Genomic DNA, 140845 nt, shown 5'->3' on the forward strand with positions numbered 1-140845 from the left:
GTCCTTCACTGTCTCTTTCTATGTTCTTTGTTTTTAAATCTACTTTGTCTGATATAAATATTGCTACCATGGCTTTTCTTTTTTCCCAGTCCATTTGCTTGAAATATTTTTTCCCAACACTTCAATTTCAGTCTGTGTAAGTCTTTTGTTCTGAGGTGGGTCTCTTGTAGGCAGCATATATATGGGTCATGTTTTCTCATCCATTCTGCTTCCCTATGTCTTTTGATTGGAGGATTTAATCCATTTACACTTAAGGTTATTATTGATAGGTATTTATTCATTGCCATTTTTCCCGTTGTATCTGTGTTCCTCTCTCTCTCACTCTTTTCCTTCATCTTCTTAAAGCAGTCTATTTAGCATGTCTTGCAGTACTGGTTTGGTGGAGGTGTATTCTTTTAGACTTCTTTTGTCTAGGAAACTCCTTACTTCCCCTTCCATTTTATTTTTTTAGATTTTATTTATTTATTTTTAGAGAGGGGGAAGGGAGGGAGAAAAAGAGAGAGGGGGCAACATTGATGTGTGAGAGATACATTGATATGTTGCCTCTCGCATGCCCCCAACTGGGGACCTGACCTGCAACCCAGCCATGTGCCTTGACTGGAAATTGAACCAGTGTCTTTTGGTTCACAGGCCAACACGCAATCCACTGAGCCATACCAGCCAGGGCTTGCTTTCCACTTTAAATGAAAGCCTTGCTAGGTAGACTAGTCTTGGCTGCAGGCCTTTGCTTTTCATTACTCAGAATATTTCTTGTCATTCCCTTTTGGCGTGTAGTGTTTCTGCTGAGATATCAGCTGCTAGCTTTATCAGAGCTCCCTTGTGCATTACTATCTGTTTTTCTCTTGCTTCTTTTAAGATTCTCTTTGTTTTTGAATTGTTATGTCTTGGAGTGGGCCTCTTTGGGTTCATCTTGATTGGGACCATCTGGGCTTCCTGGACTTGTGTGACTTTTTCTCTCATCAAGTTAGGGAAGTTTTCTGTCATTACTTTTTCAAACAGGATTTCTATACCTTGCTCTTCTTCTCCTCTGGTATCCTTATTATACAGATATTATTACTTTTCATGCTGTCCTGCAGCTCTCTTAACCTCTCTTCATTCTTTTTGAGTCTTTTTTGATTTGCTGCTCTGTCTGGGAATTTTTTTCTACTTGTCCCCCAGCTCATTGAATCAATCCTCTGCTTCATCTATCCTGCTTAATTCCTTGTACTGTATTCTTCATTTCAGATATTGTATTTTTCCATTTTCTCCTGTCTGTTATTGATAGTTTCTATGTCTTTTTTCATGTTGGTATAGTTCACAGTAAGTTCTTGAAGCTTCTCTTGAATTCTTTGAAGTTCTCACTGAGCTCCTTGAGCGTACTTATAACCATTATTTTGAACTCAGTGTTTGATAGTTTGGTTGCCTCAATTTCATTTAGCAGCCTTTCTGGGGATTCCTCCCTTCCTTTCGATTGGGGGTTGCTTTTTTGTCTCCTCATTTTAGGTGACTATTCTTGTTTGTTTCTGTGTGTTAGATTGATCTCCTTTGACTCCTTGTTTTCGTGCTGTGACCTTCTGTGGTTGGAGACCTGTGGACTCAGTGATGCAGTCTCCTTGATCACCTGAGCTTGATGCTCTTGGGCTGCCCTTTATGCCTTTTATGTGGCCTCTTGGGTTGCAGGTGGGTTTTGGTTATTGTTGGGTGATTCTCTGGTAGGTTCTTCCCTCTGACTGACTACTCAGAGTCATTCTACCCACCACATCTTGTATACTGTTGTACAGGTGCTGCCAGAACAAAAACCAAACAAATCAGGAAACAGGCCCACACCTTCAAAAAGAACCCCACCCCCAATTACACTATCAACAGTAAATGAGCCAATATTAATAAAAGTATAAAGAGAGTAAGACTATTATAAGAAAGAAAAAGTGAATATAAGATGACTTACTGAAAGAAAAGAGATTTTGCAAAGGTAAAGGGAGGGTCAATAATAGGAATAGGGAATAGAGACATGTAAAGAGGAAAATAAAATAAAATTAACTTCATAAATAACAAAGGGAGGGGGGAAGTTGAAATTGAGTAAGAGAAGGGAAGCACATAGTATTAGGTTGAAACTGAAATTTTTATAACAATTAATATGCAGTTGTTAGAGAAAGCTTTATTTTATTTTTAATTCTCTAAATCCTCACCCAAGGACATTTTAAAATTGTTTTGAGAGAGAGAGAAACATCAATGTGAGAAAGGAGCATGGACTGGTTGCATCTCATTCATGCCCAGCCCCACACTGGGGATTAGCGGTAGGGGATTGAACCTAAGTGTGTGTTCTGACCAGGAATTAAGCCTGCAACCTTTCAATTTAGGGATGACATTCCAACCAACTGAGTCACACCAGCCAGGGCTGAAACTAAAATTTAAATAAAAAATATACATGTATATATCAAAGGAGAGAAAAAACAGACAACCACAATAAGAAAGAAAATCAAATAATATGGACCTAATGATAGGTAAATCTTACCCACAGTAATATCAACAACCAATAAGTTAAGATTTATATAGGGGGGGATGGGAATAAAAGGGAAAAAGGAAAGAAAGAAGAGTTTAAGAGATGTCTAGAGGAAAGAGAAGTTTTTTGAGAGGATAGAGGGAGAAGGAATGCTAAGAGTGCGGAGTGAAAACCCAGCTAAAATAGGGAAAGGTTAACATTTAAAATGAAAAAATGGAAAGGGCAGGAAGAAAGCAAAATGGAATAGGATAGGGGAATTATGAAATTTGAGATTTGAAATACAAAGATAGTGACTATCTAGAAATAAGATTGAGGAACTAACAATAAACCTCTTATCCACAACCTATGAGCAAAGATTGATAAAGGTGGAGTTAGAGTAAGGGTATTTTAAGAATGGGAAAAGGCGTGTGCGATGACTAATGACAATCACAAATGGTCCTCAGAAGCTGGAGAGGGGAGCAATAGTAAGAGTGCGGGATAGAAACAAGTCATAGCAAGATAGAAAATAGAATTTAAAACAAAAATACAAAGAGGGAGGAAAGAGGTATGGAGTAAGAGAAGGGAAGAACAATATATGAGATTTGAAATAAACTATATTTAAAATCTGGTGCCATATTATGCCCAAACTTGAAGGATATGAAATGAATGTTAAACAGCTATGCAGGTGAGAAGACAGCATTTTGTTGCACCGGTATTTGCTCTGCTCTGCTGGGCTGAGGAACTGTATTACATGTAGCGTCTGGTGAAAGGCCCTGCTGGTGCTTTTTTTCCTTTCCCCTGAGGAAATGTACAGAGCAGGAAACTCCTGAGCCTGATCTCGCAGCTCTGTGGAGCCTGTAATCCCACAGTTGGGGGTTGGTTTTGCTTGTCTGTGTAAGGATCTGGCTGACTGTAGGCATTCAGCTCATACCTTCCAGACCTGAGCCTGATGCTCTCTGGCAGGAGGTTTGGCCCAAATTCTCCACTCTGAGCTACACTCCACTCACGAGCTGTGCAGGGGGTCGGATCCCCCTGTTCCCTCAGTATGATCCTCCCATCCCTTCAGTATGTTCTCTGCTTCTGAGTTTTTGGTTAGCAAAGCTGCTGCACCTTGCTCCCACACACACACAGGCTTGCAAACCCCAGAACCCTGCTGAGCCTCAGATCTCACCTCAGCTCCCCTTTTAAAAGAATTTCTGTATGGTCCCCATGCTATAGCACTGGTCCCTGGGGGTCCTGTTCTCCACGTGCTCCCCTTCCCCAAAAAGCTCACATTCTCCCATGGTCAGGGCTCACCACCTCCTTTCAGAGCCTCTGACAATTTTAGATAAAGTTTCTCTCTGAATCTTTCCCAGTTGGTGTTGCGAAGAGCCCCGAAGCTATACTGCAACACCAGGCAGTGGTGGTGTGCTGAGCCTACTTTCTCCAGAGATCTTCCCCCTTGGGCAGGCCTGCTCCCACTGTGCTGTTTCTAGAACCCTCACCTCCCAGGCCTTCTCTCGCTGGCCTGGTTGCTTGCAGGTCCTGAGCTGATCTACAGCTGCCCCAACTCTGTGCAGCCAGCAGTGCTGGGTTGGGCAGCAGTGGCGGTCCACCTAGAAAACCCAGGCCATCAGCTCCGGGGCACCCCACAGGCGGGTAGGCTCCTGCATACTCTGTGCACTCCCCTTGCTCTGGTCAGCCTATGTGCTCACTCACAATTTCACTCACTCTGCTCTGTGTTCTGACTGCAAATCTGGTCCATGTCTAGGAGCAGAAGAATGGAGCTGCCAGCTATTTTGCCTGCCATCTTGGATCCATTCTGCTTTTTTCTCTTTTTTTTTAAAGCAGGACATTTGAGATGCTGACATTTTTTTTAAAAGATTTTATTTATTTATTTTTAGAGAGAAGGGCAGGGAGGAAGAGAGGGAGAGAAACATTTATGTGACCAGGCACCAAACCTGCAACCTAAGCCTGTGCCATATGGGGAATCGAACCGGTGGCTTTTTGCTTTGCAGGGTGACACCCAACTGAGTGACACTGGTCATGGAGAGTTTGCTTTTTTTAAAGCCAGAAAGGTAAAATTGTAATAAATTCTGTTTTGGTACCAATAAAACATTTCAACTTAGTGTTGTAACTTTTAATAGATCACCTTTTCAATTTTCAACATTTTTTTCAGCTCTATACTGTTATGTTAAAAATTAACCATTAAAAATACATGAAAACATTTCCATAGGACTCACACTTTTGTGTGTCTGGTGAAAAAAGGATCTAGGCTTTGAGGCGCACCTAACAGTCTCTGCCAAATCCTCACACTTTATTGTTTATCCTTTATTTATTTCGTTTTTTTCTTTAATAACAAAAGCTTTTAAGGCAGGATATTTTTCCCTGCATATATCTTTCATTGTGTCCCAGGGTTTTGGTATATGTTTCCTTCTTGTTAAGTGGATTATTGTTTCCCTTTTAATTTCTTTTTGATTCAAGAGCTATTTGTCTGTCTCTTTATTTTCAAGTATATGTAGTTAAGATTTTTCGGTCCCATTAAGAAACAAAGCATTGTTTAGATATAATTCACATGCCACACAATCCACTCATCTGAAGTGTGCGATTTAATGTGTTTTGGTATATTACATTATTAATTTTTTAAAAAGATTTTACTTACTTATTTTTAGAGAGAGGGGAAGGGAGTGAGGAAGAGGAGGGAAACATCATTGTGTGATTGCCTCTCATACTCTCCCAACTGGGGGCCTGGCCTGCAACCCAGGCATGTGCCCCTCCTAAGGATTTAACTGGTGACCATTTGGTTTGCAGGTCAGCACTCGATCCACTGAGCCCCACCAACCAGGGCTACCTTATTAATTTTTAAGGCTTGTGGTAAAATATACATAACAAATTTTCTATTTCAACTTTTTTTCATGTACCATTCAGTGTCATTACTTACACTCCCAGTGTTGTACAACCATCATCCCAATCTATTTATGTTACCAAACAAATGGACCCGGTGGCGGGAGGTGTGCCCAGATGCAGTTACCGAAACAACAACACTCCCTTCCCCAGGGTCCCTAGGTTGTAGGTCCTTTGCCCGCCACCCTTGGAATTATGGTTCTGAATGGCAGAGTTTGGTGAAAAGGAAAGGAACTATTTATTCAAAAGTTATACAGCTTTGATTAATGGCTAAATATCACCCTTAAACTTCAAAATCCTTTTAAAACAATTACCAGCGCACACACCGTCCTGCCTTCCCCCCTTTTGCCCAGTTAGACCAGTCAGGCCTGTCAGGGGTACCGTCCTTCAGAAGAAAAAGAACAGAAGTCCAGGGCTCAGTTAAGCAGGCATCTTGGGGTTCTCAGCACCATCCGCTGCCTCGCCGCGATCTCCAGCTCTTAATCCATAACCATGTGGCACCTTCTCCTGGCCTACTAGCAAGAGTCCTTTCTCCCCTCTTTCTTCCCATGTGGTCTTCACACTGTTTCCCAGAGACTGCCCCTTGTTCTCTCCTGCAGGCCGCTGTCTCTCCTCCTTCTCCCCAGTTACATTCTGCATTAAGTCTTTTAAACCTCCCTGATTAGCTTTGGTGATATGCAAAATAACCCTTTTTGCACATGAGGAATGAAGCTATCCTGTTACTGACATGCAAAATGACTCGCAATGGCCCTGCTCAAGGCTCCCATCCCCGATGGCGGCCTGCCCAGGGGTGGGGAGAATATATTTTTCTTGGACACCCCCAATCTCTGGATCCCATTACAAATACCCTTTGGGGGGGCCCTGGCTGTGCCCCATTACATTTACAAAACTTTTTAATCACCCTAAACAAAAACATTTTTCTTCTGCCTGTGGATTTTCAGTTGTCACAGCAGCACTTATTAAGGAGAACTTGCATAGTTTTTTAGTGGTTTCTGTAGGGATCATTTTATATATATATGTTGAAATTTTAACAGTTTAGGTTGAATTAATATTTTACCACTTCAAGTGAAGAAAATTTACAACCATGTAGATTTCTCTAGCCTCTTCCTTTTATGTTGTAAATGTCACATGTATTAAGTCTACAATCATGGAAAATCCCACAAGATAATGTTATGTTAACAATCATATATATTTTAAATAATTTAAAAAGAGAGAAGGAATCTCTTAAATTCATCTGGATTATTACTATTTCTGTTGCTCATGCTACATTCCTGAAATTCCAAGTTTCCCTGTGGTGTCATTCTCATTCTCTTCCCAGTGAAGAACTCTTTTCTTTTTTTTTTTAAACATTTTTTTTTGGTGGGGGATTAGGTGTGCTGGCTATGAATCCATTTAGTTTTCCTTCATTTGAGAATATCCTTTTTTAAAAAATATGAGATGATGCACTTTAACTGAAGTTATTATGGCAATCATTTCATGATATATGTAAGTCAAATCACAATGCAATACATGTTAAACTTGTACAGTGCTTAAAAACACAACAAAGAAAACTTTAAGCCAATATCCCTGATGACCATACATGCTAACATCCTCAACAAAATATTAACAACCCAGATCCAGCAATACACAAAAAAAGATCATGCACAATGATCAAGTGGGAATTATCCCCAGGGATGAAAGGTTGGTACAATATTCGCAAATCTATAAATGTGATACATCACATAAACAAAATTAAAGATAAAATCATGTCATCATATAAGTAGATGCAGAAAAAGCATTTGATAAAATCCAGCACCCATTTATGATAAAAACACTCAACAAAGTGGGAATAGATGGATCATAACTCAACATAATAAAGCCCATATATGAGAAACAAAGCCACTAAAAGTGATTCCCTTAAAATCAGGAACAAGATAAGGATTTCCACTTTCACCAGTTATTCAACATAATAGTGGAAGTTCTAGCCACAATTATCAGACAAGAAGAAATAAAAGATATCCACATTAGAAAGGAGGAAGTAAAACTGTCACTATTCACAGATGACATAGAAAACCCAATAGCCTCCACCAAAAACTACTAATATAAATGGAGACTTAATGTAATACTAATACTAATATATTAGGAGACCTAAAATAAATGAACTCAGCAAAGTAGCAGGATATAAAGTCAACACTCAGAAATTGATGGTATTTTTATACACCAATAATGAATTATCAGAAAGGGAAACTAAGAAAACAATCCCATTTACTATTGCAACAACAACAAAAAAAATAAGGTACCTAGGAATATATTTAACCAAGGAGTTGAAAGACCTGTTCTTGAAAACTGTAGGACACTGAAGAAAGAAACTGAGGAAGGTACAAATAAGTGGAAGCATATACCATGTTCATGGATTGGAAGAATTAATATCATGTCTGTACTACCCAAAGCAATCTATAGATTCAATACAATTCCTATTAAGATACCAATGGTATATTTCACAAATCTAGAACAAATATTACAAAAATTTATATGCAACCAAAAAAGACCCTAAATAGCCTCAGCAACCTTGAGAAGGAAGAACAAAGTTGGAGGGATCACAATATCTGATATCAAACTATATAAAAAGGTCACTGTAATCAAAAACAGTCTGACACTGGCATAAGAACAGACACATAGATCAATGGAACAGAATAGAAAGCCCAAAAGAAACCCATGCCTCTATGGTCAATTAATATTTGACAAAGGAGGCAAGAACATACAATGGAGTGAAGACAGTCTCTTCAATAAGTGGTGCTAGGAGAACTGGACTAGTACTTGCAAGAAAATGAAACTAGACCACCAACTAACTTACACCATACATCAGAATAAACTCAAAATGGATAAAAGACTTAAATATAAGTTGTGATACCATAAAAATCTTAGAGGAAAACACAGGCAGTAAAATTTCAGATATCTTGCATAACAATATTTTTGCTGATATAGCTCCAAGGACAAGGGAAGCAGAGGAAAAAATGAACAAATAGGGTTAATCAAATTAAAAAGCTTCTGCACAGCTAAAGAAACCATCATTACAATGAAAAGGGAGCCCTGACTAGCGTGGTTCAATAGGTTGGGCGACCCTCTGCAGACTGAAAAGTCACCAGTTAGATTCCTTGTCAGGCTTCATGCCTGGGTAGCTGGCCAGGTCCCCACGTGGGTGCGTGAGAGGTACAAATCAATGTTTTTCTTGCACGTGGATGTTTTCTCCCTCTCTTTCTCCCTTGTTGGTAAACACCCTGCCTGGTTTCAGGAACTGTGACTCCGCCCACAGGTGGGAGGGCCCCAAGGCTGGAAATAATCAGGGAGGCCTTGGAGAAACAGGCCCCTAAGGAAACATAACCTGTCCCCCCCGCAGGGGCATAGCTCCTGCCTCTCTGCTTGGCCCTGTTATGGTCGCTTGTTGATGATGGGTAAGGCCCCTCGATGGAAGGGGCAACCTAAGCCACACATCAACTGGTATGGGAAGCAGACAAGAAACTGTGGGACATGGAGAAAGGGCAAGAAGGCCTGTACCCCTTGGCTTGGATTGGCCATGGCCGGAGTCCTCATTCTATCTGAAAGCAGTCTCCTTATCTCTTGGCGGCTCCCTCCCCCTGCCTGGCTCAGGCTCGAAACAAGACCGGAGACAGTCCTAGACCAGATCTGGCGGTTCCCAGAGAAATCAGGCCTAAAAGTAAATTCTTTAAAGTGTGTTTTGTTTTTCCCTCAGAAGCTATAGACAGCTCATGCTGGGAAAGAAATTTACATTTTTCACAGACCCTAACCCTATACCCTTGGGCACTCTTGTGTTTACTATGCTCTTTTGTTTAATGTCTCTCTTGTTTGCTAATCTCATCTTGGACTCATGTAAATCAGTGTGTTCCTGCCATTTGTTTTCTTCAAAGCATACCTATTCTCTGTAAACATTAACATACTGATGTAATGAGATAACCTGTGCATTCCTGTTACCTGGCCCCACTGATAACCCTCTCAATAAAAGCCTTTGAACAAAGGGACTCTGGGCCTTCCCCACTAGGGGGATGTACCATGTCCCCTCTCCTGGCAAACAGAGAAGTGTTTGCAACAGCTTGTGTTTATTCCCCCCATCCGTGACCCCCTTTGGACGGGCTCTGTGGGATTCAGAGTCTCAGCTCCTATCTTACCCAGAGGGTAACCCTCAGATCCCGGAGTGCCACGCTCCCCACGACGTGCTCCATCCCCCCGTGGCAGTTGTTGCCTGGACCAGGATGAGCGGCAACCCATGGTGCTCCCCTCCACACGCCCTGCGACACTCCCTCCCTTACCCTCTCTCTAAATATAAATAAATAATCTTAAAAAAATGAAAACAGAACCCACTGTATGGGAGAACACATTTACCAATGATATATCAGTCAAACATTTAATCCCCCAAATATTTAAAGAACTCATACTACTAAACACCAGGAATACAACAATCCAATTAAAAAATGGGCAAAGGACCTGAATAGACACTTCTCCAAGAAAGAAACACAGATAGCCCATAGACATTTGCAAAAATGTTCAACATCATGAGCCATTGAGAAAGATGTGAATTAAAACCACAATTAGATATCACCTCCCACCAGCCAAATGGCTATTATTAATAAATTAACAAACAACAAGTGCTGGCAAGAATGTGGAGAAAAGGGAACCCTACTGCACTGTTGGTGGGAATGCAGACTGGTGTAATCATTCTGGAAAACAGTATGGGATTTCTTCAAAAAATTAAAAATAACTTTTGACCCAACAATTCCACTTCTAGAATGTATCCTAAGAGTCTTGCAACACCAATTCAAAAGAATATATTCACCCTTATGTTCATAGCAGCATTATTTACAATAGCTAGAATTTGGAAACAGCCTATGTGTCCATCAGTAGATGAGTGGATAAAAAAGCTGTGGTACATTTGCACAATGGAATACTGTGCAGCAACAAAAAAGGAGTTCATACCTTTTATGACAACATGGATGCAACTGGAGAGTATTATGCTAAGTGAAATAAGCCAGGCAGTGAAAGACAAAGACCATATGATCTAACTTGTAAGTGGAATCTAATGAACAAAATAAACTAACAACCAAAATAGAATCAAAGGCACAGAAACATGAAACACACTGACAGTTGTAAGAGGGATTGGAGAGGTGGGGACTGGTCAAAAGAAGGTGAAAGGAATAGTCAAAGAACACACATATATACATGGATATAGACAATTGTGCGGGGATTGAATGTGGGAGTGGAGAATGGGCTGGGTGGAGGGGGGCAAAGAGGGAAAAATTGAGACAACTGTAATAGCATAAACAATAAAATATTTAAAATATAAAACTTATACAGTGCTGTATGTCAATTGTAAAACTGAAAAATTATTTAAAAATTAAATTATAATTGAAATAGGAAAATTACACTGATTCCACTGAAATACAAAAATAATGAGATTATTATTTAAAAAAATCATATACCAACAAATTGTATAATCCAAGAAGAAATAGATAAATTCCTATAAATATTTAATCTACAATGCCAAATCATAAAGAAATGGAAAAATTGATCAGACCAATAATAAATAAAGAGATTGGGGCAATAATCGCAAATCTACCAACAAAGAAATGCTCCGAGGATGAGATGGTTTCATTGAAACTATCAAACATTTAAAGAAAGATTAATGCTAATCCTTCACAAACTCTATCAAAAAGTTGTAGAGGAAACACTTCCAGACTAATTTTATGAGGCCAGAATTGCCCGCATAGCAATGTCAGGTAAAGGCATTGTAGAAACATTTGAAAATATCCTTATTACCAAAGGATGTTTTCATTGGATACAGAATTCTGGGTTGACAGTTTTTGTCTTTCAGCACTTTAAAAATGCAGTTTTGACCATATGACCCAGCAACGCCTCTTTGGTTATCTATTAAATAGATAAATAGATAAAAATTTGAAAACATTTATTTGTAGAAATAAATGCACCCCTGTGTTCCTGTGTTCATTGTAGCATTATTCGCAGTAGCCAAGACCTGGAAACAACCATAGTGTTTTTTGATAAATGATTGGAAAGGGATGTGGTACATATACACAATGGAATACTGTTCAGCCACAAGAAAAGATGAAATATTTCCATTTGCAACAACGTGGATGGATCTTGAGAATACCATGATAAGCGAAATAAGACAAAAAGTCAAGAGCCATATTATTTTACTCATATGTAGGATATAAAACTGAAAACAACAAGTGAACAAACAAACAAGCAAAAACTCGTAGACACAGACAACACAATGGTGGTTACCAGAGGGAAAGCGGGGTGGGGAAGGTAGTGAAGGGAAAAGGGGATCAAACATATGGTAACAGAAGAAGATTTGAATTTGGGTGGTAAACACACAGGGCAATATAGAGAAGATGTATTATAGAATTGTACTGTTAAAACATATAATTTTATTAATGTCAGCCCAATAAATTTAATAAAACAAAATTTTAAAAAATAATAATGGGGAAAAATGTATTTCTACTATCTTCCTGCCTCCACATTTTCTGATGGAAAACCTGCAGTCATGTGTGTGTGTGTGTGTGTGTGTGTGTGTGTGTGTGTGTATATATATAATTGTTCCCCTGCTTTGTTATTCTTTGGCTGCTTTCAAGTTTAATTTATTTATCTTTAGTTTGATTGTGCTATGTCTGGACATGGTTTTCTTTTCTTTTCTTTTTTTTTTTTTTAATTAATTTATTTACTTTTTAAATACATTTGTCTCTGCCTTCCCCCCCCTCTTTCCCTTGCCCCCTCCCACCTTCCCTCCCTCAGCTCTTCCCCTTTGGTTTTGTCCATGAGTCCTTGCTATATGTTCCTTTGGACATGGTTTTCTTTGGCTTTATCCTGCCTGGGGTTGCATGAGCTTCTTAAATCTTTAAATTTATATGTTCCACCACATTTGAGAAGTTTTCAGTCATTGTTCAAATATGTCTTTTTGCAGTGATCTCTATCTCATCTTCCAGAATTCCAATGACACATATATTTGACCTTTTTACGTTGTCCCATGGGTCTCTAAGGCTCTGTTCATTTTTTAAAGTATATTTTGTTTATGATTATGTTATTACAGCTGTCCCATTTTTTACTCCTCTCTTTATTCCCCTCCTCCCTGCACACCCCTCCCACCAGCATCCCTCCCCCTTAGCTCATGTCCAAGGGTCATACATTTAAGTTCTTTGACTTCTCCATTTCCTATACTATTCTTTACCTCTCCCTATTTTGTACCTACCATTTATGCTTCTTACTCCCTGTACCTTTACCCCCATTCTCCCCGCTCCCCTTCCCCTCTGATAACCTTCCATGTGATCTCCATTTCTGTGATTCTGTTCCTGTTCTAGTTGTTGGCTTAATTTGTTTTTGTTTTTAGGTTCAGTTGTTGATACTTGTGAGTTTGTTGTCATTTTGCTGTTCATAATTTTGATCTTCTTCTTTTTCTTAGATAAGTCCCTTTAACATTTCATATAATAAGGGCTTGGTGATGATGAACTCTTTTCACTTGACCTTATCTGGGAAGCCCTTTATCTGCCCTTCCATTCTAAATGATAGCTTTGCTGGACAGAGAAATCTGGGATGTAGGTCCTTGCCTTTTATGACTTTGAATACTTCTTGCCAGCCCATTCTTGCCTTTAAGGCTTTTTCTGAGAAATAAGTTGGTATCTCATGGGAACTCCTTTGTAGGTAATTGTCTCCTTTTCTCTTGCTGCTTTTAAGATTCTCTCCTTATCGTTAATCTTGGGTAATGTAATTATGATGTGCCTTGGTGTGTGCTTCCTTGGGTCCAATTTCTTTGGGACTTTCTGAGCTTCTTGGACTTCCTGGAAGACTATTTCTTTTGCCAAATTAAGGAAGTTCTCCATTATTTTCTCAAATAAGTTTTCAATTTCTTGTTCTTTCTTTTCTTTTTCTGACACGCCTGTTATTCGGATGTTGGAATGTTTAAAGTTGTTCCAGAGGCTCATTGGTCTCTCCTCATTTTTTTTTTTTAATTCTTGTTTCTTCATTCTGTTCTGGTTGAATGTTTATTTCTTCTTTCTGTTTCAAATCATTGATCTGAGTCCTGGTTTCCTTATTATCACTGTTGGTTTCCTGTGTATTTTTCTTTATTTTACTTTGCATAGCTTTCACTTCTTCCTCTATTTTGTGACCATACTCAGCCATTTCTGTGAGCATCCTGATTATCAGTGTTTTGGACTCTGCATCTGATAGGTTGGCTATCTCTTTGTTGTTTAGTTCTTTTTCTGGCATTTTGATCTGTTCTTTCATTTGGGCCGTATTTCTTTGTCTTGGCGCACCTGTGACATTGTAAGGAGCAGAGCCTTAGGTATTCACCAGGGCAGGGCAACTCACATCCCTATATGTGAGAGACACTATATGTGGGGGAGGGACCAGAGAGGGAACAATGCCATTTGCTCAGCTCTCTGCCAGCTTTCAGTCACTTTCCCTGCTACCATCAAGCAAATTGAGCCTTTCTGGTGCTGATTCCTGGGTGGGTGGGTTTGTGTGTCTGGGACCCTGTGGGTCTCTCCAACAAACTCTCCTAGGATTTTTCTCCTGCAGCCGTGACCCCCACAGGTTTTTACAGCCAGAGGTTTTGAGGCTTTCTTTTCCTATGCTGGAACCCTGGATTGCACAGTCTGTCTCACTCCCCTTTTGTTCCTCCCAGTTTATCTGCACGCAAATGTGGGACTGTCAGCCACCATCTTGCCTGCCCAGTCCTCCAGCCTCTGCCTTGCCACAGGTCCTCTCTGCCCAGGCTGCCCATCTCTGCCCCTCTTACCAGTCTAGATGAATGTTTCTTCTTTAACTCCTTGGTTGTTGGACTTCCATACAGTTAAGTTTCTGGCAGTTCTGGTTGTTTTTTGTTTTTAAATTTGTTGTTGTCCTTCTTTTGGTTGTGCAAGAAGGCAAAGTGTATCTACATATGCCTCCATCTTGGCCAGAAGTTTTGCTCTATTCATTTTTAAAAATCTTTTTCCTGGTTGTTCAGGTTGAATAATTTCTTTTGATTTATTTTGAAGATTATAGGTTCTTTGTCTCTCATCTCCATTCTGCTATTGAACTCTTCCAATTGACTTTTTTGTGTCAGTTATCACATTTGTCAGCTTTAAAAATTCCCATTTGGCTCTTTTATGGCTTTAACTTTCTGCTTAGGATGCCTTTCTTTCCACTCATTTCAAGACTGTTCACCTTTATTTCATGGAGCACAGTGTTAAAGTCTTTGACTAATAATCCCAACATTTGTGTCTTTTGCCTGTGGGTTGTTGAGATTTTCCTCTTTCTTGTATGTCAAGTAATTTTGGTAACACCCAGGATATTTTAAGTATTTTTCTGAGATGCTGGGTCCTGTTAAAATCCTTTAAAGAGTGTTGATTTCTCTGCTTTGGTCAACAGTTGAGCTAAGTTCAGACCTCAAGCTCCACGGTGGCCTCTGTGGGCTGTGGTTCCAATGCCGTTTGCATTTTCAAATTTGTGTATTTGGATCTGTTCTGTGTATATATCACACCCCCTTCCTTTCCTCCTCTTCCCACTCCTTGCCCTGGGCCATTCTGTGACTCGGATGGGAAATCTACACCACAGTTTACTTCTCAAAGCCTTTAGTGTATTTATGGATCAGTTCCATGTACGGTATCTTGGAGGTGGGTCTGGGACTTCATATGCAGCTTATGGAATCTCTTTCTCAAGCTTCCTCCTCTCAAATATAGAAAGCCAGTGTTTTAATTTTCTTGGGCACTTCTTGTCATACTCTTCCTGTAACTGCATCTTCCCCTTGAGGGGAAGCAGTGGGAGGAAACAGTGAGTGAAAAGCAAGGGGATTTCCCCTACTCCTTGTAAACCATAAGAGCTCCCTTTGTCAGTTTTTATGGTCAGGCAGAAGGATTTTTTCTCTCTCCTACTTTTTCACTGTGGTTATGTACATTGCTGATGCTGCTATATTGCCACTACTGTGACAAGAGGGCATCTTTGGGAGAGGGACTTGCTTTTGGGCAGGGTTGAATGGGATTAAAAAATGAAACTAAGGTTTCCCCCCACTCTCTCTGTCCTAGTCCTCTGACTAAGAAGGTTTCTCTTGGAGCTTTTCCCCTCATGCCTGCTGTGCATTTCTGGGATTCAGGATGTTCTGAGACTGAGTTCAGAGATAGGGGAGGATAAAAACAAAACAAAACAAAATGGTAAAATCCCTGCCATATTTTTCCTTGAGTTTTGACATTTCTCTCTGATCTGTCTATATTATTTACTTTTCAGAGTCCTCCAATAGTTTATGTATTCTGTCCAGGGTTTTAATTGCAGTCAGTGGAGGAAGTAGGGTGGAGTGTGTTTACTCCATCTCAACCAGAATTGGAATGCCTGCACATTGATAATTTAAATCTCACAAATTAGACATTGTTGTCATTGTTTTGTAAGCTCAATACTTGTTTTGATTTACCTACATACTTACTTCTTTTTTTCTCACCTTTCCCTTTTGAACCATAGACTTTACTTCTTTCTGTTACTTTTATTCTGTCTGAAAATGTCTTTATTTTGCTAGTGTTCTTGGAAATAGTTTATCTTGGTGTATATCTTTAGATTGACATTGTTTTTCCTTCATAATTCAAAGATGACATTGCATGTCTTTTGGGTTCCATTGAGAAGCTAGCTGTTTATTTGTGGCTATTCTGTAGAAACTGATTTTTCAGTTTGTCTGCTATTAACATCTCTTTGTCTTTGGCATTTACAGTTTTACTAGAAGGCTTCTAACTGTGGACTTCTTCTCATTTATTATGCTTGGAATTTATTGGGCTTCCTGAATCAACACTGGGAAATTCTTAGCCATTGTCTCTTCAAATATTGCTTTTTTTCGAGTTTTCTAGTCTTTCTTTCTTAAGTCATATTATTAGACATGGCATATATTCTTACTCTGTCTTTTACTTCTGAATTTTTTTCTTCATAGTTTCCATCTCTGTGTTTTCATGCTGCATTCTAATATCATCTTTGGACCTATCTTTAGCCTGCCCACTAATTTTTACCTCCAGCTGTATCTATTTTGTTAATTTATCCATTTACTTTTTCATTTCAAGTTTTATATTTTACATTATAAGAGTTTCCACTTGTGGTTTTCCCCCACCTGGTCATTTTTACATGCTTTTGTTTCATGCTGCCAGTGTATTCTTTTGTTTCCTTAAACATTATTTTGTAATCTATGTCAGATAATTCTAATGTCAGCAGTTGTTGAGGGTCTAATTCTGCAGTTGTTTCTGTTATTCTCTTGCCCATGATCACATGTTTTATTGTACTTGATTTTTTAAAATTGTTATTTCATCTTGTTTGGAACTTAATCTATGGGAATTCTTTGAGATCTAGATCTGACTGCTTTTCTCCAGAGGGGAATCTGTGTTTACATATGTCTGGTGCAGGTGTGCTTCCTACTGGGGGGTCACTTCAAATGACATTGTTGGCTTGGTATTTTTCAAGCCTCATAAGCACTGTGAATTCTGGTCTAAACCCTCGAGAGTGTTATGAGTGGTCAGGGATACTCTTGGGAGATATTTTTCATTCTTTCAATTCTACCACCTCCTGTTCTTTTTCTTCTAGCTCACTATCTGAGGGTTTAGTGTTTTAGGGGTCCTGGCTTTCTGCAGCAGTCTCATCTGATCTCCACCTTGTTCTTGTTCATGTTTGTCTCTTGTCACTGAGGAGTTTGAGGCCTGTTAAAGCCCAGTCTTTATGTTAGGATTGCTAGTGACTGGATGAGGAATATAAGTATCTTCCAGGGTACATTCATGAACAACTTGCCTTTTACTCTTGTAATGTGTGATTGATAAGAAATATAAATTTTGCCCATGAACTTGGCTTCTCCTATATGCTGAAAGAGTTTGGTGTCCTTAGGATGCCAGGGAGAAAAAAAAATGCTGTGGCTTTGGGACAATGTGGGGCTGTGTCAGCACTGGCAGGAGCCTGGTTTTCTGAGGACCTCCTGGGGAGATGCCACTGAGAGATGAAAAGGTGACTAGGCAGACTATGTCACTGGGCCCCCCAGGACACCTACTACATAAGGCAAAACTACTGAGACCAGCAGATGTAGTAGCTCTATTTAATACATAGAAATAAACACAGGAAGACAGCCAAAATGAGCAAAGAAATGTGTTCCAACTGAAAAAAACAGAACAAAACTCCAGAAGAGGAACCTAAGAAAAGGGAGATAAACAATTTACCAGATGAAGAGTTCAAAACACTGGTTCTGAGAATGCTCAGTGAACCTAAGGAGAGAATAGATGAACTCAAGTGAGAACTTTAATAGAGGTAGAAAACATGGAATGGAGATTAAAGAAACATAAAAAGGAACCAGTCAGGCATGAAAAATAAAACTGAAATGAAGAATAAGTAGAAAAAAATCAACAGCAGATTAGATGAAGCAGAGGCTCAAATAAGAAATTTTTGAAGACAAGGCAGCCAAAAACACCCAGTGAGAACTTCAAAAACAAAAAGAATTTTTAAAAAATGAAGGTAGTTTAAGGGGTCTCTAGGACAACATCAAGCGTACCAACATTTGTATCATAGAGGTACCAGAAGGAGAAGAGAGAGAGCAAGGGACTGAAAATCTGTTTGAGGAAATAATGATAGAAAACTTCCCTAAACTAGTGAAGGACACAGACATAGAAGTTTATAAAGCACAGACAGTCCCCAAAAAGATAAACCTAAAGAGGCCTACACCAAGACACATCATACTTAAAATGCCAAAGTTTAAAGACAAAGAGAGAATCTTAAAAGCAGCAAGAAAAAAACAATTAGTTACTTACAAGGGCATTACCATAAGACTGTCAGCTGATTTCTCAACAGAAATTTTGCAGGCCAGAGGTATTGGCACAAAACGTTTAAAGTGATGAAAAGCAAGGAACGACAACCAAGGTTACTCTACCCAGCAAAGCTATCATTTAAAATCAAAGGACAGATAAAGAACTTCCACACTAGAAAAAGCTAAAGGAGTTCATTACCATCAAACCAGTATTGCAAGCAATGGTAAATAGTCTTCTTCAATAAAAATTAAAAACAAATATGAATAATAAACTAGCAATAACTACATATCTATCAATAATTACTTTAAATGTAAATTGATTAAATGTTCCAATCAAAAGAAGTAGGGTAGCTGAATGGATAACAAAACAAGACCCATACATACGCTGCCTACAAAAGACCCACTTCAGAACATTTGAGATCTTATCCCTGGTATATGCCCTCATTTGGTTGAAACTGAACTATAAAAATTTTTTTAAAAGGAAAAAGAAGAAGGGACCCAGTTCAGATTGAAAGACACATACAGACTGAAAGTAAATGGATAGAAAGATATTTCATACAAATGGAAACAAGCAAACAAAAAAGCTGGAGTAGCACTACTAATATCAGACAAAAGAGACTTTAAAACAAAGGCTGTAACAGGAGACAAAGAAGAACCCGGCAATTCCACTTCTGGGTGTTTATCCAAAGAAACCCAAAACACTAATTCAAAAATGCATGTGCATCCCTATACTCACTGCAGCATTGTTTACAATGGCCAATATTTGGAAACAATCTAAGTATTCATAGATGGGTGAATGGATAAAGAAGAGGTGGTACATATATGCAATGAAATATTACTCAGCCATAAAAAAGAATGAAATGTTGCCATCTGTAACAGCATGAAGAGACTTAAAGGGTATTTCAATAGTGAAATGGGTCAGAGAGATGGGGAGAAATGCCATCTGATTTCACTTATATATGGAATCCACAAACAAAATAAATAAACAAACATAAACATTCCATTCATAGATTCAGAGACAATTTTGATGATTGCCAGATGGGAGGGGTTTTAAAGAATGGATGAAAAGAGAGAAGGGATTATTGTGAAAATTGCCAGTTATAAAACAGTCACAAGGATGTAAGGTACAGCATGGGCAATATAGTCAATAATACCGTAATAAATGTATATGGTGTCAGATGGGTACGAGAATTACTGGGGTGATCACTTTCTAAGTTATATAAATGTCTAATCAGTATGTTGTATACCTGAAACTAAAATAATATTACATGTCAACTGTAATTGAAAAATAAAAATTATTTCAAAAAAGAAGAGAGAGAGAGAGAGAGAGAGAGAGAAAGAGAGAGTCATTCAGATAACCAAAATATATTTTCCAGGTATATTTGAACTTCATCTATATTTCTTGGCTTACATCTCCCCAAACCTTTGGAATTCTTTACCTCTATATAAGTGTTTCTTCTTTTTAAAGATTTTATTCATTTATTTTTAGAGAGGGGGAAGGGATGGAGAAAGAGAGGAAGATAAACATAAATGTGTGGTTGCCTCTTGCACGCCCCCTACTGGGGACCTGGCCTGCAACCCAGACATGTGCCCCAACTGAGAACCAATGCAGCTAACCCTTTGGTTCATAGGCCAGCACTCAGTCCACTGAGCCATACAAGCCAGGACTCTTTACATAAGTTTTGAAACCAATAGTATGAGTTCTCCAACTTTGTTCTTTTCCAAAATTCTTTTGTTTTTCTACAGTAGGTACTTTCATTTTTCTCTGTAAGTTTTACAATCTGCTGGTAAATTTCTACAAAGAAGTCTGCTAGAAATTTAATTAATAAGGCTTTGATTCTGTAGATATTGTACATTTGGGGAGAACTGGCCTCTTAACAATGAGCCTTCCAATCTATTAATAAGATATACTTCTCTATAACTTTTGATTTCTCTCACCAATATTTTGTGTACAGATCTTGCCACTTCCTAAGACAAGGCCTGGGCTCTGAGGAAGTGTCGATATGACTCCACCTTGTCTGTGTTTCAAGCATCTCAACTTAATCTATCTCTTATTGGCTCCTTGATTGTCACCCATTCCCTGGAACATGCTCCTATCAATCTTCCATCTCAGAGAATGACATTTCTTCTACCTAGTCACTCAAGCTGAAATACGGGGCATCACCTTTGAGACCATCCTTGATCCTCTCCCCGCAGTGAGGAACAACTCGGCCTCCAAAACATTTTTAATCCACCCATTTCTATTTATATTCCACCATTCTTGACTTGGGTGCCCCTGTCTCCCACCTGGATGATTGCAGTAGCTTCCCAATTGTGCCTACTTCCACTTTTATGCCCTGCCTCCCACACAGATTTTTTTTACCCAGATTGGTATTTTTTTAAAAAATGTAAATCTTATTATTTTACTGCTCTGCTTAAAACCCACCCTGGGTTTTATAATAATGTCCTTACAATAAAATCCTGATCCATTCTGTAGGCTTTGCCTGCTGCTCTCACTCACTTTATTCAAACATATTGAGCTGCTTTGGGCCCTGGCATGCCCAGCTCTTTTCAGTAACAGCGAGTAGAAATGGTCACGGGTTCCTCTTTCCCTGCCTGGAAGGGTCTCCCCATAACTGTTGCTTACACAACTCCCATTTACCTTCAGATTTTATTTTAAATATCTACTTGTAGAGGTTCCATTATTCCTTCCCAGAGCACCCTGATCTTTTACTTTTAACATGTGTAATGTTTATTTACTTTTCTCCAAACAGCCCAGCTTTCCAGGTGGGCTGGCTCATTTCACAGATGCTGAAATGAAACTATTTGAGGACCCAGCTATGGGAATTCCAGATGTCACTGGCCGTGTCAGCAGTTTTGAAGTTGGAGTGCCCATGGTTGGGCCAACTGATCTATTAATACAGTATCTTGTGCATTTGTGTGCCCTTGTGTTAGAAATGGGGACACAGTCTGTGGTTTCTTTGTGGGGAGTTACTCCTCCATGGGGTCTGGGAAAGGTCCAGAGACAGAAGCTAAGAGCTCAACTCTGCCCCTTTCAGCCTACACCTCATGCTGGCCAGGGTCTTCTCCCTGCGTCTTGCTGGCTGAGCCCTGACACCTCTCCATCTGATTTCTTCTCTCCAGGTCCCAGGTCCATGCCGTTCACTGTTGCAGTCTCCTAGTCACATCAGCTCGAGCTCGGTGGGCGCCCCTGCGGGGCTGGAGGCTACATCACAACGTGGCCCAGCATTCCACAGAGCATTCGGTAAGGGTACGAGGCTCCCCAGCAAACTGGCAGCCCGAGGTCACACACCCATGGGCGGTCATGGCGCCCAGGTCCCAGCACTTCATGTGGGCTCGGGGTTCTTTCTGGCAGGTCCCCAGAGGAGCCTGAGGGTGGGGAAGTCAGCTGCTGGGCGCCTTGACTGGCCTCCTAGGGGTCCGGACAGGGCGGTGGCAGCTGGGGGCTCAGAGCCAAGAGCAGCTGGGATGGTAGGGATCACAAGGAGCAGTGGGCCACACAGACTTTGGGGGAAAATCAGGGTAGGGAGGGCACTAAAGGGAGATGAAACGAAGTGGCCGGGATTGAGCTCCCCGGGAGAAGAGGCAGGATGCGGGTAGGGAGGAGGGCTGTGGGGGGCTGCGGGTGGGGACAAGCCCGAGGGTAGCTAGGGCTGATCTGTGGAAGGAATGCTCCAGGGTTGCTGAGGGACAGGCGGTCAGGGAGGACAGGTTCTGGGACCTGTTGCTGGACAGCAGTGACATTGAGGTTGGGGTCGGGGGAGCAGCTAACAGCCAGTGGAAATGGTCACGGGTTCTACCCAGCGTGCTGCTGGTCAAGGGCAGGCTGCGGAGGGGGTGGGGGTCACGGTCGTGGTACCGTCACAACTCTCTGCGACCCCAGACCGCCTCCGAGGATCCTATTTTCTTGGGTAGGACTGGCATCTTCTGCAGAAGTACCTCCCGGGAACCCTCAGGGGCAGCCGTGCTGTTGGGCCCCTCCGTGGCGGGTGTCATCAGAGGGCCATCTTGTTGGTCCCCGAACGCCTGGGCCTCCATGGGTAGCTGCCAGCCCGCCTGGCCTCTGGGCACAGTCCCAGCCAGGCGGAGTTCAGGGTAGAGCCGTTGAGCTGGGCAGCGAATGTGTCCAGGACCAGGGGAGTGGTCCCACACCTCCTCTCCCCACCACTATTAGCATCTCTTCCTTCAGGTTCTGTGACCCCGGGGCTTAGGCTCCACATCTGCTAAATAGATTATTGAAAATACCTACTACCCCTTGGGGTTGCTGTAAGTCCTGAATAAGATACCCCAGGCAGAGTTGCTTGGTACTTGGTCCTACTGTACAATCTTCACTCCATTCAGGACTTATCACCCTTACTATGTGCCAGATGAGCAAAGTGAACCTGTCAAGGTTAGGTCCTCTGGGTCCCACAGCCAGGGAGTAGGTAGCCCTTGGGATTCAAACCCAGGGTCAGTTCAAAGCACAAGGCTTATCTTGAGTTATATCTGAGGGCACAACCTGGATGCCTGTCTGTGGATGTGCTGGGGCTGATTCTGTTCTATCCCTTTGAGCAAGTCCTCTTTCAGGCCTCAATTTCACAAGTGTTGAACAAATGTGAGCATGATTTCCCAGACTGGGTCTGAGAAGGGGGCCTGAACTGCTGATTTCCCAGGCCTTGTCCAGTCACATACCCACAATGCAGAGGACAGCATGGTTCTCTCAGCGGCTCACTTCAGCACTGCTGGGTCTGGCATGTGGGGGATGGGGGATGGGGAGGAGACCAGATGCAGAGACCTCCTGTGTCTCCAGGATTTTGGTTCTGTGGACCCCCAAGACCAGGCTGGGCTGTGGCCTCCTCAGCTTGTTTGTGGAAGACCAGCTCAGGACAGAGGACCTCTCCCTCAACTCCATTAGAGGCAAGTGTCCTGGCTGGCAGTTGGGCTGGAGATCCCTCAGAGCTCCCCTTGTCCCATGAACTGTCCTTTCCTTCCTAGAAAATTAAATCTGCTAAAGCCTCCCCTGAAACCTTGCAAGCCTCACTGACCCCTCAAACCCCTGCCCCTGGTCTCGACGTGGTCCCAAGGCGGCTGGGCCCCTTCAGCTACTCCCTCCCTCACTGACATCTCCCTTGCCCTCTTGGGGACCTCCAGAGAAACCTCTCCTCTCTCCCTTAAACCCCAGCCTTGCAGGGACCACCGAGCTGGCTAGGCAAGTGCCAAGGGCTCCTCGGAGGAGGAAGATGATCACTGACTGAGGGAAGCAGGCCGAATAACCCCTTTGCCACCCCCTCACCCTGTCTGGTCCACCCTCTCCCCAATGCAGTGTGGAGTTGGTGGCTGAATGGGCCTGAGTTCTGGGAAGGCCTCTTCTGAGCATGCGTGGAATAGTAAGCCGGATCGCTAGAAGATTCTGTGGTTGGACACAGCCTCCAGGCAGGCCCTCCCCGAGCCAGGCAGAGGACAAAGGGCGGTTCCTGGCTTAGCAACTGGTACTGCCTGGGATTTCCCATATGTAGGACCAAGGAAGAGGCCAAGTGACAGGTATCCCCATGAACTAGGATTCACCCTGGTTGGAAGTGCAGGTTCAGCCTGGCTCCAGAACTCCATTGCCTCCCCACACCCCATGGAATCTGCCACATTCCTGCGGAGCCTCTCAGCTTACAGAACTCTCTCACACGTTGTCTCTTGCGGCAAAGGTGTGGTGAGGCCCATGCTGCTGAGTCTATTTATAGGAGAGCTGCATCCTGGATGGAAAGATTAGTGGGCAGGGGAACGTGTGTCCAGTCCCTGTGTCAAGTGGGCCTGTCTGCCAGTGGCCAGTGGGGAGTAGTTCTGGTGCCCTAGTAACAGAAGAGGACAAGAGGAAGCCTCTGTGGGAAGATCTGAGGGGGGTCCCCTGCCTCTGAGTGTCAACTCTGGAGGAGGGTAGCAGGGCTCACCCTCGGGCCATCTCAGGGAGCCCTGTTGTAGGGACACCAGGTCAAACCACAAGGTCTTTTTCAAGGTGAAGCCCCAGAAGCCTTTGTGCTGTCCTAGGACATGGTGGGGTTTGAATATGGGCTGTCCTGCCTGTGGCCATTGGACCCCCAATCCTGTCAATCTCACCTGGTGTCCCTCAGCAAGGTCTGCAGGGCAGGAGTCCCCTGCCTGACAGGGCCACCCCAGCCCCAGGAACCCCTTGTCTGGGTGGGGCTGGGGCAGAGCAGAGATCTCCTGTACTCAAGCTCTGCCCCTTCTGATTCTAACCTGGCTCCTGCTTCCCAGGGGTTGAAAATACCTCTAACCTCTCAAGCTCCCAAAGAAGAAAAGGCTCAGCCAAGACCTCAGTCAAATAAACCATTTTTATTAACTTAGTTATTAACATTGCCTGGGAGGGCTGGGGACTTGAAAACAGGAAACAACCTGGGATGGATTTTGTCACCTCTCATACACACACATGACCACATGTAACTCACACGAGCATATATGCTGACCACATCCACAGCAAGTGGGCCCTGGCTGGGTAGGTGCGGAAACACTTATTAGCAGCCTAATAAGATGTGCGAACACCAATGGAAGGGGGTCCTAGAGGTCTGGGAGTGGAGGAAGGCTGAGTGGGCTTGGGGCCCCTCGTTGAACTCCTATATGTCCCTCCTTGGCTCTGGGCCCCAGAGGGTCAGAGAAAGGGATAAAGTTGGAACGGATGTGGGGAGGCCTCTCTCCTGTCTGAACATAGAGTCCATTCTCAATGGAGATGAAACTGCTGCAGGCAGAGGCTGGCAGAGGTGCCCAGCAGGCAGGCTGGTGTGCTGTGTGGGTGGGGATCGGTGCCCACCTGGACAATGGCTGGGGTGGGAGGACCGTGTCCAGATCTGCTGGGCAGAAGTAGCTGGTGGCGATAGTGGCGTAGGGGATGTGGAGAGAAGCCAGGGAGGTTTGGCTGGCTGCCTGCATGGGTAATAGGGGAAAAGGCCCAAGTGAGGTTCCACATCATGGCCCCAGCTCCAGCCCACTGAGTTCCCTGCTCCAACGCCATCCCTGATCCTCACCCTTGCTTGTGACTCTGTCAGGGCACTGCGAAGGGGTGGCTGAAGCTTCATGACAGACCTGGGAGAGAGTTAGGAGGGTCAGAAACAAAGCATGTGGCGAGCCCAGTGATGTAAGGATTTCAACTGAGCCTGGCCAGGGCTGGATCTCACCGGTGCTTCTGCCAATGCAGCATGTAGAGAAGGTAGATGCAGCCCAAGAGGAGGATCCCCGAGATCGCCAAGATCCCGGCCAGGTCAGCCCGCAGAATAGGGGCTGCACTAGGGGCAGGAAGCTCTGTACACAAAGAGAGACATACCAGATTGGTGGCTGGTGTCCTGAGCTTCTCCCTGCCCTCCCTGCCCTCTCTGGGCTCTGCTCATCAGCCCTACCTTGATCTGTGCCGAGGAGGTTACCACAGGCCTCCTGCGAACCCTCAGGAAAGGAAGTAAACTTGCAGCAGAAGGTGGTGTTAGGACTGGGGCTTCTCCCCTCAGACTCTTCCAGGGTGAGGGAGACGCTGGTTCTAGTTTCCCAGTAGACTTGGTGGGCAGGGGGCCACTTTTTGGTGCCAAACTCTGAGTCCAACACAGCCAGCTTGGTTCCTCCAGGACCATTGGGCCCCCTGCAGTCCACAGTCACCTGGGAGATAAAGCTAGATCCCAGCAATCCACAGCGAATAGTGAAGGACGGGGACTTGGTGGCCTCCATCTGAACTTGCACCCACACCTCAGGTGTGCCTGTGGGATGCAGACATAGGAAGGGCTCAAGGCTGAGTCTCCATCACATCCCCAGGGCCTCTGCTTTTCTTCGGCCACCCCTACTCACCAGCAGTGATGCAGAGTGTCAGCAGTGCCAAGAGCAGGACCAGAGCCCGGGGCCTGCCCATGGTTCCCTTCTGGCCCAGGCTCTGGGGGCTCTCATGGTAGAGATGGCACCTGTTTCCGCTCTCATCGCAGGAAGTTTTCATGTGTGAGGAGGCCCAGGGGCGGCTGGGCTGTGTTCTCTGCAAACCAGATCCGCTTCCTCCTCTGTCTACCTCAGCTGTTAAACATAGGGCAATGAGCCCCCTCCCTGAGGACACTTAAAGTGACAGTGACAAGATTTTTGCTGCCCCACACTGTGCTTTAGTGTGAGCAGGGCAGGCAGCACAGGTTCCTTTACCGGCCCTGTCTGTGGGTAACAACCTAGGCAGGGCAGACCCTGGGGAAGGGTGAGGGGCTGGGAAGGGAAGAATGCTGCAAGAGGACCTGAAAAGAATATCCTTCGTCAGGAGGGAGGGAACCCTTATTTCTCCTTAGGAAGAAGGCTCTGATCCAGGCCCTCCCAGCTAAGAGATAGGGAGAGTGGAGGAATGTGGGTAGAGGAGGACCTGTAAGCAGGAAAGCCAGCAGGGGGCGGCTACCTAAGAGCCAAGCCCAGTGTGACCCATCACTTATCCACTGTCCACCCACTTCAGGTGTTCTCACTGTCTATATGCCAACCTGTCCCACATTTAAATCTCTGGCCCAGAGCACCCTCTCCCTCCCAACATCACAAGCATGCCCAAAACTGAACTCTGCCTCATCTGCAGCCCCCAGTTGAGGGCTACTGGCTTCCAAATGCACAGGCCTAAAGCATAGTCATCTGTGACTCTTCTTTCATCTCCAGCCCATCAGGAAATCCTGAGGGCTTCCTACCATGGCCACCTGATTTCTTATCACTCCTACTGCCACCTCCCTGACTCAGGCCGTCTTTTTCCACAAAGCGTTGCTCCAAATTGTTTCTCTGATTATGTCCATTTATAGAGTGCTGCTGTATAAGCAGTGACAAGTGATCAGAATGCTTTGCATTCTGTCTTGGGCTGAGTTTGACTCTGGGATGACAGTAGCTTAGTGAGCTCAGGGTTAGAGCCAAGGGGATTGTTGAGGATTCTCTTGTCCGCTATGTGGCAAGAAATCAGAGGTGGCTCTGCCTCAGGGCTGTGGTCACCTTCCTGGTTTGCCCACCTGCCTGATCCAGCATCTGTTTAATCCTGTGATGTTAACCATAAACCAAATCAGTCTCCTGGATAAATCTGTCACCCCACCCACACCTCAAAGGCTAGTAAGGATAGCCTCAGCCCAGTTAGCATTCTCTCAAACCTTCGACCTTCTCAGGCCTGACATTCCATCTCCAACCTGACTCAGACCTATCCTCACCACTTCTTCCACTACTGTTCTCTTGACAGGGTGGGAGACCTGTGCAGAGCTCTCACTTTAAGGTGGCCCAGCCCAGTGTAGGTGCAGAGGACTGGGGCACCCAAGGCTGCCAACCTCAGCCACCCTTGCCAGGAAGATTCTTGTCTCTCATTCACTGAAATCCCATTTTCCAAGGCCCAGCTCAAATTCTACCACCTCCAGGAAGCTGTCCCCAAGAGAACATTTCCTTCTTGGACAACCATCTCACAGAAGACATACGCTAGTGATGGCTCTTTTATTCAATCCCCACATAATCCAAGTACATGAGGGAGCTCAATTCTTGGTGATTGATGGATTAAAAACCATGGTACAAAGTTACTCACCAACATTTTCCATTTTTTCCACCTGTAAGCCATGTTGTCTCCTCAGTAAGTTCTAATTGTATAAAATTCAAACAATATAGACTAGAAAACATCAAAATTCTCCTTCAACAGGCTGTTCATTCCCCTCCCTACTTTAATTATCATGAAGTTGAAACTGTCGATCTTTTATCATACCTGAATTTTGTATACTGCTTAGGAAGGTCGACTTCTTAACATCATTTTATAGTTTCGGTTTATTCTTAACTCTGAGGGATTTTTAACCCATGAATAATTTTAATGGGGGTGGGTTGGGGGAGTGTAAAATAGAGTAACATTGTAGGTAGAGAGCCAGAAGTCCCCTAACCATTTATTGAATAGTAGTCTCTTTCCTTAATGTCTCAAAATGCCATCTTGATCATAAATTCTTACAAATGGATATACTTCTGGATTCTCTTTCCTTATCATTGTTATTTTACTTATTCTGTTTCATTGCCACATGGCCCTAAGTAGGATGCTTTTATATTTTGGAATATCTTAGGGCCCTTGTTCTTTCAGAACTTTCTTTGCTATCCTCAACAGTCTCCACAGTTTTGATCTTCAGAGATACAGTAGGTCATTAAACCTAGTGACATAAGCCCTGAATCAGGCGTGGGTTGTTCATATCATCCCTCTTAGGCCTGCAGGTGTAAGTTAGGGGACACAAATCTGGTTAACAGTCACTTCCTACTCTAACACCTCTTGGTGACATCCAGACAGCCATAGTCCAAATCTAGCTGCAGTGTAAAGAGCCCTTGTGGTCAGTCTCTAGAATGAGGTTCAGGAGAGTTTGAACTGGAATCACAATTTTCTAGCTTTGCAAGCTTAGGCAAAGTGCCATAAACTCCCAGAGAAGCAATAGCTCCATAGGAATCGACTCTGCTTCACAGTGTAATTAAGAGTAATTATGTAGGTGTGATACTTCGCTCACATCTGGCTCAAGCCCTCGGTGAGTACTGGTAACCATCCTTTTATATAAGATATTCCTCATGAGTGAGACTCGTTACTGCTCTATATAGTTTTCACATATATTTTAAACGTTGTGAAGAGGTAACTTGTGCTACTACATCAAAGTAATATAAAAACTGAGACATGAGATTCAGTTTTTTGAATCCCACGTCTGAACTCTGCCTCATCTGAAATGGAAGGGTAGGTAGGTACACTTTGCCCCCTCACACAACCGAAAGGACAACAAATTTAAAAACAAAAAATAACCAGAACTGCCAGAAAACTGAACTACATGTAAGTCCAACAACCAAGGAGCTAAAGAAGAAACATTCCTCCAGACCGGTAGGAGGGGCAGAGACAGGCAACCGAGGCGGAGGGGACATGTGGCAAGGCAGCAGCTGGAGGACCGGGCAGGCAAGGAGGTGGCTGGCAGACCAGGCAGTTCCACATTTGCGTGCGGATAAATCGGGAGGAACAGCTGGGGGCTGGGGGGGGCGAGGCAAGACGGGCCACGCAATCCAGGGTTCCAGTGTGAGAAAAGAAAGACTCAAAACCTCTGTAGGTAAAAACCTACGGGAATAGTGGTGGAAGGAGAACTCCCAGCCTCACAGGAGAGTCTGTTGGAGAGACCCATACGGTCCTAGAATGTACACAAACCCACCCACCCGGGAATCAGCACCAGAAGGGCCAAATTTGCTTGTGGGTAGCAGGCAAAGTGACTGAACGCCAGCTGAGCGCCAAGCAAGCGGCATTGTTCCCTCTCGGACCCCTCCCCTACATACAGCGTCACAACACAGGGCCCTGGATTGTCCCACCTTGGCGAATATCTAAGGCTCTGCGCCTTCTAAGGTAACAGGTGCACTAAGAAAGAAATATGGCCCAAATGAAAGAAGAGATCAAAGCTCCAAAGAGAGAACTAAGTGATAAACAGAAAGCCAACCTATCAGATGCAGAGTTCAAAACACTGGTAATCTGGATGCTTGAAGGTTGAGTATGGTCGCAAAATGGAGGAAAAAGTGAAGGTTATGCAAAGTGAAATAAAGAAAAATATGCAGAGAACCAGCAGTGAAGGGAAGGAACTGGGACTCAAATCAATGATCTGGAGCAGAAGAAAGAGAGAAACATTCAACCAGAACAGAATGAAGAAACAAGAATTCAAAAAAATGAGGAGAGACTTAGGAATATCTGGGACAACTTTAAACATTCCAACATCTGAATCACAGCGGTGCCAGAATAAAAGGAAGAACGAGAAATTAAAAACTTATTTGAAAAAATAATGGAGAACTTTCCCAGTCTGGCCAAGGAAATAAGACTTCCAGGAGATCCAGGAAGCTCAGAGAGTCCCACAGAAGTTGCACTCAAGGAAGCACACACCAAGGCACATCATAATTATATTACCCAAAATTAAAGATAAGGAGAGAATCTTGAAAGCAGCAAGAGAAAAGGAGACAGTTACCTACAAAGGAGTTCCCATAAGACTCTCAGCTGATTTCTCAAAAGAAACCTTGCAGGCAAGAAGAGGCTGACAAGAGGTACTCAAAGTCATGAAAGACAAGGACCTACATCCAAGATTCCTCTATCCAGCAACGCTGTCATTTAGAATGGAAGAGCAAATAAAGTGCTTCCCAGATAAGGTCAAGTGAAAGGAGTTCATCATCACCAAGCCCTTATTATATGAAATGTTAAAGGGACTTATCTAAGAAAAAGATAAAAAAAAACTATGAACAGTAAAATGACAACAAACTCACAGCTATCAACAACTGAACCTAAAACAAAAAACAAAAACAAAAACAAACTAAGCCAACAACTAGAACAGGAACAGAATCACAGAAATGTAGATCAGAGGGGAGGGAGAAGAATGGAGGGAAAGGTACACGGAATAAGGAGCATAAATAATAAGTACAAAATAGGCAGGGGGAGGTTAAGAATAGTATAGGAAATGGAGAAGCCAAAGAACTTGTATGTACAACTCCTGGACATGAACTAGGGGAGGGGGAGAATGTTGAGGGGAGGTGCCAGGTAGAGGGGAATTAAAGGAAGAAAAAAAATGGGGCAACTGAAATAGCGTAATAAATAAAATATATATTTAAAAAACAGATGTAACATATAATGTATATGACGTGCTAAATTTGTTGTGAGAGTCTCATGTGTTAGCTTCACACTTAGAATTACCTTACGAGGAAATAACTTGCTCAGGATCACACAGTGAAGCTCAGATTTGAACTCTTGACACAAATTTTGGCTCCAGAACTCACACTATTAACAACTATGCTGAGCTGTCTTTCCCACATATAGTTAACAATTTTAAACTGAGTTATAAGGTTTTTATCAAAAGACAGAAGTCGTCCACCCCTTCAAGGGGGAACCTGTACAGAGTTCCTAGACTGGGCTGTCCCACCATCCTCTAATGTGAGAGGCTACTGCAACCACACTAAAAGCTTTATTTTTCAGCTTCCTACTATACCACTCAGTGCCTTCGCTGGTTCTAATCTACTTTATCAAATTACCTAATTTTCCTTCCAGTTTCCCCAGGATTCTAAGCTCCTCTGCCCCCTAGAGGTCTTCTTTAATTTACTGGGATTCATTTTGGTGGGTTTGTCACCCTTCCATTTCTCTGCTCCATCCTGACCTGTCTTTAGGTGCCTATTTCTCCAGCTATTCCAGCTCAACACATACTTAGGGTTTTCAGTGAATCCGTGCTTAAGACTTGTTTTGTGTATCCTTTCAGGGATTACACTCTTCTACCCTATTCCCAGGGAAGCAACTACAGAGCTCAAGGAAGACTTTTCTACCACCTCATCCTTTCATGTCATCCAAACACAAATTCTTTCACCTTGTAACTGCTCCCGCCCCCCGCCCCCAGTCAGTGCTGCTTGGAGTTCAAAGGAGGGTGACTCACCTATTAGCTGAAGACTTTTCTCAGCAATTTGGGGGGAAAACCCTTCAGTTTATAATTTAGGAGAGAATACCAACAACTCACTTTCTGGCAGAGCTCATGGCCACAACAAGAGTTGAAAAAACCTTACTTAAAATTATTTTAAAAGCAATTATTCAAGAGTAAGCTAACAGGCAATGCACAGCAGTGACACTCCTGAAACTCATTACTTGGTATCATTTATCAACCTGGGTAAGCTTCAGCCTGTGTGGAGACCTCCACCTCTCTTGCCTGAGCTGGCCTCAGCTGCAGTCCCAGCCTGGCCTGGGCCTAACCAACTGGAACTGCTGCTCATGAAGTTCCAGCTCTACTTCTGCTGGCAAGGAGCTTACTGGCACAAAATCCTTCAAGCTATGGTTGTCAAGATGGGGTCTGGGTCCCACAGGTGGTATACAGAATATCCACTGATGTCATGCAGAAAAAAATGATTAACATTTCTGATTTTTAAGGATAAAAATATAATGAAGTTAACTTTTATTAAGTGACACTGGTGCCCTCACTGGGATCCAAATATCATGGTTCACCTCTAGTAAGGTCAGCAATCTAAGGGGAGAGAGACAAACCCACAGCTTAGTATGACGGACTGCAATTTATGTGCTACAGCATGTAGTGGTTTTGTGGTCCCAAACAATGTGGTTCCAAACACTGTTATTTCCTCTTAGAAATCATTTTATGACTTGTTACAAGTCTTCTAAATGAGTAACTTAAATGGATTTTAGCTCATCTATTAAAATAGTAAATGCAGCCAAAGCAGCAACCATTCCATTTGGATTTACATGTTTTTTGAGAGCTATTCTTTTCAGTTATGAAGGTCATTAAAACTATTAAAATAAGATTTCAGCTAGACTCACAATGTTAAGCTATGGCCCTGGCCAGGTGGCTCAGTTGGTTGGAGCATCATCCTGTACACCAAAAGGTTGCAGGTTTGATTTCCAGTCAAGGCACATACCTAGATTGCAGGTTCAATCCCCAGTCAGGGCGCATATGGAAGGGAACCAATTGATGTTTCTCTCTCTCTCTCTCTGAAATCAATAAATATATCCTCAGGTGAGAATTTTAAAAAATAAGTATTAAGCTATAATTTAAAAAATGTTTCTCACTTTGCTCTCACTACGTTTTTAGTGCAAAAAAGTATATTGTACTATTAACCAATAAAGTACTTAGAAACATTTAGTTCATCACTAACTCATCCATTATATTTTTAATGTGTATAATATAGTAAATATTTATATAATATATAAAGCTTTTTAACTGATAAAAGATGCCCAAACATTTGGAGTCTTAAGAATCTAAGGTTACTTTTCAGTTACTAGTGCTATGTAGCAAACCACCCCAAACTTAGCGGTGTAACCAGCACCCTTTTACCATGCTCAGGGATTCTATGAGTCAGGAATTTGGAAAAGGCACAGAAAGGTGGCTTGTTTCTACTCCCTGATTCCTGGAGCTTCAACCAGAAGACAAAAGCTGGGTGTTGGAATCGTATGTCTCACATCTGCACCATGTCTCGTGATTGATGCTGGAAGCAGTCTGGGACCTCAGCTAGAGCTGTTGGCTTAACACTTACACATAGCCTTTCCATTCAGCTGACTGGCACTTTCTCACAGAATGGTGACCGGGTTCCAAGAGTGATTATCTCAAAGAAGAGGATGTGGAAACTGCCAGTTTAAGATCTGGGCTTGGAAACTGGCATAGCATCACTCCATCATATTCTATTAAAGCAATCACAGAGCCCACATTCAAGGGGAGAGGACCTAGAACCCAACCTCTCAGCGCAGTGGTAAGAATTTGGGGAGCATGGTATAATGCTTGCACAGATTCTAAGGTTAGACCTCAATTCACTACATTGGGCTATCTGGCTGCATACATATCGCCAACATTTACAGAGCTTCCAAGTTTCTCTTTTGATCTCATGAAGTACCCTCAGCTTGGTTGGAATTTAAGTAATTCAGGAATCTTTCCTCTCCTGGGTCCTCAGTGACCTCCATACCTTCACTTTAGTCTTCCCATTCTATTCTCAGATCCCATAGAAAAGGCTCCTTTTCCTGAAGCTGTTCCACCTGAACACAGACTAAACATCTCTGAATGCATTAGCTGCCCCTGGGGTACTGGTAGGCTGCCTTTCTAAAAGGAGACTCACAAACCCAACTCCTATTTTTTATCTAGGAGGAAGGGGAAAGAAGGAAAAACAATGGGTTTGGCTGAGTGACCTGCAGGAAGTCATGGTTCCTTCTGCAGAGACCACTAGCTGGATGGCTGTCTTCAGCCCAGAAGACCACAGTGAAAACTTGAACTTAAAGCAGATGCCTAGTACAGGGATGAACTGGAAATCATATCTAAAAGGAGAGAGAGAAGGGTTCCTTAAACCACAAAAGAAAATAGTTAAAGTAGAAAATGACAACAGTGTCTTCATATAGTTGATTGCTTATCAGAGGGAAAAGAGAGAACAGAGGGGCTGTGCTGCTCCCAACAGCAGAATAAGAACAAACAAGTCAGTGTTTCAAGAAAGCCAATTTCCATAGGTTATTTTATGGCAATCTAAGTGAGAGATGATGGTGGAAATGAAAGAGGAGACAGATCAGACTGAATATTTTGGAGAATGACTTGACAGGACTTGGTGAGAGTTAGCTCGGGAAGGCAAGAATTGAAGAAGGTGATGTCAAAGACTTGGATTTTAGGGTTGGACACTTAGAATAACTTCAAAGTTACCTCCTATTGGATTTTAGGGTTGGACACTTAGAATAACTTCAAAGTTACCTCCTAACTCTCATATACCGAAATTCTATAAAATTTCAAATTATTACAGGTGTTTTGGGGATGAGGGCATAAAATTACCCTTGGAAAGAACCCTTATGTGAAGGCTGCCAAGATATACGGACTGACCTGGCCTCAGTGTAGGTGGGACAGGCAGGTGCACCCTCCAGCTGATCTGGATACTACCTTTCGTCTTCAGCCTAAAATGTTCTCAACAGATAAACTACTCAAACACAGCCAGTCTCTCAGTTACTAAGCAATAGATCCTTGAGAGCCAGTATACTATAAGCACCTTGGGTGTGTGCAGGGCTGCACCTGCACAACAGGCTATGGGGCTGGGCAGGGCCATTTAAGAAACCAGCAAAGACCCAATCTCTATCAGTTTAACAATCTCAAGCCGCACCTGGGACCCAGCTGACTCAAACATGTTTATTGAGCTAATCACTAGGGCACAAAAGAGGCTGGGAAAGATGTTCCAAAAATACAGGAAAACTGTTATGCTCTTTCAATTCAACACAGGGAAGTAGTGCCCCTCTCAGATACTAAGGTGAAGCCCCCACCCATCCAAACAGCAGGAAACAGGCCCTCTGCTCAAACAGAGGGACAGAACCATGGTGTATTAGGAATGATGGGGTTTAAGGATTCTCTATGCCGACATCATCAGGAAAATGTTAGGTTAGAAAGGAAAGCCCACTTCTTCTTCCCCTCAGAGACCAGAGGTGGGCCTGAAGTAATGGTTCCTTTTGCTTCCTTTTGCTTCCTTTTCCTGTTTGCCTTTTCCAAGTGGTCATATTGTTGAGGTGGTGGGTGAAGATAGGTAAGGGCGCAGAGTCATGTCAGAAATCCTGTAATGAGAAAGTTGAAAGGCAAACACAGAGACATGGCAGAACATAGGGCAAAGAGATGACTGCAAGGTCCTACAGATGGCAATTCTAATTCCTCTCCTGCCCTCCTCCCAGGGCTGATCTTAAAGCTCTGGACACAGCTGAGAGGGCAGGCCATGGGCTGTGGCCTTTCTTCACATCTAATGGCAGATACACAAATTATCTGCCAGCACATCCCAAGAACACATAATTCAACTCCTCTTACCCTGCTGTCCACATTCTGTTTTGGGGCCGCTCACCTCAATGTTCAGCTCTGTAGAATCCAAGAGGTCCATTCCAGGCTCACTGGGGTAAGAGTGCTAGAAAGAATGGGATTAAAAGTCAGAAAGGTCCTTCCTTTACTCCCACCACATTGCAGGCAACCACAAAGTTCCCTTTGAATAACAAGTAAGGGCTGCACTAGGCCCCTGAGGCAGTCAGGGAGGGAAAATTAAGAAAGGCAGGGTGGGCATGAGGTTCAGGCCTAGACTTCCTAAAGTCATCGGAGAAGTACCTCCTCTTCTGACGTGCTAAGCCCCTTAAATTTGTTCCATTTTGGAATCTGAGAATGGGATTTCTCCTGAGGGGACTTTAGGAAAGACTACAGAATCTTAATCAAGGCCTTGTTTGCTAGTCTCTGGTTTAAAGTTGTCATTGTCTGGTTTTTCCTTCTGAGGGTAAGACCTCCATTCTCCTGCTTTATTCCATCCTTTCTCTTTCCTCAAAGAACAGAGAAGGGAGCAGAACGATAATGGCAGCAGACTCATACTCATTTTGTTTATATTCTTTTTGTTCTTTTTCATTTTGTATTTTGTGTAAAAACTTCATTTTAAAGAGGAGGAGGCGAAGAGGGCTTAAAGAACTAACTTGATAAAGTGGTAGAATTGAGGACTCTTGGGTCACCTTACTCAAATGACAAGCTTTTCCTACTCAACTGGCAGTCCTTCCTCCTGGGGAAGCAGTGAGGCTGGGGTAGAAAAGGGAGTGAGTGGAGAAACAAAGACTGGTGCAGCCTTCTAAAGAGACAGGAGGGAACACAGGGTGCCCAAGTGCCTGTGTATGTTATGAAGAGACGTAATGAATGGATTGCAAGACTGGGCTAAATGACCTTCCATCTCTAGCTCTAGGACCCCTTTCAATTTGGATTTAGAGGCAAAATACTTATTTGGAGTGCTATTTCAGTCCTTTTTGGTATATATTTTTTTAAGTTTCTTTAATAAAAGTAAAATCCCAGCAAAGCGCAAAGCAACTTAACAAATCTCCTTCTTTTACTCTGCGATGCTTTCAAAAAGTCCTAAGTATCTTTCAGGGACAAACACATCATTAGGACTGATAGAGAAGAATCACTCTAGTTTTCTCTATCTCATATATGTCTCTAGTTCTGGACAGAGAAGGGAATGCTGGGTCCACTCACCTTGTTTGGATCTTGCCATTCTTCACCTGACTCATTCTGAATTTCTAAATCTTCTTCATCCTCTTCCATAAGGCTGAGTCTGATGGCAGTAGCAAAGGGTAGAAGTTTCCAAACTGCTCTTTAAAGACCCCTGAGAGTTTCTCAAAGGCACCCCAGGGAAGCAGGGGTGAGCAGTAAGTACAGCAGGGCTCTAGGTTCCCACTCCTGCTTTAACTAGCAGCTCTACTCTATCAGTTTTACATACTGGAGTTCCACATTATACCAGAAGGAACTGTTCTGTGGTTAAAACTATTCCAAAAAGCATTAGCACAGAAACAATGGATAAGGGGAGAACCCCTTACCATGGCTAACAGATCTGAAGTGAAGACAGAAGATAATGAGAAAAGCTCACCGGGTCAGCCGGTTGCCTAGACCAGGACCTGAAGGGTTGAATGCAGTCTGGAAATGCTGTGGACTCAAGAACCTGGACCTCTGGGTGCCTCTAGGGAGTTGGCTGTTGGGAATTATGTAGGATCAGTGACAGTATACGAAAGTAAAGGGTAAAAAGAAAAGGTAAGGTGGCTGGCATTAAAGGGGAGAAGAGCTCAGAGCATAGGAAAAAAGAGAAAAATGTAGAGCTAGTAAAATTGAAAAGGATTAGAGAAGGATCCAACAATGAGGGAGTGCTGCTGGTGAGAACAGAACAAAAACAGCAAGATGGAGATGGCAAGACAACAGACTAGGAAATCAGACACCCGGATTCTCCCTGGCAGGCCTCACCCTTGGGTAAACTCTGATTCTGAGCCACCTTCTTCTTCCATCTCTTCCAACCCCCCCAGGGGCTGTCTATTCTTCACTGCTGTGGAAGTAAGGGTGGGTATAGGTGGGATGCTGTTCAGCTGTAGGCTTTCCTCCTGGAATGAAGAGATGTCCTCTCTGTGCTGCCTAGAGGAGCCTGCAAAGAAGCAGATGCACATATAAACTGTAGACCAGGTACTGCCATGGACAGTTTTATTTTTTCAAGACCTGGGTTTGGTTAGAAAAAGTTAAGAAGGAAATGGAAAACCTAAATGGCCTCATTACGTTACAACTAAAAAATGAATGCAGCCCTATGTACTAAAAGAATAAAGATTATAGAAGTGTATCTAGCTCTTTCCATCTCCTGCCACCACAGTGAGAGAACAGCTACCATGTCTGTCTACCAGCAATGGACAGTCATATGGAACTGCTCCATCTTCCTGATAAAGAGAAATAAGCAGACATACAGCACGGAACCCAATACTCTGAAGGCACACAACTCCTTCTGCTACAATGGGCTCATTCACCACAAGATGGTGGGTATGGAGCCAGAGGCTGATGGCAAAGGTGTGGGTCATCATGAAGCAGAAAGAGGGCCAATAAAAGCTGGCCACCCCCTACATGCAAACCACCATCAACAAGAATGCCCAGGACACCCTGAGCACTATCCAGCACATGTTGCACAAGAACAAGTACTGTTTGAATCTGTGTGTGGTCACCATATGCAGGGCCAGCACCATCCTGAGCAGCCAGAAGCCCATGAAGGTCAGGAGGGAGCAGGTCTACCCCACCAAGAGCTCCTGAGCACTGCAAAGCAATAAAGATATCAGCAACTTTTCTCAAAAAAAAAAAAAAAAAAAAAAAAAGCTTATCTAGGACTTGTCCAAAAAAAAAAAAAAAACTTACTACACATCTTAAAAATATGATAAAAAGAGATATAAACATATTTTTCACATATAAACAGTAACACTTGAACATGAATGTGAGAGAGGGTTGGACTCCCCTAAGACTCAGAGGTCTCAGTTAATAAATGAAGACATCTAAAGTCCTATTCATTCAAGATTTCTGTAGTGAGAAAAAGCTTAAAATGGCAATAGAGTTTTGGGACCCGAAACTATGATGGAAGGGGTAGGGAGGAACAAAAATGGAATGGCAAATTTTCAAAAAGCCAGAAAAAAATGAAATGACTGCAATGTTGGTGTAGTGCTGATATGAAGGGTAAGTAAGTAAAGAACCTAGTTAAGAATCTCTCTCCTGCAGAGATGTGAGAAGGCAGAGGAATCCAAAATGTTTAAGAAAACCCAGGTAATACTATTTGAAAATATGAGTCAAATCGATATTAGTATTTGTCATCTGTAAATATTCACACCTGTTACCCTCCCTCCTTATGGCCATGCTTGTACACTGAAACCAATAACCTGGAAAGTGAGAAAGTGGAGGGCTACAGATAACAGGAAAGAGCCACACACACGAGCCTGTAACCCCAGAGAGGAAACCTTGGACCCCAAGGTGGAGCCTCCTAATCTCACCATTAATGGTATAATGACCAAGTGCTCAGCCCTTGGGCCTCTCCTTTGCTCCACCATCACTGGCTTCCTTAATCATTCAGGTTCACACCTTTAAATGCCAACTCCCAAATTCATCGCAGCTTTTGCCTCTCCCCTGAACTCTAGATTCCTATCCCCAGCTGTCACTCCAACATCTCCATCTGTAAAAACATGGCTAATACCAAAGTCCTGATCTCACTCACAGCCTTCTCCATCTCCTATCAATGCTATCCTCTCAATTGTTGGGCCAAAATTCTTGGAGTCACCCTCAACTCCCAAGAATTCTGTCTTCTATCACACATTTGGTTTCTCAGGAAGTCCTATTAGTGGTATCTTGGAAATATATTCAGAATCTGGCCACTTTTCACCACCTTTGCCACTCTCCCCATTCTATCCTGTCTCCTCTCTCATCTGGACTCCCCCAACAGCCTCATCAGTGGCTCCTTTGCTTCTACCCTTGTCTGTCCCTCTGGTCACTTCTCAGCACAGCAGCCAGAAGGATACTTTTAAAACATAAAGCAGATCCTGTCACTCCTCTACTCAAATCCTACAATGTTTTCTCATTTCACTCCATAGTCTTTACTCTGTGTCATGCATTCTGACATCTAGGGGCTCCTATGACATCTTTGTTCTCATATCCTACATACTCTCCATTTGGCTATTCTGGTCTTCTCTGTTGTTCCTTGAACGTGCCAGACACATCCCCTATCACGGCCTTTGGACTGGTTGCTCCTCTGATAAACTATTCTGATATACACCAAGCACCCTCCCTACTTTCTTTAGGTTCTTGCCCAACCTTCACACTCTCTGAGAGGTTTCTCTCTGATCACTTTCTACAACACCATAATCCCCATCCTGTCAGTTTTTCCTCATCCTCTCCACCCCCCACTTTTTGCCACAGCACATTATCACTACTTGACACTCTAAAGAAAGAGGTATTTGTCTTTTGTTTGTTCATTGCTGTATTCTCGGCACATGGTGCTCAATAAGCATCTGTTTAATGAACAGTGGAACCAATCTTATTAGTGTCATCCTACCTTTACAAACCCTATTTTAGGCAAACCAATCAATACAACCATGTGCTTTGCCTAAAGCATAGCTTCCTATGTTTGGCTTATGCTATTCTGCTAGTCCATGGTGTTCATTCCCCCTTTGTTCAGCTTATATAAATCTTACCCATTTTTCAAGTTCCAGCTTAAATTCCATATTCTTGATTAGGCCTTCAAAGATCAACTAACCTTAAAGTGATAACTTCCTTCCCTGAATTATTTACCATGTATCTGTAAATTCTCAAACGCTCAGGAAATTATCATTTACTGGTGACTGTTTATAATTCAGATTTTCTATAAATGTATTTTCTCTCTTTCCTAATAGATGGCAAGCTGCTTCATGGTCTCTAAAACATCTATCACAGTATGTTGCATATAGTAGGTCTTTAACAAATATTTATTAGCTAATTGATTAAAGCAAAGTTTCTTGGTGGTAGAAGGGATAATTTTAGGTAGTATACTGAAAGCATTAAAAAGAAATCATACTCTACCTCACAACATATACAAAAATTAACTCAAAATGGATCACAGGCCTAAATATAAGAGATAAACTAGAAAACTCTTAGAAGAGAACATAGGTATCTTCATGACCTTGGATTAGACAATGATTTATTAAAATGACACCAAAAGCATAAACAACAGAAGAAAAACTAGGTAAGTTGGATTTCATCAAAATTAGGAACTTCTGTGTTTCAACAGACACCATAAAGAAAATGAAAAGACAACCCACAGGTTGGGAGAAAACTTTTGGATATCATATCTGTCTTTTATCTAAAATATATAGAGATCTCTTACAACTCAACAATAAAAAGACAAGCCAATTTTAAAAGGAGCAAAGGATTTGAATAAACATTTCTCTAATGAAGATTTATAAACAGTCAATAAACACATGAAAGATACTCAGCATCATTAGTTATTTAAGGAAATAAAAATTTAAACAACGAGGTACCAATTCATAGCCACTAAGGTGAATAAAATAAAAAAGATAGACAATAACAAATATTGGCAAGAACATGGAGAAACTGGGGTTCTCATACACTGATACTGGGATTGTATAATGATGTAGGCACTTTGGAAAACAGTTTGGTAGTTCCTCAAAAAGTTAAACATGGATTAATCATATGATCAAGCAATTTCACCCCTAGGTGTAGCTCAAGAGAACTGAAAACGTATGTCCATGCAAAAACTTGTTCATGAATGTCCATAGCAACATTATGCATAAGAATGAGGAAAAAAACTAAATGTTAATCAACTGATGAATGGATAAATAAAATGTGGCCTTTCCATACAATGGAATATTATTCAGCCATAAAAAGGTATGAGGTACTGATACATGCTAAAGCATGGATAAAACTTGAAAACATTATGCTAAATGGAAGAAGTCAGATACACAAGGCCACATAGTATACGATTCCATTTTATAAAGTGTCAAAAATAGGCAAATCCAGAGATACAGAGTAGATTGGTGGTCTTGCCGAGGGTTGGGAGGATGGGGAGAATAAAGAATGACTACTACTGTGTTAATCACATCAAACTTGTTATTTTTAGGACATCAGTTAAGATGAGTCTATATAAGAAAATTAGTTTAAAGAAAAAACCCTTAGGTGAACTATAGGATAGTTGGTGATCTGAAGGTAAAAAATCATGAAGGTTGTGTAGAAATATTTATAATTTGTAAAATAACAAAATACAAGATGTTAGAATGGGGCACCCCAAATGTGCAGATCTTGGTTCAATCTTTGATTTTATCATTAGTTTCTAATTGATTTTTCATGGGGGTTTGCTATTTTAAGTTGGCTAAATACGTCTTGATAAAATGAGTAGTAGATACTCAATAAATATTTTTTATTTAACCAAAGGCAAAAGTTTGAAGGTGACAAAAGACCATATGCTGCTTATCCACACAGTGACATTAACGGAAGTAGTGCTGGGGATCCTGATACCTGTACATACAGTATACATACACAGGACACACACACGGCACTTTACCTTCAATGCGCCGCTTCTTGGAGTGGGGGTAGCCCTGAGCGTTGGTCTCTGCTGTGTTCTCTACAGGGCTGAGGGAGTGGCAGTAAGTGGTAACTGAACCCCAGGGATGGCCAGGGGCCTGGGAGACATGCTGCAGACACTTTTCCAGGTAGGACAGTCTAAAGCAAGGGGTGGGATGAGAGAATGAAGAGTGCATCCTCTCATCCAGCTGAAATGGTCACTGGGCCCTCACCATCCCCTTCTTCCCTAATCCACATCTTTATCCACCCACTCAGAACTTACAGTAGCTGCTTGTCCTGATGGAAAAGTCGGGGGGAAAACTCTGAAAGGAGCTCCAGGAATGCAAGATTTGGAGGCTGACTGGAGGATCCAGCTGGAGGAAGCTCGGACAAGGAGAACTTGATGCCTTCCCTTGGTTGAGCAGAATTATTTTAGGAAAACAGTCCCTTTCCACATCTGTCCCAGGGCGGTCCAAGTATACCCTCCTCCTGTCCCCAGCTTGTCTCCCATAGCTTGTCCCTCTGCCAACCTGATCGCTTCTTCTCAACATGCTTATCCTCCCTCCAAGACCTTATTCCCAGCTCTCCCTGTACACAGCTTTTGGCTTAGCCTTCTTAGGAAATTTCAAGAACACTGACTTCCAACCAATACTATCTTACTTGTGTAGCATGACCACAAGGTCACGGTTCTGTAGCTGCTGGGGTCCAAAGCTCAAGGCAAACCTCCGGGCTAAGTCCCTCATCTCCATGAAGGCTGGGAGCTCATTCAGGCCCTGGGGCCCCTGTTCCTGCAGCAGTTCTGTGTACAGCTGTGTCCAAGACACATGATACATTCGACAGAGGGAGGAACAGGTAGAAATAGAGAAGTAAAGCATTCTCTTCTCTGTCTAGAAATTCTAAAGGGCTTGGGATGCTGCCTGTTACTTTTATTCTTTCTTTCCTCCCAGGACACTATCCCTTCCCCTAACCACTGCATCAGAGAGAGCTTTCACCCCTGCTCTATAACAATAAATAAAAATGTCTGTGGTAACCAAAGGAGGCTGAGAACAGATTTTTAAAAATTAGAAACTCCCTATCACTTTATTGTTGGTGTTCCTAAGTCCCAACTAATACCTGAATTTCTAGAGTTGGTGTGAAAACTGTTCTTCAGTTAAAAAATACTTTTTGTGGGTCTAGTGATTATCAGGGAGATGTCATGTAAAGTAACAGTGAAAAAAAATCAGAAAGTTCCTGTTCTTAAGGATTTCACATTCTAAATGGCTGCGGGTGAACAGAGAGTCTGTAAACAATACAGAGGGCATGCCATAATTCTGAGGCACTCTAGGCAGAAGAGCATACCTGCTTGAGGCTCAGCAGCAGGATTCGGGAACAATGACTTCGGTCAATCTGCCTTGCTCTAGTTAATGTTTCCTTGATTATGTCACCATAGTCATTGTAAAACTGAGGGAGAAGAAATGGAGAAGACAGTGTTCGACTACAGGAAGATTGTTTCTATTTGGTTTTCCTCTTTACATTCCTAATTAAGACTCCTTCCAAAAGTGACTTAGGTAGGGAAACATAAATCTAAGTATGTAACTACTCAGACTACACCTCATCTCTAGCCTATAGGCGCAAAACCCAAAATAAATTAGAGTTTAGGCAAATAAATAAGGGAAGAAACTCTTCCTTGAGCCCATATCTTGGAGACTAGTAAGCCTACCAGTGCATCCTCTCATCCAGCATTGAAACCTTCGCTCTGAGTCTCACCCCACTAGAAGAGAAGCTCTTTGAAGCAGGAACTTTTGTCTATTTTATTCAATGCTTTGCTCTTAGTGTTTGGAATGCTGCTTGGCATGTAGTAGATGCTCACTAAATAGAAATCAATACAATAGAAATCCATACAATGATAGGTTGAGGAAACTGAAGTACACATCTAGGTATCTTGTGAAAACTGATACCCTCTTCCATTTTGTTCCCTCTTCTTATATTAACCCATTCCATAGACTGGGTTTAGGAAAAGAGGTATTTCCTCTCCAATGAATTTCTTCCTCTTAACAACTTTTTCTCCATCACTGTTTGCTACTAAGTTTCCTTTCTTTGTTCCTTTATTCGAAACTCCTATTGTTCTTTCTCTCCTATTTTTCCTTTAAGCCTGATAACATAATCTCCACCCCCTTCTCCTTTCTGTAGTGCTACAATGTCTGCAGTTGTACCTGTTGTCAGCTTAGTGCCACACTGTACCTTGTTATAGTGTTTGAAAACATCTGAAGCTGCTTCCATTTCCAGCACCCCATAAATCAACAGCTTGCAGAACCCAGCCAGAAGGCGGCGCCGCTGGTGCAGCTGCTCTATCTGTAAATGGTCCTCCTGGGAATGGCCTGGCTCATATCAAATGCAGAATGGAAACATAAGAACCACAGATTTAGGCCTCCTGTCCTATTTGCCTGAGGTAGGCCCAAGCCCCAGACCCTTCCTCAGCCCCAGGTAGACAACTCCTATACCCTTGCCCAGTTCTCCAGGCTGGATGAAGATGTGGTCCATGAGGAAGCTGGCTAGCTCAGACTGAAGAGTAGCTTCAGGAAGAAAGACAAGGGGCCTAAGAAAATCACGTCCCCCCACAATCATCTGAGGGCTGAAGATGAGAAGTAGATCACTTAATAAAATAAAAGCCTGTTAGGGGGGAAAAAAAAGAATGCTTAAAAAGGTCAGAACACAGACCAAGATCAGTATTACACAACTAATTTCTCCTGAGAAAGGGATTCCTCAAACCATAGGAAGACTTGCCTCCTTGATCCCTCTTGATTAAATGCTCACCTGTTCCTGGATCTCAGGATCCACATCTGAGAGGCAGCCCTGGCAGAGTTCGCAGAAGGCCACCATTCTGTCCTTCAAACTCAACAGCTGTTTCTGTGGAGACAGTACCTTCAGGGGAAGGAAGGGTTACTCCTTCATTCCCATTTCCCCTCCTCAGACCCATATTCACCTGGGAAGCACCTGCTCCAGAAAGGTGGGTTAGTGTCCAGAGAATGGAAAAATACACGACAGTCAAGGCTGGTAGGATCACCTGTAACAACCAAATGTTACAAAGGAGAGGGAAGGATCAGCAGAGTAACAGGGAAGATAGGAAGGGAAAAAGAGAAAGGAAAAGAAGGAAAGACAAATAGGTAGGTACATACGAGGTCTGCCTGGAAGAAGTTCAGCCATTATTAATATAATGGGAATGGTTTGCACAACATTAATGTAACCTGGCAGCCAAGGAGAGTGGACTGGAATGCGCATGCATGAACAATGACAACTTCATTGGGTCAGCAGAGGTGGTAGGCACTGTTGAGTGAGCATGTGTACTGAGTGGTCACTGCATTAAAAATGACAGAGTAGAGAGCATCATATTTTGTGTTAAGCCTGAACATTCCTCCGTGAAAACCATTCAGATAAGGCAGAAGGCCACAACTACGGGCAACCGGTGATTAGCAGCTTCATCACAACAATGCACCCAGTCATGCATCACATCTCATGCAGTTTTTTGACGGAACATCACCGATGTGACTCAGCCCTCCTACAATCCAGATTTGGTACTCTGCAATTTCTGGGTTTTTCCCAAAACTAAAAATCACCTTTGAAAAGGAAGAGATTTCAGATTGTCGATGAGATTCAGGAAAATACGATGGGGCAGCTGATGGCAACTGGGAGAACTGTGTGAGGTCCCAAGGTGCCTATTTTGAAGGGAACTGAGGCGTCATTGTCTTATGTACAATATTTCTTGTATCTTCTTCAGTAAATGTCCCTATTTTTTATAGTACATGGCTGTATACTTTGTGGACAGACCTCGTACAAGGCAGTAAAAAGAAACAAAAGCAATGAAGAAGAGAGAAGAGGTTAACGGGTGACCCAATTCCTTTTCTGGTATAAAAGAAGTGATTCCAGACAATATTCAGAGGATTTTATCCTGGGTAAAAATGTCACCTCTGCCTAATTTATTTGAAGTCTCCTAGAATCCGTCAATACTATCCTTGACTCCCAGGAAACCGAACGTGATGGTTTGTTTCTGGCATTGAAAAATACAGTTCAACCCCGACTGGTGTGGCTCAGTGGGTTGAGCATTGTCCTGGCAAAGCAAAAGGCCACCATTCGATTCCTGGTCAGGACACATGCCTGGGTTGTGGGCCAGGTCCCTGGTTGGGGGCATGTGAGAGGCAACTGATTGATGTCTCTCACACATCAGTGTTTCTCTCCTTCTCCCTCCCTTCCCCTCTAAAAAATAAAATTTTTAAAGATAAAAGAAGTACAGTTTACCTTCCAAGAGGGAAACGGAAGGGCAGCACACACATTATCTTCTTTTGTGTCTACTCCACATCCTTGAAACTGGAATTGCCTGGGAGAGTTTGCTACCTATGACACAGGGCCCTTAAAAATTCCTCTCTGCCTCCACATCTCACTACTTGCCTGATGAGGAACCTCTCCTGTATCCACAGCCTTCCGGAGGAGTTGGCAGCATGGCTCATGGAGCTCCCATCGAGTTAGGTCATGAGCACTTGAAGGGGGAGGGAGGAGAGGGAAATGTTACACCAGAACCTAAGGGGAAGAATCAAATCCAGACACCAGTAGAAATTGAAGAGGAAGCAGGAGGTAAGCTGCTCACTTGTAGAAGGCAGAGAGGCGCTTCAGAGTGGCTGCCAGACTATACACCTCATCCTCATCCAGGAAGGACGACTAAGGAAGAAAGAAGGTCCACAATGGGATTTTCCCAAGAACTCACAGATCCATGTTCCCTGTACTGTAGCCCTCTCCCTGTCACTCAGTCCCATCTCCTACCTGCAGCAGCTCTTCAAGTTCCTGCTGGAAGCGGTCGGTCAGCAGATCCACTAGCTGGCTACGGGCAAAGTCTACCCGGCTAAATAATGTGAACTCAGGATTACAGAGCAGATAGAGGGAGTGAGCTCCAGCCTCAAGCACCGCTGGCTCTGCGTGCTTCATCACCACCTCCTGGAGTTGCTGTAGAAACAGCTCCAGGTGCTGAGAAAAAAAAAAAGGTGGGAGAAGCTAGTGCTGTTAGTGAGGTGGGGAGGACAACTCTTCTCGAGAGGATTATAGCTAAGGGAGATAAGAAATAGCGTTGAAAGCATTAAAATTCAAAAATAAGATACCTAACAAAGGGAAGACTGATTTATCAGACTCACGTTCTTGAGAAGAACCACACATTGGCAATAGCACCTCTGGCCCTAGCAGGGAAGCAGCAAGGTAGAGGAAATATATCTTCCTCCTCACCTTCTCTAAGCGCCTGGTGCAATAGATGTTGAGGTCAAAGTAGTTAAGAAGCTGGAGCAGGGGAGCAACCTTCTCTGCATCAGCTGAGAACTGTGATTGAGAGGGAGACCAACTTATTAGCTAATAAACTGCTAATTCTTACTCCTATTCCTCATCATATGCCCTTTTCTTTTCACCCCTTCATTCCCAGATGCTAAACAGTGAGGCAGCTCTACCTTGGCCAGGAGCTGGGGTAGCAGGGGAATGAGGTGCTCAGTCAGCTTCATCTTGTCATCTGCTTGGATCTTACGTTCTTTAGGAGTTAAGCCCTGGAATTAGAATCATTTGGAAGTGTGGAAAAGGTGTAGAGAAACCCTGGGTATGTGTGTCCCTCCTCTCCTGGAAGGAAAAGAGTACTCAACAGCTCCCTTCAGGTTTTTTTTCTGGAAATGAAATTCTTTGAGGGGCAGAGTAAGGGGCACCCTAAGCTAAGACTTGAAGATAAAGATTGATAATACCTCTCTGGATTTAACATTGCCAAACAACCCAACCTACCTCCCCCCGACTCCCCCCAACAAGTCATACCTTCTTTCCAGTGACCCGTCCCACAGGCGGGTGACCCTCTGAAGCTTGCCGAACACTAGACACAAGGATTTCTATCAGTGTGCTCTCCTGCACATCACCCAGGTCTGGGTTGGCAAGAGAATGAAAACACAGAACCACAGATTAGCCACCTTCCATCTCCAAGTCTTCCCCCATCCTGTGTCCCCACTGCCCATTACACCTCTGCCTTTTAAAATACAGGAAAGAAATCTCTCCTGGTTTCCTACTAGGAGGTGAAAGGCTCCCCGCACTGCCCCCAGCTACCATATGACACGCACTCTGGTCCTTCTCCAGAAGCAAGCTTGTCAGACTCTCCCAGTCCTTCAGCTGAGACCCTGCACAGTCCCACAGGCTGTCTACTAAGTAAGCAGCATGGTCATGGAGCTGTGGAAGAAGGTATACGTTAAGTTACTGAAGCCACATTAAAAGAACTCTAGAAAGTGACTACTGATAAATCATGTTTCTCTTTCCCATAGTGTCAGCTCCCATCCTTCTCTACCTGCAGGTCTTATGCACAACCAAACAGCTCCTTCCTATACGTTACCTCACTCTCCACAAAGAAAGACAGCAGAAGATGGAAGAAAGTCCTCTGGGTTTGTGGGCTTCGGTGTCGCTCTCTTCCACTCACCATTCTCGCCTCACATTCAGGGGAGAAGAGCCTGGTAGAATGGACACAAAGAAAGGACACAGCACAAGGAAATAACCACCATGGAGGGAAGAAAAAAATCCAAGAAGAGGTATATAAAGAGAAAAGAGATGCAGAGCTAAGGGAAGTCCCAAGGACTTGAGAGGGAAAAGGGGAGATTTTAATAGGCATGGGAAGTTCTTAGCAAGATCAGCAGCAGGTAACAGAGAGAGAAAACAGAGGATAGTGTTAAAGGGACAAATGAAAGAAGCCCCACTCACTTCCAGTACAGAAACTCCCCTGCAGCAGAAGCCAGGGCTCGGTTAGAAGCATACACAACAGGGTAGATGCTCTCACAGTCTGCATCTGTCAGCACCCCTTCCATGTTCCTGTCAAGGGGAAAGGAGAAAAAGGAGGTGTATGTGGATGTCGTCTTTTGGCATGACTACGGTTAGAAACAGAAAAGAGGCAAAAACAATAAGGATTAACTCATGAAGAACTTTTAAATGAAGAGTGGAAGACAGAGGAGTATGGAGGGTTAAAGAAGATAGGAAATTTTCCCCTTGGAGATCTTGCAACTCAGGAATGACCTCCGTCTTTCAACCTGTACATAAGGGAGAATCAACCTATGCTAGGTGAAGGGATAGGACTCTAAAAGGGCCCGTCTGATGCTGGAAAGGTACAAGTTCGAGACACTTGCTTCCCTCCTTCCCATGACTCACTTAAGGATAAGTGTTAGCAACCTGGCGGCCTCCACTGCCACATCGTACTCTCGGTCCATGACCATGGATACCATCCGATCCTGCAGGAAAGAGAACATTGCTCAAAACTTCACTGTACTTATACCCAAAATCATGTTCTCTTAGAATCTGAGAGATTCCTAAAGAGAAGTGTAGAAACAGATGCTGGGATAGCTATAGCTATATCAGAACAATAGAAATGGAAAGATGAGGTGGGGAAATGGGCACCACAGGAAAAAGCCAAGCACAGGAGTACTGTCCCAATTTTACCTTGAAGCGGCTGGTAAAGAGCTCTAGGCGTGCAATCAGGTCCCGGTTGCTGTACAACTCTTTCAGAGCCTTCAGGCACTTCAGACGGACCTCTCGATGCTATTGAGAAAAATGGAAGTATGAAGTCCTCTATTCACCTTCACTGGGCCTCCATATTATCTCCCTCTCCCCCATATAACTCATCTGGGCCTGGGTGTCCTCTATATACTGAGGATTCTGAGATACCTCAAAGACAATGAACAGCTATCTTATTACTTAAAAAATAAAAGGATCACAGCAGAATTTAGAAATCATAATGAAAGGGATCTTTCCGTTATCACCCTAGTACTTGTATTACCAAATCATAAACACTGTTCTTGCTTTTGTACAGGAAAAGCCTTTTTCCTCTCTACTCTGGTCTTGAGGTCCAGATAGGTCCTCTCTCTCTTCCTCGATAGGTCTCTCTCTCTTCTACCTTATCTTATACTCCCCAATATTGGGAAAGTTTCAAGGTTCAATACCTTGATGGGTCGATCAGTGATCACTAGTGAAACATCTAAGTGGCGGGACCAGGAAAAGCTGAAGTGTCCTAGGGCAGGGAAAAGAATTAGGGAAATAGCCCTGGCTGGTGTGGCTCAGTGGACTGAGTGCTGGCCTGCAAACCAAAGAGTCGCTGGTTCAGTTCCCAGTCAGGTCGCATGCCTGTGTGTGGGCCACGTCCCCAGTAGGGGGCTCACAGAGGCAACCACGCATTGATGTTTCTCTCCCTCTCTCTCTCCCTCCCTTCCCCTCTGTCTAAAAATAAATTAATTAAAAAAAATTAGGGGAATAAGGAAAAGGAGATTGACTCAGCTCTTACCTTATCATGTAGAGTCCAGCCAATATATTTTAAATAGCTATCAGTGAGGAAGGAGGCACTGTAGCTTTGCATCCAAGACCCAATCTCCTCGATGCAGATAGCACGAATCTCAGGAAGAACATCCCTAGGCATAGAGAGATAAATTAACCCCTATTACCTTTTCTCTAAATTCACTTTCCATCCTACCTAATGATCTGTCTTGGAAGAATTTATTTTCTTGACTAAACACCATATACCATGCCTTTCACTACCTCTTCCCAATGTAAATACAATAGATAAAAATTAAACATTTTCTTTCGATCAGCTCATAAAATAAACTCATCTACCCTGTCCCCTTTAAAAACTAATTTTTCAAGTTAATTTAACTGTTGGCTAAATAGTATGAGTGTTTTAATTCCATTGTAAGAAAAGATTAAATCAGCTAAAGGGTTCTGAATAGGCAGAGGCAAAAAAATCTAGGTAAGAATGTGATACAAATACAGATGCTCTTTTAAACTAATTCCACCTGTTCTTTAAACAGTATAAAACTTGCCCCCTTTAGCACAGCGAAACAGCATGCTGGGCTTGGACAAGGCTTGCCAAGGTGTACACCGTCAGAAAAACCCTGCCTTTTTTGCTCTCTGCTCTTATCCTCTCAAGTATCTAGCTCCAGGAAAGTGGGAGAGGGAAGGTACTAAACAAAGCTGGAGCAAAAGAATACTCAGCAATGCCCTATCCTCTTATTTGATCTCTCAGAAGAGCTTACAAGATCCTTTGTAGGTGGGGATAAACTAAACTTTATTAATTTTAAACATGTTTGTTTTTGCTCTAGCTGCATTAGTTCTAAGACTAACCAAATAACTGAGAGTTAAGGGGGGGGGCTTGTTACTTCTATAGACTCTATAAGCAAGGACCAGCTGCTTCAATGAGAAGAGCCCATTAACTCACCTGTACCGATGTACAAAGACACCCCTGAAGAGGGCATTCATCATCCCCTCAATCTCCTCTTGATGCTCTTGGAGCTGAAGGACAGGGAGGAACAGGTCAATCTCTCTTGTACCCGAACAGTACAGGCCACAAAAACATAAAAAAGTATGGCTTCCGCCTGCTTCCTATTTAATACAGCACACAGTCTGAACCCTTGGTATCCTATGTTCCCTTTAAACCTAATTCTGGAAGAACCTGTATAGTCAACTAATACCTTAAGGGCTTGTGTTTGGAAAAAATAACATTTCCTCTGCATCTGGTTATTTTGTTTGTATTTTTCTAAATTTTTGAAAATTGCATATTTAAAAGGAAAAGGAGAGGGAGGACAGAAGGAAGAAAAGTAGATCATCTGTACCAAATTCTATAGTAGTTTGGAAAAGGGAGATTGAGAGAAGACTATTGGCTATAGGGATTAGAGAGTTACTGGTTTGAGAATAATTTCAAAGAAAAATGAGGATAGAAGCTATGCAACAAAAAGCATTCAGCTGAATATTAAGAAAGTTAGGAAACACTTTCACACAGAAGAAAAGAAGGAAGGAACAATTCAAGGACCTATAAATATTTATAAGTGGAGAGAAGAAAACAGCAGGGAAGGCTAGATTAAAGACAAAAAGAAGAAGAATAATTGATGAAGCAAGAGCATAGAAAAGTACAAAAGAAAAAGACACACTACTGTACATAATATTTGAGACAGAACTAATAAACAAGGTTTAAAAGCATACTGACAGTCAAAACTGAAAAAAGAGAATGAGGGCAGTAGAAACTTTCCTTTTCTAGTTTCCAAGATGGAGGCTTAGGTAGATACACTGCCTCCTCACACAACCAAAGGAAGGAAAACAACAAATTTAAAATAAAAAAATAACCAGAACTGCCAGAAAATTGAACCGTATGTAAGTCCAACAACCAAGGAGTTAAAAAAGAAACATTCCTCCAGACTGGTAGGAGGGGCGGAGACAGGCAACCGAGGTGGAGAGGACATTTGGCAAGGAGGCAGCTGGAGGACCAGACAGGCAAGGAGGTGGCTGGCAGACCGGGTGGTCCTACATTTGCGTGCGGATAAATTGGGAAGAACAGCTGGGGAGCAGGACAGACCACGTAATCCAAGGTTCCAGTGTGAGAAAAGACTCAAAACCTCTGCAGGTAAAAATTTGTGGGGGTTGCAGCGGCAGGAGAAACTCCCAACCTCCCAGGAGAGTCTGCTGGAGACCCCCCACAGGGTCCTAAAACATATGCAAGCCCATCCACCCGAGAATCAGCACTAGAAGGGCCCAATTTGCTTGTGGGTAGCGAGGGAAGTGACTGAAAGCTGGCCGAGAGCCGAGCGAGCAGCATTTTTCCCTCTTAGACCCTTCCCCCACATACAGCATAACAACACAGGGACCTGGGTTGCCCCCACCCTAGCAAATATCTAAGGCTCTGCCTCTCCCAACATAACAAGCACGCTGAGACAAAGAAATATGGCCTAAATGAAAGAAGAGATCAAAGCTCCAAAAACAGAACTAAGCGATGAACAGATAGCCAACCTATCTGACGCACAGTTCAAAACACTGCTAATCTGGATGCCCATTGAATTGATTGAGTATGGTTGCAAAATGGAAGAAAAAACGAAGGCTATGCAAAGTGAAACAAAGAAAAAAGTACAGGGAACGAACAGTAAAGGGAAGGAAACTGGGACTCAAATCAATAATCTGGAGCAGAAGGAAGAGATAAATATTCAACCAAAACAGAATGTAGAAACAAGAATTCAAAAAAATGAGGAGAGGCTTAGGAATCTCTGGACAACTTTAAATGATCCAATATCTGAATCATAACGGTGCCAGGAGGAGAAGAGGAAGAGCAAGAAACTGAAAACTTACTTGAAAAAATAATGAAGGAGAACCTCCCCAACCGGTGAAGGAAATAGACTTCCAGGAGATCCAGGAAGCTCAGAGAGTCCCAAAGAAATTGGACCCAAAGAAGCACACACGTAGGCACATCACAATTACATTACCCAAGATTAAAGAGGAGGGAATCTTAAAAGCAGCAAGAGAAAAGGAGACAGTTACCTACAAAGGAGTTCCCATAAGACTCTCAGCTGATTTCTCAAAAGAAACCCTGAGGGCAAGAAGTAGCTGGCAAGAAGTTTTCAAAGTCATGAAAAACAAGGACCCACATCCAAGATTCCTCTATCTAGCAAAGCTATCATTTAGAATGGGAGAGCAGATAAAGTGCTTCCCAGATAAGGTAAAGCTAAAGGAGTTCATCATCACCAAGCTCTTGCATTATGAAACGTTAAAGGGGATCATCTAAGAAAAAGAAGAGCAAAAACTATGAAGAGTAAAACAGAAGAGGGGGGAAGAATGGGGGAAAAAGGAACAGGAAATAAGCAGCATAAATAGTAGGTACAAAATAGGCAGGGGAGCTTAAGGATAGTATAGGAAATGAAGAAGCCAAAGAACTTATATATACAACCGATGGACATGAACTAAGAGGGGGTGGGGAATGCTGGGTGGTGGGGTGGTGGAGGGTGGAGAGGAATAAAGAGGAGAAAAAAATGGGACAACTATAATAGCATAATCAATAAAATTTTTAAAATGAAAATAAAAATCTGAATTAAAAAAAGACCAAAAAAGGAGACAGTTTCCTTTTCTAATGATTTTGCAAAGATATCTTTGGTAAGGGCTGGGAAAACAGTTAATTAGTACAGTGAGACATGATGAGTCCTGCCACCTCATGATAGGAAAGTCTCAGATAACGAGGGAGTGTGAGGGGGAAAATCAGTGTCTGTCCCATGAGATAGAGCTGTTTGAAGGTTTAATCAGTGTAAAAGATTTTGTTAGGACTTATGTCCTCCAGTAGTCCTAAATTTTAAGTTTAAAAGGTAATAAAGCAAGTACCTACTATGTGCCAGGCTAGGCAATTTACTCATCATCTCATTTACTCTCCATAAAAAGGCAGAATTGCTCCTTTTTAAAGAAAAAGAAACTGAAACTTGTAAGTGTTACATAAGGCCATGGAGCTAGTAGCTAATTGGAAGAGAATTTAAACTCAGGAGTGACTGAAAGGCCTGTGCCCTTTCCATTCCTTAAAAACTTGGCTCCCCCCAATCAGTGGTCGGCCTTAGCGGTGACCTGTGTGTACCGTATACTTGACAAGGAAGCCAAAACTTGCATGAGATGCAGGCACAACACTTAAACATTTCTGGTAATGAATGTAGACAATGGAAACTTAACAAAAGTGGAATTATAGAGAACTATCAAATTTACAAATTATCAATAGAAATGATGATAATCGAGCCCACATCCCAGAAACAAGATGAGCATGTAATGACCTCTGACAAGATGGGTCTATTAAACTATTGCCAGCCTCCATTATTCATGATCTAAAAGGTTGCTTGGGGACCTGTGCCTTACCAGAGAGAACTGCTTGGGAACTGATAAGGTGGGCTGTAGAAGCAGTGAACGGAAGCTGGGAGAGAGGCAGGGAACACATCTCACCTCTTTCCGTTTCTCCAACAGGCTCTCCAGCCGCTCAGGTGCTCTCTGTCCTGGCCCCTTGTTTCGTTCAGCCTCGTACTGACGCTGATTGTTGTCTTTGTGCAAACTCAGTTGGAGGGCTACTCTTACCAGCGAGGTCATTAGTTTCATGGCTTTGAGTCAGGAAAAACAAGATAAGGAAATCATTACTTAAGTCAGAGGAGAGAGGGTAGGTTCAAAGAAGGAAATAAAGGACAGTAAAAATGAAAAGCTAAAGCAGGGTGACCCTCGAATTGCTCTACAGTGGACTTTTTTCTCCCTAACCCCTTTGGACTTCTTTTAATCCTTAGCATATTTCCAGTGGTGAGCTATAAGAACATGTGAAAGCTGGAAACTGTCACTGTGTTCCATCCACCCTTTTTTACAGTTCCACTAGTGAGAAACTAAATTTGTTTTGGCATTAAAAAAACCCAAAAAACAAAAAACCATGGCCTTGAAATATAGAGCTAAGATGCAGGCAGGAAAGAAGATCCAGGACTGGAAGACAGAGGAGTCTTAACAATCCCCAGGAGAACATTTATAGAGTAAAAATGAGCGCTCACCAGCCAGGGTGCTAGTATGACGAAAGGCACGGACTTGGGAGTCTGACAGGCCAGTGAGGAGGGAGATGAGGTTGTCCATAGGAAAGCCATCATAAAGGAGACTGTACTGACACTGATAAACCAATGTTTTCACAAATTCACAGAAACTTCCCTGGAACTTCTTCCAGGACGGACCTGGAGCTGTCAGGGGATAGTCTCCTGAGTCCTATAGAGAGTTTACAAAAAGAATAGGAAAGTTATTACCAGGTCTATGAAGCCATAGGGGTATTGGATGTCAAAACCCAATAGTATAGTAAATATGTTATCTCTGTTATACCTCACTTCCTGTTATTCTCAACTCTAGAGGTATATTCAGAAAATACCTATGGGTCCCTTTTGTCCCCAAGAGATTAAACTTCTCCTTCTAAAAGCTATCCTATTTCCCAGAATCAGAAAGAAGGGGTAAGGAGTCTTGTGTTTTGAAATAAGAGTGGCGTAATAATCTTGGTCTTCTTCCACCTCATTAAATTGTTCCGTTAGGTGCTGGATGATCTCTGAGTTGGACATCTTCTTGAACATCTCAAGGGTCACAGTGCCTAAGGAATGAAGGAGATGAGGTATTTATAAGGAATTAACAAAACACCATGACTATTTACATATACATCTGAAGATGAGCTAGGGAATATATTGAAAAGAGCTTAAATGGGGAATCAGAAGACCCAAATCTGCTATAACCTAACTGTATATCTGATATAAGGCAAGCACTCTACAAAACCCAAAGGAATCAGTCAGTGGAAAACTACAGGTACAAAAAAATCCAAAAAAACAAAGACAGCAATAAAACTACACCAATCTTAGATTCTTATAATACAACCTGCCTAAGACTACCTTGCCCCAATAAATTAGTTCATGGACTCTGGGGGGGCCTATTTTTTCAGGAAAGAAATATGCAATAAAGTGGCTGAGGAATAAGGAATAAGAAAATAAAATATTATCTCCTCTAAAGAAAGGAAGACTAAAAGGTGTCTGATGGTCCATTTTTAATTTGTAACTAATATCAGTATGATTAATTGCTTTTCCACACGAGTCTTATCTCCAAACCAACATAGTTCCCTACTGGATCCCTACTTGCCCGTTAACAAGGTAGTTAAATAAGTGAAACTTTTCTTATGCTGTATCTTCTCCCTTCATTTAGGAACTGCCCAACACTACTTGTCTAAATGGAAGAAAGTTTAATAACATAGGAGCAGAAGACTGGAGGCCAAAAAGGGGTAGGAATTTCCTCACCTTTACATCCACAAGAGCGAATGAAAAAGTTAATGAGCTCTAGGAATGCTGCATCCTGGTTTTGCTTGTAGTTCTCCAGCCACTCATCCACCAAAGACTAGGAAAAGAATGTGGATGATTTATATTTCTGACAATACAACAGTCTAGAAATCCTGTATGATCTTCCCCAATTGAAGCATCTAAACTTCTGATTAAATTTTTAAAAACATTTCTTAAAATTTATTGCTGAACTGGAATGAAAGGTAAAATTCTATATAGTCTAAAAATGAAGTGAAGGCAATGACCCCTGGAGATAAGCCAACTGACTTTTGCCCTGAGGGTTTCTAGTAAACCTTGGGGATCCTGACTTTCTGTCCAGATGGCTGCATGGACGTCAGAGCATAGGAAATGGAGCCTAATAATTATCTGAAATGAGGCTCTTGCATAGAGCTGGGTCCTGTAAAGAGTCACATCCTCATGAAAGCAGTATGAGATTAATATTGCTTCAGAAGAAGACAACAGGAAAACTATCTTGCTATGATCTTAGTATGAGGTGGAGAAAAAGAATTCTCCTTTGAGAATTCATAATCATAAGCTGGTTCAAAAGTCTAGATATGCAGTCCAGATTCACACTATATGATCAGAATAATTGCAATTGGAGAATTTAATTAAAAGTGATTCTGTAGTGTCCCCAGTCAACTACCAGAAGCAAATGCAGATTCCTCTCTTAAAACCCAACTTCAACCCAGGCCCCAAAGAATTCCAACATGCAGAGCTCCCTAGTAAAGAAACAAGGCACTGAAAGTAAGAATCAGCAAGAAAAACAGAGAGCAGAATTATATTCACAGACTTTAGACACTGAAGTTATCACAGATTATAAAATTATTATGATTAAAGAAATGAAAGAGAACCCTGAAAGTAGAAGCAAAGAACAATTAATTTTGAAAGGGCCAATTAAAATTTGTTGTGATGGAAAAGGGAATAAATAAAATTTAAAACTTCAGTGAATGAATTAAAAGCAGATTGGACACAGAAGATGAGTAAACAGGAAGATTAAGTGAAAGAAATTATCCAAAATGCAGCCCAGAGAGTAGGAGAAATAATGAAAAGAGCTATTTAGAGACATGGAGAATACAGCGAGAAGTTCTAATGATATCTAATTGACTTCTAGAAGATAATATTTGAAAAAGAGGCAATATCTGAAAAGAGCTTTATGTAATTGTTGAAAGGCACCAATCCTCAGAGCCTGAACACTAACAGATCTCAAGCATGACAAACCATTCTTTAAAATATCATAACACAGAAGCAAAAAATGTCTTGAAACAGTCACAACAAAAAGGAATCACTTACAAAGAACTGGCATTTAACACTTACAAACAAAAACATTTACAAATTAGATCTGCACAAATACATTAGCCCCTAGCCATATCTGGCTATTAAAGTTAAATCAAATAAAAAATAAAAATCCAGTTCCTAACTCACACTAGCCACATATCAAGTGCTCAAAGGCCACATGTGGCTAATGGATACTATACTTGACAATGGTGACACAGAAAATTTCCATCCTTACAAATTGTTGTATTAGACAGTACTAACTTAGACTGATAGCTGACTTTCAGCAGCAATAAGGGAAGTTAGGAGGCAGTAGAATAATATTTTTAATCTGCTGAGAGGAAAAAAAGGTCCTCTTAGAATTCTATACACAGCAAACAATCTTTCAATAAAAAAGGTAAAGAGCTCTGACAAGGTGGCTCAGTTGGTTGGAGTGTTGTCCCATATACCAAAAGGTTTGCAGGTTCCATCCCTGGTCACAGCACATACCTAGGTCATGGGTTCAATCCCCAGTTGGGGCACATATGGGAGGCAACTGATTGCTGTTTGTCTCTCACATCAATGTTCCTCTCTCTCCCTTCCAAGTCAATAAAAATCTCCTCAGGAGAAGATTGAAAAAAGAACAAAGGTCTAGACATTTTATACAAGTAAAAAATAAGTTTGTTAATAAACTCATATCAAAAGGAAATTTTAAAAGATAAACATTGGACAGCAAGAGAATGATTCTTTACAGAAGATGTGAGAAGGAACAATGAACAAAGAAAATGATAAAAATGTAGGTAAATATAAACAAACATTGTATAAAATAGCAATGTCTAATTTTGTGGGAGAGGAGGAATGGACACAACTGCAACACTGTACACCAGCATGTAAACTGGAAGGGACAATGGAATTAAAATATGCTTACCTCCTTCTGTAGAAGACAGAAATCCAATAGCAAGCAAGGAAAGGGGAAAAGTAGATAGGAAAGGCAAGATAAAGTGAAAGTATATAAAATGATAGAAATAAATTCTAATATATCAGTACGGACAATAAATATAAACGAATTAAACTCTCTCGTTAAAGAAAGATTGGACTTCCAGTCGAGATGGAGACATAGGTAGACAGTCTTTACCTCCTCACACAACCACAGAGAGAATTATAACTAGAACTCAAAACAATTAACACCCAGAACTGTCAGAAAAGCAAGTTGTATGGAAGTCTGACAACCAAGGATTTGAAGAAGCCACATTCATCCAGATGAGCAAGAGGGGCAGAATTGCAGAGATGGGTGGAGAGGTGCAGAGACATGCTGTGGCATGGAGAGACAGTGGCAGTGGCAGAATGGACAGTCCCACATTCACGTATGGTGAATAAAAATCAGGAGGGATACCTTGGGAGCCAGCAATCCTAGCCCCAGGCCAGACTGCACAGCCCAGGATTCCAGTGCTGGGAAGAAAAATTCCATAACTTCCAGCTGTAAAAGCCAGTGGGAGTTGGGGCAGCAGAAGGAACTGCCAGATCCTGGGGAGACTGTTTAAAGGGCCCACCACATGGACTTAGAATGTATGCAAACCCACCCACTCTGTGATTCAGTACCGGAGCAACAGCTGGAAGGGTGCCAGTCACATACAGGAACTGGGTGAGGTGACTGGAAATGGGCAAACCTCCAGAAGCCAGGCAGTGGCACTGTCCCCTCTCCGAACCCTCCCCACAAAGAGCCACAAAGAAGTAAGTGGGTTACCCTGCCCTGGTGCTTACCTAAGGCTCCGTCCCACACAATTTACAGCTGTCTTTTCTATAATAGGCTACACTGAGACATAGAATCTAAGCATCTCTACCTAATACACAGAAACAAACACAGGGAAGCTACTAAATTGAGGAGACAAAGAAATCAGGCCCAAATGAAAGAACAGAATAAAACCCCCAAAAAACAGCTAAATGAAATGGAGACAACCAACCCAGATGCAGAGTTCAAAACACTGGTGATCAGGATGCTCAAAGAATTCATTAGGGCAACAATATAAAGAAAGAAATGAAGATTACACTAAGTGAAATAATGAAAAATCTATAGGGAATCTTCAGTGGAAGGTAGGATGCTGGGATTCAAGTCAACTATTTGGAACATAAGGAAGAAATAAGTATTCAACCAGAAAAGCAAGAAGAAAACGGAATTTAAAAAAATGAGGATAGTATAAGGACCTTTTGGGACATCTCCAAAAGCGCCAACATCAGAATCATAGGGATGCCAGAAGGAGAAGAGAAAGAGCAAGAAATTGAATACTTATTAAAAAAAAAATAATGAAAAGAAACTTCCTTAATTTGGTGAAGGAAATAGACATACAAGTCCATGAAGCACAGTCTCACACAAGTTGAACCCAAGAGGACGACACCAAGACATATCATAATTAAAATGCCAAAGGTTAAAGATAAAGAGAACATCTTAAGAGCAGCAAGGGAAAAACAGACAGTTACCTACAAAGGAGTTCCCACAAGACTGTCAGCTAATTTCTCTAAAGAACTTTGCAGGCAAGAACAAACTGGCAAGAAGTATTCAAGGTGATGAAAAGCAAAGACCTACATCCAAGATTACTCTATCCAGCAAAGCTGTCATTTAGAATGGAGGACAAAGTGCTTCCCAGACAAGGTAAAGCTAAAAGAGTTCACCATCACCAAGTCATTATTACATGAAATGTTAAAGGAATTTATTTAAGAGAAAGAAGATCACAACTGTGAACATTAAAATGGCAACAAATTCGTAACTATCAACAACTTACTCTAAAAAAACAAACTAAGCAAACAACCAAAACAGACACAGTCATAGATATGGAAATCATTTGGAGGGCTATCAGCTAGCTATAAGAGGGAAGGAGGAGAGTGGGGGAAAAGGAGAGATATTAAGAAGCGTAACTGGTAGGTATAAAATAGACAGTGGGGTGTTAAGAATAGTATGGGAAACAGAGAAGCCAAAGAACTTATATGCATGACCCATGGACATTAACTAAGAGGGAGCAGATTGCTGGAGAGAAGGGAAGCACCGGGCAGAGGGGGTCAAAGGGGAAAACTGGGATAACTGTAATAGCGTAATCAATAAAATATATTTTATAAATAAGTAAATAACAATATAAAGGAGAGATTGGAAGAATGAATTAAATAACATAATCCAGATATATGCTGTATGCAGCAGATTCCAAACATACCTAGAAAGTAAAGGGTAGAAAAAGATACTAGGCAAATACTAATAAAAAATAAAGCTAGTGTAAATATGTTAATATAAAACAAAACAATTTTTGTCTTAACATACAAAGGAATGTCAGTATGTAACAACAAAAGGTTTGATTTATCAGGAAATAAAGCCTAAAAATACTAAAGGCAAAGATGAGTATGCATACAAAAAGAGTAACTGAAAAATCACCTTTTTAACGTACCTCTCTGTAACTGATATATTAAACAGACAAAAAAGAAATCCAAAATCTTCTAAGCCAGTAGAAATATCAAAGCAGTATCACATCTAAATCTTTCATCTCACATAAGAGAACACTGGACTCTACAACTGAAGCACACACATCTTCATGTACATGTAAAATAGTTTCAAGAAAGGACTAAATGCTAAGTCATAAAGCTAATTTCGTAGTTTCAAAGACCACATTTTCTGACTACAATGCAATAGTGTTAGAAATCATGACAAAACTATAAATAGAAGAACTCAGTATGTTTGAAAATTTTAAACTTCTAAAAACTACAAAAACCTACACTACACATCAGTATGGATGAATCTCAAACAATTGAAATAAGTCACAGAAGACTATATAGATGATTCATTTACTTAAATTAAGGGACACATTCATTGGTGATAAAACTACAATGAAAAGACAAGAAAATGATTAACAGAAAATGCACTCTAGTGGTTGTCTTTGGGTGGGGAAGGGGATTGTGGGGGTAGGGTACAAAGAAGATATGCGAGGGCCTCTATAGCACTACTAATATTTCATTCCTTGAGTTGGGGCTGGAGATAGAGGTGATCATTTAGACTTTTTGTAAACTACATAAAATCCTTATTACTTTTAGATGATAACAGAATTATGGTAATTATATAAGAAAGAAATGTGGGGAGGGAAAAAGAAATTAGGTGTATTTGTCAGAGTGGAACTAAAAAATGACAAGGGTGAACAAGTTGACACCCATAACCGAGCTTTGTCTCTAGGTTATCCAATGCCTTCTTGCTCTGTGATACTGTTAGGAAAGGAACACTCTTCTCTCATCCAAGATCTCCCTTTGTATCATTCCAAGGGTTCACTTCATGGTCTCATCTGACTTTCCTGATATAGCTTATCTTCATTGAAATGTCCACATTAAATTAAGTTTGTAGACACTTGCCCTTATCTTTCCACTCTACAAAGGATGAGATGGTATCAAGAAATGAGACACTGTTTTACCTGCATGTCACTTTTGGCAGCTTTCACAGCATCAAAGAGATCACTGGCTGGTGGCTCTGACTCTTTCTGCCTGTGACCACGTACCATTTGAGGCCCCTTCTTAGGATGTTTTGCCACCTAGTAAGTATAAGAGATTAGAAATATTGTTAAAAAGTTAAAGTCATTATCACATAGGTAAGCTTAAGCTGCCAATTATACAGCAGTTTGAGTTATGGTGTCAGATCTAAAATAACTGATTTTCATATTGTGGACTTTATTTTTTTTTCCTTTTAAAAAGTCCCTTAGCCCCATAAAGAATGATTTATTTATTTAAATTAAGGAACATATTTATTGTGATAAAACTATAATGAAATGTTCCTCTGACTCCTAATACCCTCCTCTTTTACTCTTTTCTCTTCAAAATTTACCTTCTTCCTCTCAACACTCTTTAAGTCTTGTTCTTTTCATCAAACATATCTCCTGAGCCTCTTCTAGGTTTTCTTTTGCCGTTTCCCAGACCAGATTTGAAAACAAAACAAAACTAACTGACTCACTGGGGTTGTTTTCAGTGGTCGTTTTGCTGCTCTCTTCTTCATATTGCGTTTCAAGCTGTCTTCAAAGTCACTGCCTTCATCAGCTGACAAAGAATCACTATCCCTATGAGGGAGTGTGGTTCGCCTTAGATACAACACCCCAGTTCCTCCACAGAAAAGGGTAAATAAATTATAATTTCTTTTTAATCTCTAACTTCACCCCCCCCATGAAATATTTATTCATATTTTAAGAAGAAATGAGGTTACAGTTACCCAGAAGTAGGGACGCCTTAAAGAAAAACTCGCTTGAATAAAGCAATGGAGATGAAGAATGAGGAACTAAGGTAAGTGAAGAACAACCCTTTACTAATAGTTTCTCTGAATAAGAAAATCAAATGATATTTACTTAGGCAGGCAGAGGGATCACTGCTGTGCGAAGAAAAATCAGTACTGCTTGGGGAATCATGTATTACTCATATATAAATAAATAGGAGAGCGATACAGGCCTGGAGTTAAATTCCACCCCTTGAAACAAATTCACATGTCTTATTGATTAGAGTTAAGTTTATAATATAGATATAATCTGGTCCTCAATAGTAGTACTGAGAGAAACAGAAATGATTCAGAAGAAGCCAACTGAAATAACTAGGGGATAAGTCAGATCTTGTATAAGATTCTATTTTTTTCCTGGAAAGATTAAAAGAACAAATTATTATAACCTTCACCCCCAAAAAGCTCAAAAATGGTAATAAGGATAGACAAACCTGTATATAAAATTCCCAAATAAAAGCACTACAGGACACAAAGTATATACTATATGTCAGGCAACAAAGAACTCTTTACTTCCCCTTCCCCTCTCTCCCTGCCCCCACTAGAGGTTGTACATGCTGAACACAAAAATGTATTCAAGAAAGGTTTTGACAAGTTGGATGATGATTTAGAACAGAATGTATTATTCTTGACTGACAGCAAATATAAACAGACACCAGAACTGGAGGGGTGTCACTGTTGTTCACCAGAAGAGCATCTTTTACGTTTCCATGTAGTCATACCGATTTTGCTACTAAAGCAGTAAGAAGAGCGGAAAGCTTACGACCATGGAGGAAAAAAGCCAGGCAAGGTAACATTTCTTGCCAACTCCACTCACCCCTCTGAAGTCCGGTCCGAGTCCCTGTCATCACAGGGCACATTGACATACAAACTGGAAGATGCAGACAAGCTCTTTTGTCCACCTCCCATTGCTTGTTGCAGTGGGGAGGACACACTGCTTGGGGAGGAGGAGCTATGGAGCCAGGAAGAGGAGGATCGAAGGGTCGGCATGGTGGTCCAGCTAGGGGAAGAAAGAGAGGCAAGGGCTCCTATCTCACCACTTCTCCCTCCCCAGCTCCAACCACCCCCTTGCTTTCCAAGGGAACTGCTCTGGAACTTGGATGGGGAAGGGGGGGGGGGGGAGCAAAAAACAAACAAACAAAAAAACAACCCACAAAGAGTCTTGCCCTAAGGCTCAGGGGATTAAAGACACCACCGCCCCAGCCAGACACAGACCAGGGATTTGGAGCTTCTCTCCAAGGGCAGAGCAAAGCACACACACCAGAGCAGCTGAAAGCAGATCCCTCTCCAGATTCAGAAGCCTAATTGGCACAAGTGAACCAGATCACACATTACAAACAAAAAATAAAACAGTACCCAGACTTTCATTTCTAGTACGGAATGGGACATTTTTAACAATTTGGGGTACAGGCACCATTAGAATAGGGCCAGAAATGCTTAAGGAGTAAGAGAGAACACGCGTTCTCTTTTCTAGATGATGGTACCTCTGACTCCTAGGATAAGTTTCTGTGAGCTAAGGAGCCTTCTAACTGTTCATGAAAGTAACTGTCAGTCCCTTGGGTTCTAAAGATGGAGAAGGCCACTGAGGCATGGAGGAAAATCCCTCTCTGAGGGCCGCGAAAGCTGGAGGTGAAGGAATGGGGGCGTATTCTTGGGTCAAAGAGGAGCCTCACTGTCTTGAGTCCGTAACCGCAATCTCTGTGGCTGAGCAGAGTTGAGGAAAAGTCACCACCTGGGGTCCCTCCGGTCTCTGTAGTCACCCCACCTGCAACACAGGCGCCCACTGCTGCCTTTCCGGTGGCAGAAGAATCCAGAAAAACGCGGGAAGGCGCAAAGCACGTTGTGCGCAGGCGCGAGCCCAACGGCTCGTTGCAGGGCTGGTAATTATCGCGAGGTTTGAACGTGTGCGAGCTCGTGCTCACCACGTTTCAGTCACGCCGCTCTGGCAGCCTCGTGCGGCCGCCTGCTCTACCGCATGCCGCCCCATCACGTGGGCTCAAGCGCGCCGGCTGCCTACCTCAGGCGTGCTCCGCTCCAGCCCCGCCTTTCTGCTCTAATATTCCCCTTCCCCCCACCCTATTGGCAGGGCTTTGCACTAGACCAGCAGTAGCCCCTTCAGTCTGGTTTATCAACTGCCATAGGCTGGGTTCTACCCTGGCCCCGCCTTTCGAACGGGTCGCCACGCCCCTTAAAAAGACCACGCCCCTCTTCCCCCCACTAACCTCCTTAGTTCAGCCTAATTACGCCCCTCTGCCGAGCTTCCCCACTACATTGGCTTAATTTCTCTCTTGATCCCGCCCCTGAGGCCGGCTCCGTACCATCATTGGCAAGGCCCCAGCTTTGGGCTCCTCCCGCTGTCCGACTCCTCTCTCCCATTGTCTCAGCCGAGGCTGCCTGGTCCAGCTATCGTGCACGGTGTTCATATTTCTGAGGTCGCGCTCTTTCTCTGTCCGGCGGGGCGGTCCTGCAACGGAGAACCAGCTTCCCGAGTACAGGCAGCTCTTCTTTCCTCATTAGGACCCACTTTGCTGTTCCAGGGTCGCAGCAACAATGCCCGCGCTGCGAACTCTTCTGCTTCTGCTGCTACCTCTGTGTCCCGGTCCTGGACCCGGGAGCGAGGCAAAGGTCGCTCGGAGTTGCACTGAGACCCGGCAAATTCTGGGGTCCCGGGGATATAGCTTAAGCCTACTCCCTCCCGCCCTGATCTCAGGTGAGGATAAAAAGGAAGACTAGAGAATTGGGGGAGAGAGAGGAGGGTGCGGGGGCGGGTCCTCCCCATCTGACAATAACTCTTTCCTTTCAGAGTGACCATTACAATATTTTCATCCCATAACAATAACGTCTCTCCTCCCAAACTTCCTTATTGGGATCACAATAACCCTCCTGTTCACATAATAGTTCTCTTGCTCCACCCCATCCCACCCCAGGAATCCCTTTCTAGTAAGGAGCGTCCACCTCTCCCTTCCTTTTTTATTTATTTATTTATTTATTTATTTTTTGGTTAAGATTTATATATTTATTTACTTTTAGAGAAAGAGGAAGGGAGAAAGAGGGAGAGAAACATCAATGTGTGGTTGCATATTGCGTGCCCCACCACCGGGGACCTGGCCTACAACCTGGGCATGTGCCCTAGACTGGGAATTGAACCAGCGACCCTTTGGTTCGCAGACCAGCACTCAGTCCACTAAGCCACACCAGCCAGAGTCTGTTCCTTTCTTTATTTCTCAATTTGTTCCCCTCACTATTTCTAAGAGCACTTCTATGATAATACTTTCTTGCTTACCAAGTAACCCCACTCTTCCCATAGAAGCTGTCCCAAAGTCCTTAGAGACCTGGGGTGTGTGATGTTGGGGAAGGTCCCCTGAGGACCCTCTGATCACTAATTTGGCCCATCACTATTTGATCCCATAGCCAATGGCAGTGGACTTGGGATGGGTGAGGGGACAAAGTGGGGTTACAGTCAGGTAGGAATATGTATACAGACAATAAAAAAGAAACCAGAAGGGATGGCCCTCAGAGATTGGCAAAAAAAAGGAAGGAATTTTACCACATCACTGCCCACCATTCCTTGTTCTCTGTCCAGGTGAGCACCTCCAGGTCTGCCCCCAAGAATACACCTGCTGTTCCAGTGAGATAGAGGAGAGGCTGACCTGGGACACTGAGGCTACCTTCCGAGGCCTGGTGGAGGAGAGTGGCTCCTTCCTGGTTCACACATTGGCTACCCGGCATAGAACATTTGATGGTGAGGACTTGGGGTCCCCAAACCTGGCTGCACACCCCCCTCTCTGTGCTCATGAGCCCAGTAAGCATCCTATCCTCATTTCCTACTCCATTCCGAAGGCACCCCAGCCCAGGCTTAGCCCCCCACCCCCACCCTATCCCCACCCCAGGCTCTCTCCAGGATCCTGCCTCACCCCATTCCCAATCTGCTGAGAGTTGGTCAGTTTCTAACTCACTTGTCTTTTCTCTTCTCTCCCCATTCCCATCTCTTCTTGCCTCTGCCCTTTCACTTTTCCATCCTTCTCTGGCCTCACCTCACCTCACACCCGTTTATTTGCATTTACCACAGAGGTTTTTCGGGAGATGCTCTCGACAGCTGAGCACTCCCTGGCCCTGCTCTTCCACCGCTCCTATGGCCGCCTGTATTCCCAGCATACCCCCTTATTCAGTGGCCTGTTCTCTAGGCTGCGGGACTACTATGAGAAGTCTGGTGAGGGGTTAGATGATGCCTTGGTGGATTTCTGGGCGCAGGTTCTGGAGAAAATGTTCCCCCTGCTGCACCCACAGTATATCTTCTCCCCTGAATACCTGTTCTGCCTCACGCGCCTTGCTTCCTCTGCTGATGACTCTCTGAAGCCTTTCGGGGACTCACCCCGTCGCCTCCGCCTACAGGTGAGGGGTTTCAAGGCCCGAGTTCCCATCCCCTCTGACCTAGCGACCTCTAAACTGTGCATTCATCTCCAATTGAATGACCCCCCCTTCATGCCCCAGTCACCCCTTAACTTATAATACCCACATCCTGCATGTCAGCCATCTCTGAACCGGTGATGCCTATATTCAGCCCCAGTCATTCCTGCCTGACCCCGTGTTCCTTGGTCTCCTTTAATTGGATGTCCCCACTTTCATCCTGTGCAGTAGTTTCACATACATCCCTCACCCACTCACCTATTCTTGGCCCCCAGTCACCTTTCTGCCAACTCTTCCCTCATCCTAATATCTTGACTTCCTCTGGTTCAACTAAATGTGAATTAGGTACTTAATATTTGAGAAGAATTTTCTTTTTTTGCTTTATCTTTATTCTTTTTCCATTACGATTTAGTCCCCTTATACCCTTGTCCTCCCAGCAATCACCACACAGAAGGATTTTCATTTTATAGTATCTCATTTAATTGGTATCATAACTCTGGGAGGTAGATGGTAGTATCCCTATTTTGCAGGTGAGAAGAGTGAGCCTCCCAGAAGTCAGTGTCTCACAGCCAGTAAATAGTAGAGTTCTTTCTCCTACCCAGGTCTTCTGGCTGTAAGTTCAGTGTTAGCTCCGGTGCACACAGTCCCTCTATCTCCAAGCCCTGTAAAACACCGGCCCTTCATCTCTTCTGAAGCCCAGCTCCCCTTGATCCTTCTAGACTATAATTCCTTTGAATCTCTTGTACCTGCCTCCCTATACCACTTAACACTCCTAACCGTCCCTTGATAACTCCATAGACCTACCCTACCACTGCTCATCCCTTCAGTGTAGTTTCTGGGCCCCAGTCTTGACTGACATACACATCCTATGGTTTTTCTCACCTTCTTTTTCCTCTTCCAGATATCCCGGGCCATGGTGGCTGCTCGGGCCTTTATCCAGGGCCTGGAGACTGGAAGAGATGTGGTCAGTGAAGCACTTAAGGTTAGAGGAGGCCTGAGTGTGGGAAAGACTCAGAGAGGGAGAGGGAGAATAGGAGAGGCCTCATAAGGAAGAGTCAAATGCCAACCAGCGGGAGCAATCTGGAGCCTTCTCATATCAGCCTCAGGGCCCTGGCATTCCTGGAAGAATCAGAAAGTAGGGGTGCCAGAGTGATGTCTTCCTTGTGTTATGATTCATGACCTCTCACTTCTGCTGCCCCCTGACAATTCATATCCCTGCCAGCCTCTAGGGGCCTGCTCATTTCCATAACATTTTGAGGGGGAAGTGCTGGTCCCCCTGGTTTGCTCCCGACCCCTCAGTGGCTCCCCCTTTCCTGCTCCTGAAGGCCAGATTCCTGGCCTGGCTTTCAATGCCCCCTTTCTACTCCCCATTCTCTCCCCGACCTCCCAGCCTTACCTCCTGCATCCTCAGTTTCATCCTTTCCCTGCCACTAGCGGCTCACTCTTGTTCTTAAACCTTTCCTCAGACCCCACTGTTCCATCCCTCCCAAGAAACAATATCTGCAATTTGGCTTCTAGAAACTTCCCACCACAGTCTTTTGGAGGTTTCATCTGCTGCTACATGCTGTCACCAACCCTAGCTGTTCATATCAGTTCTTCACATAGGGCCTGGGAAGGGAGGGTGGGGTATTTGATTTCTCTGTGTGCCTGACACCAAGCTTGGCTGAGGGCAGCCTCAGCTCAGTGTTTGTGGAAGACACAGCCCAGCTCTCTGCCCCCAGGTGCCCATGTCCGAAGGCTGCAGGAAGGCTGTGATGCGTCTGACTGGCTGCCCCTTTTGTCGGGGGGTTCCCCTGCTGCCTCCTTGCCGAGGTTTCTGCCTCAACGTGGCCCATGGCTGTCTCAGCAGCCAAGGACTGGACCCTGACTGGGGGGCCTATCTGGGTGAGGACTCAGGAAAGCCAGGAAAGACTCTCTGTAGAGATGAGTCAGATGGACTGGGAGGGGGAGCATGGAAGGGAGCTCTTACTCGAGTCTCCCCGATCTAACACCTTGCTGCCCAGGTTAGGATTTGTGGGAACTTCCTAGTTTAGTGAGTGTCTCCCTGGCTATCCCCTCATTTCACCCTTTGTCTTTCTCCCCCTCTTTCAAGATGGTCTCCTGTTACTGGCTGAGAAGATCCAGGGTCCCTTTTCCTTTGAGCTGGCAGCCCAGGCCATTGGGGTGAAGATCTCAGAAGGTTTGATGTACCTGCAGGAAAACAGTGTGGGGGTGTCTGCCCAGGTACAGGAGCTTTGAGGAGTGTGGGAGTGTCAGCCTGGGGGTCGGGGGAGACAGTCTGGGGGTGTCTGCACTAGCACAGGAGAGAGAAGGGTGGAGGCAAGGGCCTGGGGTTGGGAGACAATGTGGGGTATCCGGGAGGCATTGTAAAGTATGTGCCTCCTGGGAATGTCAGGGGAGATTTAGGTGTTGGAATGGGGATACAGTGTGAGTTTTACTATATGGGGGGTATCTCTGTGCCACAGGTGTTTCAGGAATGCGGGGTCCCCCCAAAGGCAATGACCCGTGCCCGCCGAGCCCCAGCACCAGTAGAAGAGGCGGGCCGATTCTGGACAGCAGGGGCAGAGGAGGAGCGGCCCACAACAGCAGCGGGCATGTTGCCCCGGATGGTGAGTTGGGGACAGGCCGCATGGGGGTGTTGGGCGGGTGAGTGGGCACGCGCTGCAGCTCCACCTGCTCTCTCTGCACGCCCAGGTGTGGGAGCTCCGTGAGAGGCTGGGCCGGGTCCGGGGCTTCTGGGCCGGGCTCCCCATGACAGTGTGTGGGGACCCCCGTATGGCCGTGGACATCGCACAGGAGGCGGCTCCCTGCTGGACCGGAACCGGGCGGGGCCGGTGAGAGCTGGGTAGATGGGCAACTTGGTGGGCGGGTGAGGCCCAAATCTGGGGATGGGGCCAATTGGCAGGTCTGGCCACGAGCCTTCAGGGCTGCTTTGCTTGCAGGTACTTGTTGCCGGTGGTCGGAGCCTCCCCGACAGAGCAGCTCAACAATCCAGAGCTGCATGTGGAAACTTCAAACCCCGACCTTCAGACTCGGATGCGGCGGCTGCAGCTCCGGTCAGCCACAATCCGGATGAGGGCAGCCGCCCTGGGACGTGACCTGGAACTGGAAGACTGGGGTGAGACCCCCCGGGTGCCCTGAGGGCCTCCCTCCTCTGGCTCCTTGGGATTGGACCCTGGTCCTGCCTTCTGCTTTCTGAGTGCCTCCCTTCTTATCTCAGTTTTCATTCATTCTCTCATTCATTTTATAATCTTGTATTGAATTCTTACCTCAAAAGTTAGGGGTACAAGAAGAATATGAGAGAAGATCTCTAATCGTGAGTTCATGTTCTAGGCAGGGAGACTCCAGAACATTCTTACAGAGCATTGGGCAAAGGACTGTGGGAGATTGAGGGGGGCAGCCTAGGGGAGGTGGGGGAGTGCGGTGGGGGCGCCATTGGCCTGGCTTCCCAAAGTAGAGTCTGCCAGAGGCAAGAAAGGACATCAATTGTCTTTCTCTCTCTCACTGTCTGTCTCTATATCTCTTTGTCCTCCCTCCCTCCCTTTTCCTTTATGCTCTCTGCTTCTGCGTACTTATTTTCTCTATCTTTTTCTGTTTATCTACACTCTCCACCTGTCTGTCTCTCTTTTCTGTCTCCTGTTGCCTTCCCTCATTCCCATGTCTATCTGACCTCTCTCTCCCCTTGCCTTCCCGTCACTGTCTTTCTCCCTCTTCTCATCTATCTACCTATGTCTTTCCTGCCACTCTTTCTAATTCTTTTTTTATTTTGAGTTTTCTTTCTCCTTGTGCCTCTTTCCCTTTTACCCATCCCTGTCTGTCTCTGAGCCTCTCCCTCCCTGCAGATGAGGATGCCAGCGGCTCTGGAGAAGGACAGCACTATGCAGATGACTGGATGGCCGGGGCAGCAGCTGTGGGTCCCCCAGCACGGCCTCCTCGCCCTCCTGGCCGCAAAGGAGGTTTCATCATCCGCCAAAACCAGGGCAGGAGCAGGACTGGGGGGACATCTGTTGGTTTTCACACCCAGCCTATCCTCACTCTGTTCCTCTCAGCCCTGGCCCTGCTTGGACCTCAATAACAGGGGAAGGTGCCCTGGCATCAGAAGGGTTCATGGCCCTTCCCCTCCTCCCCCCTCAGCTGGGTCTGAGGAGGAATTGAAAGGGGCTGCGGCGGGGTAGAGAAGGTACTTTTTGGGTGAATGGCTAGGGCCCCAAATCCAGGAGATTCCCATTGGAGTTGGGTGGATAGGTGTTAACAGTATTTTTTCATTTGGTGTCGGGGTGGGGAAGCTGGGGGTATTTATTTAGGAAGGACTTGTAGTCTCTCCGGCCACACCTTTAAGGTTGGGCTCTGGTGGTCAGCCCCAAGGAGGAGAAAGGGAAGATTTTTAGACTGACATTTGGCAGGGGTGGGGTTGTCGGATGGTAAGGCTTGAAGAAAGTTGGAAGTGGGGAGTAGTGGGGACACCTCGTCTCAGAAATTAACAAAGCTGGGTGCTGACAAAGTGCAGTGCAGGGAACTTGGTTGGGTATGTGAATAGGATGTCAGGATCTATGGGCCTTGGTTCTATGAGTTTTTCCAGTATCAATTTCACCTAAAACACACACAAAAAGGATGCAACTCATGATCTCTGCCATCTACATCCTTCACAAGCTTTGCATCTCACAAATAAACAATGAATTTATTGGACCCTGAGTGTGACTTTCTGTGATTTCAGCAGCTCTCTCTGAGCCCTGGCTCCTTGCAGAGGCCCCAGAGCCTCTGCAATGGCTCATTTGTAATGGCTTCTCACCTCCCTTGGATCCTGTCCCCTGATCCTGAGTTTGGGCAAGTTGTTCACCTTCTGGATGTGAGAATCCTCATCTGTAAAATGGGGAGAAATGTGTGTGAGGAAGCACCTTGTCAGTGCCAAAATTCGTTTTGAACAGGGGGCATCATGAATACCACCACACTACTGCCCCTGCCTTCAGGGCAGGTCCTGTTCTCTGCAGGCCAGCCTCTGGCTACCTTGTCGCAAGTTCTTGACAATGTCTGCTTTCAACTCTTGTCTGTTACTTTCTCCTTTCTTTCTGTCTCCTGAATGAGTCTTTTGTTCTGCAGACAGCAGAAAAAGAAAAGGTATAAATGATTCCTAAGTGTGAAAGGAGGGTAGAAATTGCGTATTCTAAGGGTGAGCTGGGTGCCCTAACAAGGGAAAGATGCAGGGAGGGAGAGGCCCGGACTCGATCAAAGCTGAAGCGGCAGCAGGGACTGGCCAGACAAAGGGAGGGAGAGGGGAGGAGCCTGGGCACTGAGAAAGTTTATGGGGAAAGTTTAGCAGAGTGAGGAGCGGGGCGGTGGCTGGGAAGGGCCAAACCCTGACTTCACTGCTGCTCCTCAGGTGGCTTGGTGAGTGGGCAAGTGACATTAAGGCTGCTGCCAGTGGAGGGACTCGAGAATTTATGGGAGGAGTCTTTGGGGGTGGGGGGGGGTAGGTGTCACCAAAGCTGAAGGAGACAGAAGGCTGGAATCGAGAGTAATGGGAGGAGACAGAGAAGGGTGGAAGGAATAGAAGAAATCTGGACATGAGTTGTGCAGGGCTGGATTCTGGGGACTGTGTTGGGGGAGGGATGCCAGAGCGGGCAGGTCTATAGGTAGCCAATATTGGTTCTCTCTGTCGGGTTACTCCTGGCTTGTCCTAGGAGGGGGCTGTCTAGGCTTGTTGGAAGGGCTCTCTCCGGTAGTTGTGGATTGTAATTTTAAGGGGTGGGTCCAACTCCCAGTTGATTAGGAAACTGGGGCCTGGGAAGGAATTCCAGACTCAGTGTTTTTGTCTGTCAGTATCTTTGTCTTGCAGACTTTCACACTCGCTCTCCAGCCCCACCCTCCCAGTCTCCTCTGGTGCACTGATGAGGTTGGAAAGTGGGAACGGGAGTGTGTGGAGGTGTGCCCAGGAATCTGGGTTCTGTCAGTAACCCCACAGTGGTGTCAGCCCTGAGCTGAGAGGGAAAAAGAGATGCCTGAGTTTAGACCAGATGATTGACTTTTACTCCTTACAAAGCCACTCCTGTGGTTTCACCTCTCTGGGTTCATCTGACCCATATTCCCTCCTTATGGCTTTTCCTCTCAGCTTCCAAATGGGGCTCTTCTTCCCAATCTATCACAGACAGAAGCTCAGGAGGGAGCCAGGAGCCTGGCAATGCCCACCTCACTGTCCACTGAGCAGATTGGCCTGATCATTCCGGCAGGGTCTCTTTTTTCCCCTTGCCTTTCAAATCCTTGAGGCTCAGGGAGAAACTGTAGGTAGGGGTTGGGGGAGCTGGAGGCTGACAGCAGAGGAGTAGTTGTGGGGCCATTTAGGTCTGGGTATACAGAGCACCTCATCACCAACCCCCTCTGTGAATTAGTCTCAGCAAGAGAGAAGGCTCTACCCTTTCCTTAGACTCCCCTCCTTCCCCTCATTTCCCTTCTAGACGCTGACAGAGGCAAAAATCTGCTAACTCAGGGGGCAGACTCAACCAGGGCCGCAAACAGGCCTGGGGAATGACCCCCGATCTCGAACCTGTGCCTTCTGAGGCTGCACGGCTGCCTCGAGCTGTCTCTGCCTCTGTGCCTGACCCTTGCCCTGTCACCCTTCCCTGTGCCACATGGGCCCTCTGTCTCCTACCAGGACCATGCGCCTCTGGGGGCCTCGGAGCCTGGGGGTGGCTTTGGGAGTCTTCATGACCATCGGATTTGCCCTCCAGTTCTGGGGGGGCCCCTTCCAGAGGAGGTGAGTTTCGTCTTGTCCTGATACCCGATAGATGCCCCCCCACATGCTCCTCCCAATCCTACCCGTGACTCCTGGGAACTTGGAGGAGGCTCCATACCCTCTGTCTTTGCTCCACAAGATGCCCATCTGCCTGTTGGTGAGGGACAGAACACATTCCCTCCCATCTCTCCCCAGGCTACCTGGGCTGCAGCTTCGACAGGCCTGGGCCCCATCCCCAGGACCAGCTGTTTCATCCTGTCCTCCTCGGCAGCGACTGGTGTTTCTGAAGACGCATAAATCCGGGAGCAGCTCAGTGCTGAGCCTGCTTCATCGCTATGGGGACCGACATGGGTTGCGCTTCGCCCTCCCTGCCCGCTACCAGTTTGGCTACCCAAGGCTTTTCCAGGCCTCTCTGGTCAAAGGCTACCACCCTCAGGGTGGAAGCACCCAGCCCCCCTTCCATATCCTCTGTCATCACATGAGGTTCAACCTGAAAGAGGTGAGTGGTATAGAGGGAGTGGGTGGGACTGGAGAGAGAAGGGATCAGACCTGTGGCCAAGACCATCTATCAGTAGAGGAGGCCCCTGGCATGGGGGGCTCCCCAGGCGTCACCTCACCCAAATGTTGGGTATGGGGGCCACAAAGGTGAAAATTCCTGTTCTTTTCTCTGCTATCCCTTCTCCAGTAGTTTCTGAGAGCTGAAGTCCTGACCCCTCCTATCTGGTGCATTTTCCAGTCTCCTCCTTCACTAACTTACCCAGCTGGTGTCAGCACCCTGCCAACTCTGAATCCCACCCCCAAACTCTCCCTCCAAGTGCCCCTTGCCCTTCTTGGCCCCTTCCATTGACACTACCAGGATCTCTGCTTAGCCACTGCCTTCTGACCTGTCTTCCTCCACTCCCCTCACCATGTCTGCCAGATTTGGAGGGTCAGATATATGCCAAGTCATCACCCATCCCTGACACCCTTGGAGCCTCAGTTCTAAAGGGGAAGATGGGTACACGGACTCATCATGCTCTTCTGAACACACAGCAACCTGAGAGCTCTTGGAGAAAGAAAGTCAATGTGCAAACGAAAACGCACAGGGAAGAGGCTAACTTTTATTGAATACTTCCTGAGTTCTGGGTATTAATCTTATCACCACCTTGCCAAGAAGGCATTATAAATGCCTCCATTATACAGAAGAGGAGATCAAGACTCTGAGGCCAAGTGACTGGTCTCTGTTAAACAGATTTGAACCTAGGCCCATCTGCTCAAAAGTCAAAGTGCTTTCTGTGGCATGTGTGCATGTGTGTGTTTGTATTTGAAACTGTGGGGAGAATAGTATATTCATAGAAAAGAGGTGGGGCTCTCCAGAGAAGTAGGTTTTAAAGGAAAGGGTGGACATGATTTTTCAGTAAGGAGAACACTAGGCATTCTTGGAGCAAAATATCAGCTAATATGTGGTGTGGATGTGTGTGTAACGGGTGTGCGTGTGTAGGTGGTAGAACTTTAAGTGGGGGCTGCAGACATACTCCTGTTGAAGCTGGATCTGGAGAAAGCAGCTGAGGAGCATGAGTGTGATCTAATGGGCAGCAAAGGCCCACTGCTGGGGGTTAGGCAATGACAATGATCTTTGAGGCAGGTTTCTCCAGAGGTTAGAATGATGACCTTCATTGTCACCACCAGTTAATACCTATCATGTTCTACGTACTTCCACATTCTTCAAGTTAAATGTTAACCCAGATTTATATATGGAGGAATGAAGGCTCTAAGAAATTCAGTAAGCTGCCCAAAGTTACTTAACTGGTAAATGGCTGAATTGGGATTTTATTCCAGGCCCACCTGATGCCACAGGCTATTCTCTGCGCTGTTCTCCTCTTCTTTCACAGAGATACACATTTCCCAGGCTCTGCCCTGTAGGCATGCTCATATTAGCAGAGCAGATTTAAGAACATCATGTCAGGGAGTCAGGTTCACTGACAGAATCACATTCAGAGGCAGAGACACTTCAGGGAGCCCCGAAGCTGGTTTCTGATGTGCATCTGCCTAGCTCAGCCCAATACCCACCTTCTTTCTGGCTGAGAAGTGGGGTCAAATGTCCCAGGTCTTAGGGCAGCTCTCTGCCAGGTGACCATGGCTCCCCAGTGTCCAGTCCAGAAGTGTCTTTTCCCCTCCAAGATGCCTGGGAGCTCCAGAAGTGCCCTGTTCTTTGGCCATCCTGGACTTGTCCGCCCACCAGACAGCTATACCTAAGACAGCATTATGGTTGCCCCTCTTTTCTCTCTTTGTGACAAGTGACTCCACCTCCACTGAGAAGGCCTGAAGCCAGTTCCTTTCTTAGAGCTATGACCAAGAGTCCCAGGGTAAGCACTTAATAGTTTTTTGTTGGAGAAGTGAACACAAATTGTGATTCTTAAAGGTTTTACTGACCAAGGCGGACAGAAGGCCAAAGGAAATAAATATTCTTCAGGAGCTTTCCACATTCCAAGTTCCTTCATGTCCTTTATCCCATGTAACCTCCACAGTCAGCTGGGAAGGAAGGCACAAGTATCCCCATTTTGTAGATGAGTAAACTGAGTCTCAGAGACATTAATAACCTTCCCAAGATCTGTCAGCTAGTTAAGAAAGCTGAGGGTTCCTCGCAGAGCTGTCAGGAGGAAGCTGGGGTATCTGTGGACATTGTGCTTGCACTTAGTTTCTTCCTTGCCCAGTTCTTTCCCCCTATGTCTGTTTTCTCTTCTCTCCAGGTACTTCAAGTCATGCCTTCTGACAGCTTCTTCTTTTCCATTGTCCGAGATCCAGCAGCTCTGGCCCGCTCTGCCTTCTCCTACTATAAATCCACCTCATCGGCCTTCCGCAAGGCGCCTTCCTTGGCTGCCTTCCTAGCTAATCCTCGAGCCTTCTACCGGCCTGGGGCCCGTGGGGACCACTATGCACGCAACTTACTATGGTTTGATTTTGGCCTCCCCTTCCCCCCAGAGATGAGGACCAAGAGAGGATATCCTCATCTTCCCAAAGACCCCAACCCCCTGGAGCTGCATGTCCTGCCTTCTGGCGCTGGCCCTCGAGCCCACACCCTGGATCCCAATACTCTCTTCCATCCTGCTCCCACTGCTGTTGATGGTCACAGCCAGCTGTCCAGCCCAGCTGCTTTAGATTTGGGGTCTTCATCCTTCATCCAGTGGAGTCTGGCCTGGCTGGACTCTGTCTTTGATTTGGTCTTGGTGGCCGAGTACTTTGATGAGTCTTTGGTTCTGCTGGCAGATGCCCTGTGCTGGGGTTTAGATGATGTGGTGGGCTTCATGCACAATGCTCAAGCCGGAAGTCAGCAGGGCAGAAGTGTTGTCAGCGATGGTGGACTGACCGCTGAGGACAGGCAGCTAACTGCACGAGCCCGAGTCTGGAACAGTCTGGACTGGGCTCTTTATGTTCACTTCAACCACAGCCTGTGGGCACGAATAAAGCAATATGGTCAGAGTCGGCTGGAGAGCGCCGTGGCAGAGCTCCGGGCTCGCCGAGAGGCCCTGGCTAAGCATTGTCTGGTGGGGGGTGAGGCTCTAGACCCCAAATACATCACTGACCGACGGTTCCGCCCTTTCCAGTTTGGGTCAAGTAAGGTTTTGGGCTATGCACTTCGGAGTGGGTTGAGCCTCCAAGACCAGGAGGAGTGTGAGCGCCTGGCTACCCCAGAGCTACAGTACAAGGACAAGCTAGATGCCAAGCAGTTTCCTCCAACAGTCTCTCTGCCCCTGAAGACTTCAAGACTACTTTCCCCCTAGACATTAGGCCACTGAATCTTAGGTTAAAGAGCGGCTGCCCTACAAGACACCTGTGACAAGTGTAGGGCTGCCAGATGACATTTCTGCTTCCCTCGGAAAGCAAACTTGCTCCCTGAAGGAAGAATGGAACTTTGCACGGTTGTGGGAACCAAAGTCACCCAGGCTGTGCCAAGGAATCCAGTCGTTCAGCTCGTAGCAGCACTCCTCTACTCCGTTTTGCCCCCTTCCCCTTTGCAGCCCCCTGCCAGGTCCGTGTAGAACTCTCAAAGGCTCCCTGGAGGAGCAAACCATGGTGTAAGCCAGGGAAAGTTTGGGACACGATGGATTGGAATAATGCGTCCATTTCTCTATGAAGTATTTGTTACTGAGCTATGCTCATTTCACTATGAAATGTTTGTTGAACGAATAAATAATTTGAAACTTGAATTTGCTTTATGTAGAGCAGAAAGGGAATGGAGCATCTTTCTTCCTTGGGAGAAGCGGGGGTGGAGGGGGTTCTTTTAATATTACGTATCTAAAAAGTCTGTCTATAGCCTTTCCTATAGAAAGGAAAAATGCAGCCTAACCGCAGCCGTTCCCCGCCCTTCTCCTCCAGGGACCGGTCACCCACAAATTCCGGGGCCTCAGAGGCCACGCCCCTTCCCTTCCGCTTCCGGCTTCTCTCCAGTCATTCGGCCTTGCACCTAGTTCCGGCCCCGTGGGTCCCGGTTGCCAACCCCGGCGGGTCTCCTGGGCCGGCCTAGCCGCACGCAGCTCCCGTTGGGTGTCGGGCCTCCCCGCGGCTACCCCAGCAGCTCGCCCTCCACCGCCCCTTTCCGCCTTGCCCCCGGCCGCGCAGTCCTCGCCGCCCTATGGAGTCCCAATGCGACTACTCGATGTACTTCCCCGCTGTGCCGCTGCCGCCACGCGCGGAGCTGGCTGGGGACCCGGGCCGGTACCGAGCGCTGCCCCGGCGCAACCACCTCTACCTGGGGGAGACTGTTCGCTTCCTGCTGGTGCTGCGCTGCCGGGGCGGCGCGGCCGCTGGCGCCGGGGGTAGCCCGGGCTTGGGCTCCCGAGCGGCCTGGGCAGAACTGGCAACAGCCCTGGCAGCCCTGGCCTCGGTCAGTGCCGGAGGCGGGGCCCCTGGGGGCGGTGGCTCCTGCGACCAGGATCCTGAACCCCCAGGGGGCGGGGATCCTGGTGGTGGGGGTTTGTTTCGAGGCTGCAGCCCCCTTCTCACCCACGGCCCTGGCCCTGCTACCTCAGGGGGAGCGACCACGGTGAGAAGCTGGGGTGACACGCACAGGAACGAGGGCGCGATTTGCTGGGCCCCAAAGACCAGAGAAGAGGGACATTGGAGGGAAGCTGGAAGCAGAGGACAGTTGAGGAGAGGGGAGGGCAAGGAGAGCCAGGCACCTCTTAAAGGGAACAGCCGCGGGCTGCCTTTATGCTGACCTCTTCATCCCTTTCACACCCCCAGCTGCCTGTGGAGGAACCAATTGTGTCCACAGATGAGGTCATCTTCCCACTCACTGTTTCACTGGATAGACTGCCCCCAGGGACACCTAAGGCCAAGGTAAGATTGGCAAGGGGTGGGGCCGTTGTCCTAGTTACCATGCTTTCTCTAAAGCTGGTCAGCTGGCTCCCCTCTTGACTGTGGTCCTGTGTATCCTGTGCTCAGATTGTAGTGACTGTGTGGAAGCGGGAGGTTGAGGCACCAGAAGTCAGAGATCAAGGCTACCTGCGTTTGCTGCAGACCCGATTTCCTGGGGACACCTTCCGGGGAGAGCAGAGCGCTTTCAAGGCCCAAGGTGAGGAGAATGCAGGGAGAAAACCCTGGAGTTTGGAACTGGGGGGACAGAGTGGAGGGGTGATATTGGTAAGTGCCATATCTGAAAAGAGATAGATTAGAACTGTGGGTTGGATTAGGTCTGTGCCCAGCCCATCAGTTCTTGCCTCCACCCTCTCCTGCAGTGAGTACCCTGCTGACTCTGCTGCCCCCTCCAGTTCTGAAATGCCGCCAGTTCACTGTGGCTGGAAAACACTTGACTGTTCTCAAGGGTGAGCAGATTAGCGGCTCAGGTCTTGGGTAGTAGCAAGGGCACTGACTGGGTGGCAGTTACCCTGTGCAGGATGGTGGGGCTAGGTCCATTTTGGTGGGATTAAGGTGGGGTCTGAGGGGTCCGGACACTCTGAGCTGAACTGGTTACCTTCGACAGTGCTGAACAGCTCCTCCCAGGAGGAAATTTCCATCTGGGATATCCGCATTCTCCCAAACTTCAATGCCAGTTATCTACCTGTCATGCCCGATGGCTCTGTGCTGCTGGTGGACAATGTCTGGTGAGGTCCTAGGGAGGGGTAGGGCTGTGAAGTGGTGGGGATGGGGGCAGGGCCGAGAGTTCTGGCACAGAAAGATCTAGCTCTTCCTCCTTCTGAACTAGTCACCAATCTGGGGAGGTCTCCATGGGCTCCTTTTGTCGGCTCCCTGGTACCTCTGGCTGCTTTCCTTGCCCGCTCAGTGCCCTGGAGGAACACAACTTCCTGTTTCAGCTGAGAGGGGGTGAGCAGCCACCTCCAGGGGCCAAGGAGGTGAGTATAAGGGGCTGGTGATTTCATGGGAAAAGGTTAAAAAAACGCAATGGGAGGGAAAGGCCAAGGGGGGGAGCGGTGCCTAAAGATGACATATATGATGGTTCCCATTGTCCCTCCCACAGGGCCTAGAAGTTCCCCTGATTGCTGTGGTTCAGTGGTCCACCCCAAAGCTGCCCTTCACCCAGAGCATCTATACCCACTATCGGTGGGTATGTGGGAACTCCTGGTGACCACCACCCTATTCACCTTTGTTTTAAAACACATACATCCTGCTTTCCTCTCTCACTGCTTCTAGGCTGCCCAGCATCCGCCTGGACCGCCCATGCTTTGTGATGACTGCTTCTTGTGAGTCCCCAGTGCAGACCTATGAGCGTTTCACTGTCACCTACACGTTGCTCAACAATCTCCAAGATTTCCTTGCTGTGAGGCTCGTGTGGACCCCGGAGCACGCACAGGCTGGTAGGTTGCTGCCAGGCTGGGCCCTTGTCCCGGAGGAGGGAAGGGGAAAGGAAGAAGTCATGGAGGTGGCTGCTTTGGCTCTGTCCCTGGGTGGTCTCCAGTGTCACAGATGGGTAGTTTAGAGAGGCATTAGGGTAGCAGTGACACTGGTGCTAGGCTCCCTGGTATTGGTATGTTTGATTTCTACCTCTATCATTTATAAGCTGTGTGACCCTAGGTAGGTTACTTAACCTCTCTGAGCCTCATAGTCCTCATCCCTAAAATGGAGAAAATAATACTCCTCACTACTCTCCCACCATGAGGTTGTTATGGTGATTTAAAGATTTAACATATGTGAAGTGGTTAGAATAGACTTCAGCACACAGTAAATATAATGTAGTATTTATAAAACTTGGCAAAAGATATACTCAGTACACTCCACAGGGTGACTCTGAGGATCACATGAGACTGTGCTTGTTGGACGCCCCTTGCTGAGGAACACCGTACAGGTGTTTACTGGTCGCCGTTTCTGCCCCCTAGGAAAGCAGCTGTGTGAGGAGGAGCGCCGGGCCATGCAGGCTGCGCTAGACTCCATTGTCTGCCACACACCCCTCAACAACCTTGGCTTTTCTCGGAAGGGCAGTGCACTCACCTTCAGTGTGGCCTTCCAGGCTCTAAGGACAGGGCTCTTTGAGGTGGGCAAGGGAGGCGGCGGAGAGGGGTGAATGGTCTACTGGGTGATGCAGAATATCAGGATGGGAGGCATGGGGGTTGCTAGCTTCTGTGGATGAAATAACAATGGGTGGCATGAAAAAACCAGGCCAAGGGAAGGTGGAATTTAGATCCAACATTGGCCTATCAAGGGGGAAGATGATTTGAAAGGTCTGGGGCCTGGAAGCCAAGTGGGAATGCTGATCTGTCTCTCTCCACCCCAGTTGAGCCAGCACATGAAACTGAAGCTGCAGTTCACTGCCAGTGTGTCCCACCCTCCACCTGAGGCCCGGCCCCTCTCTCGAAAGAGCAGCCCCAGCAGCCCAGCTGTCCGGGACTTAGTGGAGAGGCACCAGGCCAGCCTGGGCCGCTCGCAGTCCTTCTCCCACCAACAACCCTCTCGCAGCCACCTCATGAGGTATGGAACCAAAGGAGGGGTGCCACTGGACTCGGTAGAGGCCAGAATTGGAGAGGGAGCAGGAAGAGTTCCTGAGCTCTAACCAGAGCCCACATCCTCTGCCTTTCTCCAGGTCGGGCAGTGTGATGGAGCGCAGGGCCATCACGCCCCCCGTGGCCTCCCCTGTTGGCCGCCCCCTCTACTTGCCCCCGGAAAAGGCTGTGCTTTCTCTGGACAAGATTGCCAAGCGCGAGTGCAAGGTCCTGGTGGTAGAGCCTGTCAAGTAGCACTGTGCTGGCTTTTACACTCCCAGAAATCAAATGCCTCTGGGGGGTGGGGGTTCCTTGTTCTAGGCTGTGCCTCCCTAGGGGTGCCTCCCACTGTGGGTGAGGAGGCCCACCAGGGTGCCTGTCTGTGTCTGCTGGTGAGGGAAGAAGCTGTGAAATAGGCGGGTATGGCTGCAGCACTAAACCAATAGTATTTTCCCTGACTTCCTGCGGGGGGCTGGCCCCACCCCTGGGTCAGGGCAAGGGTTCCAAGAGCTCCCTTGTTCCCTGCCTTGTACCTTGGCTCTAAGTTTACAAAGTGTTTTCTCATTCCTATTAAGTTGTCTTTCCTGCCTCTGACATTCCCTCCCTCCCACCCACCCACCCCAGCGCTGAGATTAGAGGGTGGTGATGGTAAAGGGACCCAGACAATGACCCTCCTGTGTCAGAGGTGAGGGGAGATAGCTAGCTGGCCACCTCCTGCCTCTCTTGTTTACGTTTGCAGCCTGAAGCACTTTAAGTTGTATGGGGGTTTTTTGTCTTTGTTTTTTTGGTCTGTCCCTGTAACTTATTCTCCAACTACTGCTTCCACTGAAATAAGACTATTAAAAGCCTGTTCAGGAGGGAGAAGAATGACTGTTGTTCGTGTGTTGGTGGCAGGAACAGAGACCCGGGCCTCAAAATGATTCACTTCAGCATGCATACCACATAGCTCCCTTCCCCCATTTTTTTTTTTTATTCCCAGTTTGATATGCCCAGAGGTGGTGTAGCTCCACCCCTTTGGGCTGAGGTACAAGACTTCTTCCTAGCAGGTGGAAGATGTGGGCATAGCACCCCCCGACTCCCACCCCATACACACATCCCTGGGCCTGTGAACATCAGACTCATGTTTATTGTCCTCACTGTCCTTAACACACCACAGTCACCAAGCTTTTGCCCTTCCAGGTAATGGGGGTGAGGGGGGTGGGGGAAGGAAAGTGAACAGAAAGCCTTAGTTCTAGCAGCAGGCCAAGAAAGGTGGAGGAAGTTTGCATCTTTCTCATCAGAGGCTCATGGACCCAATCCACCTCTGCCCCTTGCCTTTGGCAGGCTCAGACGTCAATGGGCTCCCGGCCTCGGTTCTGCCTCTTCACCACAAATACCCTCTGTCCTGACACGGTCACCAGCAGCGTGTGTTCTCCAAAGACCACTGGAAGGGAGACACACCTTCCCAAGTCCCGGGAAAGGGAAGGGAGCACAGAGTTAGTGGGATGCAATGGCCTCCATGAGAACACACACAAACTGGCTGGGATCAAGAGCCAAAGAAATTTGATGATTCAAGGCTCAGAGATCTGAAGATGGGAGGTCTCCATTCAGTCCCCTTCTCATTTTCCCATACTTTTGAGATACAGGGTCAAATCCCAAAGGGAAGGACATGGCCAGAACCAGAGACCCCAGGGAGAGATGGTGGGAGGTCGGTAGGAAACAAGTGCTTTTATCCTGAGGAGAGCACCCCACCTCTGGGAATACCCCGCTTCCTATCACCACCACCAGGGGCAGGGGCTGTGGCTCACCCGACAGGCGCTTGAAGGGTATGTTCATGCCATGGTGTAGCCGGAAACCGCAGGCTGTGCTGACCAGCTCAGAGATGGCACTCGCTGCCTGCTCATCGTTCTCTAGATCCCCAGATGACTACATGCAGAGGAGGGAGGATGGCAGAAATTAGGGAACAGAACTGAGAAAGAATTCCAGGAAGTGTCACTTAGCTCTAGCATTGGTACTCTCCCATTGGTCACCCAGTTTTGGAAAAACAAACCTGAAACTTTCCTATGGTGTTGCTGCTCCCTCTTGGTGCCATATTGTTTCTCATCCTTACACAGGCTTCTCCTGATAAGCAGTGACTCTCATCCATTTCTTTACTAACCACCATTTTTCTAATCCTTTGAAACTTGATTTCTCTCCCTGTCCCCACTTACTTGATAAAACCACATTCTCAAACATCAGTGCCCACCCACCACTGACTTGTTCAAGGCTCCATATTTTCCTAAGACTTTCCACTTGTTGCCATGTCTGTAGAATCTGAAACAAACATCCTTTTTGTCCTTGAACCCCTTCCTGTTACTTAGTCCTTGGGTAATAGTGTAAGTGGCCTGGACTTCCCTCTTTCTGGTAACTTGCAGTTTCTCCCTACCTCCCTGATATGGGCCTCCCACTAGGTTAATAAGTTCAGTGCCCTTTGCCTCTTGGACATCTGTACCTCAGTTTTCTTATCTGTACAATGGAGACATTACCTATCTTACAGGCTTGTGAGGGATTCTCTCTCTCTCTCTCTCTCTCTCTCTGCTATTACTCTAAGTCAAAGTTGATGTCTAAAGTCAAGCCATCAAAATTCCCTTTACCATTCCCATTCCCCAGTCAGCTTCCTTGAGTAATTTTCTGTTAAAGACACCATCATTCTAGGATTGAATGGAAAAGTATCTCCTATATTACATACGTTTAGTCATTATAAAGATATATTAACGACTCCTTTAAATTCTCTCTTCTCCTTGCTCCTTCTCATTGCCACCAGCCCAGGCTCATATACAGGTTTCCTTCAGTAGCAGCCTCCCTGCTTCCGGATTCCTCCCCTTCCTGCCCAAATTTACACCTATTAGAACAATCTTCCTCAACTATTTCATCAGCTCATGTTTCTGTTCAATACCCTTCAAAGGTCCTGTTACCCTCAAGATTAATCCAAATGTGCTAACCCAGTCTTGAAAGTCCTCCACAATCAAATCTTTCCTAACCATATCTGCTTCTTTCCTCATACCTTTCCAAATCTTTTTTTAATGTAAACCTACCACCAAGTCAAACAGGCTGGTGTCTGACTCCTGCAAATAAGTCCACCTCTCAGCCCTCTCCTTTTCTGCCTGTCCACAACAACCATCCATCCTTTAAGCCCAGCTGAATTTTTTATGCCCTCCAAGGATTCCTTGTCATAGCCCAAGTTGTAACTTTAAGGGCTGAATCCTTCATTTCCTGGACTTCTTCAGTAGTCTTATCACTGGCATTGCCTTCAACTTTTAACTGTAAACCTTGTTTCTAACTAGACTGAAAACTTCTAGAGAACACAATATTGTACTATGGAACAAAAAACAAATCCTCTTCAATAAATACCAAATAAACACATTCCAGAATAACCTGGGTAGTATCAGTTATCGTCGAACCTGCGACTAGTTGTCTGACTCTGGTAAAATTAGTAAACCCTTTTACTTCAGAACAGTTACCACACTAAGATTCCAGAGATTTAGTTATTGAAAACTTGCCTTATGCTAGACAGGCATGATACAAATTAAGACTAAGAACAGCGGGAAATTAGGCTAAACTCGGCAATGTTATGAGGGATCACCTGACCATGTGTACTTGGGGGAACCCCCTCCCTAGCCCAGAACGCACCGCTAGCACTGCGCCTTCACTCAGGACTAGGTACCCGAGCTGATCAGGAATTCGCTCCAGCCCCTGGGTCAGTGCAGAAGTCTAGTGGGTAAAGATGCAATCAGTAAGAAGCACTGTTAGGAGGATGGCCCTCGAAACTCTTCACTTGCAACTCGTCTCTCATGACCTGCCCTAGACCTTCTCTTTCCCAAGCCAGGGCCCTTCCAGACCCACTTCCCTCTACACGGCCTTCCACAATTATCTTCTTGAGCCTCTGATCTGTCCTCACCCTCTACTACTGAGCTCCCTTGGCTTTCGACATCCCACCACTGCTACCACCGGAGGCCTTCGCAGCCCCACATGCCCTCTCTCCAGCACCCCCCACCCCAATTTCCCATGTGGCCAGCAGCTCCTCCGCAGACTACTCCCCAGCCCTTTTACACTCTCCCGAAGATCCCTCCTAAGCCCTCTAAGTCGCCCCCGTGGCCCCGTGCAGCCCCCCGCCCTCCAATCCCTCTCCGTCCAGGGGAGAATAGGAGCTGAAGGCTGAGTGCGGCCCCAAGAAGGGGTAACCTGAGATTGGGGACCAGGGACACGGAGCCCCCAGCACGTACTCGCGCGCATGCGTCCTCACTCACCATCGCAGCCTTAGGTGCTGAGGGGCGCTCCCAACCAGATAGGTAGCTTCCGGATCCAGCCCCAGGTCACGTGCTTCCACCAGGCGGTCGTCTCCTCCTGCCTTGCGCCTGCAGGACTTCAGCCCCGCCCCCAAAATGTGGATTGGAGTTTGACTACATCATCAGACTTAACCTGCCAGTGCAGAGAGCCGCTTCTCGGAAATGCACGCGGATTGGTCCCAGAGCCTCTTTAACACCTACCTACCTCCCCGCCCCTGCCCCAGAGTGTGAGAAGGAGGGGGAAGTGTCGGCCGAGGGGTGGACCTGTAGGGGCGGAGGCCGAGGGAGGCGGGTGGGAGCTTGAGTTCCCAGGGTTTGGAACAGGGTTTCTGCCTGGCCTACGCTGCCTGCAGCTGTGACCACAGCAAGCGAAAAAGCGAAATGACGTGACTTGCCTGTGAAAAGCTATTGAAATGCTAATCTTAGGCTTACTCCAGTCTGCCCTCCGATTAAGACAGGGATTTGTTCCCAAAACGGCGTTTTTCCCTGGGATTCTGTGAGGAGCCATGTGACTGAACTGAGCATCCCCCAGGGCAAAGCAGCTTAAATAACTGTATGCTCTCTGTAAGGAAAAATTAAAAACAGTACCATGGAGTCTTTAAAAACAACCACCACCACAACAGAAAACAGGGCTGTCATATAGGAATTTTGTGTTTTAATTTAAATAGTTTCTAGACCTGCTGCAATACTAATGTGACTGAGGCAGTGTTGGTAAGTAAAACGGATGATTCTAGAAATAAAACAAGTACGTGTGGGGAGAGGATGTGGAGAAATTGGAGCCCTCATACATTGCTGGTAGGGAGGTAAAATGGTGCTGCTGCTGTGGCAAACAGCAGTAACTGGAGAATTAAAATATAGAGTTAGTATATGACTTAGCAATCCTATTCCTAGATATATTCCTAAGAGAATTGAAAACATATGTTCATACAAGAACTTGTACTCAAATGTCGTAGCAGTATTATTTATAATACCCCAATGGAAACAACCCAAATATCCCTAAACAAGAGTAGAATAAAAATAACATGTCCATACAATGGAATATTATCATTGTAAAAAACTAATGAATTATTGGTATATGCTACAACACGGATAACAAATGAAAACATGCTAAGTGAAATCAGACATGTACAAGGCCACATGTTGTGTGATTCTCTTTATGTGAACTGTCTAAACTAGACAACAAATTAGTGCTTGCCAGGGACTGGGGGGACAGGGGAGTAATAGGGAGTGACCACTAATGGGCATGGGATTTCTTTTGGGGTGATGAAAATGTTCAGGAATTATATAGTGATTGCACAACTTTGCACAACTTTGTGAATGTAGTAACAATGAATTGTACGCTTTAAAGTGATAAATTATATTTCAATAAAATAAAACTAAGTACTGTTGCTTGAGGAGAAAGCTCATTAGAGAAGATGCATTTTAAAAGAGGAGTTATGTTTATAATAAAAAATTTAAATTGGAGAAGAATGTGGAGAGAGAGTTTTGTGGAGACGTTTAATTTGCAAAGCCTTCGTTAGCTTTAGTATTGATGATAGTTTTTAGTATAGTTTTCTTTGCACTTACCGTTCAGAGCATTTTCATCCATGCACTCATCCAACCTTCACATTAACCACCGCATAATAGTACCCCAATTTTCCAGATGAGGAACTGGGAACTAAGAATGGCTGAACGTTGCTCACGGGGACACAGCTGGCAAGTGGCAGAGCCAGATTCCAGTCTAAGGTTGCTGGCGCTGAGGCTGACACTTTCTCCATTGCTCCATGAGCCAACTATGTTTCTTATTATTTTAAAGGTACATCTAACATTACTGAATTTCCTGCACTCATTTTTCTTGACACAGAGGAAGCCTTAGCAAAACAATGCTCATTAGCCATCATTAGAATTCTTTCATTTTCACAAACAGCATAAATCATACTAGTCATGTAGAGAGCAAGGTTTCTCATTCTTTCATTCAACAAGTGTTAATTGAGCAACTTCTATTTACCAGATGCTCTTATTGGAATTGGAGGTACAATAGTGAATAAAAACAAGGCAAATTTTGTTTTATTTGTTTTCAAGGAGCTGTGAGGGAGAGGGTAACCCAGGCAATAAATAAATAAATAAATAAGAAAATAAATGTTAATTGGTGAGAAATGTTATGAAGAAAAATAAAGCAGAGTTCCATTTACGTCAAGTTCAAAAAAAATGTATCCCTCAGGGAGATACATATATTTTATATATATATATATATATATATATATATATACATATATATACATATATCTATATTAAGTGATAGGGATATATATCTCAAAAAAATAAAGAGATCAAGGGAATAGTAAAATTTGGTATAATGGTTACTACTGGGATAAAGAGTAGGCCGAGATACAGGGAAGTACAAAAAGTTTGCCAATTCCTGGCCTAGACCAGAGCAAAGCAAATGAATCAGTTCAGTCCTAGAAGTGGCATCTACAACCTAAGAGGAATAAAGCTGTATGGAGGAGGGAGTTTCTGAATAAACTCAGTTTTCATCAGAGAGTAGGTACTAGGCAGACAACCTGCAGTAACCCCTGGATCTCCCTTTTGATCAGTGTGTGCAGTAGCAACAAAGGGAAGAACTTTCTCCTGAACCTGAACCAATCTGATTTAGGAATTAGAAAGAGTAGAGCTTAGGAGCTTCGGTTCCCCCATCTTCCCACTCCAAAACCTTGGAAACCTTACATAACCTGTCTATCTCTCTCCATTTCCTTATCTATTAAGTGAGGGCAGTGAAACCCATTTCCTCGTGGTGTGGGAAAGTCTGGTCTAGTTGCCCCATTAATGCTTGTTCCTGTCTGCCTCCTTTGGCCAGGCTTTCTCTGCCATCACAGGCCTTTATCTCAATTCAGTCAGTCAGTCCCATCTCTCTCTTTCTCTGTAGATTCAGAAACATCACATATAGGTAAAAGCAGAAGAACAGTGGAAGCTGCAGCCTAACATGTTCCCTCGGGGTGTGTCCTCACTGAGCTGCAACTGCACTGAGTGCTGAGCCTGTGCCTTCTCCCCTGAGCGGTCTACATGGACCTGTCTCCACTAGGCACAGCATTTGCGGGAAGCATTTGCCCGGGATGCAATCATCGCCTGGAAACTGCAGAACACAGGTGGACTGTGGAGAGCTGAGCACGATGGCAGTTACTTTTGCCCCTTCTCTCTCTGAAAACTGTTTTGAGGAGCAACTGAGTGCTTGAAAAAGCTCTAAGGACATCTGTAGGTTTGCTGGGGATAGTGCTGGGATATCAGTGCTGCAGCCAAAACCTCCTCGTTCCTCACCTATAGGTGCACCATGCAGCTATACACTAGATCCATGATACATTTTCATCTATCAAAGACTAGTGGGGATGTATCAGCCAGAGTAGCAAGTACCTCTTGTTTTCTAAATCAGAGTATCTGTCATCCTGCAGTATTACCCATGCTGTTGTAAACTGAATTTAAAGTGGTATTTAAAAACCTCCTGTAAACAATTTTTACCTATATGTATATCTCACTATAGACTATGTACAAGTAACAACTAAATTAAATTACACTTTTAACTCCTAAAAACATAAGGTAGCTGAATGGATAAGTAAGCACAACCCATATATATGTTGTCTACAAGAGACCCACCTCAGAACAAAATATACACACAGACTGAAAGTAAAGGGATGGAAAAAGATGTTTTATGCAGATGGAAATGAAAAAAAAGGCTAGGATAGCAATACTTCTATCACACAAAATAGACTAAAACCAAGGCTGTAATAAGAAACAAAGGAATTACATAATGATAAAGAGATCAATCCAGCAAGAGGATATAACACTTGTAAACATTTATGTAGCCAACATAGAAGGACCTAAATATATAAAGCAAGTATTGATGGACATAAAGGGAGAGATCAACAGTAATATAAACATAGTAGGAGACTTTAAAACCCCTTGACATCAATGAATACATACACCACACAGAAAATCAACAAGGAAATAGCAGCCTGAAATGACACATTAGACCAGATGAGTTTAATTGATATTTTTAGAGCATTTTATCCCAAAGTAACAGAATATACATTCTTTTCCAGTGGACAAAGCATGTTTTCCAAGATAGACCACATGTTAGGACACAAAACAAGTTTCAATAAATTTAATAAGATTGAAACCATATCAAGTATATTTTGTGACCACAATATTATAAAGCTACTAATCAATTACATAAAAACTGAAAAACACACAGACATGAAGGCTAAATAACATGTTACTAAACAATTAATAGGTTAACAATGAGATTAAGAAAGAAAGAAAATATACCTTGAGACAAATAAAAATGAAAACACAACAACCCCAAATCTATGGGACACAGTGAAACAATCCTAGAAGGGAAAGTCATAGCAATACAGGCCTATCTCAAAAGAAACAACAACAACAAAAACAAATAAACAACCTTATCTTACACCTAAAGGAGCTAGAAAAAGAAAAATAAACAAAACCCAAAGTAGAGTAGAGGGAAGGGAATAATGAAGATCAGAGTGGAAATAAATTGAGCCCCCAAAAATACAAAAATCAATGAAACCAAGAGATGGTTCTTTCAAAAGGTAAACAAGATTGATAAACCTAAACCAGACCTATCAAGAGAGAGTCCAAATATATAAAATCAGAAATGAGTAGACTTCCGGCCAAGTTGGAGGCATAGGTAGATGAGCTTTGCTACCTCACACAACCCAAAAAAGGACAACATATTTAAAAACAAAAAACAATCAGAACTGCCAGAAAATCGAACTGTATGGAAGTCCGACAACCACGGAGCTAAAGAAGAAACATTCATCCAGACTAGAAGGAGGGGTGGAGACAGACAGGCAGGGCAGAGATGACACATGGCAAGGCAGCAGACAGGGCAAGTGAGGTAGCAGCAGGCGGACAGGCTGTCCCACATTCGCGTGCTGATAAGCCAGGAGGAACAACTGGGGAGCAAGACAGACCACACAACCCAGGGTTCCAGAACGTGAAACTAAAGCCTCAAAACCTCTGGCCATAAAATACTGTGGAGGTTGTGGCAGTGGGAGAAATTCTCAGTCTCACAGGAGTGTTCATTGGAGAAACCTATGGGGTCCTAAACCCATCCACTTGGGTATCAGCATCAGAAAGGTCCAATTTGCTTGTGGTCAGTGAGAGAAGTGACTGAAAGCAGGGCAAGAGCTGATGCAGTGACATTGTTCCCTCTCTGACCTCACCTTCACATATAGCACCACAACACAGCTACACAGATTGCCCCCTCCTAGCAAATACCTAAGGCTTTGCCCCTTCCAATACAACAGTCATGCTGAGACAAAGAAATATGGCTCAAATGAAGAACAGATCAAAACTCCAGAAAAAGAACTAAGCCACGAGGAGACAGCCAACCTATCAGATGCAGAGTTCAAAACACTGGTAAATGAGATGCAAAATAGAGGAAGAAGTGAAGGCTATACAAAGTGAAATAAAGAAAAATATGCAGGGAACCAACAGTAAAGGGAAGGAAACCATCACTTAAATCAACGATTTGGAGCAGAAGAAAGAAATAAACATTTAACCAGAACAGAAAGAAGAAACAAGAATTCAGAAAAATGAGGAGAGGCTTAAGAACCTCTGGGACAACTTTAAATATTCCAATATCCGAATCGCAGGGGTGCCAGAAGGAGAAGAGGAAGAGCAAGAAATCAAAAACTTATTTCAAAAATAATGAAGGAAAACTTCCCCAAGCTGGCTAAGGAAATAGACTTCCAAGAGATCCAGGGAGCTCAGAGGGTCCCAAAGAGGAACTCACCAAGGAGGACCCTAGGAGGAACACACCAAGACACATCATAATTAAATTACCCAAGAAAGATAAGGAGAGAATCTTAAAAGTAGCAAAATAAAAGCAAAGAGTTACCTACAAAGGAGTTCCCACAAGACTATCAGATGATTTCTTAAAGGAAACCTTACAGAAAAGAAAGCGCTGGAAAAAAACTATTCAAAGTCATGAAAGGCAAGGACTTACATCCAAGATAACTCTATCCAACAAAGCTATCATTCAGAATGGAGGGGCAGATAAAGTTCTCCCCAGATAAAGTTAAAGAAGTTCATCATCACCAAGCCCTTATTATGTGAAATGTTAAAGGGACTTATCTAAGAAAAAGAAGATAAAAAACTATGAACAGTAAGATGACAACAAACTCACAACAGACTATCAACAACTGAACCTAAAAAACAGAACAAAAACAAACTAAGCAAACAACTAGAACAGGAACAGAATCACAGAAATGGAGATCACATGGAGGGTTATCAGTGGGGAGGGGGAGGGGGAGAATGGGGGAAAAGGTACAGGGAATAAGAGGCATAGTTGGTAGGTACAAAATAGACAGGGGGAGGTTAAGAATAGTACAGGAAATTGAGAAAACAGAGAACTTATATGTACGACCCATGGACTTGAACTAAGGTGGGGGAATGCTGGTGGGAGGAGGGTGCAGGGTGGAGGGGGATAAAGGGGAGAAAAAATGGGACAACTGTAATAGCATAATTAATAAAATATACTTTTTAAATTTCTTTTTTAATTTTTTAAAATCATGTTTATTTTATTACAGTTGTCTCATTGTTTCCCCCTTTGCTCTCCTCCGCCTATCCCACCCACTCCCCTACTCCCACAGTCAGTTCCCACTGTGCTGTCCATATCCATAGGTCAATCATACATGTTCTTTTTCTTGTCCCTTTCCCTTCTTTCCACCATAGTCCTCCTTCCCTATCCCCTCTGGTCATTTGCAGTCTGCTCCATGTTTCCATGCCTGTTGTTTATTTTGTTCGTTAGTTTATTTTGTAGAATAGATTCCACTTACAGGTGAGATCATATGGTATTTGTCTTTCATCGACTGGCTTATTTCACTTAGCATAATATTCTCCAGTTCCATCTATGTTGATGCAAAAGGTAGGAGCTCTTCCTTTCTCTTTCTTTCTTTCTTTCTTTCTTTCTTTCTTTCTTTCTTTCTTTCTTTCTTTCTTTCTTTCTTTCTTTCTTTCTTTCTTTCTTTCTCTTTCATTCTTAAATGCAGATTGATTTTATTTTTTTAATGTCAAAATCCATTATAAAATATTAAAGAATTTAAATCCATTATAAAGTCTCAGCAATTAAACCAACATGACACCAGCACAGAAATAATCAAGTAGATCAATGAAATAAAATAAGCATTCTAGAAACAAACATATATATATGTCTAGCAATGTAATATATGATTAAATTGATATTTCAAATCAATGGGGAAAATAAGGCTTATTCAACAAATAAGGTGCATGGACCACTATTACTTGAAATAAAACAAATATAGAGCCCTATTTCACACATTATACAAAAAATATCCAGGTGAGGAAAAAATCATTATGTAAAGTCTAAGAAGTTTTAGGAGAAAATACAAAATAACATTTTTCTTACCCTGAAGTAAAATATTCAAACCCAGAACTATAAAGTAAAATATTGACAATACAACTATATTAAACATTTAAGACTATACAGTAATATACATATACAAAACTTAAAGGACAAGTAATAGAATAGGAAAGTATTTGCAACACATCTAAAGTAGGGTTAATAGTTGGTTTTTTTTTAGGGAAAAAAATTCTACAAATATTTAATCAAAAAATGGATAAAGAATACCAAAAACTCATTTGAAGTTTTTTAAAAAATAATAGAAATAGGCAAGAAATATACAAAAACAGGTTTAGTTTCAACAAGTAATAAAGTAACAATTGAAATAACACATCCTTATCACAATTAGATTAAAAAGTGTTAAAAATACTGGCAACATCAAGTATTGGTGACTGTGAAAGGAACTGGGCATTAATAGACTCTTTTCCCTCATCTTCTTATAGCAGTCCCTTTAGCATATCTTGCAATGCTGGTTTGGTGGAGGTGTATTCTTTTAGCCTTCTTTTGTCTGGGAAACTCCTTCTTTCGCCTTCCATTTTAATTCAGACCTTGCTCAGTAGAGTAGTCCTGGTTGCAGGCTTTTGCTTTTCTTGACTTGGAATATTTCTTACCATTCCCTTCTGGCTTGTAATATTTCTGTTGAGAAGTCACCTGCTAGCCATAACAGAGCTCCCTTATATATTACTACCTCTTTCCCCCTTGCTGCCTTTTGGGTTCTCTGTTTGTCTTTGATATTTGCCATTTTAATGATGATGTGTCTTGGAGTGGGCCTCATTGGGTTCCTCTTCAATGGGATCCTCAGTGCTTCCTAGACTTGTGTGACTTTTTCTGTCCTCAAATTAGGGAAGTTTTCCATCATACTTTTTCAAACAGGTTCTTTATCCCTTGCTGCTCTTCTTCTCCTTCTTGTATCTCTATTATATGGATATTATTACATTTCAGGTTGTCCTGCATTTCCATGAACATCTCTTCTTTTGAGTCTTCTTTCATTTTCTTGCTCTTTCTGGGAGCTTTTTTCTGCCTTATCTGCCAGCTCACCAATTCGATCCTCTTCTTTGTCTGGCCTGCTTTTGATTCCTTCTACTGTGTTCTTCAATTCAGAAATTGTATTCTTCATTTCCTCTTGCTTCTTATTGATAGTTTCTATGTCCTTTTTCATGCTGATATAGTTTGCAGTAAGGTCCTCATAGTTTCCCTGCAGTTTTTTGTAATTCTCTGAGTTCACTGAGCTCATTGAACTTTCTTAGAACCATTGTTTTGAACTCAATATTGGATAGCTTACTTGCCTCTCTTTCATTTAGTTCTCTTTCTAGGGATTCCTCCTTTCCCTTCAACTGGGGGGTGTTTCTTTGCCTTCCCATTATTTGCACAACTCTTCTTTTCTGTTTCTGCTTCTTAAATTGATCTGTCTCGATTTCCTGACTTTGTAGTGTGAACTTCTATGGTAGGAGACCGCTGTTTTTTCTTTCTGCATCTGCCTCTGATGATGTAAGATGTTGACCCTGTCTGATCTTAGGTAGTCTGTTTGAGACTTCCAGGAATCTACTGTCTTTGGCTGTCTCCATCAGCTGTTAATCTAGTCACTCTGCACTCAGCAATCAGACTTAGGTCCCACGGGCAGGGCAGAGTCCCTCCTGGGGGTGGAGTTATTGGGTCCTCTCATGGGATTGCCACTCAGGGGAGTGGCCTGCCTGGGCAAGATGGCTGCTGCCATATGGGAGATGACTCAGCACTGGGATCTCCCTGGCGACTCACTCAGTTCTGTCCCTAAAGTCTCCTTGCCCAGTCTCTCCCTCAGGCATCTCTAGCCCACTCTGCCCCTGCCTTTGCCAGAGACCAGGGTAAGTGACTCCAAATACAAATTTATGCATTGGCCCTTTAAATGGCTCTTTGTGACTGCAGTCGCCTGTCTCTGGCAGAGAGCAACCCTGCTGCTTTTCACAACTGGCTGTTATCTGTGTAGTTTTTGGGCTCTGGTGCTGTAGGCTGGAGATCCCCACTTATTGTTTAGACCCCACTCTTCTCAGGGGAACCAACTGGCCATTTCAATATCTGTCTGGTGCCCCTGCCCGTGGGCGCCCTGCCCACCTTCTCAAGTCTCTACGGCACTCCTTACCAGTTACTTGTGCTAAAGCTGATTCTTCTATCTGTCCGAGGTTATAAGGCTCCTCTCTAGCTATTGTGCAGTTGTTTTTTCCAGGTGATTTCTCCACAATTTAGTTGTAATTCCAGATTGGTTCTGGGAGGAGGTCAGTGTGACTTCCATCCACTCCTCTACCATCTTGATTTTCCCCAATGAAATATACTTAAAAATGAAAAAAAATTAAAACTAAATGAAAGAGAAGTAACAACTGAACCACAGAAAATACAAAGAATTATAAGAAAATATTACAAACTACTATATGCCAATATATTGGACAATCTGGAAGAAATGGATAAATTCCTTGAAACATACAATCTTCCCAAACTGAATCAAGAAGAAACAAAAAATCTTTTTTTTCATGCTACAAGGTGTGTTTTATTTTATTAATCATACAAATAATTTTCTACAGTATCCCAGGGCAAACAGGAAAACTTGGCAGTTCGAATGGGGAGACACACAGGCTGATGGCATCTACATAGAATGTCTGGGTTCACAGGGCAGTTTGTCACTCATGTCCATTTTGCAGGAACTTTTTCTCCACATCACAACTGGAGTCCCAATGATGACGGGGGTGGGGAATCTTCCAGGTTCTTAAGAAATTTCATTCTGCTTGCTTCTTCTGTGCAGTGGTCTTTTTGGTCAGCAGGGTGTTCTTCTCCTGCATCTCCATCTTCTAAAGCTTGGCCTTATCAAAGCTGGCAATTTCCCCCATGTTCGGCTTGCCTGCCATTTTCTTAAAACAATCCTTGACCTTGGTTCCCAAACCAGGGTCTTGACTCCCACTCGTGTTGCTACAGAGAGAGACCAAAACAGAAAATCTGAACAGACCAATTACAGCCAATGAAATTAAAACAGTAAAATCAAAAAACCCAAAACAAACAAACAAAACAAACAAACAAGAAGAGTCCCAACAAACAAAAGCCTTGGAGCAAATGGTTTTGCAGGTGAATTTTAATAAGGATTCCAGGAAGAATTAACACCTAACTTTCTCAAACTATTCCAAAAAATTCAAGAGAAAGAAAGAGTCCCAAGCTTATTTTTACGAGATCAGCATTATCCTAATTCCAAAACCAGATAAAAACACTACAAAGAAAGTAAATTACAGGCCTATATCCCTGGTGAACATAGATGCAAAAATCCTCAACAAAGTATCAGCAAGCCAGGTTCAGCGATAATAAGGTCATACAACATAATCAAGTGGGATTTATTCCTGCAATGCAAGGTTGGTACAATATCTATAAATCAATTAATATAATACACCACATAAACAATGAAGAATAAAAAATCATATGATCCTATCAATAGATTTTTTTTTTAAATTGACAAAACCCAGCACCCATTTATGACAAAAGCTCTCAGAAAAATTGGAATAGAGGGAACATACCTCAACATAATAAAGGTGATATATGACAAATCCACAGCTAACATACTCAAAGGGAAAAAACCTAAAACCATTTCCCTTAAGATCAGGAATAAAACTTGGATGTCTGCTTTCACCACTCTTATTCAACATAGTACTGCAAGTTCTAGCCACAGAATACATGTAAGAGGAAGAAATAAAAGGCATCCAAATTAGAAAGGAAGAAGTAAAACTCATTTGCAGATGACATGATACTGTATACTGAGAACCCTAAAGATTTCACCAAAAAGCTACTAGAACTGATAAATGAATTCAGAAAAGTAGTAGAATACAAAATAAATATTCAGAAACTGGTTGCATTTTTATACACCAATTAAAAAATTGGGGCATAAATAATGAACTATCAGAAAGGGAATCTAAGAAAACAATCCCATTTATGATTGCATTTTGAAAAATAAAATACCTCGGAATAAATTTAACAAAGGAGGTTAAACACCTATACTTGGAAAATTATTAGACACTGAAGACATTGAAGAAGATACAAATAAATGGAAATATATACCATGCTTACAGATAGGAAGAGTTAACATTATTAAAATGTCCATACTACTCAAAACAGTCTATAGTTTCAATGCAATTTTCATTAAAATACCAATGATGTATTTCACAGAATTAGAGCAAATAATCCAAAAATTTATATGGAACCACAGAAAATATGGAACCCCATATAGCCACAATATTGAGAAAGAAAAATGAAGTTGGAGGTATTACACTACCTAATATCAAGGCTATAGTAATCAAAACAGCATGGTACTGGAATAAAAATGGACAGATAAATGGTAACTCACACCTATATGGTCAATTTATGACAAAGGAAGCAAAATCATACAAAGGGGTAAAGACAGTCTATTCAGTAAGTGGTGTTGGGACAGTTGGACAGATACAAGCAAAAAAAAAATTAAACCACCTTTTTTACACAATTTACAAGGATAAACTCAAAATGGTTGAAAGACTTAAATATAACACTCAAAATCATAAAAGTCCTAGGAGACAATATAGGCAGCAAAATCTCTGACAATTATCTCTGCAGTATTTTTTCTGATATATCTTCTCAAGCAAGGGAAAAAAATAAATAAATAAACAAATGGGACTACATCAAACTAAAAAGTGTTTGCACAGCAAAAGAAACCATCAAAAAAAAAAAAAGGAAAACCTATAGATTGGGAGAAAATATTCACCAATAATACACCTGATAAGGGGCTAATGTCCAAAAATTATAAAGAATTTACAAAACTCAACACACACACAGACACACACAAACCCAATTTTAAAAATGGGCAGAGGAACTGTATAGATACTTCTTTAAAAGGACATACAGATGGTCCTGGCCAGATGGCACAGTTTAGAACATTGTCCCAGTATGCCAAGGTTGCAGTTTCAACCTCTAGTCAGGGTACATACAAGGAGCAACTAATGAATGCATAAATAAGTGGAAAAACAACTCTATGTTTTCTTCTCTCTTTCTCTCTCTCTCTCTCTCGCTTAATCAGTTTCTAAAAAAGGACATGTAGATGGTCAATAGAAATATGAAAAGAGGCCCAATGGCACTAATCACCAGAGAAATGCAAATTAAAACCACAATAAGATAGTTCCTCACACCTATCAGAATGGTTATCATCAATAAATTAACAAACAGCAAGTGTTGGTGAGGATGTGGAGAAAAGGAAATCCTCATGCACTGTTGGTGGGAATGCGGACTAGTGCAGCCACTATGAAAAGCAGTGTGAAGTTTCCTCAAAAAATTAAAAGTCAAACTGCCTTATGACCCAGCAATTCCAATTCTGAGTATATATCCAAAGAAACCCAAAACACTAATTCAAAAGAATAAATGCACTCTATGTTCATTGCAACATCTTTTACAATAGCCAAGATATGGAAGCAACCCAAGTGCCCATCAATAGAAGAGTGGTTAAAAAAGTGGTGGCACATACATTCAATAGAATAATATTCAGCCATAGGAAAGAATGAAATCTAACTATTTGCAACAACAGTCAGTCAGGGAAAGACAAATACCATATGACTTCACTTATATCTGGAAACTAAAGAACAAAAGAAATGAAAAAACAAAATAGAAACAGATTTATAGATACAAAGAACAGACTGATGGTTGCCAAAGGGGTGGGGTCTGAGGACTGGAGGAAAAAGGTTAAAGGGATTAAGAGGTACAAACTGGTAGTTACAAAATAGTCACCAGGATGTAAAGTACATAGGGAATACAGTCAATATTATTGTAATAAATATGTATGATGCCAAGTGTGTACTAGAAATATTGGGAGCAACACTTTGTAAAATATGTGATTGTCTAGCCACTATGTGACACACTGAAACTGACACAAAATTTTTTAAAAAAGAACCTTCCAAACTAAGAACATATATCAAAATGGACCATATTGTTTTAAAATTAGGCAAAACCGAAGTTCTACAATGTGATAGAGCTGAGTGGTAGGTGTTTTGTTGTTATTTTCTTATACTTCTCTATAATTTGAAATTTTCATAAATATAATTGATATCTGCACCTTTACTTTTGTAGATATTATCACTTCTCTGTTCGAAATGAATGTATTTGAATTTTTATAATGAGTAAGTTTAAGGAAAAATATTATAAGAAAAGTAATATAGAAGTAAGACAGAATATAGATATGTGTGGAAAGCAAGACCAATAAAATGGCATTGGTCCAATTAAGATAGTATAAAGTATATGAAACAAAGTGGAGTCACTTATGTCAAATAAAATGGCTGTCAGTCAGCCATGATACTTTGGTTAAAGAGGAAAATTACCTAAGTCAGAGTAAACACATCTGGCAAGGAGACACATCTACCTATGTGGTCAGAGTAGATAGGTCTGCAGAGTGGAACCACCCACAGACAAGCTCCTGAGGAAACTCAACACTTGCCAGCAGGAGTGTCAAGCAAAACAGCCATATACCACCCATAGGTTCCTGGGAGAATCCCACACTTGACATCAGGGGTACCAAGATATTTATCAAAAAGACCCAGAATGATGGAGTACACCACTTTCAAGGCATAAGTGAGGCAGGTTCCAGACCACTGCTGAGACAGGCAAGCTCGACACACCAGACTGCTGCTCCATGCCACACTGATCTTCCTTGACATTGGCTGAAGGAGGGTAGTGTGTCCTGTGCAGAGTCCCCCCAGGTTACTGTGGATGGAGGAAAATAAAATAAGCCATTCCAGACCCTTCTCGGTCTGCCAGGAAAAGAGGGTGGTGATTACCTCTAGTGGAGAATGCCCTAAGCCCTCCTCTTGAAGTGGCTTTTATTGAGAATGATATGTGCAGGGGTACACAGCATGCATGCAAAGCTCATAAATCGATATCAAAAGGCTATGTTTACAGAAAACAGATAGAGGTCATAGATAACAATTGAAGGAACATAGAGATTTGCCTCAGGTCAGGGTCTAGTAGACAGCATGGCACCCATTCAGCCCTGAAACCTGGGGAACTGATCACATTCTATGCTTGGACCCCAAACATCAGTACTCATTAACTCGAGGGCATTCTTAGCAAAGTAAGTTTCATGGGATTTACTGCATTCCTTTTCCAGTCCTAACTGTCCCCAGGGATCACCTGATCCAGTTTAGGGCTATACCTGCCTTTAGTATTGTTTCTCTGACCCAGTCAGGCAGTGGGCAGAGCAGCCGAGAGATAAAGCAACTTGTTTCAGATAGAATGAGGTCTCCAGCCATGGCAAAGCAGAGAGGTGAGGGTCTTTTGTCCTTTTTCCGTGTTCCCCAAGTCCTTCCCTGATGACCCCCATGCGACTGTGCCTGTCTTAGGTTGCCCCTGCCATTAAGGGGTCTTACCTGTCATTGACTCACCAGCCATCCTCCGGGGCCAAGCAGGGTGATGTGAGGGAGGCAGGGGCTGTGCCCCTGCCAGAGGGACAGGTTTTGTCTCCTCAGTGGCCTATTTTCCCAAGACCTCCTTGCTCAGCTCCAGCCTCAGGTCCCTCTCGCCTGTCAGTGAGGCTACAGCCCCTGAAACCAGGTGGGACAGTTCCCAAAAATTGACCCCTGGAGGCTCTGCCCTGCCGGACTGAGGACTTTGCCTGTTCTGCTTCCCGCCTGGCTCTGGAGATCCTTCCTGGCAAGATGCTGATAACTCTCTTGCCTACCATGCTGTCCCTGTGACCTACAGACTGAGACTCTGGGAGTAGGGTTCATTATCCCCCATTGATCGCTCTGTGTGTATCTTATATTTCTCTTAGATTGTTAGAGTGCAAGTAGGATATTAATGTAGGTTGCTATTCTACTTTGAGTGAACCTGCATTCGATAAAAGCAGAGTGAATAGCATAGTTACTGTGTGTGACTCTTTGTCTATCCCTTGGTGCTGGGCTGCTTACCAGGCAGCTCACTGAGCAGTTGCCCAGCTGACTTACAGGAAAGACTGTATCATGAAGAGATGCTCATGACAACATGGCAAAATCGTGTGAAATTCCTGGTGCATGACTGGAGGTTGGGAAATACTGGTATGGTTTGCACTGTTCCTTTTTACTCTAGCTGATTGAGTCTCAGACCAAATTTGAAGTTCAATCAACAACAACAATCAACAATGTTGATTATTATTTTGGCGTATTTGTATTCTTCAGATTTGATATTCCAACTCTCTGTTCTACCTTCTATTATTTCATTATATATAATATTTCAGGGCAGTGGGCACCGACACATGCTGAATACCACCCTGACTGTAGCAGACCTCAGTCACCTCTCTGTCATGCTCTGAAATAACCCATGATGACGCTCCCAGGTTGCTGGCCTCTCCTCCCTCATGCCAAAGCCCTCCCATTATGGAGTCGCGATATATCAGTAGAAGGATACAATTAACACCAAATACATTTTATGAAAATTTACAAGTGAATGACAAAATATGTAGTCTCACTGAGTGGCTTTTGGGTATGGTGAATTATTATTTAAAACAACTGTGGAAGAGGTCATTAGTGCAAAGACCCGGGGGCATCCTTGGCATCCCAGAATGGAAGGTACCTCCTTATCAGACGCTGCAATGGGTTTCAAAGTCCAGAAAGAGAAACTATAAATTCTGGGGAAGTTTAGGACTTAGAAAGATGGATTTTGAGAGACACAGGGTCTGAAATAACTTGCAGTATCAGGCAGAACCTCTCTTGGGAAGTTACAAGAAGTAATTCAGTAACTTGGGAGGACTTATTAAACTTTCATTTTATGATCCACCTAGGTTCATGGTTCCTACTGGATATTTCAGGGCAGAGTCTATGCTGCCATGTGTCCATTCGTGGGGCAATGCAAGGGGTACAAGATTCTGACTGCAGGGTTGGTGCTTCTAGTTTTCGTGAATACTACCCTTGCTCCACACTCTCTTGTCGCTGGCTCGTTTGTTCTCTCCTTGTGCAGCCTCGAATTTGGATTGATTACTGCCTTAGTCTGTGAGAGGGGACTGAGGGAGCTCTCGATCTCCTTCCCGCTGTCCCTGTGTGACTCCAGTGGCAATAATTTCCGGGTGGGACATCATCCTTAGGAGGAGGGTGAGTGGTTGGGTGTTGGAGTCTATTAAGGTATTAGAAACACAAACCCAGAAGATATTGTTTCAGGGAATTTCCAGTGGAGAAAAACAAAAAAAGCAATTTACTTTGTCCTTAGCTCTCTCACTCTTTCTGCCACTGTGTATGAGAGATAGAAGTCCAGTGCTGCTTTTTAGCAAAGGGAAAAAGAGGCAGAGATTCAGGAAAAAATTCCTGTCTGCAAAGAGAATGGGCAATTGGCAGGAGTGTTTTGTGGTATTTTGGGGGAATTTGGCTATGCCAAGAAGCTAAGAATGCCTTTAAGAGAAGGCATTTCCGTTTGTTCATAGGTCATAACTAGAGTTCTGGAGCTTAAAGTAGCTATAGATACCTATTTTTTAGCCTGTTTCAAGTCATGTGTAAAATAGTTGAATGAGCGATTGGTATTTAAAGAGTAGGAGATTTCACATGAAAATACGACTTTCTAGTTTCTCTTAAAAGTAATTCAACCTCAATATGGCAAGATCGGTTTACAAACTGGCCTTAATTCTAACAGCATGAAGGAGTTTGGCAGGGAAATCCTAATTTCTTAATGTTGATGTAAGAGACGTCCAAACCTGTAGAAAATTTTTCTAAATTTATTTGAGCCAAACTGACAATTGTCAGAAAGAAAAATCTCAATGGACTGAGAAAACGCTCCAGATAATGGCAGTTTTATAATTTACTTTATATATAAGGTAGATTAGGAAGGTGGAAGAAAGTAAAGCTGGGAAATCTCTGAGACTGGATGGAGTAAAACAGAAAGACACTTACTTCTTTTACATTGGTGGATACAGGATAGTTAACAATTAAGACTTTCAGCAAACAGACATGGTATTTGCGAAACAAAGTAACAATGAGCGGTTTGGTGTTTTCATTCTCTGGCATAAGGTTGTACTCTGAGGGGTCCCCAAATAGGGGATTGCTTTGACATTCCAAAGGTACGTTATTTTAGCTGCAAAAAGGCAATAGAGAAGCTTACTTAATGGAGAGGTAAAGACTGACGTTTGTCAAGGAAGCTACAGGCCTAGGATGTGCCTAGGATGTGACTACCTGCCATGACTCGCTTTTAGTTAGGAAATTTTATGTTCAGACCATCCTATTGTTATTGGTGCTGGGGTTCTTGAGATTTCCAAGAGAGAGAGAGAGAGAGAGAGAGAGAGATCAAGAGGAAAACCCAGAGAAATTTCCAGACAGATTTTTATTAGACTTTTGCTTGAGCACAAGGGAGGCAGCCCAGAGGAAAGGAAGGTCCTCTGAATTGGCCTGGGGGCTGACTCTGCTTGGTGGCTTTTATAAGCTGGGGACAATGCAGGCTTCAAAACAAACAAGCAAACAAGCAAGCAAACAAACAAACAAAAACAAAATCCCACAGGCTTTCTGGAAAAAGCAGGCTTGTGGAATTTTTCATGTTGGGTAGGAAAAGCAAGCTGTTAGAAGAGAGACAAAATTCTGCAATGGCTTTTGGCAGGGTATGGAGGGGTAGAGGGATTTTCATCTGATGTTTCTTCTGGACACCTTATCTTAACTTGTCTTCCTGGACACTGGGTATTTTTCCACTCACAAGCCCAAGTCCTTATACTGTCTCACTAAGTGGTTACTTTCAGTCTCTGAGTTTGTTCATGCAGGCCTCGCTGAGCTTCTCAGGTTTACTATGTGGCCCATTTTTGGTCCACATTAAAAACTAGGCCCAGTCCTGGCCTAGGTAGCTCAGTTGGTTGGAGTTCATTTCCTGGACAAGGGTACATTAGGTTGCAGGTTTGATCCCCAGTCGGGGCATGCACAGGAGGCAACCGAGTGATGTTTCTCTCCCACACGGATGTCTCTCTCTCTCTCTCTCTCTCTCTCTCTCTCTCTCTCTCTCCAATAAACATACCCTCGGGAGAGGATTAGAAAAAAAAAAATCAGGTCCAGAGAAAGAGTTGATTTTTCCAGAGTAGCTTTCACTGTGAGAGAGTGAGACATCTTGGTGCAGCACCCAAAACTTTCCACTTTTTAAAACATTTGAATTATAACTACATAAAAATATATGTAATAAGAACTCAAATAAAAGATAATACAGCTGTGTAATCATCACAAGTCAAGAAATAAAAATTACCAGTATCCCAGAAGCTTCCTTTTTTGCCTTCTACTCTGTCACTATCATCCTCTCTTCTTTCTAGCTATAAACATTATAGTTTCTTTTTGTTTGATTTTGCATTTTATAGATATCCAGTCATATACTATGTATTCTTTTATGTGGTGCCTTCTTTCATTCTGATGCAGGATAGTAAGAAACTAGGAAATTCTTTGGCAAGTAGACTAGGGAAACTGAGGCAGGTAGCTGCTGCAGACGGGCCTCATCCAGCTCCCTGAGTCACCTGCCTCCTTCTCCCTTACATGACCACTCCCTTAAGCATTAAGCAGAAGCCGTGGGTCTGTTGACCATGGAGGCAGAGTTTTGGTCAAACTAGATATCGTGCCTAGGCTTCAGTTGTGTTTATGCCCAGAAAAGCAGCAAAACCAAATGAATCAAGGCCATGGCTGACATCTGGGTAAGAGTCAATGGCTGATGACCCCTACCCTAGAACCAGTCAGTCGGTACAGACCATGACCCTGAGAAGACACACCTGAAAAGCTGATGAATATTCTATTACGATCCTCCCCAGAGACCTCCCCTAAAATTCTTGCCTTTAGAAAACACATAAACATCCTCAAGGCAAGGAACCCAGTGTGCACACACTCTGTCTCTGCCTGGAGCGTGCCTGCACTACCCACCCATGCCTGCTTCTTTCCTCAAGGCATGTTTCTTTACTTTCTATCTCCTAAACTCCAAGGGCCCTTCTTTTATTTCTGTAACTTGTTTCCTGAGTCCATATAGAGCAGCTGGCTCACTTCTTCTACCTCAGTGACTTTCTAAATTAACTTCTTGTCTTAGAGTCCTTGGCCCTGAATTCTTTCTTTGCTGTACTCAAGAACTGAGGTCTAACACCCCTCCTAACAATTCTACTTTGTGAGGTTCATCCATATTGTAGTGTAAAGCTGTTATTTGTTAACTTTCTTTTCATGGTAGTACTGCAGTATATGAATATAAGACAATTTACTTATTCATTCTACTATTAATAACCATCTGGATTGTGCTCAGTTTGGGGCTATTTTAAATATTTCTTGGTGTGCATATGCATGTCTTTCTGTTGGGTATGCACCAACAAACTAAACTGCTTGGTCCTAAGACATGATACATTATTAACCTTTAGTACATATTGACAAACAGTTTTACAAAGTAGTTTTTCCAGTTTATGCTTTCACCAGCACAATATGAGAGATTCAGTTGCTTTATATCCTCACTAACATTGGTATTGTATTTTAACTGTAGCCTTCCTTTGAATATGTAGAGGTATTTCATTGTGATTTTAATTCGCATTCCTTTTCTTACTAATTCAGCTGAGCACCTATTCATATATTTATCGGTCATTAGAATTTCTTCTATTGTGAAATGCTGTTAAAGTACCTTCTATCCATTTTAAATTGGGTTGTGTGTCTTTTCTTATTAGTTTGTAGGAATTATTTATAGATTCTGGATACCAACTCCTTCATTTGTTGTGCATGGTGCAAATATCTTCTCCAGCTCTGCGTCATGTGTGCTTTTTACTCTAATAATATCTTTTGATTAAGATAAATTATTTTTTATTTTTAAATTTTATTTTATTGTGATAAGAACTCTCCATGAGATTTACCTGCTTAACAATTTTTAAAGTATACAACTCAATATTTTAGGTACAATGTTGTACAGCAGACCTTGTAGAGTTTATTCATCTTGCTTAACTGTAACTTTATTCCCATTAATTAGAAGCTCCCCATTTCTCCCTCTCCTTAGCCCCTGCCAAACACCATTCCACTTTTAGGTTCCATAAATTTGACAATTTTAGATACTCCATATAAGGGGAATCACGCAGGATTTGTCTTTCTGTGACTGGCTTCTTTCACCAGCATGGGAGCTGTGCTGAGCCAGGGGGAGGAGCTATGGAGTCCTTGCTAGTAGTCCTGCTCTCCCCCAGGCAGCTAGACTGTGCTGGTCTCATCAGCATTGCAACACTGGCCGGCCAGAAACCAGTCCCCTGAGGAGCATCACAGGCGCTGATAGAAGCTGGGAGCTGGGGTTCTCCTCCTGATCATACTGCAGTATACCAGGGGTGTCCTGAATCCCCTTACCACCTTTGATAAGTCTGTTTTCACATTCACCTAGAGTGTAAAAGCTTTTCAGTTAGTTTTGTACTTCTCAAAAAGGAAATTAGTCTGTGAATTCTTGCAGAACCTATGTATTCACAGTGGGGAAAGAGGATCCAGGGTTTCTTACTCGTCACCTTAAAGATGTTAATCCTGAAGTTTCATCCTTTTATTTTGATCTAGACAGATTGTGGTTTCCTTTTTGTGGTTCTTCTTTGGTTAAAGAGAAATTAAGCAGAGAATTTTTAAAAATTTGTTTTTATTATGAAGTATTTTTCACCTACCAGAGAACATACATAACATGTATATGACATGTCAGGAATAATAAAACAAACATCCATGTAACCTCCTATATCTAATAATTCTTTTCATGTTGAACTGATACTTTTGGTCTTTCTCTCTCAAATATATTCTTAGCTGCTCTTACTAGTCAGTCAAATTTTCAGGGCCCTTTGTGTGGTGGGAAAGCTACAAGTAATGGGGTTAAACAGTATCTGCTTCTGGGAATATGGGACATGTTCACCAGCACATTTTTGCCATTTGTTAGGGATGGACAAGAAGCCGTTCTGATTTGTGATCTCCCAATTTAGTGCTCCCCTGATATTCTCCCAGCCCAGGATGAGGGACTGTGGACAGGTCTCATAAGAGCCAGATACCTTGCAAGACACCATTGGCCAGTGTGGGCCAGACATCCCAAGAAACCACACAGTCCTGGATCCGAGCCCAGGCTCCATGCTTATGAGCGCTGCTCCTCTCCAGCCCAGAGGGGAGCCAATCCTGTGAGTGTTTTCTCCTCCAGCAATCAAAACAGAGCCCGCCGTCTAACATATGCTTTCCATATGCTGCCATGGAATTTGAGATGTGTCGGTGGGTTGCTTCTTTTCTGAATCACGCTTGCGTGAGTAGAAGGGACTATTTGTGCTTGTAGGTTAAGTATCTGATAAGCCAGGAGCATAGTCTCCCTGTCATATCCACCACCATCCTGCATCACACAAAGCAAGACCTCCCTCTACTGCTCTTCCTGTTTGGATCATTACACTTCTCTGCTCTGTATTTGTGACTGTGTTTCTTAGAATGATACCAGAGAGCTCTGGGTCTCTGGAGGAGACTCTTTGTCATAATAAATACTTTATCTTTCTAGAAAAGAATCTGCCTTTTCTCATTGCTTTTTCCAACCATCGCCTCTGTCAGTGCCTTTCTATAGCTTCTCATTTTTCTAAAGGTTTCCATGGTTGAATTGTTTCTTTTGTCCACTGAGCCCAATTAGAGAGGGAGCTCCCTAAGAGATGGTCTAACCTCCTTCCTTTATAACCCTCAGCAGCATTGAGTGATGGGCTTGCCCACCTCCAACTCTCTGTTGGAAATCTAGGTTGGAGATGGTGGGGGTGGAGTGGTATAGAGGGAATAGGAAGAAAAAAGAGCCCTGACTGGTGTGGCTCAGTTGGTTGGGTGTCAGCCCACAAACTGAAACGTCACCAGGTTGACTCCCAGTCAGGCCACATGCCCTAGTCAGGGAGTTCAAGAGGCAACTGATTGATGTTTCTCTCTCACATCAATGTTTTCCTTCCTCTCTTTCTACCTCTCTTCCAATGTCTCTAAAAAAAATTAAATTAAATTAAATTAAAAAAAAATAAAGCTATAGCTTGGAAAATTTCTTTAAAAAAAAAAAGGACACTTAATCAGAATGCCACGTTCTGGGAGGGAAGCAAGGGACGTGACGGTTGGATTAGGCCTGCACACCTCTCCATGTATGCTGCAGGGGAATGGGGGTGGTAGTGGAGGGAATAGGCTGAGATAAGAAGACAGTTGCAATCCAGGGATATAACTTCACCTTCACATGAGATGCCACTTTTAAGTAAATGTGGTTATGACTCAGACGCTAGGCTGATGAATGACAGACCGCCTGGTGCAGGCAGGACAGGACTCCTGGCAGAGGGGAGTAGCTTCAGTGAGTGGAAATCTCCTTCCTAAAAGAAAATGAGGAAAACACAGACCACTGATAGATTTTCCTTTCTCTACCCACAGGTCCTCTGGTTCAAGATGTTCTGGCTTGACAGCACCATCCCTCGGCCCCAGCACCCTACTCTGCCTCTAAATCTGACCCCAAGTCCACAGAATCTCACTCCCTCTTGGAGTCTCTCTCCCAGGAGCTTGCAAACCTGACCCGTCTTCTGCACTGGCCTCTGACCCCAGGAAATGAGGTAGAACTATTGGCCTCCACCGGCCCTGAGACCTCCACCTACCACCTGAGGGGCCCTGCCCAGGCCAGCTACACCCTAGGAGGCTACCTGGAGGCCGTCCTTGTGGCCAGAGACCATCGGGGCAGGCCCAAGACCCGTGGTGGGGATCTGTTTCGGGCACAGCTGCTGGGTCCCGACTTGAAGGCAGGGGTCCCTGGGGATGTCTGGGATCTGGAGAATGGCACATACCTCCTGTCCTTCCCCTTTCTGTCGGCTGGGCAGGCCCAGGTGCAAGTGCAGTTGATCTACTCCAGTGAGGCAGTTGGAGTTCTGCGAAGACTCTGGAGAGAGAAAAGGGTCACTGTTGATTTTAAAGGGTATTTCCGGTGACCCACAGGAACTGAAGAGATTGTGACTTGGGATGTTGACCCGCAGTCAACTAGAGCAAGAGGGCCTACCTGCCAGTACAAGTATGTGGATTTGGGTGAGCTCCAGTTCTGTGCTCAACCCTCTACCCCGCCCTGCAACTCTTTAGTTGGGCATTCAAGTGGAAGTTACTTGCATGTGGCTACTCTTCATGATGAGGCCCTGCTGGCGTGGTAAGAAAACATAGAATCCAAGAAGCCTGCTCCAACACTAAGCTGCATCTTTCCTTCTAAATATTGCCCCTGTGACCCAATGGCCCTTCCAAGTTTACACCACTCGTTTATTTAAACTCTTATGCAACAGATGCTTGTTGCGCACCTATTATATGACAGACATTTCTGAACAGACTTGTACCACAAGAAACTGGTCAGCCTATCCACTTAGGGAAGGTTACAATTGATCTGGGGCTTTAAAACAATAGGAATTCTCCAGGAAAGATAAGAGATGAGATATTCAATGCAGAACATGATCTCAGGGCAAAAGGGGCTTGAGTGCTTCATTTAGTTATCTAAATTCCTGTCTGCACTAAGACTTGTATCTGAAAATTCCTTATTTTGTTAGACCTTGAATTATTTACAACTTTATTTTAAAAATTATTTTAAAACATTTTTGTCCAGAATTTTTAGTGGTTCTCATGCAAGGGTTGGTACGAATACTTGGGTCTGGAAAATGAAGTTTCCATTCTATTTTATTGTTTCTGCTGGCATCTTTGGTATTTGTTCTTTTTATTGACTTCAGGATTTCTTTTTTATATAATTATATTTATTAATATGGAAAGACACACTTATTAATGGTAATAACCAACAGAGGCACTGGTGCCTATTGAAATTGTAGATATACCAGGCACGTAACCCTGTATTAGGCAGAGAATTGGGGCAGCCCTGCTGGGGTATGAAGCAGCCTCCAACAAAATGTGATGAATTTGGTGGAAGACTTACTGTGAGTCAGTGATAGCGCCCAATGGAAACAGCCTCTTCTGCAAGTATATGTAAGATATCTCATGATAGTTGCTTATTTCTTTTTTCTAATTTCATTATTCAGAGCAATTAACCAATCTATCTATCTTCCTTATATAGGATAAAAAGTAGCTAAGATATAAATTTCCCCCAGAGTACAGCTCTTGTTATATTCTCCATGTTTTTGTATATGGGAGCTTCATTTTCATCGAGTTTACATGTTTTATAATTTACACAGTGATTTTTCTTTTTGATTTGTGAGTTATTTAGGAATTATTCTTAGTTTCTGAATATAAAGTAAGGAAGTAGCTATCTTCCTTTTTTTCTTAATTTATTTGCATTCTGACTAGAAATATGGTTTCTGATATTTATTCTTTGAAGTTTGTTGAAAATTTATTTTTGACTTAGCAAATGACTAAGTTTTTGTTTGTATTCTATATTTCCTTGAAAATAATTTGTATCCTCTATTTCTTCATAATGGAATTCTGAACCTATTTCATGTAGATTGTTAACTATTTTATTTCAAACATGTATATCTTCAATAATTTTTCTATCTGCTTAATCTAGTAGTTTAGACACAAGTGAATCATACTGTGTCTGCGATTTGATTATTTCTTTATGTAACTCATGCCGTTTTCAATTTATACATTTCAAGGCTATGTTGTTAAGTACATTCAACTTTGTGATTGTCTTATGTTAATGGTAAATTATTCATGCTACTTTCTTGCTTTTTGTCTTAAGTTCTAATTTCTACAGTATGAACATTGCTATAACAACTTTCATTTGTTTAGTGTTTTCATGGTATATCTTTTTTCTTCTCTTTATGTTTCAATTTTTTGTGTGAAATCTCTTTAGGCAAGTCTCTTGATGTGACATGTGACCTTCGTGGAGGCACAGCTAAAGAAATCATAGAACAGACTAGGTCCAAAAGATAACTAACTTTATTTAAATATAATAGGTATTCAAACCAATGGGGAATGTATTGAATAGTAAATAAACAGAAAAGAATATAATTTGCTCTGAACCTCACAGTATATATATATATATAGAGAGAGAGAGAGAGAGAGAGAGAGAGATCAATGTCATGAGGATAAAGACCTAAATGTAAAAAAAAAAAAAAAAAAAGCAATGTTAAAACTTAGAAAAGAAAATATATTTTGGATTTTGGGTCAGGAAAATATTATTTTAGACATGACAAAGGGCACAAATCATAAAAGAAAAGAAAAGAAAAAACTTCTCCATTATAATAGTCCCATAAACATAGTTTAAATCAAGATAAAGACTGGAAGATGATATCTGTAACACACACAATTAATACAGAATTAGTGCTTACAATAGAAAACAGTTGTTGCATGTATCAATAATTCATTCTTTTTTATTGCTACTTGGTATTCCGTTGTATAAGTTTGTTTAACCATTCCCCCATTGAAGGACATTTGAGTTGTTTCTGATTTTTGACTATTATCAGTAAAGTTTCTATGAATATTCATTCATATTTGGATTTTCATGTGAACATAAGTGTTCATTTTTCTGGAATAAATGCCTGCATGTGATTGCTGAGTTGTGCACTTAGTGGATGTTTAGTTTTATAAGATACTGCCAAACTATTTTCCAGAGTGGCCGTACCATTTACATTCCCACCAGCAATGTCTGAGAGGTCCAGTTTTTCTGTACCCTCCCCAACATGATTTTTAATTTTAGCTATTGATGTATTTATTTCTAAAGAAAGATCTAATTCAAATCTGCAAAAGTAAATATCCTGTAGAACTGGATGTTGGGTACACAATAAAGTAACTTTTAAAATGTGCATAGGGTGTGGGAAAATGAGGCAGATAACAAGGGCCGATGAATCTTTCAAGAAGTCCTAGGAAGGAAAGGAACCTGACAGAGTTGCACCCACAGAAAGAGGTAATGGAAGAGGCGCTTTATTCAATGGAACAGATGTGATTATGTTTATATTCTGGGAAAAAAAGAAAATACTTGAGGGAAGACGTTAAAGATGGTGTCCAAAAAAATAAAAAATAAAGAAGAGGAAGAAGGTGGTACAATCTAAAAGATGCAGAAGGAAGTAGCATTACAATACAGTGTCACTTTTTCTTCTGAGTAGAGCAACAGGAAGTGAAGATGGGTTGATATTTTTCTGACGAGAAAAGTAATGTTGAGAAAACTTCTGTAAATTATGAGGCACTGTCCCAACCTTGTTTCTGGGCCTGGGAAGCGAAGGAAGAAAGACGAGTTAAGAAAAATGTCTCTCCCAATCTCAGCTTTGAGGAATGGGAGAGACATCTAGGTGGAAGCACACAAAAGGATTGCCCAGCAGTAGTTCCAGCCTCGTTGGATCTGGAACCCATTAATTCTAGAGACAACAGTTCATACATTCAAGTATTTATTCTTATTTAATAGCTATTTATTGAATTACCACCCTTCAGCAGCTCAGAACCTTATTGTCTGAGTTTTTGTTTTGATGAAAAGAATTTTTAATCTATCGCAGTATAATTTACATGCAATGAAATGGTCTTGTCTGAGATGCACAAGTTGATGAGTTTTAATAAATGTGCACACCCATGTAACTGTCACCACAATCAAGAAAGAGAACATTCCCACCACCTCTGAAGAATCCCTGGTGTCCCTGTACAGCCAATTTTCCTCATCCACCTCCAGTCCCAGGCAAACACTGATTTGCTTTCTGAAAGTCTATATTAACTTTGCCTTTTTTAGAGTTGCATATATTTTTTATATTTGTTACAGTTCATGAACAAATAACAATACATTATTACTAAGTAAAGTCCATAGTTTCTTTAGTTTTAACTCAGTGATTTTCAACAGGTGTGCAGCAAGGATTTTTGAAACATGTAATACTTGACTATTTAGTCAGGGACACTGACCTCTTTTCCCTTAATGGTCACACACACGCGCGCGCGCGCACATACACACACACACAATATGACAACAGCCAACCAACAATAGCCATCCAGTATGAATGAATCAAAATGGTGCTATTTTTTGGTCAGATGAGCAAAAATTGTATTTTTTTCGTAATCAGTGTTCATGAGGTGAAAAAGGATGAAAATCGCTATTTTGACCTGATGTTCTCATTCTGTTCCAGGATTCCGTCCAGAATACCACATCACATTTAGTTGGCAAGGCTCTTCTGGGTTGTGACAGTTTGTCATACTTTTTTTATTTTTGATGACTTTGACAGTTTTGAGGAGTCTTGGTTAATTACATTGCAGCATTCCTCTGTATTGAAATCTGTCTGATGCTTTTCTTATGATTAGAGGTGGGTTTGGGTTTGGAGAGGAAGGGTCACAGAGGCCAGGTTACATTTTCATCACATCATATCAAGGGTACATACTATCAGCATGATTTATGAGTGTTGATGTTAATTTGGTCCCGTTGCTGGGGGACTGTTTGCCGTTTCCCTACCGTGCCATTACTCCCCTGCATCCTCTCCTTCCACACTGTACTCTTTGGGCATCTCTATGTACAGCCCACACTTGAGGAGTGGTTTTATTATCTCTATTGTTTGAGCTTTTTGTAACAAAAATGTATTTTGCTCCATGCTCCTTCCAGAATTTAGTGCCAGAAAATTTGTCTCTCCTGGCATTTTTGTGTACCCCTATTTATCAAGAAGGAGTACTACATGATCCAACTTGGATGTTCTTTTTTTACCTGGACCGTTAGTAAACTAAGAGCTAAGGGGTGGGTCAATTGCAGAAGGTCCAGGTTCCTGATAAGATTTTCTCTTCCTCTGACTACTTTATCTGACTCTTTATTGTAATTCTCTCATTATAAATGTGCTAATTGTAATGTGAGGTATTGTAACTACCTCAAACTCTTTTAGGACTTAAGCAGAGTAGAAATTACAAGTCAACCATCATATCCCCATACTGGATTACAGCTTTCACCTTCTTGCCGCTCCCCCACCACCACTGATGCTCACTCTTGGTGCTTTCCCAGGAAAGTGACAGACAAGGTGCTCCCTCAAGGCATTTCTCCAGTCCGGATCAGAATGGCAGCCCCAGGAAAAAGTGCCCTAGTTGAGCAAGTCTGGTATTTGTTGAGGACAGGGAAGGGGGTGAGGTGGGAGAAATAGAGTTTAGGGGGTGTTATTTCTTGACTAGCAGTTTAGCCCCAGTCCTCCTGCCAGGTCGGTATTGCATAATGGTTAGTAATATGTGCTGTAAAGTCTTCTTCTTGATCTTCTTCTTTTTCTTAAATAAGTCTCTTTAACATTTCATATACTAATGGTTTGGTGATGATGAACTCCTTTAGTTTTTTCTTGTCTGGGGAGCTCTTTATCTGCCCTTCAATTCTAAATTATAGCTTTGATGGGTAGAACAATCTTGGCTCTGGGTCTCTGCTTTTCATGACTTTGAATATGTCTTGCCAATCCCTTCTAGCCTGCAAAATTTCTTTTGAGAAATCAGCTGATAGTCTTATGGGAACTCCCCCGTAGGTAACTAACTTCTTTTCTCTTGCTGCTTTTAAGATTCTCTCTTTACCTTTAAACTTTGGCCGTTTAACTATGTGTCTTGGAGTGGGGCTCTTTGTATCCATCTTGTTTGGGACTCTCTGTGCTTCCAGGACTTGCATGTCTATTTCCTTCACAAAATTAGAAAAGTTTTATTTCACTATTTTTTCAAATATACTTCCAATTTTTTGCTCTTTCTCTTCTCCTTCCATCACCCCTATGAGGCAAATGTTGGACCTCTTGAAGTGTCCCAGAGGCAGTTTTATACTATCCTCATTTTTTTTTTTTTGGATTCTTTTTTCTTCTTGTTGTTCTGATTTGTTGTTTTTCCTTACTTATGTTCCAAATCATTGATTTGATGCTCACCTTCATCCACTCTACTGTCGTTTCCCTGTAAATTGTTCTTTATTTCAGTCAGTGAATCCTTCATTTCTGACTGGGTTTTTTCATGCTGTTGGGGTCCTCACTAAGTTCCTTGAGCATCCTTATAACTAGTGTTTTAAACTCTGCATCTGATAGATTGCTTATCTCCATTTTGTTCTGGAATTTTGGCCTGTTCTTTCACTTGGACCATGTTTCTTTGTCTTCTCATTTTCGCAGCCTCCCTGTGTTTGTTTCTATGTATTAGGTAGAGCTGCTGTGACTCCATGTTTTGGTAGTGTGGTCTAATGTAGTATGTGTCCTATAGGGTCTGGTGGCACAGCCTCCCCTTTCACCCAAGCTAGTCGAGGTGCACCATTCATGTGGGCTGAATACACCCTCCTCTTGTGGTTGAGCCTTGATTGCTCTCAGCAAATCAATGGAAGGGATTTACCCAGGCCAGTCAGCTGCAGGGATTGGCTGTAACCACTTACTACCAACCTCCCCTCTCATGGAGGGTCAGCTGTGCAGGGGCAGGGTGGTGGTGCTCTAGAGTGGTCTGTAGTTGCCCACTGGGTTGGCTGACCCTGGAGTTTCCTGGGTGCTACCAGCCACCTTTAGCCCCTACCTGTGTTTTGCCCAGGACCTCCCTTCCTGAGCTAGAAAGTGACATGAGAAGGCTGCTACTTGTGCTGGGCTCGGAGATTTCCAGGTGAAGCCAAGCTGTGAAGCTAAACTGGCTGCTGCTAGTGCCTGGCCTGGAGCTCACTGAGGCCAGCTGTGGCTTGTTTGATAGGATTTAGGAAGTTGTGAAGTGTGAGCCAAGGCCAGCCATTCATATGGAAAAGCAGCTTGGGTGGGCCCAAAAGTTGGGTGGGGCAGTGTCTCTGGGGATGTCCAAGATGGGTCAAACAGTGTTAGCCATGTTGATGGAGTCTCAAATAGGCACCAGCCTGCTGGCTCTGTGGCTCTGTGGGGGGAGGGCTCTGCAAAGGGACAATGGCCTCTTCTTGCCCTGATGGCAGACACTTGAGCCTCTCCCAGTTTGTCACGGGTGCCCTTCAAGCTGCCACACGGGCACTGGAGCTCAGAGGCAGTGAGTCTGCATAGGTGAGTCCGTGTGTGGGTTCCTAAAGAGGAACCGCTTGGGGCTCCAGAGGTTTCTTCCACCAACTCAATCCCTGCTGCTTTTGCAGCCAGAAGTTGTGGGGACTTACCTTCCTGGCACTGGAACCCTGGGCTGGGGGCCTGGTGAGGGGCTGGGACTTCTCGCTCCTGAGCTGTCCCTCCCAGATATTTATTCACCACACATGGGTGAGAGGCTAGCCCGTTCTGCGTCTGTGCCCCTCCTACCAGTCTGGGTGGATGTAGTTTCTTTAATTCTGTAGTTGTCAGCCTTCCATTCAACCCGATTCTTGACAGTTCTGAGTGATGCTTGTTCTGTATTTTAGTTGAAATTTTGATGTGGTTGGTTGAAGTGGCGAGTCATGTCTGCCTATGCCGCCACCTTGAGCGGAAGCCCCCCATTTCACTTTTTAGTACCCCGCCTCTACCCCAGATTTCCACAAAGGAGCAAGCATGAGCTTTTTAAAGGGCAAATGGGATCATGTCACTCACCTTCAATGGATTCTAATTTTCCTTGGCACAAAAATCAAAATCATTGGCATAATCTATGCCAAAGGGACTACATGGCCAGACCTTATATGTATCTCTAACCTCACCTCATGACATTCATTATGCTCCAGAACCACCAATCTCCATTCAGTTATTCAAAATTTTCAACCTCCCTTCTACATCAGGATCTCTCTCTCTCTCCCCAGAGACAGGAAGCTACATGACAGCAAGGACATCAGTCTCTTTTTCACCTATACAAAAGTTCCCGGAAAAGTGCCAGTATGTACGTGTACAATATTGCTAGATCAATGTAGCCAAGGGTTATTAAGAGCCTGAACTACAAGTAAAAGTTAGATACAAGAATTGGACAAAGGATAACTTAAAAATGAATAATGAATAGGATTTGGTGAATTATTTGACTTCAGATTAAGACAGAGAGATATCAGATATGACTATAGCCTCCCCATGGAAAGCGAAGAAAAAATAAAATATTGGAAAGTCACTGAAAACAGTAGCCTACAGGTGTGGGACAGTAGGGGGAGGTTCAGGATGTAGAGAGAGGGGTTTCTGCAGAAGTGGCAGATTCATTTCCCAAGGCCATATACAAAGCACACAAGGCCATGGTGGACCACTAGAGAGAAAATAGTGACTGGGAAATTGGAAGTGTGGAATCAAAGCTTGCTGAGGTAGAAGTGAATGTATTACTTCAAAAGGTAGATAGTAAAGTGGACAATAATGATAGAATTTTAAGGAATGCCTCATATACGTAGTGCAAGGAAAATAGGAAGCAAACAATTGAGCAAAGAGTGGTAGGAAAAAATGGGATAATGTGTTACAGAAGGTAAGAGAAAGGTTTTTGGAAGAGGTCACCCAACAGAGGAAAGTGAAATGCCTTAGAGAAATAAAAGCAAACTGAATAGTGGTTGGATAGCTAAAAATGAGAAGTTTGGCAACCTTGAAAACTTGGGGACAGGGGTGCATTAGGGTTTAGAAACAGAATGTTTATGTCCTAGGAATTGGGGACTGGCACTTTCATCTGTACAAGAGGATGGTACAGAACCCTATATTAACCCCTAAGCCTCCTCTCTTGTTCTCCTCCCCCAGCCCTGAAGCCCATGAATCTGCACGCCACGTATCAGACAGGGCCCCTGATGGCAGTGGAGACCACTCGGAACATAGTGCTGCACTGGCGGGCCCACAGCTGGCCCCTGCGCTCCCTCCGCACCCCAGTGGCCGCCCTGCACTCCGTGGTTCGGGAGCTGGGGGGCCTGGCCGGGGGCCCCCACACTGTCGTGGTGCTGGGTCTGGGCGCCCACTTCACCACCTTCCCTCCATCCGTCTTTGTGCGACGACTGGCAGGCATCCGGGCAGCCGTGGCTGCGCTGCTGGCCCGGGAGCCCCGCACTCTTGTGGTCATCAAACTGGCCAACACCGGCTGCAAGTCCGTGTATGGCAGTGACTGGTTCACACTGCAGATGAACCGGCTCCTCCGAGCTGCCTTCGCTGACCTCCGCGTGGCCTTTGTGGATGCCTGGGAAATGACCTCCAGCCTGGCCCTGCCCGACAGCATCCACCCGGGGCGGCTCATCATCCGCAATGAGGTGGACTTCCTTCTCTCCTTCATCTGCCCCTCCTGACGCCTCTGTGGCTTCTGGGACTTTGTGGATGGGGGCCATAGGAACTGGGAAGAGGACCACAGCAATAATGGGACCCTGAAGTAACAATGATCCAGAGAAGAGTGGTTACCCTGAGACTTACCACCTAGGGTTAATTACTGTTAATTTTTCTGAGACCATCCTTCCGTACAGCTGTCTATATGCATAAAACATGTATGTGTGTAATTTTAGATATATAAAATCATTTACACGCCTTCTTTTAATTAATTCCCAAAGTTTTACTGGTGTAATTGTAGATTATGCAGTTGTAGGTAATAACACAGAAATCTCTCATACTCAGTTTCTCCCAATGGTCACATCGTGCAAAACTATATTACAGTAAAGTATCCCACCTAGGATATTAACATTGATAAAATCCACCAATCTCACAGACATTTCCCTAGTTTTATTGTACTTATTTGTATGTGTATGTTTTTATAGTTTTATGCAAGTTTGTCATAAAGATTGGTTTGTGTCTAATTCTTTAGCATCTGTTTTGTTGGCTTGCAAAGGAAAGAAGACAAGGTCAAGAGTTTATCCAAAGTGGCAAGTGTAATAGACCAGCCATGGATAAACCAGAGTTTCAATGGACTCTATCCTCAGGCTAAAGATAATACAGAAACAGAATCTCAGATCCTTTCACTCCTCAATCCACTTTCCCTCTAATCAACAACTATTTTTGCCAAAGTAAATAAGAGCCTCTTTGAGGGCAAATCCTATGAACAATGTTCAATCCTTATCTTTTGATTTTTTTCTGCATCATTGGCTTCACCTTCCTTGTCAAAACCATATCTTCTCTTGGCTTTCATACTATCAGATCCTTCAATTCAAATATGAGTAACTTGAAAAATGAGGTACATCAGAATCCGTTTTGCTGGTGAGGATGGCAACAGAGGCACCTAGTTTTCAACATTGGTAGTGGTTGTAAGATCAGGGTCCCAGCACACAAATCGCATCCTTGTTACAGTGTGAACCATAACAGGAATTTCTCCTACTGCTCAGTTGGGCAGCAGTGGTGCTCATGGTATGAAGTATAGTTACTGGAAGTCTGACATCCAGGCCTGCTGCTCCAGTCTCCCAGCAGCATGTGGGCTACCCAAGATCCTTTTATTAATATATTTCACTTTTTAATCAGCCAGAATTAGCATCTATTTCTTGAAAGTAAAAACTTGGATTAATCAGAGCATGTGATTATGAACCTGGCAATTATAGATTCTTATGCTAAGTGCTATCATAGAAGTGAACTGTGAGAATATACAAGACAGGCATGTAACCCAGCCTTTGGGATCCAGGGAAGAACTCCACAAAGGCGAGATACCTGAGTTGGGTTTGGAGAGAAGATTGTGGATTAGCTAGGCAGAGGGAGTCAGAAAGGCATTCCAGGCTGAGAAACAGGGATGCTCAAAACCACACAATATTTCTGAGTTCAGAATCGGGTGAGGCAAGAGGCCAAACAACAGAATTGAACAAGAAGATCCCTGAGGGCTTTATATACCATGCTAAAAATTGTTTCCTGGACTAGTAGCAGGTCTGGAGCCCAAGCCTTTCGATGTATAACCCAAAATAAGGTAGATGCCTGAAATTACCTGGGTGTGGTTCTTGGTGAGTACTCATTTTGTATTCAGCAGTCAGCCTTGCCTGAACATTCAGGGAACAGTTGGCTGAAAGTGACCATAGCCTGCGATGGAACCTGCTGACCTGGAAAGAAACCAGCAAGCTGGACCCTCCCCGTGCAATCCCCTGAGCCCACATTTCTTCCTTAGTCCTTGCAACTGTGACTGTGCTCAAACTCCCATTCTCCTCAGGAACCTTGTTATCTCAAGCTCTCCCCAAAACAACTGTACTCCCTTCCCTGTGTCTTCTGCAGTTAATAGGAAGTTCTTCTCCAAAGCTGTGTCTTACTTTACTGGGAAAGAAAATATTTTATGTCCTTAGCATTGACCCTGCTGCTGAAAAACCTAAGGCTAAATTTTTGCTCCCACAGAGCAACTTCTAAGCACGAGTTTAATTACTGGTTTATCTACCTTTGCCAGTAATTAAGCTATTGCCTCTCAGCTCCAAACTATCCTTCTAAGCTCTACTTTGTGAGTCTGGAGCTGAACTTTACAAACATTTCTGTTCTATATGCTGGTTCCCTATTAGGATCTTTCAATAGAGGATTCTAGAGTGAGGAGTGCAAGCCTGGAGGAAATAGAAGGGACTCAGTATTCCTCACTACTGCTGTTTGTCTCCTGTTCCTATCAGTGGCGGCAACCTTCACACCGGCAGCATCTGTTCCTTCCAGGAGCAGAAGCTGAATCCAGTTGGTGTTTTTCCTAACACTTGCAGAACCAGCTAAACAGCTTCCCTCCCTGAGGTCTGAGTTTCATCTCCCTGGATTCCTCTTCTAAGTTGTCATCATTCTAACATCTTCGTTGTGCTCCTTCTGCTCCAAAGGTGGTAGCGGCTTCCCAAAGTTGCAACCTACATGACACCTTAGTGTTCCTTTTCTGCTTTTTCAGATACCTATGAACAAATTTCTGTATCCATCTAACACTCCTTCTTCTTCTTCTTCTTCTTCTTCTTCTTCTTCTTCTTCTTCTTCTTCTTCTTCTTCTTCAAACAGAGGGGAAGGGAGGGAGAAAGAGAGGGAGAGAGACATCAATGTGTGGTTGCCTCTTACACACCCACTACTGGTGGCCTGACCTGGCCTGCAACCCAGGTATGTGCCCTGACTGGAAATCGAACTGGTGATCCTTTGGTTTGCGGGCCAGCGCCCAATCCACTGAGCCACACCAGCCAGGGCCCAGCTAACACTTCTTTATGGTAAATTCTATCTGTTAAAATCTGGTCCAGATTTTATTGATTTCCAGAGCCTGACTGATATACTATCTTCTCTGCTTTCTGAGTTTTCCTTTTCGTAAATCAACCTTTATCTTGTCTAGTCAAAACAATTATATAATGCATTTTGGAAATAGAATAGAAATAATGTTTTCCTGTGAAAACTCTGGGTTTCAAAGTTTCTCTTTTCTCCCAGCCTCTCACTCATTTCTACAGCCTTGCCATTTGGAATCCTCCCAACTCCCAGCTTGAGCTCCCTGTTTCCTCCTAATGCTCAATGCTACATAGAAGACAATGACAATTCAAGCTCAGGAAAAAAGCACTCAGTCTTCAAGCAAACATGCAATATATAATTCCCTATATACATTTCTCTCACCTGCTTAGGTATGGACTTCAGTCTAGTTTTTCTCTAGAAAGGAGATATATATGGCCTTCTCCCCAGGACATTGCTTTGTTCTACAGACATCAGGAAAAAAAAAACCTTTCTGGTATGTGGGAAGAGGAAGTCATTATTATTTGTCTGAGGGCTTGGGTCATACTGTTCTGCAGTGATTAAGTTTCTCTTGCCTACAGACTTAGTCCCACATTTCTTCTGTGCTTTTGTGTTCTCTGCCTCTAAGTTTATTCTGCTAAGAAGTATGGTTCTCTCTTTCTTACTGCAACTGCCCTTTCTGCATATTTGACCTCATTCTGGGTACCTGAGTGGCCACATCATCCATGTGTTTGCAGATGCTGCACTTTGGCAGTAGTTGAAGCATTGACAGGATCCTGTGAATTGCTATGAAGAGAAGAATAAAGACCTTGGGGACCTTACAGAGGATTGAGAGAAAGAAAACAAAGTGTTGTGAGGTATCTTGCAACTAGGTAAGAAGGTTTAGGTTTCAGAAAGAAAGTAAGAGCAAGGGAAGTGGACAGATGGGCAGATTCAGGTTTAGGAAACAGGGCATTTAGTCTATTTATCAAGCAACCAGTATGGATTAAAGTCACAATTTGGGCAAATTACTGTCCTTAATGTTGTGTGGAATACAAAGAAGGGCAGAAGATACTGTGCCCAATTTTGAGAAAGTGATGTGTGCAGGGCTTAACAAATAGAACGTTGGGTAATGTCCACAGATGGGGGTATGAGACAGCATCTGAGTGGTCACAAAGACAGGAGACTCAGGTAGTTACAAAAACCAGGACTAGATAGGGTTTCAAGGAGGGAAAAGTGGTTAACATTTTAAATACTGCTGAGAACTTGAGAAAGATAATGGAGAAAGGGAGTTCACAGATGACAATTAGCACAGGCAACCTTGGAGGAGAACTGGGAGTAGATTCATGGTTGGGAGAGGGTGAAATGGATCCCTTATTTCTAGGATACATAGAGTATCTCTAGGATAGGATACTGGGTGTCCATATTCCCATGGACAATAACCAGTGTCCAACTGGGCAGAGCCAGGGATGATGGCTAAGGTGTCTTGGATTATGGTGCTATACCTGTGGTATAGCTGACCCTGTGGTTCTGTAGCCCAATTCATAGTTTCCTTGCATGTGCATTTTCATTCATGAACTGGGCCAAAGGAGAGAGGAAGGGACACTATGTTGTGGCGCAGGCCTCAGCCACTATGGTTCCCACTTCCCTTTTTGCCTCTATGGACCACTGCCTGATGCAAGGCAATCATCTAGAATTCAGTGGTCCCCAACGTTTTTGGCACCAGGGACTGGTTTAATGAAAGACAATTTTTCTATGGGGTGTGTGGGGGGAGTGGGGATGGAGCTCAGGCAGTAGAGCAAGTGATGGGGAGCTAGATGAAGCTTTGCTTGCTCGCCTGCTGCTCACCTCCTGCTGTGCAGCCTAGTACCTAACAGGCCACAGGCCAGTACTGGTCCATGGCCCAGGGGTTGGGGAATCCTGATCTAGATGGCCCTGAATACATTGTTAGTTAGGGAACCACATACACTGATTCCCACCAAAATTCCAAAAGTAAGTTCACGTTTACACACAGTAGTAATTTGTCCATCCATTCAGCTGAACAAACTTTCCCAAGATGACTTTGTTGACATCCCTTTGGAGTTTGAGTTATGATGTCAACTTGACTCTGCCCTGGGCATCATTTATAATTAGATAGATTGATTCCTCTTCTTGGTCTGCTGTAGCTGAATATGTCTGCGTAGGTCCTAAGGTTGTGTTGGAGAGAATATGAAGCCTGTAACCTAGTCCCTGCAGTAAAAAGGATACCGAGTAGTAGGATGTCTGGATTTCTAAGGAAAGATGGTCTGAATTCCTGGGTCTTTCATCAGCCCCAAGAAGTAAGTGCTGAGGAGAATATAAGCTCCCAACTAAATTAAGGAGACAAATAAGAGAGTAGACAGCAGTTGCTTTATGAAGTCAAGAAGAGATCATCGGCTGTCATAAGTTAAATCCCCTTATTACTTGCCTTTGGTTTAAGATGTTGAATAAACATGATGTGGTAATCATTCAAAGGAAGCAGGTGCATAACAGTGTGGGATGACTGAATTTATTAGAGTAGTGTTGGTGGCTTTTAGATTTTAAGGAAGTCTGTCCAACATCATAGGTACAAGGAAGCAGGGATGGAATTTCTAGGTGCTTGATGGAGGTGAGGGCAATGACTAGGTAGGTGGAATTGAGGGGCTAAGATCTTTGAGTTTCAAGAAAGGAAATAAAATGGTATCTGGAGTGTGCTAATAGCAGTTGGGGGATGGAATCTTTTTCCTATACTTATTTCTGCCTCCCATCCTCATGTGTGTGGAAACTAAAAACTTGCTCAGGTGTCCTGTGTTTGCTACCACAAATACTACTATTACTACTATATTCTATATTCTTGCTGTTGTTGCTTCACATTTTAATGCTGCTTCATAGTTTTAATTACACTTGTGTGTATCATATAATTACTCAATCCTTGTACGGACACTGTTGAAGACAAAACATGGAAAATTACAATGAGACTGGTGACACCACTCATTTGCTATATTGCCCCCTGGCCTAGGGCTCTTTGCTGCTCTGGATTAAAGAACAGCTAGAAGTTAATGCAGAAGATCAAGAGCAGTTTCAGTTTATCCTCAGCCTGATGGTCCCCCATCCTTACCAACCAGGTTGTCACTGAGTCAAGTGGCATTAGCTTTTTGCCACTCCAAGGACTCATGCTGGTTAGTGGAACACCTTCTCAAGCTCTAGGCCAGGTTTCCAGGGAATCTCTCTCTCTCTCTCTCTCTCTCTTATTTTAGTCAACTTGAAAGAACCCCAGAGCTCATGTGCCCCACATAAGTAGTCCTCTGGGCCCTCCTGGGCTTTGCTTCTGGGCTATCTGATCCTTCTTCAGATCTATTATACTTAAACATGTCACCAGCCACCAAAGCAGTACCTATGAGTATGCCTGTCTGCCCCACTTAATCATGCCCTTTTCTGGGGTTCAGCCTCAAAGGAGGAGGAAGATAATTTCTCCATGAAAGTATACTTTTTAGTTTGGGAGAGATGGAGTGTAATAAGCCCAGTTCCTTCTTCTCAGTGTTTTCTAAGGAAGTGAGATGTCCACTGAGAATATATGCTCTTGATTGCACTCTGCTGTCTTTTCATTGGTGAATTTAACCTATTTACCTTTATTGCAATGATAGTGTATAAAGTAGGACTTGTTTCTTCCAACTTAGTTCAAATTTCCCATTTATTGTAATTTTTTTCTCCTTCCCTACTTTCCAATGAATAAATTCCATCAATTTTTTCTGATGACTTGAACATTGTACATTCTATTTTTAGTTTTATATTTATTATTTGTATATTCACTCCTGAACAATATATTCTCATGTCCCTTAATCATACCCCATGCACCACATCCACTATGTTGATATTGTCCAGAATTTAGTTATGAGTTTGAATATATACATTTTTCTTTAATCTTTATTTCTCTTCCTTTTAATTGAGATATAATTTATATATAGTCAAATTCACAGATCTTCAGTGTATGCCATGTTTTGCTGCATATAGTGAGCTCCCATATATGATGCACACCCACATTTTTTGCTCTAAGTTCTCAGGAAAAAAAATCTTTCATTTTAATTTTAAAATTCAATTATTTATTTATTTACATTTAGAAACAAAAATGATTATCATATTCATGGGTATTATTTTGCATATGGATATCATTATTGCTTTCTAGATTTACACTTTAAATGCATAAACATAAATAAAAGAATTTAAAACATTTATATTGACATGGAATTAGTACTACGCATGTATAATACACATCCTTATTTTTTCCTCAAAAATTTGGGCAAAAAAGTGCACATTACACCCAGCAAAATACAGTAATTAATTTGGACAAATGTATATACCCATATAATCATCACCCAATGGAAGATAAAGGACATTACAGAACCCAGTACATTTTTTTTAAAGAATTTATTTATTTACTTTTAGAGAGAGGGGAAGGGAGGGAGAGGAACGTCAATGTGTGAAAGATACTTCAACTGGTTGCCCCTCACATGCCCCCACCTGGGGACCTCGCCCACAACTCAGGGATGTGTGCCAACCAGTGACCCTTTGGTTCGCAGGCAAGGGCTCAGTCCACTGAGTCACACCAGCCAGGGCTAAACCCTATAAGTTTTTTATGCTCCCTTCCAGTCAACTCTTTTCACCAGAGCCAATTGATATTCTGATTTCTGTCATCACAGATTAGCTGTCACTTCCAGAATTTCTTATGAAAAGAATAATGTAACATGTATCTTTTGTGTTTAATGTTGTTGCATTTATCAGTTGTTTTATTTTATTACTGAGTAGTATTCAATTTTATAAATATGCCAAAACTTGCTTATCTATTCTTCCTATTGGTGGATATTTGCTTTTTCTTTTTTGTTCCAATCTGGGAATATTATAAGGTTGTTATGAACATTCTCACATAAGTTTTTTTTGTACATGACTAGAATTTCTAGATCATAATTGCTCCAAGGGTGTGCTGGAATGTCTCCACCAGTGACCTGAATTTCTACAAAAGCCCTCTTATCCATCGATGATTGTCAAAGTTGGTGTTCTTTGATGAGGCAAATGGTAGACAATTCTTTTTCTAAAAAAACAAATTTTGATTATTCTGTTACGGTTGTCCAAATTTTTCCCCTTGGCCCCATCCAGCCAGTATCCCCATTCTCTCCAGTAATCCCCACCCCCTTAATTCATGTCCATGGGTCATGTATATAAGTTCCCTGGCTACTCCACTTCCTATACTATTCTTAACATCCTCCTGCCTATTTTGTACCTACAATTTGTGGTTTTTAATCCTTGCACCTCTTCCCCGTTCTCCCTCTTCCCCCTCCCAACTGATAACCCTCCAAATAATCTCCATATCTATGATTCAGTTCCTGTTCGGCTTGTTTGCTTAGTTTGTTATTTGGATTCAATTATTGGTAGTTGTAAATTTATTGCTATTTTAATGTTCATTGATTTTATCATCTTCTTTTTCTTATAGGATTCCCTTTAGCATTTCATATAACAATGACTTGGTGATGATGAACTCCTTTAGTTTTACCTTGTCTGAGAAGCATTTTGTTGGCCCTTCAATTCTGAGTGATAGCTTTGCTGGATAGAGTAATCTAGATTGCAGGTACTTGTTTTTCACCATATTTCTTTGTCTCCTCATTTTGACAGCCTCCCTGTGTTTGTTTCGGTGTATTAGGTAGAGCTGCATTGACTCCCTGTCTTAGCAACATGGCCTATTGTAGAAAAGTGCACCTGTGAGTTGTATGGGGCAGAGTCTTAGGTAATCACTAGGGCGGGGCAACCTGTGTCATGGTTCTGTTGCTCTGTGTGTGGGACTGCTCAGAGAGGGGATGCTGTTGCTGCCTGGCCTCTGGAGTTTTTCCCTGGAAGAAGATGTCTCCTGGCACCCACCCTGTTGCCAGTCACTTCACTTTCTGCCCATATGCCACTGGTACCCTTCTAGCTCTTGCCCTGGTGCTGAATCCCAGAGGGGGTGGGTCTGGGTGAGTCCTAAGTCTTTTGCAGGCCCTTTAAGAGGAGTCTCTTGAGAAACCTGCAGTTTTTTCCACCACCCAACACCCACTGGTTTTTACAGCCAGAAGTTATGAAGACTTAGCTTCCTGGCACTGGAACCCTGGGCTGGGTGGTCTGGTCTGGGGCTGGGGTCCCTCTCTCTCAAGGTATCCCTCCTGATTTTTACCTACTACATGTGGGTGTAGAGCTGCCCATTTTGTGTTCGCATGCCTCTCCACTCCTCTCCATGTCTCCACATGTGTCCACGGACCTCTGCCCCTCCTACCTGTCTGGATGAATGTGGCTTCTTTAAATCCTTGGTTGTCAGACTTCCATAGAGCTTGATTTTCTGACAGTTCTGGGTGATATTTATTTTGTAGTCTATTTATAATTTTTGTTATAGTTGTGAGAGGAGGCAAAGCATGCTTACCTATGCCTCCTATGTCTCCATCTTGACTGGCTGGCCAACTCTTATTTCACCATGTTTATGATGTCACTCCTTCTGATTTTACACTTTTATTTACCTAGGGTCTTGGTCACATACAGATGACTAGTAAACAACTCCAGGCTTCGGCAGACCTATTCATCAGACAGCTGAAGTGGCACAAGATTGTGGTTGTGGGGTCAGTCATTGCACTTTGGGTAAGTATACCTCTTTCCACTTGTCTTTCTCTAGCCATAGAGCATAAACCAGTTACTTTCATCCAGACAAAGGAGGCTCAGGGAAGCTCTCCACTTTTTCATTCTATTTTCCTGTTTCTAATCCAAGAACAGAAATGTTATGGAAGAACTATATCATACAAAAAGCATAAGCACATTGTATCAGGTAGAGGTTGCTGTAAGTGTATCTAAAACACTAGCCCAATAGAGTTTGTTGGAGGGAAAAAGAGAACATAAATTCTATATAAGTTCATAAGTCTATGGTTTCTCTTTCCCTAAGTTGTTATATTTGTTTCAGTTCACCTGGATCCTTTTTAGTTCTTAAAACTGAGAAAGCCACTATTACCTCATACCTTGTCTCTAAGGATACCCTGCTCCTCCTCCCTACCTGGTGCATATGTGAAAGTTTCCTTTTCCTCTTGGTTCTGCTGAGAAGATTGAATTCTTTAAAAAAAAAAAAATCTTAACCAGGAATAAACAGGGAAAACAAGCAAAAGAAAACTTAACTATATAAATCTATGTATACATTTACAAAGGACAAACCATTTGGACAAATGACAAAAACTTCCTTTCTTGTTTTCTAGTCCAACTCAGGTCCACATCAGAGAACAGGAGACAGGAATTCAGTAGAGAAATACTATGTCAGAATAGCGTTTATACCTTCGGGACATAATCCTGACAGAGGAAAAGATTACCCCAAGAGATGACACTTCCTGCTATAACTATAGAGCAATAAGCCATTGGGCAGCCCTATCCTGTTGTATCTCAGGACCTCTTAACTTCCTCCCCATCAACCAGCAGTGCCATACTAAGAGAAAATTTAGTTTGTCTACTGTCTTATATCTGTTGGAATCCAGGCCTAGTCTGGTTATGGTCACTAATATTTTGCTCCTTTCTAGATGAATCTCAATCTCTCTCTCTCTTCCGCCCCCCTCCCATATTTCAAATAATACAAAGTTGTATTCTCTGATCACTACTGGAATACATTAGAAATCAATAACAGAAAAATTTCTAGAAAATCCCCAAATATTTGGAAACTAAATAACACATTTCTTAATAGCCCAGTGAGTCAAAGGAAAAATTTGAAAGGAAAATAGAAAGTATGTTCCATGGAAGGAAAATAATAACAGATCTATAAAATTTTGTGGGATACTCAGAGGAAAATTTATAGCATTAAGGATCTTTGTCAGAAGTAAGAACTCCAATCAACAAACTCAGTTTCCACCTCAAGAAGCTAGAAAAAGAAGAGCAAATTAAACTCTATGTAAGCAGAAGAAGGAATATAAATATCAGAGCGGAAATCATAATATAGAGAACAGAAAAATAATATAGAAAATGAATTACCTGAAAGTTGATTCTATGAGACAACCAATAAAAGTCATTAGCTTCTAGTCAAACCATCAAACTAATCTGTAAAAAAGAGTAAAGATACAAATTATCAGTATCAGGAATGCAAAAGGTGTCATCAATACATATTCTACAGGTATTAAAATAATAATGAAATACTACAGGCAAATTTAATCCAATAAATTCTGCAACTTTCATGTAATTGACAATTCCTTGAGAGACAAAAACAAAAGATGACTCAAAAGGAAATATACAACCTGGATAGCTTTATATCTGTTGTGGAAGTTGAATTTGTAGTTAAAACGTCTTCTTGCTGCTTCCGGTCAAGGTGGCGGCATAGGCAGACATGACTCGCCACTTCAACCAACCACATCAAAATTTCAACTAAAATACAGAACAAGCATCACTCAAAACTGTCAGGAATCAGGTTGAATGGAAGGCTGACAACTACAGCATTAAAGAAACTACATCCACCCAGACTGGTAGGAGGGGCACAGACGCAAAACGGGCTAGCCTCTCACCCATGTGTGGTGAATAAATATCTGGGAGGGACAGCTCAGGAGCGAGGAGTCCCAGCCCCTCACCAGGCCCCCAGCCCAGGGTTCCAGTGCCAGGAAGGTAAGTCCCCACAACTTCTGGCTGCAAAAGCAGCAGGGATTGAGTTGGTGGAAGAAACCTCTGGAGCCCCAAGCGGTTCCTCTTTAGGAACCCACACACGGACTCACCTATGCAGACTCACTGCCTCTGAGCTCCAGTGCCCGTGTGGCAGCTTGAAGGGCACCCGTGACAAACTGGGAGAGGCTCAAGTGTCTGCCATCAGGGCAAGAAGAGGCCATTGTCCCTTTGCAGAGCCCTCCCCCCACAGAGCCACAGAGCCAGCAGGCTGGTGCCTATTTGAGACTCCATCAACATGGCTAACACTGTTTGACCCATCTTGGACATCCCCAGAGACACTGCCCCACCCAACTTTTGGGCCCACCCAAGCTGCTTTTCCATATGAATGGCTGGCCTTGGCTCACACTTCACAACTTCCTAAATCCTATCAAACAAGCCACAGCTGGCCTCAGTGAGCTCCAGGCCAGGCACTAGCAGCAGCCAGTTTAGCTTCACAGCTTGGCTTCACCTGGAAATCTCCGAGCCCAGCACAAGTAGCAGCCTTCTCATGTCACTTTCTAGCTCAGGAAGGGAGGTCCTGGGTAAAACGCAGGTAGGGGCTAAAGGTGGCTGGTAGCACCCAGGAAACTCCAGGGTCAGCCAACCAAGTGGACAACTACAGACCACTCTAGAGCACCACCACCCTGGCCCTGCACAGCTAGCTGATCCTCCACAGAGAGCAGAGGCTGGTGGTCAGTGATCACAGCCAATCCCTGCAGCTGACTGGCCTGGGTAAATCCTTCCCATTGATCTGCCAACAGCAATCAAAGCTCAACTACAAGAGGAGGGTGTACTCAGCCCACATGAATGGCGCACCTAGAGTGCCCTGTTTGGTTGATAGGGGAGGCTGTGCCACTGGACCTTACAGGACACATACTACATTAGGCCACACCTTGAAGACATGTAGTCAAAGCAGCTCTACCTAATACATAGAAACAAACACAGGGAGGCTGCCAAAATGAGAAGACAAAGAAACATCCAAGTGATAAAACAGGACAAAATTCCAGAAAAAGAGCTGAATGAAATGGAGATAAGCAATCTATTAGATGCAGAGTTCAAAACTCTGGTTATATGGATGCTCAAGGAACCTAGTAAGGACCTCAGCAGCATAAAAAAGACCCAGTCAGAAATGAAGGATCCACTAATTGAAATAAAGAACAATTTACGGGGAAACAACAGTAGAGTGGATGAAGCTGACAATTAATTCAATGATTTGGAACATCCAGAAGGAAAAAACAACCAATCAGAAGAAGAAGAAAAAAGAATCCAAAAAAAAATGAGGATAGTATAAACAGCCTCTGGGACACTCCAAAAGGTCCAACATTTTCCCCATAGGAGTGATGGAAGGAGAAGAGACAGAGCAAGAAATTGGAAATCTACCTGAAAAAATAGTGAAATAAAACTTTCCTAATTTTGTGAAGGAAATAGACATGCAAGTCCAGGAAGCAGAAAAGAAGTTAGCTACTGGAAGGTTGACACATGGGCGGGGGACTGGCAGAGAATGGGTGAAGAGGTGAGGGGATTAAGAAATGCAAGTAGGTAGTTACAGAATAGCCATGGGGATGTAAAGTACAGTATAGGACATAAAGTAGCCGAAGAACTTATAGGCATGGTCCATGGACATGAACAACGGTGGGGGATTGCCTGAGGGAGTGTGGGGTGTTGGATGGAGGGGAGGAAAAGGTGGAAAAATCAGGACAACTGTAACAGCATAATCAATAAAATATAATTTAAAAAATAATTTTAATTGTTCCGATTGTTGCCATCAACTGTCTGTTGAGTGCTATCCTTTCCCTGGGCTTCCCTAATCACATCTCAGTCTAATTCTATAACTTTTTTTTAATCTTTGCCCAAGGATATGATGTTTGTTTGTTTGTTTGTTTTTGTTTTCTATATTTTTTTTTATTTTAGAGAGAGAGGAAGGAGGAGAGAGGGAGAAATATCAGTCAGTTGCTCCCCATCCCAACTGGAGATCGAACCCACAGCATAGGTATTTCTCCTGACCAGGAATTGAACCTGCAACCTTTTGGTGTAGGGACAATGCTCCAACCAACTGAGCCATCCGGCTAGGTCTAATTCCATAAATTTAAAACAAATTTGTGTTTATTGATTTTAAAGATTGAGGAAGGCAGAGAAACAGACAGACAGGCATTGATTTGAGAAAGAAACATCGGTTGGTTGCCTCCCATATGCTCCTGGACCAGGGATCAAACAAGCAACCTAGGTGTATGTCCTGATTGGGAATTGAACCTCCAACATTTTGTATGGGACTACATTCCAACTAACTGACCCAGACCAGCTAGTGAGGGGGAGGCTCCGTCCCACAGAGCTGCTCTGGATCGCCACAGATGGGGAAATAAACTGTACCAGACACAATTTGCCTGTCAGGAGAAGGGCTTGGCGATTCCCTCTAGTGCAGAATGCCCTAAGCCCTTCCCTAGAAGTGGTTTTTATTAAGAACAATATGTGCAGGGGTATACAGCATGCGTACAAAACCTGTCAATCTACATCAAAAGGCTATAGATAATAAATTGAAGAAATACAGAGGTTTGTCATAAATCAAGGTCAGTCAGACAAATTGGCTCCAGAAGCTCGTTAATGCATAATTTCCAGGGCTCAGAAATTATCTCCTTTCTGTGAAATAAAACACCTGGTTTTTCCTTATCTGGGCAGTGTGAAGCAGAGCAAACTTCAGTGGATACCATGTATTCTTTTGCAGGGCTACAGTTCCCAATACCTCACAAAGTGGTCCCCAACATCAGTACTCATTAACTCCAGGGTATTCTTAGAAAAGTAAGTTTCATAGGGTTTAATGCATTCCTTTTCCAGGCCTAATTGTGCCCAGGAATCACCTGATCCAGTTTAGGGCTGTACCTGCCCTTAGTATTGTTTCACTGACCCAGTCAGGCGGCTGGGCAAATGAGCCAAGAGATGAGGAGACTTCTTTCCGATAGAATGAGGACTCCGGCCATGACAAAGCCAAGGGGCCAGGGTCTTTTGCCCCTTTTCCATGTCCCCCAAGTCCTTCCCTGATGGACCCCATGCAGCTGTGCCTGCCTTGGGTTGCCCCTGCCATCAAGGGGTCTTACCTGTCATTGACTAACCAGCCATCCTCTGGGGCCAAGCAGGGCGATGTGAGGGAGGCAGGGGCTGCGCCTCTGCCAGGGGGACAGGTTTTGTCTCCTCAGTGGCCTATTTTCCCAAGGCCTCCTTGCTCAGCTCCAGCCTTGGATCCTTCTCGCCTGTCAGCGAGGCTACAGTTCCTGAAACCAGGCAGGACGGTTCTCAACAGGCCAGGGCTAATTCCATAACTTTAAATCAATTTCAGTTATTTTATCAGTCAATTTGTTTCTAAGACTCAGTTCTGTTCATTTGAAACTTCAGCTTCATGCCCTATTTGAAGCTCTCCACCTCTGGTCCTTCCCTTCTCCCTCCATCTCCTCTTGCCAGATTCAGCTAAGGCTCCAGCTGATTTGAGTTGGGAATGAGACATGCTCTACTCACACATTCCTCTTCCCCTTCGACATTGGGAAAGGAAACCAAGAGATAGAAAAGTAAACAGGCTCCTCCCTGTCACTAACTTGAGTGAGGTGGACATCCCTTGCTGTTGACCGATCACAGCTATTGACCAGCTGATTGACTATTGGCTTGAGGAAGGGGTGGTCCAATAGGCTCAATAGGTCCTGTGGATGAAGGGCTTAATCCCAAGCCCCTCCCAGAGTCATTGGTGGTCTCTTGTGGTTCTCCACCACATCATGTTTCATTGCCCAATTGCATATGTCTCTTGGCCCCATGGTACATGGGTCTCTGGTACATGACCACCCCACTTCTCAGTCACAAACTACACCAGCAACTCATGACATGACACAGAAAAATTCAAATTCCAAGAGCTAATTAAGTGCCTTTTGGATAGGTCTCAATGATCGGCATGATGGAAATATCTCCTGCCCCTTCCCCTCTGTACCAGTTCTTCTTTTCTGAGGTACTTCCCAAATATTTTTTCCTGTTTATGTTGATTTTGTCCAGGGCAAATGTGTTGAAAGGCACTTGGGCATCCCCAGTGCCCTGGCTCTTGCGAGATCTGGGAAAATCAAATGACCAGGAATGTGTACATATAACCTAATGTCTATGATATAAGGAAAATCTGAGCAAGGGGGTCAAGATCCTTGATGCTAAGGTGTAGTCAGAGAATAAATCAGATGCATTCTAGATAAATTCTAGAGACCATCAAATGCTGATGGGCCATCAAACTGAATTAACTTCCTGCCCTGGGTGGAATTGCTAAGCATTTGTACTGTGATTTTGAGCCATATGGGTGTTTCCTATGAGGCAAGGCCAACTTAGGTTGTGCTTACCTTAGACTTCTCTTTCTGTTGGGAGATGGAGAGAGCTGGAGTCACAGCCTACTCCCTCCCCAAAACCCCATTTGATCTGCACATGACTCTTCTTTGTGCCTCTAGTGTAAGAAAAACCCAGGACACTACATGTCCAGTCCATCAGCTGTTCCTCTTTCTATGTGGAAAGGAAATCCTCCTTCTAAATCCAGGATGGTGATGTCTAGTAGACTGGGTTGTGGAAAGAGGAAATAGGAGGGGAAGGTGGATTTACTCTGGGTTTGGGGGTCCCAAGAGAAAAGATGAAATTGTAAGGAGTGGGGAAAGCTAGAAATGGGGGGCAGGTCCCAGCCTGGATGCCCTCGGGTGGCAGTGGGAATATGTGTGTCAGAGGTGAGCAAGTGGTGGGCAGAAACCAGCAGGGACCGGGAAACAGAAAGGCTATTTATTCTCCACAGAATTTAGAAAAACCCACAGCCAAACGGTTTTAAACACGAGGTGGTGATTGCAGGTGTGTGTGGTGTTTGCAGGTCTTATTGACAGGTTCCTCTTTTTCTCTCCACAGATCTTGTACATCAGGGTTTCCTGGCCTGACAGTGCTGCCCCTTTGTCCCCAAGGCCCAGCCCTGCGTGCAAATCCTCCGGCTCTGTCCCCCATGAGCTCTCAGACCTGACCCATCTTCTACACCGGCCTCTGATCCCAGGAGATGAGGAGGACCTTTTGGCCTCCACCAGCCCTGAGACCTCCACCTACCACCTGAGGGGCCCTGCCCAGCTCAGCTATGCCCTGGGAGGCTACCTGGAGGCCGTCCTTGTGGCCAGAGACCATCGGGGCAGGCCCAAGACCCGTGGTGGGGATCTGTTTCGGGCACAGCTGCTGGGTCCCGACTTGAAGGCAGGGGTTCCTGGGGATGTCCAGGATCTGGAGAATGGCACATACCTGCTGTCCTTCCCCCTTCTCTGGGCTGGTCAGGCCCAGGTGCAAGTTCGGCTGATCCACTCCAGTGAGGCCATTGGGGTTCTGCGAAGAATCTGGAGAGACCAATGGGCCACTGTCGATTTCATGGGCTATTTTCAGGGACCCACAGGATATGAAGAAACTGTTACTTGCAATATTAACCCCCTATTAACTGGAGTGGAAGAGTTTACCTGTTACTACAGGGATGAAGATTCAGGGGAGCTCTGGTTCTGCGCTCGACCTCCCACCCTGCCCTGCAACTCACTGGTGGCGCATTCAAGTGGACGGTACTGGAACGTGACCACGCCACACGAGGAGGCCCTGCTGGTGTGGTAAGAAACCCAGCATTCAGGGGTAACTGGCCCAACTCCTGTATCCTCATCCCTGTGATTCTTCTGCCTGAGCCTGTGCCCGTATCATTCATCTACTCACTCCAATTACACACACCTCCTGAGCACCTATAATATGCTCAAATCAATATATATAGTATAACATATACGTTATGTACATAATAGTCAGCAATCCCTGCCCTCTCTACATTTTCAGTTAATGAGATACATGAGTTTTTAAAACAAGAAGTGTGATAAGTGGTTAACTGTATGCACTGAGTGGTTTGAGGAAATGGAGAAAGGGCACGCCATCTGATCTATGCTGGTCAGGGCAGGTGGCAATTTAGCTGAAGCTTAGCGGGGAACCACAGACATCTGGCAAAAGAGAAGTGTGCTAGCGCACTCTCCATCCTACTGATGGCCCCTGCAAGGAAAGATGTTAATTTAGAAATCACTATAATTAAAAACTTAATCAAATTTAAAATAGGGAGGTGGTAAGGATTAGGAGTATGTCCAGGTCAGGTTTCAGTGTTAAATAGGGGGTCAGGGTAGACCTCTTTAAGAAGGTGACATCTCAGCAAAGACTTCAAGGGGATGAGAGAGTTGGCCAAGGCCGTGCCTGGGAGAAGAGGGTTCTGTGCAGAGGGAGTGCAGTGGTGTGCCTGGTGTGTCTGAGGAACAGCAAGGAAGCCACATAGCTAGATGAGAGAAAGAGTAGGGAGGTGGTGGGTGAAGAGACCAGTAAGGTTAAGGGAAGGATGTGGCATAAATAGGAAAGGCTCTGTAAATGAGTTGGGTTTTGCTGTAAGACAAAAGGGATCATTGGGAAAAGAAAAGGTAGAAGGCTTTGACCTCCGGTTGCAGCGGTAGAGGTGTCTAAAGTGATTCATTCCTAGATATATTCTGAGGTCAGCACCCATAGAATTTCCTGAGAGACACAATGTGGAATGTGCCAAAAAGTGAGAACTCATAGACGGCCATAGGGTTTGGGGCCTGCTCACCTGGAAGGACAGCATTGCCATCAGCTGAAGTGGGGAAAGCCCTGGATGTGGCAGGGTTGGGTGCAGATCATGAATTTGGTCACATGTACCAGATATCAAGTGGAGACATTGAGCAGATGGTCAGATACACAAATCTGTAATTCAGCAGAGAAATCTGGGCTGGAGATCTAATTTGGGAAGTTAAAGTCAGGAGGCTGAGTGAGACCACCAAGGGAGGGAGTGTGATCCAAATAGAGGAGCAAGGACTATGCCCAGATGCTCCAATATAAGAAGACCAGGGAGAAGGGGGCTAGCAAAAGCCCCTACCAGGAGAGGGAGGTGTCCTGGCAACCAAGGAGAGAACATGCTTCAGGGAGGAGAGGGCTACTGCTGGGCTGACCAATGGTCAGGAATGACAAGGGCTGGGAACCAACATTGGATTTTGCCATTTCTGAGAGTAAGAGTCTAACTGGAGTGAGCTCAGTAAGACCAACAGGAAAGTTAAGACTTCTTGCAAAAGGATCCAATCACCTTCTTGTGTGAGTCATGGTTTGTTTGTTTGTTTTGTTTTGTTTTTGTTTTTATAGAGAGGGGAAGGGGGGGAGAAAGAGAGGGAGAGAAACATCAATGTGAGGGAAAGACATCTATCAGTTGCCTTTGGTACATGCCTGAACCTGGGACCAAAGCTGCAACCTAGGCATGTGCCCAGACCAGGAATCAAACTGGCAACCTTTCCATGTGTGGGATGATGCCCAACCAAGTAAGCCACACTAGCTGGAGCAAAGCATGTTTTTAATGTTCTATATTTTGTGATGCTTTGACATCTCGGGGCCTTGTGGGCCTGCCCCTCCCAGCGTTAGGCAACTTCTAGAGATACCAAACCACTTGCCTGGAGCACACCTTTGATATGCAACCCACCCACTCCCCAGTCTATACCACCACTCCCTCCATTTATCAGGCTCTTACAGCCAAACACTATCTCCCTGCCTGAAATCACCCCAGGGCCAAGTGCCAGACAACTAGAGACTATCTCTGTAGCCCAGAGCCCACTGACATTATTCAAACTATCCAATCCTAAACTCACTCAGCTGCTTACCCTTCCTCACCCATTCCTCACCCTTTTTTGCAGAAAGGTCTGCAAAAACTGCAGTTAAGGCTTTTGCCCCTATTTTCCTCTGCTTCTTATGTCCCTTGGCCAACCCTGGAGCTTCCCCCATACGGTCTTGCATGGTGCACCATGCCCCCACCCCTAGGACTTTACTGAAAGACTTTAAAGATAGAGTAACACACTATCTTTTCAATGGCAATCATCTCCTGATCTAGTGACTTCGCCATATCTAAATAAAATCAAAATCCTGGGTACATTTTAAAACACGTCTGCTTTCCACACTGATGAAATCCATGAGGCTAGGAAATTCAAAGGATCTGGATTCCTGAACTTTAATTTCCAAGCACTCTTTATTCCTCAAGCCCCCACTATCTCCCAGGAGTCCTGACACCAGACAGATGCCCTTGACTTTGAGACCTTCCTTTCCTCCAACAACTTCTACTTCACCTTAGCCTAGAATTTCTTCCTATCACTCATTTCCATTAAGGGCTCCCTTCTTGCCAATTTCTCTTCAGGAATGTGACAGACAAGGTCCTCCCTCAGGGTATTTCTCCAATCCTGGTGGCCAAGGAGAACAACAGGAGTCTGGGTAAGTGACACTGTGGCCTACGGAAAAGGCAGCACTTATTCCACACCTGTAGCTTTAGTTTCTTCCATATCCACTGATTGTTTTGCTTGCAAACAATTGCTTACAGTGCTGCCCCCTAAACAACTCTGCCGTCCTGGGATCCCAGGCCCTAGGCCTTCTGGCTTCTACCACCAAGGAGTGTGGCACTCACTGTCCTGCTCTGGCCACTCCTTCTCCACTGTTGACAGCATCCTGGACTGCCTGGCTGGTCATGTCATCCACATGATGGGGGACTCCACACTTCGCCAGTGGTGGGAGTATCTACGTGACACCGTGCCCTGTGAGTGGCCGTGAGAGGAGAGGGGGAGACTCCTAAGAGAAAAAGAGCAGAACCAGGACTTTGAGGAGGCAGAAAACAAAACATCTACCTTGATGTGGAGTGATATGGAAGGACAGGACACCTGGGTTTGGGGCGCAGGAAGGGATGGGACACAGTGCCCAGATTGTGCATAATCTCAACAATTAAGTAGACAACCAGAGGCTCTAACAGGAGAATAGGTAGGTTTGATGAACCATGAGTAGATAACCTTGGTTGGAACTAATTATTTGCTCGGGGGATGCTGGAGGAATAGAGTTGTAATTTAAGAAAATAATTGTAGAGAAACTAAGGGTTTTGTCTTGTGATATTTGGGAGACACTAAATGTTTTTAAGCAGAGTTTTTGGTTTGTTAGATAGATTGGATTGAAAAAGAAAGACCAGAGACCAGTTATAAGACAATTGTCTGGTCAACATATGCGGTGATAAGAGACTAAACTGGTGTAGAAATGGAGTGCCAGCAGTAAAGGAAGTATCATGCTAAGGAAATTGACAGTCTTCTTGACTGATTCAGGAATAAAGGGAGATAACCAGATTACGACGGATGACCATAAAGTGAACTCAGAATAAAAGTCACTGGGGTACTTATTGAATGTGGGAGCAAGGGGCAGAAGTGAGAGAAGGTGGCATATTTATTTTATACCTTTTTCATATTGGGTTAAAGAGGTGGCGGGAGAAGGAGATTCTGGGGCACATGTAGATGAGGCATTTGAAGACATGGGATTGGAAGTGAATTGAGATGTCTGAGCTTCAAAGTTTTGGTATTTATTGTTTTGAAGATAGAAATTCAAGGAGGTGAGAGTGTCACACGATCTCTGCCTTGCAAGCACCAGTTCCACAATATAGCATAACATGGATTAAGGAGTGTGACTTACTGGAGAAAGGGGTAACATGAGAGCTAAGGAAAGAAAGAGCATCAGCTCCCAGCCCTGTCCTTGACCTGTCCCCCTATCATCCTATAGAGAGAGGTGTGCAGGGCACACAGGGAGGGTCTATGCTCTCATGGAGGAGACACCTGCCCCACCCCCATCATAGGTCTCCCTTCTTACCTACAAACAGAAGAGCAGCCTTGTTGGGCTTAGCACAAAATACATGTAGGCTGCCATTTGTTCACACAAGTTGGAAAGCACCAGCTGCCCCCACCTGTAGACCTTGAGGTCTGTGGGACATTGTCTATTCTTCTGCTTGAGGGGTCAAAGCTCCCAGACTCCCAGGAGGGTTAGTTTGGGTGCAGCCCCCCTCTTTGGGAAAAAAGGGAGCTCCAGTCCCTTTGGGACAATTCTGCTCATGGCCAGGTGGAGTGGGTGAGTTTTCTAGGCAAGAGATGTTTTTAAAGGTGGATGGAAGCTCAGGACAGAAGGTTGGGAATACCAGAGACTCTGCTAGCTGATGTGGCACCTTTCTGTGGAATAGCGAAAGGTACCCCTCTGTGCCCACACAGTCATGAAGCACACCGTGGAGCAAGCACACAGGGACTTTGTGAAAAGAAATGAAGGGCCTTTTCCTGCAGATGTGTCTAGTTCTCTGTCAGGGCATGAGACCAAGCAGAAAGACTATATTTCAGGGGCCTCTGGCCCCCTAGGCTGGGCACCATTGTGAAAGGACAAAAACTGGACAATCCTGAATCTTAGCCTGGAGTAAATCTTCATTCAGGGGTGACTGAAGGGATCCAGTGAATGAATCTGAGTTGGAGTACCAGGTCTGAGAGGAGGCTGTAGGGAGTGACGACCCACTGCTAAGAAAGGAAGATCAATGAGACAAAATGCCACAAGGAACCAGGGAGGTGGAGGACAGGTCCTCAGACTTGGTAACTAGGAGGTCGCTAGCAATGTTATAGATTAGGAGAGTAAAATCAGGTTATTGAGGATCTTTTGGATTTTTAAACGATTATATA

The 140845-nt window shown here is 43.7% G+C and overlaps 9 protein-coding genes across 13 annotated transcripts in view; 6 read left to right on the plus strand and 3 right to left on the minus strand.

The window, feature by feature from the left end:
• Positions 1 to 24498: 24498 nt before the first annotated feature.
• PVRIG (PVR related immunoglobulin domain containing) lies at positions 24499 to 26042 on the minus strand. The gene is made up of 5 exons (XM_054589309.1): positions 25950 to 26042; positions 25514 to 25861; positions 25295 to 25418; positions 25145 to 25202; positions 24499 to 25043 (listed from the first exon to the last, which is right to left on the minus strand). The coding sequence occupies exons 1-5, from the start codon at positions 26008 to 26010 to the stop codon at positions 24681 to 24683; spliced, it is 954 nt and encodes a 317-aa protein (XP_054445284.1). The 5' UTR covers positions 26011 to 26042; the 3' UTR covers positions 24499 to 24680.
• A 9101-nt stretch (positions 26043 to 35143) lies between these two features.
• STAG3 (STAG3 cohesin complex component) lies at positions 35144 to 64099 on the minus strand. Its single transcript, XM_054589166.1, has 33 exons — positions 63924 to 64099; positions 62798 to 62900; positions 62265 to 62381; positions 56539 to 56635; positions 55771 to 55847; positions 55273 to 55477; positions 54692 to 54843; positions 51177 to 51250; positions 50250 to 50373; positions 49412 to 49510; positions 49124 to 49203; positions 48683 to 48790; positions 48321 to 48435; positions 48055 to 48160; positions 47759 to 47862; positions 47410 to 47502; positions 47195 to 47284; positions 46742 to 46942; positions 46569 to 46639; positions 46373 to 46460; positions 44913 to 44993; positions 44744 to 44836; positions 44431 to 44599; positions 44171 to 44307; positions 43289 to 43390; positions 42611 to 42759; positions 42234 to 42362; positions 41952 to 42109; positions 37349 to 37523; positions 36981 to 37082; positions 36590 to 36668; positions 35402 to 35495; positions 35144 to 35157 (listed from the first exon to the last, which is right to left on the minus strand). Exons 1-33 carry the CDS (start codon positions 64094 to 64096, stop codon positions 35144 to 35146), a joined length of 3759 nt encoding a protein of 1252 aa, XP_054445141.1. The 5' UTR covers positions 64097 to 64099.
• Positions 37759 to 38170, plus strand: LOC129083466 (60S ribosomal protein L28-like). Its single transcript, XM_054589310.1, is given in 2 exon segments — positions 37759 to 37937; positions 37939 to 38170. Coding segments are annotated over 2 exon segments (411 nt in total).
• A 1536-nt stretch (positions 64100 to 65635) lies between the features above and the next one.
• Positions 65636 to 71588, plus strand: GPC2 (glypican 2). The gene is made up of 10 exons (XM_054589311.1): positions 65636 to 65816; positions 66690 to 66848; positions 67176 to 67498; positions 68415 to 68495; positions 69235 to 69397; positions 69606 to 69736; positions 69979 to 70122; positions 70208 to 70347; positions 70456 to 70631; positions 71356 to 71588. Exons 1-10 carry the CDS (start codon positions 65657 to 65659, stop codon positions 71586 to 71588), a joined length of 1710 nt encoding a protein of 569 aa, XP_054445286.1. The 5' UTR covers positions 65636 to 65656.
• Positions 71589 to 74136: 2548 nt separating this feature from the next.
• Positions 74137 to 78244, plus strand: GAL3ST4 (galactose-3-O-sulfotransferase 4). The gene is made up of 3 exons (XM_054589808.1): positions 74137 to 74261; positions 74436 to 74739; positions 76970 to 78244. The coding sequence occupies exons 1-3, from the start codon at positions 74137 to 74139 to the stop codon at positions 77999 to 78001; spliced, it is 1461 nt and encodes a 486-aa protein (XP_054445783.1). The 3' UTR covers positions 78002 to 78244.
• Positions 78245 to 78690: 446 nt separating this feature from the next.
• Positions 78691 to 82736, plus strand: TRAPPC14 (trafficking protein particle complex subunit 14). 3 transcript variants are annotated; one of them, XM_054589805.1, is made up of 11 exons: positions 78691 to 79263; positions 79464 to 79559; positions 79665 to 79794; positions 79958 to 80044; positions 80203 to 80323; positions 80425 to 80572; positions 80698 to 80780; positions 80871 to 81034; positions 81554 to 81708; positions 81949 to 82142; positions 82255 to 82736. In XM_054589805.1, the coding sequence occupies exons 1-11, from the start codon at positions 78853 to 78855 to the stop codon at positions 82406 to 82408; spliced, it is 1743 nt and encodes a 580-aa protein (XP_054445780.1). In that variant the 5' UTR covers positions 78691 to 78852; the 3' UTR covers positions 82409 to 82736. The 3 variants fall into 3 exon arrangements, with proteins under 3 accessions (XP_054445780.1, XP_054445781.1, XP_054445782.1); XM_054589806.1 differs by having other exon boundaries at positions 80503 to 80572; XM_054589807.1 differs by lacking the exon at positions 79958 to 80044.
• A 69-nt stretch (positions 82737 to 82805) lies between these two features.
• On the minus strand, positions 82806 to 86526 carry LAMTOR4 (late endosomal/lysosomal adaptor, MAPK and MTOR activator 4). Of its 3 annotated transcripts, none has more exons than XM_054589315.1 (4): positions 86419 to 86526; positions 85802 to 85882; positions 83941 to 84058; positions 82806 to 83593 (listed from the first exon to the last, which is right to left on the minus strand). In XM_054589315.1, exons 1-4 carry the CDS (start codon positions 86419 to 86421, stop codon positions 83547 to 83549), a joined length of 249 nt encoding a protein of 82 aa, XP_054445290.1. In that variant the 5' UTR covers positions 86422 to 86526; the 3' UTR covers positions 82806 to 83546. The 3 variants fall into 3 exon arrangements, with proteins under 3 accessions (XP_054445290.1, XP_054445289.1, XP_054445287.1); XM_054589314.1 differs by lacking the exon at positions 85802 to 85882 and adding an exon at positions 85769 to 85781 and having other exon boundaries at positions 82806 to 83576; positions 86354 to 86421; XM_054589312.1 differs by having other exon boundaries at positions 83008 to 83576.
• A 16166-nt stretch (positions 86527 to 102692) lies between these two features.
• On the plus strand, positions 102693 to 118822 carry LOC129083343 (NXPE family member 3-like). The gene is given in 6 exon segments (XM_054589168.1): positions 102693 to 102761; positions 109201 to 109243; positions 109246 to 109954; positions 114698 to 114820; positions 117392 to 117468; positions 118290 to 118822. Coding segments are annotated over 6 exon segments (1554 nt in total).
• A 9361-nt stretch (positions 118823 to 128183) lies between these two features.
• LOC129083344 (NXPE family member 3-like) overlaps positions 128184 to 140845 on the plus strand; it is a 13253-nt gene continuing 591 nt past the window's right edge. Inside the window, exons 1-4 of the mRNA XM_054589169.1 lie at positions 128184 to 128279; positions 135198 to 135922; positions 138523 to 138596; positions 138703 to 138915. Coding sequence (XP_054445144.1) covers positions 128184 to 128279; positions 135198 to 135922; positions 138523 to 138596; positions 138703 to 138915 — 1108 coding nt within the window. The remainder of the gene's footprint in view (positions 128280 to 135197; positions 135923 to 138522; positions 138597 to 138702; positions 138916 to 140845) is intronic.

The sequence above is a fragment of the Pteronotus mesoamericanus genome, unplaced genomic scaffold (genome assembly GCF_021234165.1).
Source record: "Pteronotus mesoamericanus isolate MK-2021 breed Mesoamerican mustached bat unplaced genomic scaffold, CSHL_Meso_final scaffold_167, whole genome shotgun sequence".
Classification (NCBI taxonomy): Eukaryota; Metazoa; Chordata; class Mammalia; order Chiroptera; family Mormoopidae; genus Pteronotus; species Pteronotus mesoamericanus.

What these genes read in the sequence shown, in the direction of transcription:
- PVRIG (XM_054589309.1), bottom strand. Translation starts at nt 26,010, where the DNA reads ATGGGCAGGCCCCGGGCTCTGGTCCTGCTCTTGGCACTGCTGACACTC. An exon ending in GACACTCTGCATCACTGCTG is followed by an intron (nt 25,862 to 25,949) that starts GTGAGTAGGGGT and finishes TGCATCCCACAG; the next exon opens with GCACACCTGAGGTGTGGGTG. An exon ending in TGACAGAGTCACAAGCAAGG is followed by an intron (nt 25,044 to 25,144) that starts GTGAGGATCAGG and finishes TTACCCATGCAG; the next exon opens with GCAGCCAGCCAAACCTCCCT.
- GAL3ST4 (XM_054589808.1), top strand. Translation starts at nt 74,137, where the DNA reads ATGGGCCCTCTGTCTCCTACCAGGACCATGCGCCTCTGGGGGCCTCGG. An exon ending in GGGGGCCCCTTCCAGAGGAG is followed by an intron (nt 74,262 to 74,435) that starts GTGAGTTTCGTC and finishes ATCTCTCCCCAG; the next exon opens with GCTACCTGGGCTGCAGCTTC. An exon ending in TGAGGTTCAACCTGAAAGAG is followed by an intron (nt 74,740 to 76,969) that starts GTGAGTGGTATA and finishes TCTTCTCTCCAG; the next exon opens with GTACTTCAAGTCATGCCTTC.
- STAG3 (XM_054589166.1), bottom strand. Translation starts at nt 64,096, where the DNA reads ATGCCGACCCTTCGATCCTCCTCTTCCTGGCTCCATAGCTCCTCCTCC. An exon ending in TTGCTAACACTTATCCTTAA is followed by an intron (nt 48,791 to 49,123) that starts GTGAGTCATGGG and finishes TCCCCTTGACAG; the next exon opens with GAACATGGAAGGGGTGCTGA. An exon ending in GGGGAGTTTCTGTACTGGAA is followed by an intron (nt 48,436 to 48,682) that starts GTGAGTGGGGCT and finishes CCATTCTACCAG; the next exon opens with GCTCTTCTCCCCTGAATGTG.
- LAMTOR4 (XM_054589312.1), bottom strand. An exon ending in GTGAAGGCGCAGTGCTAGCG is followed by an intron (nt 84,059 to 85,801) that starts GTGCGTTCTGGG and finishes CTCTGCATGTAG; the next exon opens with TCATCTGGGGATCTAGAGAA. An exon ending in ACCCTTCAAGCGCCTGTCGG is followed by an intron (nt 83,577 to 83,940) that starts GTGAGCCACAGC and finishes TCTCCCTTCCAG; the next exon opens with TGGTCTTTGGAGAACACACG.
- TRAPPC14 (XM_054589805.1), top strand. Translation starts at nt 78,853, where the DNA reads ATGGAGTCCCAATGCGACTACTCGATGTACTTCCCCGCTGTGCCGCTG. An exon ending in TAAGGACAGGGCTCTTTGAG is followed by an intron (nt 81,709 to 81,948) that starts GTGGGCAAGGGA and finishes TCTCCACCCCAG; the next exon opens with TTGAGCCAGCACATGAAACT. An exon ending in TCTCGCAGCCACCTCATGAG is followed by an intron (nt 82,143 to 82,254) that starts GTATGGAACCAA and finishes GCCTTTCTCCAG; the next exon opens with GTCGGGCAGTGTGATGGAGC.
- GPC2 (XM_054589311.1), top strand. Translation starts at nt 65,657, where the DNA reads ATGCCCGCGCTGCGAACTCTTCTGCTTCTGCTGCTACCTCTGTGTCCC. An exon ending in TGGTCAGTGAAGCACTTAAG is followed by an intron (nt 68,496 to 69,234) that starts GTTAGAGGAGGC and finishes CTCTGCCCCCAG; the next exon opens with GTGCCCATGTCCGAAGGCTG. An exon ending in TGACTGGGGGGCCTATCTGG is followed by an intron (nt 69,398 to 69,605) that starts GTGAGGACTCAG and finishes CCCTCTTTCAAG; the next exon opens with ATGGTCTCCTGTTACTGGCT.